Here is a 144,179-nt window from a genome sequence, read left to right as displayed (position 1 = left end):
CTACAGCAAAGCATTTTTTAAATCAATGTAACAGAGAATTTCCTTACAGTCTAAAGATGCAATTGTTGATGAGAATATGAACTCACTGCTCCTGATTTTACTTATGAAGTTAGAAGAAAAAAAAATCTCTGAGAAAGAAATGCACCTAATGCTTTCATGCATTGGAAGAATGAATGTTTCACTTACATCTCTTTGAATTTGTGACATCTGATTTCTCTTCCTGGTGCTAGAGCCTAAGTCAGGCTTTCTGGAGTAGTCTGATGCAATCTCCATAATTGTTTCCTTAGAGAAGAGGTTGGTAAGATTAGATAAGTAAAGAAATATTTAACATTTCTCAGAGATCCAGTGGAAACAGACATCATGCTAATCTGAACTGAATTCAGAACCTAAATGTCAGATAGAGGCCTTACTGGCTTTTAACTTAGCATTCAGAGGTGATACTAACTGACACCAATTTCAGTCAATTTCAGGACCTTGGTTGCTTTGTGTATATACACAAGAATAAAAACAGGACAAATATTCTTAGACTTCCGCAAAAAATTATGTTTTATTATGACGTGGCTATTTGCTTTAGGAATAGAATCCCTCATTACACGTTTCTGGTACTTATTTCACAGCACATCTTACCAACTATCTGTTTCATTAGTTCATATGGTTTGTAGTTTACTGGTTGAGTATTTTGCATAAAGTGCTAAATGTTGGCACACCAGATAACATGTTTGGGAAGATCTTTTCTTTCATAATGAATCTATAATGGTATGTGTTGGGAGTAAGAAGCAATAAGAAAGTTAAAAGAGAAGGAATAAGACAATTCCTGATTCTAAGAAGTGTTGCTTAAAAAAAAACCAAAGACTATAAAATAATAGAACAAGTCACACAATTGATTGTGTTTGCAGATTTAGAACAAGAGGGATTTCTAGCTCGGGGGAGTCTATTAGTCAGGATTCTCAAGGTAAACAAAACCACTGCACAGAACGCATGTGGTGGGTGCAGGAAGAGAGACTGAGAGCTAATGTTGAGGTCCAAGCCCACAGGTTATCAGACGGGATATCCAGAGAAAATCTGACACTGCAGTTCATGTCTGAAGGCCATCTGCTACAGAATTGCTTCCTTCCTGCAGAAAGGTCAGCCTTTGGGCTTTTAAGACCTTCAACTGATCGAACTAAAGCTCACCCACGTTATGAAGTGCAATCTGCTTTAACTCAAAGTCTACTGATTTAAATGCTAATTTCATTTAAAAACTTCCTCAAAGAAACATCCAGAATAACTTCTGGGCACAATGACCCAGCCAAATTGACACAGAAACTTAACCTTCACAAGAGGTAATATTTAAGTTAAAACACGAATGCGAAAGACACAAGGGCAAAGAATTTCAGAAAATTTGAAGACTAGGTACAAAAAAAGAGTTTCATGTTTGAGAAGCAGAAAGAAAGCCAGCAGGACTGTACTGTAGTGAAAAAGCTGGAAAGTGATTGAGAAAGTAGGAGAATTAGGAGCAAGTTATGTACGGTGACATTTTTAAACCTTGACTATTAGAATTACCTGGGGAGCTTTTAAAAAAAAAGTATAACCAAAGTTATACTCTGGGAATATAACCAAAGCATCAAAAATTTCCCTATGTGTTCCCAATGTGCACAAGAACACTGAGAACACATGTAAACCAAATGCCAAGATTTTATTCCATGAAAGATGACGTTACTAGTAAGTTTTAAGAAGGAGTGGTGCATGATATGTTCCATATTTAAAAAAAAAAGTAATTAATGAATTCTGCTTCCAAGAATGGCTAGACTCTGCTTCTGATAACAATCACAAAACTGAACGAAAGTACTCAAAAACAAGTAAATCAGTGGCAATGGAGAGCGATCTACAGCAGTCAGAAAATAGGGGTAATCTGATACTGAAAAAGGAAAGTGGATGGATGAGCATGTATATGATTTTTTCCCAAGGGCACTTCCCAGAGTATGCAGTACAGGTTGGCTAGAACTAAAGAGTAAATCTTTAACTCCAAAGAAGGCAGAAGAAGAGGGTGGGGGATAACAGTGTGGATACATGCAAACCAAATCGCAGCATGGTAAAGCTAAACCCACTATGTTTGTTTAGTCACTAAGTCACGTCTGTCTCTTTGGTGATCCCATGGACTGTAGCCTGCCAGTCTCCTCTGTCCATGGGATTTCTCAGGCAAGAATACTAAACAGTTGCCATTTCCTTCTCCAAAATCCTACTATACAAATAAGTATATTAAAAACAAATAAATTACTTAATTAAAAAGTTACCATCAGACTAGGGAAGAAAAGAAAAAAAGCAAAATATGTGTTGTCAGTCATACGCAATTAAAAAGTCTAGTGACAAATTAAAATTTTTAAAAAAATGCAAAACGATATTATTCAAAACATAAACATAAGGAAACTATGTGGCTTAATTGATATGTTAGTAGATTACAAGGTAAGTGTATTACCAGACATGAAAAGAGATTTCATAATGAGAAAGGATTTATCAGGAAGGTATAATGATGATAATTATGTGAGCTTTAAAGTACTTTTTTAATGGCTAGAACTATAGAGAGTGATAAATTCACATACATAGCTGGAGATTTTAATACCCTTCTCTTAATACTTATAAAGCAGCACACAACAAATTAATCTGAATATGTAAACCATCTGCTCACACTTTTACATGGTCTATGAAAATGACATGTCTGCTAATTTTACTATAGTAGATAAAAGGCTATGGGACTTAAGATCATGCTTTGACTTCTAGCTGTGCCATCAAAAAGTGCAACTTTGGGCAAATTTGTTAATGGCATAATTTTCTTCTATTTAAAATCATGATAATAATTATATTCACAATGTGGGATAGCTGTGACGACCAAAGGAAATGTATAGGATGAAGTGCAGGATAGGTAGTTGCGAGAAATGTAAATGCTATGTGATATAGCATGTGTGCGTGCATGCGTGCTAAGTCACTTCTGTAACATCCTACTCTTCGAGACCCTCTGGACTGTAGCCGGCCAGGCTCCTCTGTCCATAGGGTTCTCCAGGCAAGAGTGCTGGAATGGGGTGCCATATTCCAGGGGTGCCAACCAGGTGGATCAGGTTGCCATGCCCTCCTCCAGGGAATCTTCCAGACCCAGGGATCGAACCAGCGTCTCTTATGTATCCTGCATTGGCAGGTAGGTACTTTACCACTAATGCCACCTGGGAAGCCCATGATATAGAGTATGTAAGTGATACATATATGTATAATATATATAGTTATTTATTATCTCAATGGAATATTCAATGTCATATTTCTACCAGACTCTACTTTCACAGCAATCTTGTTAAATCATTAGCCTGAAGATGACTGCAATGTCTCCTTGAATTTTAATTCGTAATAGCAGATGGGAAAGTCCAGAAAGCTTGCATCTTAAGCGGAAAAATTTAGCAAAACCTGTGAAAACCTGAGGAGGAGCGGTTTCCAAAAGGCTGTCCTGTAAAACTTCGCATACCATGTTGTGGAGGATCATCCGCTTGGTAAACTGGCCTTGGTTTGTAGACTGGCCCAAACACAAACAGACTGCATCTGCCTTGGAGCAGTCATCAGAGGATTTCATGGGACTTTATTCTTCTCTGAAGGCACCAAGGTAGCAGGCCCTATGTTAGGAGAATCCCATCAACTCCCGCAACCTGTTTCTGCCAAAGTGAAAGAGGGATGAGGCCAGACAGCTGCCCTCAGGACTGCGCTGAGAAACAGTCAGAGTGAGGTCTCAGCCAGCACTCGGCAGGCGTGCATCCGTGATCCGGAGTCGAGTCACTTCCCCCAGCCCAGGTGGTGGATGACTCTGGGTTTGTACAGCTGAGTTGGATCACACAGGCCTGGGGAGCATCTCAAAGACTGAGAGAGTATCATGGGATGTATCATGAACACAGATGCCAAGACAGCTGCTGCTGGCTGGGGCTCCAAGCCACATCGTGTAGCACTGGGACTCCAGGAGACACAGTTACTGGCGACAGTCTCCTCTAGAGCCTGTATGATCCTTAGGACTCTCCAAGCTCTTTCAGCAACACATAGCTGGGCCAAGTACAAATGCATTGGATCCATGTTAGTAGTCCTGAATTTGAGTTTTTGTTGCTTGTAGTTACCTTGTGAACTTGTGCGGTGTTCTTTCTCTCCCTGTTCTATAAAACTGGGGAATATTATGACTTATGCGTTAGAAATAATTTGAAGATTGTATGATCTAAATTGTAGAATATCTATCATGCAGTCTGGCATACCTTAGGTATTCAGAAACAGTTAACCCATTCTGTTTATCCTCTCTATGGTCTAAACTAATATAAACTAAACATATATTTTAAATTTGCTTATAGTCATGTTAAAAAAGTAAAAAGAAGCAAAATTAATCTTAATAATACATTTTATTTAGCATAACAAATCTATAATACTACCATTTCAGTAAGTGATATAAAAGTATAAATGAAATGATTTTGTATTTAAGTTGACTAAAATTAAATGGAATTTAAAAATTCAGTTCCTTGACCTGACTCTGCATATTTTAAGTGCTCAGTATTTACATGTGGGCATGGTGTTGGACAGCAAAGGTCTAGCAGAATATTCATTGTGAGGAAATAATGGCCAGAAGTAGGGAGAATCAAGTTAGATTGACTAAGACTTGACAGTCACTAAGATAGGGAATATAAGATGAGTTTATCAAAAAATGGTGTTGAATATGTACATGGAATTGTTGTTCAGTTGCTCAGTCATGTCCAACACTTTGTGACCCCATGGACTGCAGCATGCCAGGCCTCCTTGTCCATCACCATCTCCTGGAGCTTGCTCAAACTCATGTCCACTGAGTTGGTGATGCCATCCAACCATCTCATCCTCTGTCATCCCCTTCTCCTCCTTTCAATCTTTCTAGCATCAGGGTCTTTTCTAATGAGTCAACTTTTCTCACTGGATGGCCAAAGTATTGGAACTTCAGTCACCCCATGACTCTTTGCAACCCTACGACTGTAGCCTCTATCCATGGAATTGTCCAGGCAAGAACACTGGAGTGAATAGCCATTCTTCTCCAGGGGATCTTTCCAACCCAGGGATCAAACCTGGGTCTCCAGCATTGCAGGCAGATTCTTTATCATCTAAGCCACCAGGGAAGCCCCTGAACATGGAATATAGGCTTATTATTTTGTAGAATAGGGAAGTAAGAATGATTTTGAGGGGTTTGGATTAGAGATTAAATGTTCAATTGTGTACATACTGAGTTAGAGTTGATATTGAGACCTTGGTAGAGACACGTAGAAAATAGATGGACATGTCTACTTAGACATGTCTACTTATGTGTCTACTCATGCTTTGCTTAGAAAACCTAAGCAGAAAGGACTCTTTATCAGTAAAGGTGTAGATGTCAAGTTATGGATGAGTCCTTCAAAAGAGAAGGAGATTAGAGGAAAGGAGGACTGAGGAACTTTGGTTTGCCAGCATTTAGATAGTGAAAGGAAAGGGAACCAACCCAAAAGTGACACAAGGAGGCAGAAAAGCAGAAGAATCAAGCTGATGTAATGTCACTGAGGCCTCGAGTTAAGTGACTTACTGAGAAGCAGTAAGGCGGTACGTCAGGGGTCCCAGAGAGAGATGGAGGGAGACGCAGCTCACCTCCAGGAGAAGGCAGTGTCTGTCCTGCCTGCTCTGGATCACACGTCAGCCTCAGCATCAACTCAGCCAGGCTCTGGTCTGCTCCACCAGCCACATGTATCTAGAAGGACAGCCTGTCACTCTTCCTCCTGCGTGTCTTGCACATCCCTTGGGGAACTTGGCTTTTTCATTTGACTTCTTCATCCATTAAATTTTCATTTATTCAGCTCCTCATCCCTGGTGCTCAGCTCTGGGAGCACAGTGATGAACAAGGTCCTTCATTCTCTAAGAGATCTGCCATTGCACAAGACTGTCTCAACTACAACTGCCTACTTTGATCATTTCCAAACCAGTGTTTGTAAAGGGAACAACTTTACTTTTCCTATCTCTGGTGGGGTTCTTTTTCTGCTTGGGTATAAAAGGCATTCCTTGTTTCTCAGAAGTCTCTTAGCTTCAGAGTGCCTGATTTTATCCTCTGGCATTTTGAGGCTTACTGTCTTTTTATGTTCATTGATATTGGTTTTTAAACCAGTAATGATATTTCTTTTCAGAAACACATTATTTTAAAATAAGTATATTTAAAGTTAAAATGCAAATTGGCTAAAAATCAAGTAAATAATAGTTTAGGAAAAAATTATTTCTGAGTTTGGAAAACCCTGAATCAGAGAATGATAAATGCATATCATTAGTATCAACAAGGCTGCACAGAGTAGACTCTACATTCTCCAAATATAAACAGATTTATGTATGCTTATACACAAATATAAACTTTGATTTTACCTGTTTAATATATTCTACTACATTATGAAAAGGGGCTTCCCTGGTGGCTCAGACCATAAAGAATCTGCCTGCAATGCAGGAGTCCCAGGTTCGATCCCTGGGCTGGAAAGATCCCCTGGAGGAGGAAATGGCTACCCACTCCAGTACTCTTGCCTGAAGAACCCCATGGACAGAGGAGTCTGGCAGGCTACAATCCATGGGGTTGCAAAGACTTGGACATTACAGAGTGACTAACAGTTTCACTTTTTCACTTTTCATGCTCCGAAAAAGCAACATTTATGTCAAGAACTGGGAAGTATCTGAGATTTTACCCTATTTGCAAGTGAATAGGCTATTTTCATGGTTGTATAGAAGACAGCTTATTACTCAATAGCAATAGCAGTAGTCAGAACATGAGTATTTTTGTACCAGTTTCCCAAACCTCATTTCCCATTGGGTAATACAAAGAGGAAGCACATGATACCTGTACGTAGAGAGGGTTGCATTTCACATAAGGAGCCTTAACCTGAGAGAACCCCAGACTTTTATAATGGGCAAAAGCACACTTCCCCATGTTGTTGAGGGCACATTGTCTTTATCATACTGAACTTAACCATGCCTGCTCTTTGCTCCACTAAACAAACATTCATGACTGGATAGTGCACAGCACAGAGTAGTGGGTGCCTCCCTTCAAAAGACACAGAGAAGCGTGACAAACCCATGAAGAAGGGCCCCCCAACAATCAGTGTTTTAACATATCCCTTAAAAAGCCATGTTGATCATTGTGATATATGATGTTTTCCAAATTGTTAACTCAGTCCACAAGCTGAAAACACTCAACACTCTTTCATTTAGGGACACACGTATTTATAGAAACTGTCATTAAGGAGACTTGAAATGAGTTCTTTCCCTAAAATGAGTATAACTTGAACAACCAGACATATTAGAAGCACAGGCACCTGCAGACATCCACTAATGCATGCAACTTATTGGAGATAAAACTTGTCTATTTTCTAACAATCATTTGGAAAAATGCAATCACAAATCTGATGGGGTTTTTATACATTTTTTGCATATCTGATTACCATGTCTTAGGATTCTATTATATACTGTAATAACACTTATTATGTGCTGGCAGAGGTAGGAGTTTTGCAATTATGCTAAAATCTTACAATGTAAAGAAACTTCAGTCAAGCACAGTATAAAATGATTTTGCTAATTACTCCTGGTAGTTTCTGTTTTGTTTTCTTTAAATGCATATTGCATATGCCACATGTTTATGGAAAAGGCCATTTCTCTTTGATTACTGGCAAAATTTCAGAAATGTTTCATTGGCAAATTGCAAAATGCTAAACACTTTTATTATAAGCCGAAGTCCTATTTCACAATATAAAATTTACCTCTTTAAGTCTGCATTTTCAGGCAAAAGTTGAATCTATTTTTGAAAACAGAAATCATTTGGTAGACAAAATATAGGGTGACTAATTTGGAGGAAATGCAATTATGTGATTGCATTGATTGCAATGATTGTATGAAAGGGTCATTAGGGTCATGATTATATGACCTTTCTATGTGAGTTTACTTTCTTCAACGTTCAACATAGTCTTTAGAGGCAAGTTTTGAGAAAACAATTTGTTTATCAAAATCAAATATAAAGGATTTATTTAAACAAAACTGTGGCTGATCTTTTTCAAAACAGTTCTCTTCTAGTCTTACTTGAGAATGGACAATAATTCAACACTGGAGGAAGAGAATTATCCTTTGCGAGCAGGATCTTAGTGTGATTCAGCTCATCAGAAATGATGCAGTTTTTGTACTTAAATTGTATACTTTTAAATAAAGATTTTTATCATGAATTTTGCATAAGAATTTAATTGGGACTATACCTTATATCTTGTTAATTTTTTAAAAATTCTTTCTTTGTTGGTTTTCCCTTTTCTATTTCTCTTCTAGTTTTTTATATTCTTATCATGTAACTATCCTGAATGTATCCTTGTATATCTTTCTCCGTGCTCAGATAATAACACTTAACCTATATATGAAAAGCCTTATCATATTTTACAAAATGGATCACAAAACAACAAATGTATTATCATATTTTACATTTAAAACAATATTCTTAGAAATCCTTTCCATTTAATATGCAATTTCTAATTCTTTTCTTTTTAACGAATGAATAATATGGCATGGTTGTCCCATAATTTATTTTTGCATTTCCTTGGTAATGAGCAAGTGTTCTGTTTCTAGACATTTTTGTCCCTGTCAACAATGCTGTAATAAACTTCTTTGAATATGAGCAGTTACATACTAGTGCTTTGAGTTAATCTTTGAGAATAAATTAAAGATTAGTGCTTTGAGAATAGTCCTATGAGTTGGTTTCTAGGATTTGGACTTCTAGGATGAAGGATATTTACATTCTAAGGCTTTTAATAAAGGTCGTTAGGTTGCTTTCGGAAAAAGGTGATGCATATTCTCATTTCATTCAGCAATTTAAGTTTAAAATTTAAATTTAAACTGCAATTTAAAATTTAACATTTTAACTTTACTCCTATCAACTGCAGTTGGTTTTTGTTGTTGTTGTTTTGACTCATTGTAAAGTTGAATATTCTAGCATGGGGAACCACATAGTCAGGAAAGAACTTATCACTTCTCACAACCCTGGGAAGTTCCTTAATACACTGAACCTATTCAACAAGAAGCCCTGGTGAGTACACCAGGTTGGTATCATATTCTATCCATGTCTCACTCTCCCCAGCTATGTGGCTCAGCAGTAAAGAATATGCCTGCCAAGCGAGAGATGCCAGAGGTTCAGGCTCAATCTCTGTGGCGGGAAGATCCCCTGGAGAAGGAAATGGTAACCCACTCCAGTATTCCTGCCTGGGGAGTCGCATGGACAGAGGAGCCCGGCAGGCTACAGTCCATGGGGTCACACAGAGAGTCAGACACGAGTGAGCGTGCTGCGCCACCCGGACCCCAGGCTTGGCATCCTCTTTTCCCCACAGTCATTTCGTTTTCAAGGTCAGTCTTGCTCTGGCCTCTGCTTCGCTTCAGCCCTCCCTCTCCTCTTCTACCACTTTCCCCACTACTATGGAACTATCTATAGGGTGCTTTTCTCAGAGATACACTTGTAACTTCACTCCCCCTCCCCCACTTTTCAGAAGTCCAGAAGTCATGACAAGTTGATGATTTATGTGTATCCCTGGGGAGAAGACTTTAGTCACTAATTCTGATACCACTGAATTTCAAGTTTGAAAGTCAATTGCCCAGGACATTATCTCCTGTTGAAACTTCTGCAAGACCTATTAGAGGGTGAATGACTATCAGGAGGTACTTTCCGTTGAGACTCATCTCAAAGGTGGTGCATGATATCAGCTAAGCACAAGTGTATAATCAAAGCAGATTTTAGAAATTCATATTTAAACACAAATTAAGGAAAGCAAATAAATGTCAAACGAATGGCATGTGAATAAAGAAACCTGTCATGGGTTAGAAGAAATAACTGAAAGCAGTGATAACATTATAATTAGCATGTCAACAAAGATAAATGCCATTTATCCAGGTGAGAGGAAGCAAGATGACAGGTGGCAAAAATATTCGAGTACCTAAATGTCATTTGGTAATGAGTGCTTTCTGACATCTTTACCTAGGATCAGGGATGAAATTCTGGTCAAGGTGTTTCATAACATTTTAAATAACGTGGGCATACTTTCTCTTGCTCTCCAACTCTTTTCTGTATATTTATCATTTCTGCTCATGTGGTTTGCATTTCTTAACGGACCAGGAAATCTGTTGTCTGTTCTGTGTTTACCCCTCACAGTGAAAGGTGCACAGCAGTGACTTAAAAATGTTGATTACTTGAGATGTTGACACAGTGGACCTTGGAGGAAGAAGAAAGTGGGAATTATAATGGAAAGTGTGCATGTTAATAACCTGGCATTGCTACGGGTTACCACTGAGCTGAGAGCTCTACGTGGTGTCAGTTAGAAATTCACCCTCTTGGCCCAGCCTGCCTGGGTTAACATCCCCTTCCGTCTGCATGCTCTGGAGCAGTAAATCAACCTAATCCTGCCTCATTCCCTTCCTGTAGCAAAGAGAGTTAATTGCTTCATCTACCTCATAGCTTTATGCTGAGATTTAAAGGAATTTATAGTTATAGAAGACATATCAAACTTACTGTTTGATATTCAGTAAGCATCCAAGAATTGGTCATGGTTGTAACTAACATGTTTGTGGATGTGATCATGATTCACATGACACAGAAATAGAAACTCAGAATTTCTCAGTACATCAATATCTTTGGCCTGGATATGGTTTAGTGTAGGGATAAAGTGAGCAAATCTTTGATCAGATAGATTTGGGCTCAGATTCTGGTACCTTCACTTTAATGACTCCCAGCAGGAAAGAGATGATCTGCATACACTAGGAACTGAGGAGAGTATAAGAAAGGGAACCCTCTTACACTGTTGGTGGGAATGCAAACTAGTACAGCCACTGTGGAGAACAGTGTGGAGATTCCTTAAAAAACTGGAAATAGAACTGCCTTATGATCCAGCAATCCCACTGCTGGGCATACACACTGAGGAAACCAGAAGGGAAAGAGACACATGTACCCCAATATTCATCGCAGCACTGTTTATAATAGCCAGGACATGGAAGCAACCTAGATGTCCATCAGCAGATGAATGGCTAAGAAAGCTGTGGTACATATACACAATGGAGTATTACTCAGCCATTAAAAAGAAAACATTTGAATCAGTTCTAATGAGGTGGATGAAACTGGAACCTATTATACAGAGTGAAGTAAGCCAGAAGGAAAAACACCAATACAGTATACTAACGCATATATATGGAATTTAGAAAAATGGTAACAATAACCCTGTGTACAAGACAGCAAAAGAGACACTGATGTATAGAACAGTCTTATGGATTCTGTGGGAGAGGGAGAGGGTGGGAAGATTTGGGAGAATGGCATTTAAACATGTAAAATATCATGTATCAAACGAGGTGCCAGTCCAGGTTCGATGCATGATACTGGATGCTTGGGGCTAGTGCACTGGGACGACCCAGAGGGATGGTATTGGGAGGGAGGAGGGAGGAGGGTTCAGGATGGGGAACACATGTATACCTGTGGCGAACTCATTTTGATATTTGGCAAAACTAATACAATTATGTAAAGTTTAAAAATAAAATAAAAATTAAAAAAAATAAAAAAGAGAAAGAGACATTTGAAAAGTGTTATCAGGGTTAACATGAGCTGAGAGAGTTAGGATTGGATCTGATAGATGGATGTTCATAACATTGTACTGGAGGTGGTGATCAAAACCATCCCCAAGAAGAAGAAATGCAAAAAAGCAAAATGGCTGTCTGAGGAGGCCTTACAAATAGCTGAGAAAAGAAGAGAAGCAAAAGGCAAAAGAGAAAAGGAAAGATATACCCATTTGAATGCAGAGTTCCAAAGAAAAGCAAGGAGAGATAAGAAAGCCTTCCTAAGTGATCAATGCAAAGAAATACAGGGAAACAATAGAATGGGAAAGACTAGAGATCTCTTCAAGAAAATTAGAGATACCAAGGGAACATTTCATGCAAAGATGGGCACAATAAAGGACAGAAATGGTATGGACTTAACAGAAGAAGAAGATATTAAGAAGAGGTGACAAGAATACACAGAACTATACAAAAAAAAATAATAATCCACTACCCAGATATGTGTGATCACCCATGGTGTATAATGGCATGCATTCATCTAGAGCCAGACATTCTGGAATGTGAAGTCAAGTGGGCCTTAGGAAGCATCACCATGAACAAAGCTAGTGGGGATAATGGGATTCCAGTTGAGCTATTTCAAATCCTACATGATGATGCTGTGAAAGTGTTGCACTCAATATGCCAGCAAACTTGGAAAACTCAGCAGTGGCCACAGGACTGGAAAAGGTCAGCATTCATTCTAATCCCAAAGAAAGTTAATGTCAAACAATGTTCAAACTATCACACAATTGCACTCATTTCACATATTAGCAAAGTAGTGCTCAAAATTTCCCAAGACAGGCTTTAACAGTACGTAAACCAAGAACTTCCAGATATTCAAGTTGGATTTAGAAAAGGCAGAGGAACCAGAGCTCAAATTGCCAACATTCAGTGGATCATAGAAAAAGCAAGAGAATTCCAGAAAAATATCTATTTCTATTTATTGACCATCCTAAAGCCTTTGTCTATGTGGATCACAATAAACTGTGGAAAATTCTTAAAGAGATGGAAATACCAGACCACCTGACCTGCCTCCTGAGATATCTGTATGCAGGTGAGGAAGCAACAGTTAGAACTGGACATGAAATAATGGACTGGTTCAAAATTGTGATAAGAGTACATCAAGGCTGCATCTTGTCCCCTGCTTATTTAACTAATATGCAGAGTATATCATGAGAAACGCTGGGCTGGATGAAGCACAAGCTGGAATCAAGATTGCCAGGAGAAATATCAATAACCTCAGACATGCAGATGACACCATTCTAATGGCAAAAAGTGAAGAGGAACTAAAAAGCCTCTTGATAAAAGTGAAAGAGGAGAGTGAAAAAGTTGGCTTAAAACTCAACATTTAGAAAACTGAGATCATGGCATCTGGTCCCATCACTTCATGGCAAATAGATGGGGAAATAATGGAAACAGTGACAGACTTTATTTGCTTGGGCTCCAAAATCACTGCAGATGGTGACTGCAGCCATGAAATTAAAAGACACTTGCTCCTTGGAAGAAAACCTTTGACCAACCTAGACAGAATGTTAAAAAACAGAGACATTAATTTGCTGGCAAAAGTCCATGTAGTCAAAACTTGTTTTTCCATTAGTCACGTGTGGATGTGAGAGCTGGATGTAAAGAAAGTTGAACACAGAAGAACTGACGCTTTTTAAAAAATTTCTTTTAATTAGAGGCTAATTACAATATTTGAACTGTGATGTTGGAGAAGACACTTGAGAGTCCCTTGAACTGCAAGGACATCAAACCAGTCAATCCTAAAGGAAATGAGTCCTGAATATTCATTGGAAGAACTGATGCTGAAGCTGAAGCTCCAATACTTTGGCCGCCTGATGTGAAGAACTGACTTCACTGAAAAAGACTGATTCTGGGAAAGATTGAAAGCAGGAAGAGAAGGGTATTACAGAGGGTGAGATGGTTGGATGGCTTCATCTACTTGATGGGTATGAGTTTGAGCAAGCTTCGGGAGTTGGTGATGGACAGGGAAGCCTGGTGTTCTGCAGTCAATGGGGTCACAAACAGTCGGACATGACTCAGCAACTAAATTGAACTGAACTGAAAGGCGAGTTAGTAAGCAGCAAGTGTTAGAAAGCCTGAGACCACTTCAGTTCTTGGCTGAATGGGAAAAATGAAGAATTGGTCACTGAATCAGAGAAAAAGAGTTCTGCAAGGAGTTCCCACAAAAGTCGCAGTAGTGCCCCACTACGACTCTAGTAAGACGTCACTCTTCTCGCTATTGCAAACTCATTTCTTGTTGGAGAAACCCGTGGGAAGCCAGAGAGGGCAAAGAAGCCTTTAGATGAGATCCTTACCGGCCTCCCCCAGGGGCTGCGATGGGGGAGAGCTGATCTACAAGGACAGACACTCCAGCTCCTTGCTGAACCCTTCTGAGCCCCACCTGCATGTGCTCTCTGTGCTCCTTGTCAGCGCCTCAACCTGGAACACAGTCTCTTTGAATACTTCAAGGGTGGCTCCAGAACTAAATATTGCGGGACTTCTTGATAGGCTTGGTTCTAAAGGAGGGACCATTTGCATCTCAAACAGGCAGGATTTTATTAAGCAGGCCCTATTTGTTAGGACAGAGAAGGCAATGGCACCCCACTCTAGTTCTCTTGCCTGGAAAATCCCATGGATGACAAAGCCTGGTAGGCTGCAGTCCATGGGGTCGCTAAGAGTCAGACGCGACTGAGCGACTTCACTTTCCCTTTTCACTTTCATGCATTGGAGAAGGAAATGGCAGCCCACTCCGCAGTGTTCTTGCCTGGAGAATCCCAGGGACGGTGGGCCCTGGTGGGCTTCCGTTGATGGGGTCGCACAGAGTCGGACACAACTGAAGCGACTTAGCAGCAGCAGCATTTGTTAGGACAAACTAGTTGGAGGTCAGTTACAGCTTAGTTCAAAAGCATGCAGCAGGCAGCGGGAAGCAGGTAGCGGGCGGCGAGCTCCCAAGACACAAAGGCAGCCCTACCCTCTAAGGGCCCCAAGTCCTCTTGGCACTTCCTTTTAGGCTCCTTCCCCTGGAGCCTGATTGGCTACACTCTATGCAAAATAGATGATGGCACCAGCATGCACCTGACTGGCTACACCCAGACCAATCACAGAAGAGGGTGTGTTTTCCCAGGTTAGACCCTAAGCTAATAAGGGTTGGTTGGCACCAGCCTTTCACCCGATTTGTTATACCCAGGACCTGAGGTTCTCCCTGAGGTCTTAACCTCCCCTTTTCTGGGCTTTTTCTCCCTCAGTGTGGTTCTGCTATCTTGGACTCCTTTTTAGTTTTTTTTTTTCTTTCTAACTACCAGACACAATGACTAATATCCTTTGAATCTCCTAAAAAAATACGTAATCAGGGCTTGACACTGTTGAGAAAATCATGTTAAATTTAAGCATAGCATTTGAGATACAAGTAATTAATGACATCTATGTTTAGAACAGTATTCCCTCAAACATATTTCACTGAATATTTAAAGTGCTGTGTAGAATGCAAGCAAACAAGAAAGGCACAAATAAAGCAGGGAAGCAAATGAATCAATCAACACATTTGTGGTGAAATGAATTTGGAAATTTCTGGGTTCAACAAAGTGGTTCATTTACTGCAGGAATTCTCAGATCTCTTTTACTAGGTTATTACTGTAAATCTTCAAGTTGGTTACATAGACTTAAGTCTCCCAGTATAATTTGTCTTGAAATTGTTTTTTTCCACCAAAAATGGAACTTTGTGAAAATACACTTTGTACATTTAGAGAAATATAGAGCATTATCTTGCATTTTGTAATTTTGGATGAAATAAAACGTGCTATATCAAACATAGTCACTATATCAGCTTCTTTGGCAAGAAGTTATTTTTGCCAAGTGTCTATTATCTATATGTCAATACAGCCAAGTTTTGTTAGAGCTACATTACCAACCTGATCATGCACCAAAAGCTACATAGAGCTAAGTAATGGTTCTTCAGTCCTAACTTCCAGTATGAGGAGAGACCTATCCTCCTCATATCAGGATATGACATCAGGGTACATGTGAGTGGAGGGAAAGACACAATTAAAAAACAAAGTTGCAGACTCAAGAGTAACTGAGGAAAAGTAGAGATAAAATGTCTGCATTTTTCATAGGAAAAAAAAAGGAAGCAAGCTTTTTAAAAAATATATTGCTTTTCTCATTTTTTTAAGCTGATATTTTTTTTTTCTTTTTTAAAAATTTTATTATTTAACTTTACAATATTGTATTGGTTTTGCCATATATCATCATGAATCTGCCACAGGTATACATGTGTTCCCCATCCTGAACCATCCTCCCTCCTCCCTCCACGTACCATCCCTCTGGGCCGTCCTAGTGCACCAGCCCCAAGCATCCAGTATCGTGCATCGAACCTGGACTGGCGACTCGTTTCATATATGATATTATACATGTTTCAATGCCATTCTCCCAAATCATCCCACCCTCTCCCTCTCCCACAGAGTCCAAAAGACTGTTCTATATATCAGTGTCTCTTTGCTGTCTTGTATACAGGGTTATTGTTACCATCTTTCTAAATTACATACATATGCGTTAGTATACTGTATTGGTGTTTTTCTTTCTGGCTTACTTCACTCTGTATAATAGGCTCCAGTTTCATCCACCTCATTAGAACTGATTCAAATGTATTCTTTTTAATGGCTGAGTAATACTCCATTGTGTATATGTACCACTGCTTTCTTATCCATTCATCTGCTGATGGACATCTAGGTTGCTTCCATGTCCTGGCTATTATAAACAGTGCTGCGATGAACATTGGGGTACATGTGTCTCTTTCCCTTCTTGTCTCCTCAGTGTGTATGCCCAGCAGTGGGATTGCTGGATCATAAGGCAGTTCTATTTCCACTTTTTTAAAGAATCTCCACACTGTTCTCCATAGTGGCTGTACTAGTTTGCATTCCCACCAACAGTGTAAGAGAGTTCCCTTTTCTCCACACCCTCTCCAGCATTTATTGCTTGTAGACTTTTGGATCGCAGCCATTCTGACTGGCGTGAAATGGTACCTCATAGTGGTTTTGATTTTCATTTCTCTGATAATGAGTGATGTTGAGCATCTTTTCATGTGTTTGTTAGCCATCTGTATGTCTTCTTTGGAAAATTTCTATTTAGTTCTTTGGCCCATTTTTTGATTGGGTCATTTATTTTTCTGGAGTTGAGCTGCAAGAGTTGCTTGTATATTTTTGAGATTAGTTGTTTGTCAGTTGCTTCATTTGCTATTATTTTCTCCCATTCTGAAGGCTGTATTTTCACCTTGCTTTTAGTTTCCTTTGTTGTGCAGAAGCTTTTAAGTTTAATTAGGTCCCATTTATTTATTTTTGCTTTTATTTCCAATATTCTGGGAGGTGGGTCATAGAGGATCCTGCTGTGATGTATGTTGGAGAGTGTTTTGCCTATGTTCTCCTCTAGGAGTTTTATAGTTTCTGGTCTTACATTTAGATCTTTAATCCATTTTGAGTTTATTTTTGTGTATGGTGTTAGAAAGTGGTCTAGTTTCATTCTTTTACAAGTGGTTGACCAGTTTTCCCAGCACCACTTGTTAAAGAGATTGTCTTTAATCCATTGTATATTCTTGCCTCCATTGTCAAAGATAAGGTATCCATAGGTACGTGGGTTTATCTCTGGGCTTTCTATTTTGTTCCACTGATCTATATTTCTGTCTTTGTGCCAGTACCATACTGTCTTGATGACTGTGGCTTTGTAGTAGAGCCTGAAGTCAGGTAGGTTGATTCCTCCAGTTCCATTCTTATTTCTCAAGATAGCTTTGGCTATTCGAGGTTTTTTATATTTCCATACAAATTGTGAAATTATTTGTTCTAGCTCTGTGAAGAATACCGTTGGTAGCTTGATAGGGATTGCATTGAATCTATAAATTGCTTTGGGTAGTATACTCATTTTCACTACATTGATTCTTCCAATCCATGAACATGGTATATTTCTCCATCTATAAGTGTCCTCTTTGATTTCTTTCACCAGTGTTTTATAGTTTTCTATATATAGGTCTTTAGTTTCTTTAGGTAGATATATTCCTAATTATTTTATTCTTTTCGTTGCAATGGTGAATAGAATTGTTTCCTTAATTTCTCTTTCTGTTTTCTCATTATTAGTGTATAGGAATGCAAGGGATTTCTGTGTATTTATTTTATATCCTGAAACTTTACTATATTCATTGATTAGTTCTAGTAATTTTCTGGTGGAGTCTTTAGGGTTTTCTATGTAGAGGATCATGTCATCTGCAAATAGTGAGAGTTTTACTTCTTCTTTTCCAATTTGGGTTCCTTTTATTTCTTTTTCTGCTCTGACTGTTGTGGCCAAAACTTCCAAAACTATGTTGAATAGTAATGGTAAAAGTGAGCACCCTTGTCTTGTTCCTGACTTTAGAGGAAATGCTTTCAATTTTTCACCATTGAGGATAATGTTTGCTGTGGGTTTGTCATATATAGCTTTTATTATGTTGAGGTATGTTCCTTCTATTCCTGCTTTCTGGAGAGTTTTCATAATAAATGGATGTTGAATTTTGTCAAAGGCTTTCTCTGCATCTACTGAGATAATCATATGGTTTTTATTTTTCAATTTGTTAATGTGGTATATTACATTGATTGATTTGCAGATATTAAAGAATCCTTGCATCCCTGGGATAAAGCCCACTTGGTCATGGTGTATGATCTGTTTAATGTGTTGTTGGATTCTGATTGCTAGAATTTTGTTAAGGATTTTTGCATCTATGTTCATCAGTTATATTGGCCTGTAGTTTTCTTTTTCTGTGGGATCTTTGTCAGGTTTTGGTATTAGGGTGATGGTGGCCTCATAGAATGAGTTTGGAAGTTTACCTTCCTCTGCAATTTTCTGGAAGAGTTTGAGTAGGATAGGTGTTAGCTTTTCTCTAAATTTTTGGTAGAATTCAGCTGTGAAGCTGTCTGGATCTGGGCTTTTGTTTGCTGGAAGATTTCTGATTACAGTTTCAATTTCCGTGCTTGTGATGGGTCTGTTAAGATTTTCTATTTCTTCCTGGTCCAGTTTTGGAAAGTTGTACTTTTTTAAGAATTTGTCCATTTCTTCCACGTTGTCCATTTTATTGGCATATAATTGCTGATAGTAGTCTCTTATGATCCTTTGTATTTCTATGTTGTTGTTGTGATCTCTCCATTTTCATTTCTAATTTTATTGATTTGATTTTTCTCCCTTTGTTTCTTGATGAGTGTGGCTAATGGTTTGTCAATTTTATTTATCCTTTCAAAGAACCAGCTTTTGGCTTTGTTGATTTTTGCTAAGGTCTCTTTTATTTCTTTTGCATTTATTTCTGCCCTAATTTTTAAGATTTCTTTCCTTCTACTAACCCTGGGGTTCTTCATTTCTTCCTTTTCTATTTGCTTTAGGTGTAGAGTTAGGTTATTGATTTGACTTTTTTCTTGTTTCTTGAGGTGTGCCTGTATTGCTATGAACTTTCCCCTTAGGACTGCTTTTACAGTGTCCCACAGGTTTTGGGTTGTTGTGTTTTCAGTTTCATTTGTTTCTCTGCAAATATTGATTTCTTTTTTGATTTCTTCTGTGATTTGTTGGTTATTCAGCAGCGTGTTGTTCAGCCTCCATATGTTGGAATTTTTAATAGTTTTTCTTCTGTAATTGAGATCTAATCTTACTACATTGTGGTCAGAAAAGATGCTTGGAATGATTTCAAATTTTTTTGAATTTACCAAGGCTAGATTTATGGCCCAGGATGTGATCTATCCTGGAGAAGGTTCCTTGTACGCTCGAGAAAAAGGTGAAATTCATTGTTTTGGGGGGAAATGTCCTATAGATATCAATTAGGTCTAACTGGTCTATTGTATCATTTAAAGTTTGTGTTTCCTTGTTAATTTTCTGTTTAGTTGATCTATCCAAAGGTGTGAGTGGGGTATTAAAGTCTCCCACTATTATTGTGTTATTGTTAATTTCCCCTTTCATACTTGTTAGCATTTGTCTTACATATTGCGGTGCTCCTATATTGGGTGCATATAATTGTTGCATATAATTGGGTGCATTATAATTGTTGTATCTTCTTCTTGGATTGATCCTTTGATCATTATTTAGTGACCTTCTTTGTCTCTTTTCCCGGCCTTTGTTTTAAAGTCTATTTTATCTGATATGAGTATTGCTACTCCTGCTTTCTTTTGGTCTCTATTTGCATGGAAAATCTTTTTCCACCCCTTCACTTTTAGTCTGTATATGTCCCCTGTTTTGAAGTGGGTCTCTTGTAGACAACATATATAGGGGTCTTGTTTTTGTATCCATTCTGCCAGTCTTTGTCTTTTGGTTGGGGCATTCAACCCATTTATGTTTAAGGTAATTATTGATAAGTATGATCCTGTTGCCATTAACTTTATTGTTTTGGGTTTGAGTTTATACACTCTTTTTGTGTTTCCTGTCTAGAGAATATCCTTTAGTATTTGTTGGAGAGCTGGTTTGGTGGTGCTGAATTCTCTCAGCTTTTGCTTGTCTGTAAAGCTTTTGGTTTCTCCTTCATATTTGAATGATATCCTTGCTGGGTACAGTAATCTGGGCTTTAGGCTATTTTTCTTCATCACTTTAAGTATGTCTTGCCATTCCTTCCTGGCTTGAAGAGTTTCTATTGAAAGATCAACTGTTATCCTTATGGGAATTCCCTTGTGTGATATTTGTTGTTTTTCCCTTGCTGCTTTTAATATTTGTTCTTTGTGTTTGATCTTTCTTAATTTGATTAATATGTGTCTGGGGTGCTTCGCCTTGGGTTTATCCTGTTTGGGACTCTCTGGGTTTCTTGGACTTGGGTGATTATTTCCTTCCCCATTTTAGGGAAGTTTTCAACTATTATCTCCTCAAGTATTTTCTCATGGTCTTTCTTTTTGTCTTCTTCTTCTGGGACTCCTATGATTCGAATGTTGTAGCATTTAATATTGTCCTGGAGGTCTCTGAGATTGTCCTCATTTCGTTTAATTCATTTTTCTTTTTTCCTCTCTGATTCATTTATTTCTACCATTCTGTCTTCTAATTCACTAATCCTATCTTCTGCCTCTGTTATTCTACTATTTGTTGTCTCCAGAGTGTTTTTGATCTCATTTATTGCATTATATATTGACTCTTTTTTATTTCTTCTAGGTCCTTGTTAAATCTTTCTTGCATCTTCTCAATCCTTGTCTCCAGGCTATTTATCTGTGATTCCATTTTGATTTCAAGATTTTGGATCATTTTCACTATCATTATTCAGAATTCTTTATCAGGTAGATTCCCTATCTCTTCCTCTTTGGTTTGGTTTGGTGGGCATTTATCCTGTTCCTTTACCTGCTGGGTATTCCTCTGTCTCTTCGTCTTATTTAAATTGCTGAGTTTGGGGTGTCCTTTCTGTATTCTGGCAGTTTGTGGGGTTCTCTTTATCGTGGCATTTCCTTGCTGTGTGTGGGTTTCTACAGGTGGCTTGTCAAGGTTTCTTGGTTAGGGAAGCTTGTATTGGTGTTCTGGTGGGTGGAGCTGGATTTCTTCTCTCTGGAGTGCAATGAAGTATCCAGTAATGAGTTATGAGATGTCTATGGTTTTGTAGTAGCTTTGGGCAGCCTGTATATTGGAGCTCAGGGCTGTGTTCCTTTGTTGCTGGAGAAATTGCATGGTATGTCTTGCTCTGGAACTTGTTGGCCCTTGTGTGGTGCTTGGTTTCAGTGTAGGTGTGGAGGCATTTGATGAGCTCCTGTCAATTAATGTTCCCTGGAGTCAGGAGTTCCCTGGAGTCAGGGTTTGGACTTAAGCCTCCTGCTTCCAGTTTTCAGTCTTATTTTTATGGTAGTCTCAAAATTTCTCCTTCTATACAGCAACCACTGATAAAACATCTAGGTTAAAGATGAAAAGTTTCTCCACAGTGAGGGACACCCAGAGAGATTCACAGAGTTACATGGAGAAGAGAAGAGGGAGGAGGGAGTTAGACATGACCCGAATGAGATGAGGTGGAATCAATAGAGGAGACAGCAGGCTAGCCAGTAATCACTTCCTTATGTGCACTCCACAAGTGGACCGCTCAGAGATGTTCATGGAGTTATACAGAGAAGAGAAGAGGGAGGAAGGAGACAGAGGTGGCCAGGAGGATTAAAGCAGGGAATGAAAAGGAGAGAGACAGATCCAGCCAGTAATCGGTTCCCTAAGTGTTCTCCACTGTCTGGAACACACAGGAATTCACAGAGTTGGGTAGAGCAGAGAGGGGTTAGTGGGGAGACACAGGCGACCTGATGGAGAAAAAGGAGAGTCCAAACGGGGAGAGAACAGTCAAGCCAGTAATCTCGCTCCCAAGTAAAAATGGGTACTGAAGATTGGGTTCTTAAAGGTACAAAATTGGTAACAAATACCAAAAAGCAAAAATTAAAAATCTAGAGTGGAATTGGAATTTCGAAAATACAATGTTAAAGAAAAGAAGAAGAAAAAGAAAGAGAGAGAGAGAAAAAAACAAAGTCACAAAAATTATAAAGAAAATATGGGTACAAAATTGATAACAAATACCAAAAAGCAAAAATTAAAAATCTAGAGTTTGGAATTTCAGAAATACAATGTTAAAGAAAAAAAAAACAAAGTCACAAAAATTATAAAAATATATATATGATTCCTGGGTGGGGAAGATGCCCTGGAGAAGGCAATGACAGCCCACTCCAGTATTCCTGCCTGGAGAATTCCATGGACAGAGGAAGCTGGTGGGCCACAGTCCATGGGGTCCTAAAGAATCAGACACAATGTAGCAACTACACACACACACACACACACACACACACACACACACACACACACATGCACACACACACAATTGGATAATATCCTTGATCTGAGGGAGTTCGTATTATGTGGGGTGAGTTGGAATATCGCAATGAACAGCAGTGTGTCTCATCTGTTGGAAAAGGTGTGGAGGAATGCTGAGAGGTTGAACTGATAGGGGAGGAAAAGCCTGTATTGGGTAGGGTCCTCAGAGAAAACCTCTCTGGGGACATTGTAGACAGCAGAGGCCTCAGTTAAATGAGAGAATGTGTGACCATGAGAGGCAGAGTGTCTTAAAAACTGAGGGAAAGGAAAGTAATCAAGACCTGAGTGGGAACCTGTCTAGAAACACAGGGAGTCCGGAAGGTACTTTTTCTCATTTGCTTTTAGTGAAATTCTGCAAGTGTTAAACCAACTGAAATAAGAATATTTTTGGCAGAGATCAATGTTATGTGATATTCCCAATCATGGATAGCATTCTTTCTCTGTCCATTTTGCCTTAGACATCTTCTCCTATGATATGTCTGGTCATGGCTTAATGCTTAGCAAGGATTCGGACCACAAGCCACTAGTAATGTGTACATTCTTCTTGTCTTTCTGCTCATCTAGCCTATATGTGTGTGAGTGCTAAGTTGCTTCAGCTTTGTCCAGCTCTTTGCAATCCTATGGACCATACCCTGCCAGATGACTCTGTCCCTGGGCTTCTTCAGACAAGAATGCTGGAGTGGGTTGCCATGCCCTCCTCCAGGGGATCTTCCCACCCAAGGATTGAACCTTCATCTCTTGTCTGACCTCAGTTGGCAGGTGGGTTCTTTACCACTAGCACCACCTCACCTATACATCTAGTACCCAAACATAGTCTTTGACCTTTCCCAGAGAAGGCAATGGCACCCCACTCCAGTACTCTTGCCTGGAAAATCCCATGGATGGAGGAGCCTGGTAGGCTGCAGTCCATGGGGTTGCGAAGAGTCGGACACCACTGAGTGACTTCACTTTCACTTTTCACTTTCATGCATTGGAGAAGGAAATGGCAACCCACTCCAGTGTTCTTGCCTAGAGAATCCCAGGGACGGGGGAGCTTGGTGGGCTGCCATCTCTGTGGTAGCACAGAGTCAGAAATGACTGAAGCAACTTAGCAGCAGCAGCAGCAGAGGTTCTCTAGTTTCATTAGTGGTAGGAACTAAAATATTACTTTTTTTTCTTTGCAAATGATGGGTATAGTCAATTTTAAGGGTGACTCTTACTTAGCATCCCTCCTTAGACACATAACCAGGTCGTGTGACTTTGCAGCAGTTCCTCACTTTGTGTGGAGCAATGTGCCTGTCCCTTTGACTCTACTCATCCGTGTGACCTTTTTTGACTAAAGAGATATTAGCCAATACACCACAAATACTTAAATAACTCATGTGTGGTTGAACTTGCCTGCCCTCTCTCGTGCCTCCATTATGAACATATGCTGGGTCTAAACTTCTGGAGGAAAAGAAACACTCGAGATGGGGCCGAGTTGTTCATGCCATCCCTGCTAACACCAGCTTTGATGAGTCAGCTACCAGCTCACCCATTTCATTCAAGTGAGCCCAGCCCAAGAGCAGAGCTGCCTAGATGGCCCCTCAGACATGTGAACCATGAAGGTGAGTTGTTCTAGACCACAGAGATTTTTGTGGTTAACTGTTACACAATGGTCTCTTGGTAACAGGCAGGTGGCACTGTGAACTACACAAAGCAGATGTGTGTTTACACCGTACAGTACTAAAACATGTTGTAGTAGAGTGTCTCGAACAACCTAACACATACATGTGGAATCAAGAAAAATGGTACACATGAACCTATTTACAAAGGAGAAATAGAAATACAGACAATAAACATATGGACTCCAAGGGGAGAAGAGGGGAGTGGGATGAATTGGGAAATTGGGATTCACATCTATATGCACTATGTGTAAAATGGATAACTAACAAGTAGAGTCAAGGGACTCTACTCAGTGCTCTATGGTGACCTAAACGGGAAGGAAATCCACAAAGGCAGGGATATCCCTTGTGGCTTAGCTGGTAAAGAATCCGCCCTTAATGTGGGAGACCTGGGTTGGATCCCTGGATTGGGAACATCCCCTGGAGAAGGGAAAGGCTACCCACTCCAGTATTCTGGTCTGGAGAATTCCATGGACGGTATAGTCCTTGGGGTCGCAAAGAGTTGGCCACGACTGAGTGACTTTCACTTTCACATATGTATACATAGAGCTGATTCACTTTGCTGTATAGTAGAAACTAACACAATATTGTAAAGTAACTATCAGTTCAGTTCAGTCTCTCAGTCGTGTCCGACTCTTTGCGACCCCATGAACCGCAGCACGCCAGGCCTCCCTGTCCATCACCAACTCCCCGAGTTTACTCAAACTTATGCCCATTGAGTCGGTGATGCCATCTCACCCTCTGTCGTCCCCTTCTTCTCCTGCCTTCAATCTTTCCCAGCATCAGGGTCTTTTCCAGTGAGTCAGTTCTTCGAAACAGGTCGTCAAAGGATTGGAGCTTCAGCTTCAGCAACAGTCCTCCCAATGAATATTCAAGATCTCCTGGCAGTCTAAGAGACTCTCAAGAGTCTTCTCCAACATCACAGTTCAAAAGCATCAATAAAATTAATTATATCAATTAAAGTAATTATACTCCAATAAAAATTTTTAAAAATAAAGTAACATTCTTAAAATGAATTTTGTAAACTTTTAAAAGGAAGTGCTTTTATAGTTGCTACAGCTGCCAGTGTTACCTCTTTGCTGTGTGATAATCCCTGGCATAATCGGATACAATGTAATAATTTATTTATCTGGTGCACACATTTGTGACAGTCTGTTTTCTTGGGCACAGCCTCAAGCTCAGAGAAGAGGATAAAAGACCTCTAATGTCTTGAATCTGTATAAAAAGCTATTGTATCTACAGAAGCTCTTAATAATTATTAAGTATATTTTGAGTATTTTGGCTGTCTGGCACAATGTGTAGAAGATATTATCCACATATTGTTTATAACCAAATGGAGAGGTGAGCTTTAGGTATAAAATATGAGGAGGAAAAAATAGAATTATATTCAAACTATACATATCAAAGAAACTAAAGAATTGGGACTGTCTCAGTAGTTAAGAAATGTTTTTAATTGGTGTCGGATTTATTTTTGTTCAAATGCCATTTTTGAAAACTTGGTACGATTCCTCTTAAATTCAGAACTTCAATTTTATATAGAAAACCTTGCATGAGGCTTATTCCTGACCTGTGAAAAAGAACAACTACTCTATAGAAGGAAGTGAGCATGAAATATTTAGAAAACAGAAGCAAAATTTACCCTTTTATTTGAATAAATGATCATCCTTTGCATTTGTTGGCCGTTCCTTTCCTTGTGGCAATAACCACCTCTCTATTTTCTATGAGAAAATAAACTTAAGTGAAGATGTTTTCCATGCCCAGAAGAAAGCCTGTGCATTTTTAACATGCAATCTACCAGGGCTTTGCCTGGAAAATGTCTGATCCTCTGCTAACTCTAGGCCTTTGAAGTTGAGAGTTTTGTGTTTTAAAGGGAGTCTAGTTTCGCTCTTCAAGGAGATCTTAGTTCAGAGAGGCTGTCATCAGCTCTGTTCTATGCTTCTTTGCAGTCAGGTGAAACCATACCTGAAAAAGGATGACTCCCTTTCCTCCCACAGGTGCACAGGCGTGCCTGTGAGAATCAAATTACTGATTTAAGGCACGGGAAATGACTCAAAGCCAGAAACCAGAATGAAAGTTGCTGTTCTGTCCCGTGATCCTCAATGAAAGCAACTACAAGCCCAGCCCTCTGGAGTCGGAAGGAGTTTGTCCAGAACTCTGCTTACTTGATGGAGGGGAGAAATTTATCCCCAACATCCAACTCAGATGCTCAGCCTACGTTTGTCTACACTGATAGTGTCTGTGGCTAGGTTTCCGAAATAAAGGCCAAGCATTTCCCAGACAAGCGATGCCTCTCCCTAAAAATGCTATGTGCTGCAATTTTCTATTTAGTCGGTATTTGCTTTTGCTCAGTCGTTATATCATGTCCAAACCTTTTCAACCTCATGGACTGCCGTATGCCAGGCTTCCCTGTCCTCCATTATCTCCCATAGGTTGCTCAAATCCATGTCCATTGTGTAAGTGATGCCATCCAACCACCACATCTTCTGTTGCCCCCTTTTCTTCCTGCCCTCAATCTTCCCCAGCATCAGGGTCTGTTCCAATGAGTCAGCTCTTCCCATCAGGTGCCAAAGTATTGGAGCTTCAGAATCAGTCCTTCAAATGGATATTCAGGGCTGATTTCCTTTGGGATTGTGTGGTTTAATCTCCTTGTTGTCCATGGGGTCTTGTCCAAGGGACCCTCCAGGGTCTTCTCCAGCACTTCAACTTGAAAGCATCAATTTTTTGATGCTCAACCTTCATTACGGTCAAACTCTCAAATCCATGTATGACTACTGGAAAACCATAGCTTTGACTATGTTGACCTTTGATAGCAAAGTGATGTTTCTGCTTTTTAACACACTGTTTAGGATTTAGTCAGTATGGTTAATGGCTAAGATTGAAGTTTTTGGAACCACACTTCCAGGGTTTAAATTTTAACTTTGTATCACCTGGGCCTTCTTGAGGGAGCTTCACACTTCTCTATAATTCACTTTCCACATCTGTCAAATTAGTGTATTAAAGGCATGCACCTCAAAGGTTTCTCGTGAGGATTGAATTTCTTAGCATTTTTAAAGCAACTAGAACAGTACCTGGTACTTGGCCAGTGTTAACTTTTACTATAATGTTGACAAGTCATTTTATGTTACTATTTTGCACTGACTTACTGCCATTAAATGAGAAAGTAATGCCAGTTTTTGGAGTCTGTTGCCTCATCTTGAAAAGAGGGTTGTTACAGCATACAAAGCTAAGACCCTTGCTCTGTAATTTTAGGATGCACAAATATGAATATATGTGCTTTCAGTTCAGTTCAGTTCATTTGCTCAGTTGTGTTTGACTCTTTGCGACCCCATGAATTGCAGCACGCCAGGCTTCCCTGTCCATCACCACCTCCCTGAGTCCACTCAGACTCACGTCCATCGAGTCAGTGATGCCATCCAGCCATCTCATCCTCTGTCGTCCCCTTCTCTTCCTGCCCCCAATCCCTCCCAGCATCAAAGTCTTTTCCAATGAGTCAACTCTTCACACGAGGTGACCAAAGTACTGGAGTTTCTTTATATTAATAGTTCCAAAGTGTTTATATAGCATTGTAACTGTATGTGATCACCATTTTCCATTTAATGAGGTATATTAAAGATTTCAGCCATTCATAAATATTTATTAAGCACTAGTACATGTCTGGAGGTGAAGGCAGTGGCACCCCACTTTAGTACTCTTGACCGGAAAATCCCATGGATGGAGGAGCCTGGTGGGCTGCAGTCCATGGGGTCGCTAAGAGTCAGACACGATTGAGCGACTTCACTTTCACTTTTCACTTTCATGCATTGGAGAAGGAAATGGCAACCCACCCCAGTGTTCTTGCCTGGAGAATCCCAGGGACGGGGGAGCCTGGTAGGCTGTAGTCCATGGGGTCGCACAGAGTCGGACATGTCTGAAGCGACGCAGCAGCAGCAGCAGCAGTATATGTCTGGAGAAAGCAATGGCAACCCACTCCAGTACTCTTGCCTGGAAAATCCCAGGGACAGAGGAGCCTGGTAGGCTGTAGTCCATGGGGTCTCGAAGAGTCAGACATGACTGAAGCAACTTAGCCACCACCGATGCAGTGTATGTCAGATGTTGTACTAGAAGCTGGGGCTTTAGCAGTATTCAAATATCCTTCTACTCGTGGCATTTCCATCTAGTAGTTTTTTCTTGGTCTGCAGCAGTGTCAATTACTTGATGGAATGTTCAATAGGTAACTATGTAACTAGGATCCCAATTCTGGCAGTGTATTTAAATTATTTGAGGGTAATTTAATATAACACTTAATGAAGTTTTATAGAGATCCCCAAATGCAGAACTTAAGAGTCTTACATGTTACATTAAATTGCTAAATGTTGTCCTTTTCCCCGAAATTGACCAACAAATCCATAACTTTAAAATCAAAGAGCTAAGTTTATGCTTGAACTCTTGAAGAATATTAAATACTTCTATTAATTAAAAAAAATGAGACAACAGGAACTCCACATGCAAACATCCAAAATGCAGACCAGCTTGTTGAAAACAAAATACATGTTTCAACTTCAGTACAAATTTATTGTTATATAAACAGATAATGTGTGTATTTTAAAAGATAGATTTAAAATTCTGATTTACAAATTGCTCTCAGTATTTCTATATATGAAACAGAGGAAGACCACAAGCAATGCTCAAACTACCACACAATTGCACACATTTCTCATGCTAGCAAGGTAATGCTCAAAATCCTTCAAGCTATTCTTCAACACTATGTGAACTGAGAACTTCTAGATGTACAGGCTGGATTTAGAAAAGGCAGAGGAACCAGAGATCAAATGTCCAACATCCATTGGATCATAGAAAAAGCAAGGGAATTCTAGGAAAAAAAATCTACTTCTGCTTCATTGCCTATGCTAAAGCTTTTGAGTGTGTGGATCACAACAAACTGGAAAATTCTTAAAGAGATGGGAATATCAGAACACCTTACCTGCCTCCTGAGAAACCTGTATGCAGGTCAAGAAACAACAGTTCAAATTGGACATGGAACAATGGACTGGTTCAAAATCGGTAAAGGAATATGTCAAGGCTATATCTTGTCACCCTGCTTATTCAAATTATATGCAGAGTACATCACACAAAATGCTGGGCTGGATGAATCACAAGCTGAAATCAAGATTGGTGGGAGAAATATCAATAGCCTCAGATATGTATATGATGCCAGTCTAATGGCAGAAAGTGAAGAGGAACTAAAGAACCTCTTGATGGATGTGAAACAGGAGAATGAAAAAGCTGGCTTAAAACTCAACATTCATCCTTAGATCCTGGCAACTGGTCCCATCACTTCATAGCAAAGAGATGGGGAAAAAGTAGAAATGGTGACAGATTTCTTTTCTTGGGCTCCAAAATCACTGTGGACAGTGACTGCAGATATGAAATTAAAATATGCCTGTTCCTTGGAAGAAAAACTATGACCAACCTAGACACCATATTGAAAAGCAGAGACATCCCTTTGCCTACAAAGGTCCATGTAGCCAACGCTATCGTTTTCACAGTAGTCATGTGTTGATGTGAGAGTTGGATGGTAATGAAGGCTGAGCATCAAAGAACTGGTGCTTTCAAGTTGTGGTGGAGAAGACTCTTGAGAGTCCCTTGGACTACAAAGAGATGAAACCAGTCAACCCTAAAATAAGTCAATTCTGCATATTCATTGGAAGGACTGATGCTGAAGCTGCAATACTTTGGCTACCAAATGGGAAAATCTGACTTATAGGAAAAGACCTAGATCCTGAGAAAAATTGAGAGTAGGAGGTGAAGGGGTCAATAGAAGATGTGATGCTGGATGGCATCACTGACTCAGTGGACATGAATTTGAGCAAACTCCAGCAGATAGTGAAGGTTAGGGAAGCCCGGTGAGCTGCAGTCCATGGAGTCACATAGAATCTGACACGACGGAGGGACTTAATAACAACAACAATAACAAGCTAAATTAGGGTTTAATTCTTAGCTGGCTTTATTTTAGAGGCACCCTTGAAAATGTTGAATTTGAAATAACTTTTGGTATCTAAAAATGTGTGGTTAAGCTGTATACTATTGCTGATGTTTTTTTTTTTTTTTTTGATTTATAGAAAGAACAATTTTTTGTAGTTCAGCCTAATATTATATGCTAATGTCTTAAGATAGTCTAATTGAGCTTCATAGTGTTGGAAAGTTCTCTATCTGCACTGCTCAATGTGGTAGCCACTAGTCACCAGTGAAATGTGGTTAGAGTTGCAGAAGGGCTGATTTTCTAAATTATATTTTATTTCAGTCAATTGAACTTTAGTTAACATATAACTTTGGCTGCCTTAGGATCCAGAAATTTTAAAGACAGAACTCAGAGAATGACCCACATCAGTATGGACTAGAAATTTTTGTAGACACAATGAATGAACTTGTATATTCCTTTTAGCAATCTTGTCAAAAACTAGCATCCTTGTTTTACTTTATTATTTTTCTTTTTTACAATTAATTTTTATTGGAGTATAATTGCTTTACAGTGTTGTGTTAATTTCTACTGTACATCAAAGTGAGTCAGCTGTGCATATACATATATCTCCTCTTCTTTGGATATCACTCCCATTTCATAGATGAGGAACCTGGAGGCAGAGAATACGTCATTTGCTCTGGCTCATCTGCATCTGATGAGGGGTAGAGAGACATTGGTGTTTTAGGTAAGTGAAGGTCAGATCATTGGAAACACAGTAAGAAACAATCGTGGGCAGAAGGCAGTGACAGGACTTTATCTGAAGTTTTGAGAGAGCACTGTAGTCATAATTTGTTAAATGAGTTGGAAGAATTAACAGGCAGAGTAATGACCCTCCACCCCCCAAAGATATCCACGCCCTGATGTCCAAAACCTGTGAATAAGTTACCTTCCATAGTAAAGGATATTCTGCAGGGATGACTAAGGATTTTGAGATTAGGAGATTATCCAGGTAAGCCCAATATAATCACAAGAGTGCTTCTAGGCAGCAGAAGAAGGTGGAAGGGAGAGAACCAGAGAGATGGAAGAAGAAAAAGGCTCATCCCTATGTTTCTGGCTTTGAAGGCAAAGAATGCAGGTGGTGTCCAGAAGCTAAAGAAGGCAAGGAAATGGATTATCTGCCAGATCCTCAAAGCAAATGTAGTTCCAGTAATATCTTGATTTTCATCCCCTGAGGCTCTTTTCTGACCTCTGACCTCCAGACCTATAAGGCAATACTTTTTTGTTATTTTTAAGCCATGGATTTGAGGTGATTTGGTGTAGCACCAATAGGAAAAAAAATATAGAAAGTAACTAGACTAGAAGTGGGAAAATGAGTTACAGGTTGTTTTAATAAAAGAAGAAAAGAGGTACAAGTAGCCTGAATTCACCAGGGGTATTGGAGAGAAAAGACTCGATATGAGAAAATCAGAGTTCGTGGAAACAAAATCAAAAGGCCGGGTTTAGACAAAAAGTTAGGGTTTAGACAAAAAGCTGGAGTCAAGATTGCTGGGAGAAATATCAGTAACCTCAGATATGCAGCTGACACCACCCTCATGACAGAAAGTGAAGAAGAACTAAAGAGCCTGTTGATGAAAGTGAAAGAGGAGAGTGAAAAAGTTGGCTAAAGCTCAACATTCAGAAAACAAAGATCATGGCATCGGGTCCCATCACTTCACGGCAAATAGATGGAGAAACAGTGGAAACAGTGGCAGACTTCATTTTTTTGGGTTCCAAAATCACTGCAGATGGTGACCGCAGCCATGAAATAAAAAGACGTTTATTCCTTGGAAGAAAAGTTATGACCAACTTAGACAGCATATTAAAAAGCAGAAGCAATACTTTGCCAACAAAAGTCCATCTAGTCAAGGCTATGGTTTTTCCAGTAGTCACGTATGGATGTGAGAATTGGACTATAAAGAAAGCTGAGCACTGAAGAATGGATACTTTTGAACTGTGGTGTTGGAGAAGACTCTTGAGAGACCCTTGGACTGCAAGATCCAACCAGTCCATCCTAAAGGAGATCAGTCCTGTGTGTTCATTGGGAGGACTAATGTTGAAGCTGAAACTCCAATACTTTGGCCACCTTATGGGAAGAGCTGACTCATTTGAAAAGATCCTGATGCTGGGAAAGATTGAGGGCAGGAGGAGAAGGGGACGACAGAGGATGAGATGGTTGGATGGCATTGCTGACTCAATGGACATGAGTTTGAGTAAACTCTGGGAGTTGGTGATGAACAGGGAGGCTGCAGTGCATGGGGTTGCAAAGAGTTGGACACAACTGAGCGACTGAACTGAACTGAGACAAAAAGATGGACCACAAGTCCTCAAGACGGGGGCTTTTCTCAAAGTTTTTCTCAAAGGCTTCAGTTCAGTTCAGTTCAGTCGCTCAGTCATGCCCGATTCTTTGCAACCCCATGGACTGCAGGACACCAGGCCTCCCTGTTCATCACCAACTCCCCCAGAGTTTACCCAAACTCATGTCCATATCTCAAAGGCTTACTCCTTTTCAAAAATCTGTATGGTAACCTCATATGTATGTCGAGAGAAGGGCTGGCAGTTAGACTCTCCAAATCCAGCTCACAAGGGATCTCAGACAGCCGCCCACGCTTGGCTCAACTTACCCACTCTTGGCTTTATTCTGCATGCCCCATATAAAGCAACAGCTGCTGGCTGCATCAACATTGCTGTCTTATGAAAATTATGGGGGGTGTAATTTTTTACATGGCTTGGCAACACATTTCTGTCCAGGTGTTTGAGAAACTCAGACCATAACTATGCCAAAGCAAGAGCAGATGAGAAGTTCAGTCAAGGAAAACCAGATTGCTTTTTGTCAAGAGAGTCTGTCGAGAGAGAGAGAGCTGGGGATGGTGGAAAGATCATAAGCATTGTAGAAAACGCTGAATTTGCATTATGATTCCACCACTTACTTGTTCTGAGATATTGCACGAGGAAATTTTAAGCTTGCTGAGCCTCATTTTAGCATTTGTTCAGCACAGGTACAATCCGATCTAGCTTGTAGGATTGCTGCATGGAGGAAAGGAGCTTGTAAATATAATACGTGGGAGTGCAGTGGAGATTTAGTAAATGCTATACACTATGTGCTCAAAAAGGACCCTAGAAAGGTAGAAATTAAGCAGATGATCATATTTTTCAAGTATATGTCTTCTCTGTTATAAAAAATGAAAATGGTTTTTATCCGTCCGAAATAGACCGTGTGTTTGCAATGGAATAAAACTGGTCACAAGACAGATAGGCATGATCTCTAGAATCTAGAATTAATAAGTTGGGCTCATATACAGGTGGCAAAAATAACTTTCACATCTAGTGTTTCTTCTGTTTTCCATACTGGGATAGTGTATCTGATATTTCATTATTTTACTGCTTTTTTATAGACTAATTAATTTACAGTGGAATGTTATGGGGATTATTGGAGGAGGGGAATTTTTGTACAGGATATAAGGTGAGGGAGAATGACAAGGAGGGAAGAAAGGAAAGAGAAAGGAAGGAAAATGTTGGCAACAAGGAAAGAAAAAAGGTAGAAAGGGAGAAAGAAATGACAGGGATAGAAAAATAACTAGGGAGGAAAATATTTGCTAGAAAGTAATGAAAAAGTTTGGATAGGAAAGGAAGTTATGAAAAACAAAGATGCATAATTATTTATTCTGCCTTTTTACCATGCTTGGAGTTAAATAACACATATAATGTGTTAATTCATTCATCTGCTCATTTATTCATGCAGTGGCTATTTATTGAGTTCATTAGAAACAAGGAACACAGACCTGTAGAAGATGGACTTAACCCTTATCATCATGGAATGTACAGCAAAGAGAAATATATCGGAACAAAGCTTAACTGATTGAATTCTTTCAGCCACCTAATAATAACATTGATATTATTATTTTTACTGTTTTACAGCAGTGGAAACTTCGCTGGTCAGTGACTGAGCAAGATTCCAAACCTGGTTTATTGGGTTTCAAGTTAAGTTATTCTATGGCTGCAGGAATCCATGCTCACTTGAAGTAAAAGAAGTAATTCATTTTGTCTGTGCTGTGTGTGTGTAAGATTTTGAAAGTTCACCCATTTTATAAAAAAAATATATATATATATATATATATTTTTTTCTAACCCTGAAAGCATTTTGTATTGAGGTACAGTTTGTTCACAGCATGGTGATAGTTTCAGGTGAGGGACTCAGCCAGACATATACGTGTATCCGTTCTCCCCCACATGCTCCTCCCATCCAGGCTGGCACATATTTTAAAATTTTATTTTGTTTTTAATTAGAAGATAATTGCTTTACAGTATTGTGATGATTTCTGCCATACGTCAACATGAACCGGTCACAGGTACATGGATGCTGCTCCTCCCTGAACTTCCGTCCCGCCTCCCTCCCCGTCCCACCCCTCGAGGCTGTCACAGAGCACCTGCTTCTGGTTCCCTGCTTCTTACAGCAAATCCCCACTGTCTATCTGCTTTACATACCATGCATTTACGCTTCAAAGCTACTCTCTGAAATCATCCCACTCCCTTCCCCCACTGTGTCCAAAAGTCTGTCCTTTATATCTGCGTCTCTTTAGCTCTCCTGATTCATCAGTACCATCTTACTCGTTTCCATATATGTGCAAAGAAAAGATGTTTGTCTTTCTCTTTCTTACTTCACAACGGAATACATTTGAGTCAGTTCTGATGAGGTGGATGAACCCAGAACCTATTAGAGTTAGCCCATTTTTGAACAATGTAAAGAAGGTATTCAGTCATTTTTCAGGGTCAGTCACGTTCCATGTGTCTTTTCTTAACAAGCAACAAGAGGAATTTGTCCACCAAAATAATAAAATAACTTTAGAAAGATAAGGGTGTGAAACACGGGAAAAAGGAGAAATAATGCAAGAGAGATGTGAATGCAAAGGGAATTTTAGACAGGGCAGAATGGAGATTCAGCATGAGAGTTATTTCAGTTCAGTTCAATTGCTCTGTCATGTCCGACTCTTTGCGACCCCTGGACTGCAGTGCAAGAGAGCTATTTAGCTAGCTCTTATTGGAGGAAGTGAGAAAACTTCTTCTCAGCCTGCTTCTGGAAGATGTAGTGGAATCCTTGATGCGGTTGAATGTATTGAAAGAAGTATCCTGTGCATAGGGGAGAGCTTAATTTTAAGTGTATCAAACATTAAGCATATTATGAACCAAAAACATTCGTAGCTCCAGGAGAAAAAGGAACACTGTGCAGAGAAGGAAAGACAACTTATCAACAGCCTTGCTTCATTTAGGGTAACATTTATATGATAATAGCAACAGCAATGATAACAATAATTCAAACAAGTTATGTGATGGGATTTTTGAGAATCTGGTGGAATAAGAATATATGTGTAGTGTGGGTGGAAAGAGCCAAGAGGTACAGGGGAGATAATTAAATTTTATATTCCTTAGTGAAAATCTCAGGTGCTAGAAGTAAAGAATCAGCCTGCCAGTGGAGGAAACACAAGAGATATGGGTTCAATCCCTGGGTTGGAAAGATCCCTGTAGCAGGAAATGGCAACCCGCTTCAGTGTTCTTGCCTGGAAATTTCCATGGACAGAGAAGCCTTGCACGCTTCAGTCCATGGGGCTGCAAAGAGTCAGGCATGACTGAGCAACTGAGCACGTAGTGAAAGTCAAGAGATGTTGACTGAAACTAAAAAATTCAACAAATAATAAAAAATCAAGCATGTTATTAAAACACTTAATAGGGGGTAAATCCCAAAGAATCAGAAAGAATAGAAAAGGGTTATTCTTAGGAGCAAGAAATGGATTTGAGGAGATAAGATAGAGGATCAGCGTTTGTTAATTGTCATCACTATTTATAAAACTTTGTGTGGATGTATGTTTAATATTTTTTATATAAATTAATTAAAAATTAAAATCTGGCAGAACTCTTGGGAAAGTAGGAAAGGTACTTGTGAGAGTAGGAGAAAGATGAAGGCATGGCGTGGTAAGATTTATATTTATCACAGCACAAGCTGCTCTCCATTTCTGCATATTCTGCATTTGTGGATTCAACAAAAATTTTGGAAAAAAAAATTCCAGAAATTTCAAAACATTAAACTTGAATTTACCATTTGCAGGCTACTATTTACATAGTGGATGAAGAATCTGCCTAAAATGCAGGAGACCCATGTTTGATTCCTGGGTTGGGAAGAGTCCCTGGAGAAGAACATGGCAGCCCACTCTTGTATTCTTGCCTGGAGAATCTCATGGACAGAGGAGCCTGGAAGACTACAGTCCATGAGGTCACAAAGAGTCTGACACAGCTGAGAACAAGCACACACATCTGCATAGCATTTGCATTATTAAGTATTAAAGTATCTAGAGATGATCTAAAGTGTATGGGAGAATGTGCATAGGTTATATGAAAAGGCACACTGTTTTATATACAGGTCTTGGGTATCCTCAGATCTTGGCATCCAAAGAGAATCTGGAACCAATTCCCCACTGATACTGAGTATTACTTAAGAAATGTCAAATAAGGTTCAAATATAAATAAATGTTTATTTTTAAAGGTGAACAAACAGGGACTTGCTGGAACCACAGGAAATTACAGATACCTTGACATTTTATGTCATTTTTCATAGTTTTCTTGCTCTTCACAATAAGGGTTTTCTTTTAATTCTTGCAGCAGCCCTGTGAGGCTGGCAGGGCACGGACGACTGCAGAGATGTTACCTGCGAGCAGAGAGTGTGTGAGAGCTGAAGTCATCACTGAGAAGAGTTAGAAAGCACAGAGGGATCAGTGTCATTACCCTCATTATTGAAGACTCTCTGTTTGCACCATTTGCTTGAAATCTAATGTTATTTTTCTAAGCAGTTTCTTGCTTTTGCATTGTGATCCTGAGACATAGTAAGAAAGAAATATTTGGTCTTTGTCCCCAGCTCCTGACTCAGAGCTCCTAAGTCCCTTGGACTTCCCTAGGTGATAGGAGAATCTTTTGTTCTAATGAGGTAACTCTTAGGCTCCTGAACAGCTCTGGGTGGGGGTTAGACATCTGAATGCAACGAGTCCTGAGAGCAGTACTTGGTGGTGGTGGTGGTGTAGTGGCTCAGTCATGTCCGACTCTTGCAGCCTCGTGGACTGTAGCCTTCCAGGCTCTTCTGTCTGTGGGATTTTTCAAGCAAGAATACTGGAGTGGGTTGCCATTTCCTTCTCCAGAGAACAACACTTAACCTCCCTGAATCTGAATGTCCTCACCTCTAAATAGAACCATGGTCACCTCTCTTTGTTTGCTAAGGATTTAAACAAGTCGGTGTACGGAAAAAAGTTAGCAATGTCTGATTCACTATAAATGACTAATTAATGCTAATTATTGACTTGAAATACATAAAATACTGTGAACAAATAATAAATTAATTGCCTAATGAAAGGCAGTAGGAATAGCATTACTAAAATTGCAATCAGTGCAATGGCAGAATAGAAATAATGTTCTTTAAAGAGAGTGTGATCATGCATTTTCCACCTGGCATACGTCACATAAAAGCAGTCCATAGTCCCTCAAGCAGTTAAATAATGACTCTTCTGCACCATTTTCATAGTTCTTTATTTTGACATTGTAGGATTATCACATTAACATGAACATGTTTATGTATGTAATTATGCATGTGCTATAATTATGTTTATACCATAATTAGGGCTTCCTGGTGGCTCAGATGGTAAAGAATCTGTCTGCTATGCAGGAGACCCGGGTTGAATATCCCCTGGAGAAGGGATGACAACCCACTCCAGTATTCTTGCCTGGAGAATTCCATGGAAGAGAAGCCTGGCAGGCTACAGTCCATGGGGTCACAAAGAATCAGACACAAGTTGAGTGACTAATACACACGCCATACCATAATTATGTGTCCCTTGGAACTCTGGAAGGCAGAGCTTGCGTTGTGTCCATTTTAGGATTCCCAAAATTTGAAAAGTTTCTAATATCTAGTAGGTACTAATAGTTCTTAATAAATTGGACTTCCTTGGCGGTCCAGTGGCTAAGACTCCAAGCTCCTAGTGCAGGAACCAAGGTTTGGTACCTGGTCGGGGAATTATATCACACAAGCTGTGACTAAAAGATCATGTATGACACAACTAAGAACTCGTGCAGCCAAATAAATAAAAATTAAAATTAAAAAATATTAATAAATGGTTTAATTAATGTATGGTAGGCTTTCTTATAATCTCATTTGTGTTAGATACAGGCAAAACTCTGAGAGGATGAGCCAGTATTCAACTTCTGTTGAATGCAAAATGAATCTAGCATCGGTGCCAGGTGAGCCATTTCCTGACTTCCAAGGTGGCATAAGTGTTAAAGAATCTGCTTGCCAATGCAGGAGACGCAGGAGACACAAGTTTGATCCCTGGGTCAGGAAGATCCGCTAGCAGAGGAAATGGCAACTTACTTCAATATCCTTGCCTGGAAAATTCCCAGGGACAGAGGAGCCTGGTGGGCTGCAGTCCGTAGTATCTCAAAGAGTCAGACACAACTGAGCATGCGTGCACTCAGCACCCTGAGCCATTTCCATTCTTACAGAACTATTTTGTAAGTGACCACTAATAGAAAAACCAGGGAAATACCACACTTATTTTAAATATTTTGTAGCAATGAGGTGGAGTGTGGCTCTATCAATGAGTGCAACCTGACTAGGGGGTACTTCACACCAATTATCTTCATTGCTTCTTTGTTTCTGGGATGCAGACTCACATCATTCCATATGGCACAAGTTCAAATGTGAAGCTAATATAACTTGACATTCCATCTTACCGCTTAGCCTGGAATTGGTAAAATGTCCAACTTTTCTGACAAAATTATCACTTACTGAAAGCAAGATTCTGGGTCTTTATTCTTATTGAAAATTGATTAATTCATTTATTGCACTTGTGCCCAGAATACAGCTTATTTTTAGAATAGCTCATGAATGAATAATTTGAACATATGCTTACATTTTAATCCTTGAATATTGATTTACTTTTCATGGAAGCAGGTGCAATTTATGCTGCACGTTCGAGCGATATAATAAAGCCAAGAAGATGCTTTAGAAAACAATTAGTCTTTTTACTGATCAAAATACACTCAATATCAATGACTCTATTATCAAGAAGCCAACCTGAATTTTCACTTAGAGTTATAGACAGAGCACTGCTAGAATTTAAATGTGCCATAGCCTAGTTTTCCCCCCATTAGGTAGAGATGTAGATTGAATTCAGAAAGTTTATATAAAATTTAGAAATTAGAAATATGTTATTAGTTGTACTTAGGTTCTTTAATACCAAGATAAAAACATATATGTATATATAATAAGATATATTAAATATATACATGACAAGGAGTTTTTATATTAATAGATATGTTAACATTAATATCTGAAATAATTACAATGGGCATACATTTTTTTTGTATGATGTCAGAAGTTTTACATACATTCCTTAATCTCCATAAAAAACACGCAAGGAAGGTGTGCATTTTTAAATTTTGTAAATGAGATAACAGATTCAGAGAGATTACAAGATTTAATTCAGCCAGAAACAGAGATAGGATTCAAATACCGATTTGAATTCTTAGGCCAGTTGATTTGAATTCTTAAAGCGGTCTGCTTCATAACGCTGCTTTTGGTTTATTGCTTTTTGTTTTATATTGGAGCATAGCCGATTGACAACATTGTGATTGTTTCAGGCTCACAGCAGAGGACTCAGCCACACATACACATGTATCCATTCTGCCCCAAACTCCCGTCCCACCCAGGCTGCCACATGACAGCCAGCGGGGCTCCCTGTGCTCTGCAGTAGGTCCTTGCTGGTTATCCATTTAAAATATAAAACCCTGTTTTTTCTTCTTTCTTTGTTCCTTTTTATGTACAATATGATTGGTAAATAATAAAAACATTGAAATCCATATACACCACTTTATATATCTCCCCCACTTCTGAGTGTCTCCTCTTCCACTTTTAAACAAAATGAAGGAAAAGGAGGAATCAAAGAGCACGGAGGAAGGGGAGAAGACAGACTCCGTCTTTGCAGATGTAACTGAAGTGTAATTGGTTTCTTTGTTTGCTGATGGCCCTCTCCCAGTGGTGTTCCCACACGGGGGAGACTGACAATGGATGCGGCAAGAGGAGAAGGAAGGTGGGAGAAGCAGGGCAGGGGGAAGGAGAAGAATGAAGACAGAAGTAAGTACAGTGTGGAGCAATGAAGAACTCAAAATTGCAGCCCATTTTCTTCCTGATTAATCTTTTGAGGTGTCTTTCAGAACTTTAATAAATTCTGTATTATGTGTACACGAAGTGAAGATTTCCTAGGGATGTACCCTTCACAGAAAAAAAAGAAAGAAAGACAAGTTTTTGGTTCAAGTAAAAGTGGAATTCCTGACATTAAAAAAAAAAAAAATCATGGGATGTTTAGTTGATCTGAAGTCAGCAGTTGCTTCCAATTGTACACTGAGCCTAGCATTTTTTTAAATGTATATATCATAAGCTTTTTAGCTACAGAAAATATTACCCAGCAGCATCGAGGAGGGCTTGGTATGTCCACAGAACCAGGGTGGGTGCAGAGTGGTGTGGTCTCCTTTTTGCAAACATGCCAACTAGGATATCCAGAAGCAAGCTGTTCTAGGGATGCAACTTGCTAAACACAAGACTCAAGTTTTAATTCCTACTCTTAGTCTGCGGCCAGAACTTGGGTCTATCCCTAGTGCATTTTATTTATTTTTTAAATATTTATTTATTAGGCAGGGTCTGGTCTTAGTTGGGGTACATGGGCTCAGTTGCCCAGCAAAACGTGGGATCTTAGTGTGCCAGGGATGGAACCCACGTCCCCGGCTTTGCAAGGTGGTTTCCTAACCACTGGACCACAAAGGAATTCCCGCCCCTAGTATATTTTAAAATAATTGTTCTATAGCCCATGGATCATCTGTCATGATGCTATCTGGAAGAATTTCAAGATGCTGATGTCTTCATATTCGAAGAGCAAGACATCTAGAAAGACTGAAAAGCGTGAGTAAAATGTGGGAGGGGGGAGGTCAGGTATCAGGGTAGCCCCAGGAGTCTGAGGCCACTGTTTCCCTTACAATCAGATGAATCTGGATGCAGCTCAGAGCGGGTCCATCCAAAAGCTGATTTGGCAAGAAGAACACAGCATGATTCTGTCTCAAGTATTTTAAAGTGTGAGGAATGAGAAATGAATTGGACATGGCATAATAATTTTATTTAGGAAAGGTTGCTGAATGTCGAGGAAAGTCCGATCTTGTTACGTGTTCCCTCTATCATTCTCCAGCTGATGATAGTCCTCATTAAGGTCATAGGTGTGATTATGTGCCTGTTCCTCTCTGAGATTCTAAATTTTGGTCTCTTGACCCCTGTAGAGAAGGATAGTTAGAAACTGCAGCTGTTAAAAAAAAAAAGAAGAAGAAAAAAAAGGCAAACAATTTTTATTTAGTCGGTGACTTACAAGTTTCTCCTTATTTTAGTTCTGAATGCTTATGAATATGTTTACTAACATCATTAAAACTCATTTAAAGATACTATTATTGAAATTTTAAGTGGTGATTAAAAAACAAAGCCAGCTAGAAATTTCTGGAATCTACCCATTGCCAATTCTCCTTGGCCTGTCACTCTGTGTTCGCCTCTCTGCAGCAAGCCTGGCAAACATCCCTGGCCAGGGGTAGGCAACAAGCTGGCCAGGGCCATGTGAAGCCAAAGCAATTTATTTAGTGATATCCCAGAAGGTTTTTCTCTAGGAACAGCTCTGCTCTGAGTATGTGTCAGGAGAAGAAAAGAAACCCAATTTAGTGCATACCACCCACTCTTTGAGGACTTCCCCGGTGGCTCAGGTGGTAAAGGATCCGCCCGCAATGTGGGAGATCTGGGTTCGATCCCTGGGTTGGGAGGATTTGCCAGAGAAAGGAATGGCGACCCACTCCAGTATTCTTGCCTGGAGAATTCCATGGACAGAGAGGCCTGGTGGGCTACCGTCCATGGGGTTACAAAGAGTCGGAAATGACTGAGTGACTTTGACTTCTCTTCACCCACTCCTTGAAGCTTTCCGAAGACATTCACAGCGGACATTTCACCCCAGTTTTTTCTTTCAATGTCACTCTCACTCAGTCTTATTCTAATGTATTGAGAGTATATTAGTAAGGGTTCTCCGGAGAAAAAGAACTAACAGGATGTGTGTGTGTGTAAGTCTCTCAGTCGTGTCCAACTCTTTGCAACCCCGTAGACTATAGCCCACCAGGCTCCTCTGTCCATGGCATTCTCCAGGCAAGAATACTGGAGTGGGCTGCCATTGCCATTTCCTTCTCCAGAGGATCTTCCTGACCCAGGGGTCGAACTCGGGTCTCCTGCATGTCAGGCAGATTCTTTACCACCTGAGCGATAGGGGAAGCCTGGGGAGAGACAGAGAGAATGAGGTTTATTGTAAGAAATTGGCTCAAGCAGCTATGAAGGCTCAGAATTCCCTTGATCTGCGTTCTATAAGTTGGAGATCCAAGAAAGCCAGTGGAATAAATTCCAGTCAAGCTGACACATACAATTATCTATCACAGAAGCTTTAGAAGGAATTCTATCACACCTTGTTTTTAAGTTAATCTTAGGTTTCTTCCAAGAAGCGTTAGTGACCAACAGACATCTGAAGGAGGGATCAGTAAGAACAGAGAAAGCCCTTCTTTCAGTTTACATCACAGATGGCCGTTTTCAATTTTATTTTCTTCCAAAGCAAGATGAGAGCTGGTGTTGTCCGTGGAGGGGTGGGCAGAGTTATCCCCCTTACCCAGGAAGACTGAGGGTCCAGAAGTACACAGGCTGTCGTGGTTCCTTCTTATCCCATGTGAGAATGCATATGGGGACTCTTTGAATGAGATTCTGTTAAAGTTCATTATTATGGTTTTAGAATAAGTGGGGAACATGTGTACACCCATGGTGGATGCATGTTGATGTATGGCAAAACCAATACAATATTGTAAAGTAAAATAATAATAATAATAATAAAAAATAATAAATAATTTAAAAAATAAAAAATGAAAAAAAATAGAGTGTCAACAAACAGAATTCTTAATACTGTTCAGATCAGATCAGATCAGATCAGTCGCCCAGTCGTGTCTGACTCTTTGTGACCCCATGAATCACAGCACGCCAGGCCTCCCTGTCCATCACCAACTCCCTTAATACTGTTAGGGATTATCAATTTAGTCACATATCATGACCTAACCTAACACAAGTATGCCTTGAAACTGGAGTTGGGAATCACTAAATAGCTTCAATTTTTATAAACTCATGATCCAATTGCACCTTCATCATAGATACTGCCAAAGTGAATAGAAGTTAAGCACAGTGGAATCAGGGTCATGTTTCAAAACAGTGAAGAGTAGAATTAAATCCTTCCCAAATGCACGGCCCCTATTGATAATACATGGATGTAGCTGGAAGGTCTGTAGAGCTGCTCTGTATTTGATTATAAGGTCTTCAAAGACATACTACTGGCCAGCTTTATGAATCTGGAAAGTTATTTAAACATTCTCAGCATCAGTGTTCTTTTCCTAAGGTGGGGCTGCTCCTATTTTTGGTGGGATTTGTTAGTAATAAAAGAGACGATCTAGACAAAATCTTTAGTATAGTCCGTAGCACAGCTAGCTCTATTTCTGGCCTCACTCATTTTCCATTAAGTATTTGTTCATAGGCATGATGTCTATGCTATAATCAATGAGGCACCATTTGAAGAAATGACATGGGAATTCTGGAAGGGAGCGCTTACTGCGTGGCAACACTCGTGCAAGCTTGCTTTACACATCATCAGACCTAACCCTTGTCATGACTCTCCCCGATAGATTTACTTTTTCTTGTTTTACTATGAAGACGCGGAGCCTTCTGAACTTGAAATAACTGATTAAGAATGTGACATAGATGGGATCTGAACCCAGATTCACGCAAGCTCAAAGTATATGCTCTTATTGCAGTACTAAGAAAATGAAGCAATTTCAGCCTGACCGTTGTCAGGGAGCTTCTGGCAATGCGCAAATGAGTCTCCCTAAGAAAAGGACTATTATCATGTTTTATTCTGAACCACCTTGCTGAAAAATAACAAAACACTCTCTAATGGGTAAAGTCGCAGAAGAAGAAATGGATTGTATTCTTAGTGAAAACATAGATTTTTAAAAATGCCTGTCTTTGAAAAGAAAGGGCTAATAGAAATAAGCTCCTGACATACCCAGAAATGGCAATAAACCTGCGAGTCACAGTCTTGGGTGGTGGGAGAGCCCGGAGGCCCCCCAACACACCAATGTTGACTTAACACAGTTCACTAAATCAACAGGGCCTATGAACTCAGGGTTCAGAGCACAGCGCACACAGCAGAAGGGCGGCTTTCAAGTCCTTCTCCATCCCTCCTTCTAGAAAAGACCTTGATTAAGTGTGAGCAAAAGGGAGTACAATGCTAATGAAATGCAAACAAAGCAACTATTTTTATTCTGTTTGGAAGGAGGCGAGGTGGGGCAGACAAGCCCAAATCTTAAACCCAATCCTGCTCCCTCCCTACGGAAAGCTCAAGAAATGAAAAGATGGCTTTGTTGACAGGCCTGCCTCCACCCCCGCCTTGGCAGTGGCTTGTTCCAGAAGGAAATGAGGGATGGTGTGCACACCCAGTGTAAACACTCTCATTCATGTGAGCTCCTAGGGCTAGGAGTTAATGTATTTCTAACTTCAAAATAGACGTAGTCACCATATTTCAAAGGATCCCCATTGCTGTGCCTATAAAAACTTCATCTCGTTAGCTCTTCCCCTCTCTCATTACCTTCCTGTAGTATATTTTAGCCCCATCCATGATTTAGGGAATGTTTCTCATCAACACCACTTTCGGTCCAGCGGATTTTGTCAGGTGGATGGAGAGTCACATTTATTCCATGAAAGTGATGGAAGGGGAGTGGATAGAGCCATAGATTTTTCTCTTCCTGACTCCATGTTCTGGGTATTACATCGTAATGAGATACGGCTCAGTTTTGGTCAGATCACATAAAATCTTCCACATTAAAGTTTCAAAATTAGGAATGCTTTTCATTTTTAACACGCTAAGCACAGTTTTTGTGGCTTGGCTAGCTTTTAGCTTTGATTTCACATTTCGAATTTTTACTGCTGTGTGAGTATCCATTCTCCTTAAAAATAAAAATTTGAAAAAGGCCAAACAAAATGTCAAATGTGCTGACTTAGGGGCTAGAAGGCAATACTCCATCCCTTTGTATGCTGTGGAAAATTGCTGCTTTCCATAAGAAATTTAATTATTTTCTCTATAGTCATCCAGACTGAGGAAACTAGATGGAATAAAGCTCATTCAGACAACTTTGCTATTGTGTTAGTAATTTGATTAAAATTAACACAAGCAAGGACCTAGCTTTTAATTTACTGATAGTGAGATTTAATTTTTCTGTTTGAGAGTTATCATTTTCAAGATCCAGGTCCAACATACCTTTGTGACGTGAAGATTAAAGACATGGAAAACTGCCATCATTTTCTCCTTCATTCTTAAAGGACCGCTATAACTCAGAAGACATTCAGTCTCTATTCAAGTACAATGCTAATGGCTTATAGCTTCAGAGATTAAGAATGGCTAGGAGAAATATTACTCCCAGTGCTCCATTTGTGTGTCAAGGAAGGCAGGAAAATAAATTTATTCTAAAATAAGCAAACTTACTTTCATCTTTTCTCCTTATGCCTTAGTCTTGTAACATTTGCTTTAGACTAAGGAACACTTTGTCACCAAATTGCTTACATCTTAAAATATTATCTTCAGACTCACAGAAGACTGCAAGCTATAAAATGCTTATTTATTGCTATTACACTGTAGCATAAGAATTAATATGAAACCTCATGATGAGGGCAGAGAGACAGAGCTCAGGCTTGAACCTCTACTCTTTGCATCTTTACTTGCAGCCTGATAATGTCATCCAGTTTCATGGTTTTCAATGGCATCTATGTGATGACAACCCTCAAATTAATATCTACAGCCAAGACCTTTCACTTGAACTTCAGACTCATACATCCCACTGCTCCTTGACATCACCACTGGAATAACAAACAGGCATATCAAATTTACATGTTGAAACTGGTTTCACCCCTTAAACTTGTTTTTTTTTTCTGCAGTCTTTTCCATCTTAGTAAATGGGAACTCTAGCTCTTCAATAACTCAGATTAAAAAATCTTGGCTTCCTTTCATCTTTCACTTCCCTCAGTTTCCACTTTTAATTTAGCAGCAAATGCTACGGGCTACACTTTAAAGGTAAATTCGAAAACACATCAACATCTCGTTACCTCCGCTGTGACCACCTTGGCCCAAACCTCCGTCATCCTTTGCATGCATTGCTACAGACCATCTTACCTGGGTGCTCTGCTTTCACCGGTGGTCTCTTCTCAACAAAAGAGCCAATATGCTTCTCCTAAAGCATGGTTAATGAGGTTATGGCTTTGCGCAAAGCGTTCCCATGGCTTCCCAATTGTCTAGAGAAAACACGAAAGTTCTTTTAATTTCTACAAGGCCCTGCATCATCTAATTTCTTCCATCTCTCTCCTTTTCAACTGCACCAGCCACTTTGTAATATCTTGCTCAGGCTGAATACAACTTAATAAAATAGCTTTTAGCACCTCATCTGGTTTACTAGTACATGGCTAGTAAGCGTTATTTTGGTGAATGAATGAAGGAAAAACCAAAGAGAAATCAGGAAAGCTTTTAGAATATTTCACTTGTTCTTAGTCCTCAATATCTTTTCAGTTGTTATTCTTTAATCTGGGTATTTCTGGTATCATGTGGACAGATTGAATTTTATGATAGTTTCAATCAATATTTACTTAGTGACTGCTGTGTACAAGGGATGATATGTATTGGCCCTCAGATATACAAAGTTTCAACCCGTGTGCTCACTTGACCTAGGAACTAGAATCTTGTATCTGCCTTCTATTTGTACCCTGTTCACATATGATACGTGAGAGAAGTACCTGCTGTGTATCTGATTATGCACCTAGGACAACTTATTTTAAACAGAAATGGATACTAGAATCCAATGGCTGTTGGCAGTACCAAAATTTGTTGTGTTTATTCCATGGATTGACTTAGTTACCAACATTGAAAACTGGGGGATTGAAGTGGAAGAGAGTTGTACAAAAATGCATATTTCCATTTTCTCTCAAAAATGAGCAGACCTGGCAGTCTTGAGCCTCTGGGCAGCATTCAGCTGTAAATGAATAGCAGTTGCCCACCTTCAAAGAGGGTTCTTGGCTCCAAATTGTCAAGGGGGTTCACAGCCCCAGGGGGAAGAAAAACATGATGCAATAGCAATGTTTGTTTTGCATAGCCATTTGTATTTTATAAAAGTTTCACATATTGTGTTTCATGGTGTCCTAAAGACTGAATATCCTAAATAGTGAATATTGTTATCTCCAGTTTTACAGCTAAAGGAGCTGAGTCTGAAAGAGTTTAATGACTTGCCTTAATGACTCAGCTTATAGGGAACTGTCCCCATCATCCCCTTCTTCATCACCATGATGATTTACATAATTGATTGCTTACTATGAGCCAAACACTGTCTTAAGCATCTTTTACATGTAGATGCATTAATCTTCCCAGCAATTCTGAGAAAGTCATTGACTTTCTTCTCATCTTCCAGTGAGGGGATGAATGACTGGTAACAGCAGTAACATTCCCAGGCTTTCAAAACTGGTAGTGACTGGGCCAGAATGTGAATTCGGATGGTGACGTTCACGTCCCAGTTTTAACCACTGGACCATAGTATCATGTTTAACAGAGCCAGTGGCTGCCTAGCTTCAAAGATACCACACTCTTCACACACATTGTGGAGAGCATAGTGACAGACTGAGCCAAATGTGCGTGTTGCTCACTCAGTATTGTTTGACTCTGTGACCCTATGGACGGTAGCGCACCAGGCTCCTCTGTCTGTGGGATTCTCGAGGCAAGAGTACTGGAGTGGGTTGCCATGCCCTTTTCCAGGGATTGCACCCACATCTTTAATGTCTCCTGCATTGGCAAGCGGGTTCTTTACCATCTGAGCCACCAGGGAAGCCCTTGAAACAGATATGGATTCCCAGAAACTCCATCAGTCAGTCGTGTACTCATTCTCGTCTGACTCTTTGTGACTTTATGGATTATAGCCTGCCAGTCTCCTCCGTCCAGGGATTTCCCATGCAAGAATACTGGTGTGGGTTGCCATTTCCTTCTCCAGGGGATCTTCCTGACCCAGAGATTGAACCTGTGTTTCTTGCATCTCCTGCACTGGCAGGCGAGTTCTTTACCAGCTGAGCCACCACAAACATTAGTGGAGAAAAGAGGCTCTTGGAGATAGTGGGAAGTATCTTAGTGTCTTTCTTCTTAGGCACTATGAATCTACAAGGATTCATTCTGCCTGTGTCCCCTGCCTGCCGTCCATCCCACCACACCCCCACCATGACTTGATCATGCAGTCTGCCTTAGGGATATTCTCCTGTAAATAAAAGGAAGCATCTCTTCATGGACGTTCATTCAATTAGAATGCATTTTTTTTTTTTTTTTCACCTCTGAATCCCTAGCGCATATTGCTGTGCCAGGTACCCTTGTAGAGTTCTGCTTACACAATGATTTCCGCACTGGCTTGGAAATTGACTAACTTTCCCAAAACCTTCTCAAATTATTTAAAAAAAATTTTTTTTGATTTGACCAAATTGAATGCTGTTAAAATAGACACAAAAGAAAAAGTGGATGTCATGGTCAAGGTAAAAATGAAATTGGTGTTAGTTGACTTCAGATTTTGGCACATGTAGGAAGAAAAAATATGCTCCCGGGTAAGACCTTCTTTCTTAGGATGGATGTGTCTGCTAACAGATACATTCTTAATGACATCTCTCAGACCACAGGTTAGCTGCAGTGAGACCTTGTTTCCAGTAGCTTGCCTTGCTGTCATGAAGGAAGTTATCAGAAACTAAATGAAAGTCAGTGTATCTTTTTTTTTTTTACTTTTATTTATTTTTTTATCATTTATTTATTTATTATTATTATTTTTTACTTTACACTGTTGTGTTGGTTTTGCCATACATCAACATGAATCCGCCACGGGTGTACACGTGTTCCCCATCCTGATGGTACAGGGAGGGAGGTGGGAGGAGGGTTTAGTGTATCATTTTTACAAGCAAGATGAGAAATATAGTATTACAACCACTTGATAGGAAATAATGTTTCTGACTTCCACCTCCCACATCCATTCAGTAAGGTTTCTTTTCTAAGGCTATCAAAAGGGCAGAGCTAAATTTTAATTGGCATAATTCCCCCTAAAACTCAATTGGAGGAATAAGTCTATTTTGGGCTCAATTCCTTTACATTGCTTAGGGAGTCAGGATCATTAACAATATTATAATTAAACCGATATTCAAACTGGGTCACCTTAGTTTGTGTTAATCTATTTGTTTTGGTTTATTTTTTCATGCTTTTACTCAAATCATGGTCAAGAAGTGAGCCAAAACCTAGTCCCTATAACTTTTGCGTCTCCTTTATCTTCTCGTCTCTGTTCTTTTCAACTGGGAAATGAATAATCTCATGAGTATTCTGTGAGAACTTCTCCAAATTTTATATTTTCTCACTAATTCCATGTTATTTTGGATCTGCCTGCAATGCAGGGTACCCTGGTTCGATTCCAGGGTTGGGAAGATCCCCTGGAGAAGGGAAAAGCTACCCACTCCAAAATTCTGGCCTGGAGAATTCCATGGACTGTATAGTCCATGGGGTCGCAAAGAGTTGGACACAACTGAGAGATTTTCACTTTCAGTGATAAATAAAACAGTAAGAAATCTTCCCCACAAAAAACACCAAAAATATATTGAATACATAATGCATATGAATGAGGATTTCCGAGTTCTTCCAGGCGTCTCCTGAATCCTCATTTCCACTCCTGGAAACTTATACTGAGTGTGAGCCATTGCATTACTATGATTATGCTGACATTTTTGGTTGTTACTTTATTAGTTTCCTGGGGATATAGTCACAAAGTACCACAATCTGGATGACTTCAAACAATAGAAATTAATTCTCTTACAGTTCTGAAGTCTGGAAATCCAAAATCAGTTTCTCACTCTCTCTCTCAAGAATCTAGGGATGAATCCTGCCTGGCTTCTTCCTAACTTCTGGCGGAGCTTGAAAACCCTGATGTTTCTTGACTTACAGACTCTGAGTTCTGCCTTCACCGTCTCGTGGCCTTCTACCTTCTCTGTCTCTGTGCATGTCTCAGTGTCTCTTTCCCCTTTCTGAGAGGACACCAGTCATTGATTTTAGGGTCCACTCTAAAAAGTGACTTCATTTTAACTAATGATATCAACAAAGACTATTCCAGGTACGGACACATTTTGAGGTTCTGAGCACCATTACGGTAGGTAGAAGGAAAAGGGAACACTAAATTCAAGCCTGAAATGGAGAGTAGGGCCGTGTACCTGTAGTGTGAGGTTTTATGTTTGTCAGACATGGAGGTTCCTGTGCTTATTGTTTGCTGTGGCTGTTGTGCCAAAAGCTAAATTTCCTCCACTGTCCTTGTTTTTGTCTCTTTTCATTTTGAGGTTTTTTTTTTTTTTTAAGATATTTCTTAAATAGGATCTGATATATGCAGCTCTTTGAGCTATAGTCATTTGTTATTATACACGACTCCTATTGATATAGTATAAGAATGCTTTTAGGGAAGAAGAAGCATTCTACAATTTTTTTTTCTTTTTTAAAAATTTATTTATTTTAATTAGAGGCTAATTACTTTACAATATTGTATTGGTTTTGCCATACATCAACATGAATCCGCCACAGGTGTACATGTGTTCCCAGTTCTGAACCGCCCCCACCCCCCATCTCCCTCCCCATACCTTCCTTCTGGGTCATCCCAGTGCACCAGCCCCAAGCATCCTGTATCCTGCATCAAACTTGGACTGGCGATTTGTTTCTTTCTACAGTCTTATGATTAGTTTTCAGGCTTTCAGTGAACCTGAGTTGGATAATTCCTTTCCTCCATACTGAAGTCTGGAGGAGACTTCATCCAACTCCAGCAGCTGGATCTTTCCTACTCTCACTGTGGAAGGTTAGAGGGGCCTGGAGTTAATACCTCCCTTGCCCCCCACCCCACCCCACCGCACCCCTGCACCTGTTTGTTAGGCTTTGGTAAAATCCCAGGTCATTCTGTTAAACTCTGGTAAAATAGGTTCCCTTCAGGACAGTTCTAGGTGAGTAAAATAGAAAGCTCTAGGTATATTTCAAAATGGGTTTTGAAATATTTCAAGAAAGAAATCCTCTTTCTTGCTAGAAGAATGAGGGTTTTCTACACCATGAGGATCTGGTAGGATTTGCTAGAGATGAAACTCACAAGTGTGCCCTTTCCTGGTGCTGTATCCCATTAGAGTTCTAAATTCTCTTCAATAAACTATACTGAGCATCTAACAGTTTTTCAATTATAATTTAAACTTTTCCCAAGAATATTGGCAATGGCCGGTGGGATTCTTCTGGTAAGCTGTGATTTTCTGTATCTTCCTCTCTGTCTCTCATTTTCAAAATATGTTTGCCCTGTGACCTCAATAGGTTTCAGAAGAGTTGTTGAATTTCAGTTTGTTTGCCTTTTATCTTTCTGCCAGGACAGGAGAATGATGTCTAAGGTCTACATGTTGGACTGGAAACCCCAGAGGTCTGAGACAGAGATTTTGATGGTAGCAGTCTATACTGACTCCATGCCAGACTTCCTAGTCACCATATCAAGCCAGCAGCATGTTATTATCGAGCATCCCAGTTGTAGAACTTGAAGCTGGAGTTGGTTGTACAACTTGTTCAAGAGGTGAAACAGGGACTGGAAATCAAATCACCATGTGCAAATTGTAACTACCACATTACACCATGATCATCAAAAACGTGTGTCTCTGTCTCTACTTGAGAGAATCAGAGTAAGTCTTCTGGCTTCACAGGGATAGGAGCTGAGTAGGCAATAAGGGGTACACACAGTGTGACCCGAGGAGATCAAATGTGCCGTCAGGAACTTTAGTTACTGTTTTCCACACAGTTGTCCTCCACGAGCCATCACGGGAATGCGTTCCATGAACATCCTGACCCTCTGGATACAACACGCTTCCCAAGCCACAGCTGGGCTGGAGAAAGAAAGCAGTCATAGCTAACAGCTGGAAACCTCCTTGAAGTCTACTTAGAACCAGAGCAATTAAATTGGTACAATTGAATCTGCAGGTGTCTGTGTATAGAAGCATCCTATGAGCTTATTCTGAAGATCCAGATTCTCCCCTACTCTTTTTCTAACCATCTGGGCCCAGAACACAGGTCACAACAACTCATCTGGGTCTTAGATTTCACAAAGGAAATATCAGGCAATTTCTCAAGTCATTTTTTCAGTCTAAATGTCCAAGTATTAACCTAAAGCAAACAAAAGGGTAAGGAGGGGAAGAGGTGGCATTCAGTGATCTGTGTAGTACAATGTACACTTTGAAATCTTTTCTATTCACTGGGAAAACTAAATCATGCCAAGGCATTAGTTACTAAAGTTTGCTGTTCAATGTGTCTAAACCCAGGCTATCCACCTGATTCTTTCTTCACCTGACAGTGGATTTTACATCATTTTTACCCCATTAGCCATAGCTGATATTTATCATTTTCTTAAAACAGAACTCAAAACCCTCTCTATATTGAAAAAATAATCAATGTCCCCTAAGGTAGTTTTTCCAGTAGTCGTGTGTGAATGTGAGAGTTGGACTATAAAGAAAGCTGAGCGCCGGAAGAATTGATGCTTTTGAACTGTGTTGTTGGAGAAGACTCTTGAGAGTCCCTTGGACTGCAAGGAGATCCAACCAGTCTGTCTTAAAGGAGATCAGTCCTGGGTGTTCATTGGAAGGACTGATGCTGAAGCTGAAACTCCAATACTTTAGCCACCTGATATGAAGAACTGACTCATTTGAAAAGACCCTGATGCTGGGAAAGATTGAAGGCAGGAGGAGAAGGGGATGGAAGAGGATGAGATGGTTGGATGGCATCACCGACTCTATGGACATGAGTTTGGGTGAACTCCGGGAGTTGGTGATGGACAGGGAGGCCTGGCGTGCTGCGGATCATGGGGTGGCAAAGAGTCGGACACGACTGAGCAACTGAACTGAACTGAAGGTAGTTTTCTGGTGTCATAGAGAGGATTGGGGTCAAAAGAGAGTATTCTACTTTGACAAGCTTTCCCTTCTAATGCCTTGTTATGCAGAAATCCAAGCATATGGGACTCAGGAGTCTCTCAAGACAAAAAGGCTGCAGACCACCATTCCTCTCCTTCTTGAGCTCTGTGATTAATAGAACCTATCTCAAGACTGACACAGTCTTAAGTGAATTTAATGAGCAATAAAAGATACTGATCTCCATGGCACTCTTTCTCATGAGAGAACTTAATAGCAAATGACTGAGTCACCTGAATTGTTGACCCAAGCTGTACATCCAAGCCTGATAATGACGAGGAATTGCTGATTCTCTTAACCCAGCCGTTTGGTATTATGGATGCACTTTGTCATTACTGTCAGCAGATATAAATTTTAAATAACGTACCGTAGTAAAGGGAGCAGAAGCATGGGAAGTAGTCCATGTGGTATAAGCAAGGGACAGTCTTCTTGTTACCACTCCATTCCCCAAGAGACTCCAGCAGAGGCGTGAGTACAGCATGACTGTACCTGAGGCCAGCCTGCTTCATCAGTGATGCTCATGGCAAAGACAGAGCACCTTCCAATTCTACGCCTGGTTGGTCCAGTTGATTCTCTCTAGGTATCTCCACAGCGAAGTCCTTGTCATTGGCCAAAGTTATAACACGTTATAACACGTAGATTCTTCCACAGTGGTGACAGGGAAATCTAGGAGTCTTGGTCTGAAGAAATCTGCTTCTGATGGGCATTTTGCTGGTGTTGAGGCTCCAGGTAGATACCCTGATTTCTACTCAAAGGCGAATCCAAATCATGACTGAATTGTATAATCATGCACCTTAAAGAATGCAACCGACCTAGAGAAAAATAAATTGTGTCCTAGTAGGAACATTAATTATATATAATATATAAATATATTATATAATGTATATATAATTACAATTATATATATTAAAAGACTTGTGATTTAATTCACACCCCAGACCAATAAAGTGGGGCACGCTATTAATAATTATGTTGTTCACCATTATGTCTTTAAGTCCTGTTGCCATGAAGTATAAGAGTCTATCTTTAGTTTTGTGGTTAATAATATTAAGTATAGAGAATGAAAGGATGCATTCTGGGACCAGAACACCTGGAGTAAAGTGTTGGCTCCACCACTTTCTAGCTGTATGACCTCAGCTGTATGTTAGTCTCTTTGCTCCTTCATCTCCAAAATGTGAAGAAATAATAGTCTATATTTCAGAGTCATTTCAAGAACTAAACAAGCTCAGGAAAAGTACTTAGAACTGTCCCAAGGAAGAGATCAAGTCTTTAATAACTCTTCATATTCTTATGTATGTGCATCTTTCATAAACAAAAACAAACTTCTTAAGGAGTAATTGCACCTCAGAATTGCCATTGTGGGTAAATGTGCCTCTAAATCTGTCATCAACAGAGAAGCGCTGGCCAGTTGAGAACACATTCCTGCTTAATGAGAGGGCCTTACATTGCTGGATGAATTTGTTCTTTTACTAGGAAAGCAACTGATGGCCTTGGCTTGGGTCAGCCAGGATCTGAAGTTCACACCATCTTGGATTTTCTAGAGACAGAAGCAAGTGTTCTTCCCTGTTGCCCTGTGCCTGCCCGGCATCTGTTAATTGAGAGAGGGGTGGATGCATCAGATACCTAGTCAGCCCTGAGCACAGATGAGAGAGTCCCCCAGAAAAGTTTTAAAAGCTTATTTTCTTTGGAGCCAGGCCTTCTGAACCTGACTTCGTTTCTCCAGCTGCGTCTGAATGACAGTGTGTATGTGTGTGTGCATTTCTTCAGACTGTCTCCCCCTTTCCTCAGGGAAGCAGAGGGGCCAAAGCTCACATTTTTCACTCTGTCTTCCAGAGAGGTGTTTGGGAAAGGATTGTTTTTCTTTTGCTCTTTACTAGACCCACTTTTTAAAAAAAAAATTTTTTATGATGATGGCTTTTCCCAGGGCCTCTTCTAAGATGGCAAATTGAGTTAAATTTTAGGAGCTGTACAGATGCGGTTGCAAAGGAGTAGCAAGATGTCAAGGGCTGAACTGCAGGCAGACCTCACCTAGGGAACAGCAGCATTAAGCTAATCAACTTCACCAAGACCCCTGACATCAGCACGTTCTTCTAACAGCAAGCTAGGAAAACCATCAGAACTGTAGAGGAAATATATAGTCATTTGAATATAAAAATCAACAGTTGTTTCCATGCAACTGAATTTTTGAGTTCGTTCTTCAACGATAAGGAAATAGAAAACATAGGAAAAGAGAGTAAATATTGTGATAAGATAAATGGTAATTCCTTAATGAAAAGCAATTCATAATCACCCATTTTTCTTCAAAAAGCAAAATGAGAAAGATAATGTTTTAGGACTTAAAAAAAAAATCTCTTTGTTAAATGGCCAATTTTGTGTAAACGTCTGTTAATATGAGCTTTTATCATGCAAAATCCCAAGGTTTCTTTAGTCCATTATCTACAAGTTAGAAATAAAAATCACATGTCATTGAAACCAAACATCTGTTTTTAGAGAACTGCTCTGTAAAACTCCAGAATTTCTATTGCCTTGTATTTTAAACAATCTTAAAATCTCTTGTATGGTATAACACTTATCTATTCATTCTTCAAATATTCTTTGCTGCCTATTAAGTGATCCTCGTCAATGACCTAGCTAGAGCTGGAAAAACACACGCTCCTGACCCTTAAAGAGTTTCAGGACTGGAGGGAAAAGAACGATTGCTTATGACAGTTGTTGCTAACTACTTAGCTTACTCTGCTTTATCATTAATTAGCTCATTGATGGCAAGATTAATGTACTATTCTTTATATTTTCCCTGGCACCTACTGCCATGGTAGCGAAGTATAGATGTTCAACTCACATTGATTGGCACAGTGTTAAAGAAATGAGTCTACTTGACAATTATCTTTTTCTTTAAAGATACGTGTAACTATAAGAAATAAAGCAGAGCTCATGATCTGAAGCCAGGTTTTTATCTCTTCCACTTCTTTACAACTTTATCCAGGCACTTGTTGGAGGCAGTCTTCCCTTGTTCCAATAGATTCCATGACTTTGTCTCATTATTCTTAGATCCTGTCAACACTCTAGATCATAGATAGAGTCTCGAAGCACTAATTAGCTTCTTCAGTCAAGGATAAGAATTTAAGCTTGAACTTGGCATAGAAAGAAAGAAAGTGAAGTTGCTCAGTCGTGTTGGACTCTTTGCGACCCCATGGAATGCAGCCTACCAGGCTCCTCTGTCCATGGGATTTTCCAGGCAAGAACACTGGAGTGGGTTGCCATTTCCTTCTCCAGGAGACCTTCCTGACTCAGTGATGGAGCCCGGGTCTCCCGCATTGTAGACAGACGCCTTACCATCTGAGCCAGTGTGGGGTTAAATATTTCCATCTCTCAGAACTGGTTCACAGAAGGAGTCTCCCCCTTCCTGTTCTCGCTCACCTCCTGCCTTTCTTTCTTTCTTTTACTGCTGCCAAGGTCTCTCTGAGTATGACTGCGTTGCTCAGGGGTCAGTAGAGGGTGGTATGTGTGCCCAGGCTGCCTGGCTGTGCTCCATCCTCTCTGGGTCTCACAGATTAGTAATGGGGTCTGTTGCTTTCTCTCGTGGTGACTTCATGGAATCTTTGGTTGTTCCCTTTCTTATTCTTGAATTTTGGTGGTATACCTCCTGATGCCTCTCCATCACTGCTCAACGAGTGTGTGGGCAAAATTTGCAGAGGATTACATACCAGTTCCTTCAGGAGTGGTATGTAAGCCTTCATCTTACTTCAAGTGGACTTTGGCTTGTAGGCCTTGACAGTGTAAGAAAGACTCTTCCTCTACCCTTCTAGGTTCTGTGACTGAGGTCTTTGAATGAAATGGAATAAAGACAGATTAGCTAAGAGTCGTGCACGACTGAGCAACTTCACTTTCACTTTTCACTTTAATGCATTGGAGAAGGAAATAGCAACCCACATCAGTATTCTTGCCTGGAGAATCCCAGGGACAGAGGAGCCTAGTGGGCTGCCGTCTATGGGGTCACACAGAGTCAGACACAACTGAAGCGACTTAGCAGCAGCAGGAGAAAAATCGCATACACAGTTTATTGATTCAATATTTTTATGTGGCATAAGGGGCTTCATGGGAAGAAGTAAAAACCTCAAGTAAGTGGATAGATTCAAGATTTTATATATCATTTTGACAAAGAGTGATGAATTGTGGTAACATGACAAGACAAAGGCCAAAGGGATTTGGATCTAAGGGTGGTAAATTATAGGAGAATTTCTAGAAAATATGTGAGGGAAGGCGATGGAAAATACAAGTTATTTTGGCAAGGTTTGTTTGTAAAGACTCATCTCAGCAACCACTCCCCATCTCTGGTTTAAGGTTTTTCTCTTCCAGGTACAGGGAAGGGATATGTCTCATGGGAATGCATGTCCTGGTTTTAGATAGAGAGGGGGAGAACAGAGAAACAACCTACATCTGCAGTTTTTCAATTTCTTTCTGTTCAAAATAATGTTCAAAGTGGTATATTCGGGGTGGCATATTTTGTTCAGGGGATAGGAGTTTCAGGACCATGGCTCTTGCCTGGGTTGGTCTCCAACTCACCTTACAAGGCACCACTAAATTTCAAAGCAGAATCTGGCCCACAGAATGGTGTAGCTTTCTCATACAATCTGCACCATGACTTGTGCATTTCCTTTGTGGAGGAAGTATTTTGTGGAGCTTCCTGAGCTCCTTTTGAAATTTTCTTTTCCCATACTAAACCACTGTTTCCATTGTTTCTCCATCTATTTGCCACGAGGTGATGGGACTGGATGCCATGATCTTCATTTTCTGAATGTTGAGTTTTAAGCCATCTTTTTCACTCTTCTCTTTCACCTTCATAAGAGGCTCTTTAAATGGAAACAGTGACAAACTTTATTTTCTTGGGTTCTGAAATCACTGCAGATGGTGAGTGCAGCTCATTGGAAGAAAAGCTCTGACAAACATAGACAGCATATTAGAAAGTAGAGACAAAGGTCCATGTAATCAAAGCTATGGTTTTTGCAGTATTCATGTATGGTTGTGAGACTTGGACCACGAAGGAGGTTGAGCACCGAAGAACTGATGCTTTTGAACTGTGGTGTTGGAGAAGACTCTTGAGAGTCCCTTGGACTGCAACAAGATCCAACCAGTCCATCCTAAAGAAAATCAATCCTGAATATTCATTGGAAAAACTGATGCCAAAGCTAAAACTCCAATACTTTGGCCAGCTGATGCAAAGAACTGACATATTTGAAAAGACCCTGATGCTGGGAAAGATTGAAGGCAGAAGAAGAAGAGGCAACAGAGGATGAGATGGTTCGATGGCATCACTGACTCAATGGAGATGAGTTTAAGCAAACTCCGGGAGTTGATGATGGACAGGGAAGCCTGGTGTGCCGCAGTCGATGGGGTTGCAAAGAGTCGACTGAGACTGAACAACGACTAAACACACACACACACACACACACACACACACACACACACTGGGCTTAGGACTAGAAAGTAGCAAGCCTCCCCTTTGTTATGAAGGAGAAATGCTCACAGCACAATGATAGTTCTCTGCAAATAAATCTCTCAAGATCCCTTCTGTATCCTTTATCACATGGAGGGATCCCAGTGTGGTGGGACTGTTTCTACTGCCCGTTTATTTTTATATACAGAGAACTTCTTCCTGTGTTTCAGAGTGGTCCGGGTCTTAGAGCCCAACTGTGGTATCCCTGCCTTGCTTCCTCTAAGAGTCATTGTGTGTGCAAAAAAGGCTTGGTCTTGTATGTCTGTAAGAAAGAATTATCTGAATGACATTTACTGCTTGCAACCTGCTCTAGTATGACAATAAAGAGTAATATCAATTAGTTTCTCAAGGCCCTTGAAAATAGTGATTATAGAAAATGTTTGGGGCTTGATGCTAATGGCCTATGGAGAAACAATACAAGCAGTTCTTCCCATTCATGGGCTGAGAATCTTTCATTCAGAGCAGGTGTAGGCAAATTATGGTCTATGAGCCAAATATAACCAGTACTTTTGAATAAAGGTTTTTCGAATACACACATATTCATGTTCTTATGTATTGTCTATGGATTATTTTGTGCTATAATGCCACGGTTGAGTAGTTGCAACAAAGAATATGTGCATGAATGTGTGTTAAGTCACTTCAGTCGTGTCCGACTCTGTGAGACCCTATGCACTGCAGCCTGCCAGGCTCCTCCGTCCTTGGGATTCTCCAGGCAAGAATACTGGAGTGGGTTGCCATGCCCCTCTCCAGGGAACCTTCCCAACCCAGGGATGGAACTGGAGTCTCCTGCATTGCATGTGGATTTTTTTTAGTGTCTGAGCCACTAAGCAAGACCAAAAGACCGTGTAACCTAAAACATTTACCATATCAGCCAGTAGAGAAAATATTGTGACCTCCAGAGTAAAAGGACTCCCAAGTTGATTACTGTATTAAATATATGGAAATCACATCTCTGTGAGTGGCCCTTCTTCCAGAAGCTAAATTAAGGATAACACCCTATTTGGTTTCAATTGTATTGCTGAGCAAAAAGAAGTCTTGTTGCTGCTTCTGTCCTGCATTCTGTTTCACTTGATTTTTTATTTTTTTTGAGTTGCAGTGTTTCTAGATTGCTTTGAGTTGCAACTCTTCTTCTTGAAACTGTGGATATATTTTCTACTTATTTGTTCATTTGATAGATATTGTTTGAAGACCTGCCGTAAGATAGGTACTGGGCAAAATGTTAGGGATATATCATGAAGTAGATCTTGTGACTAATTCACTCAGTCTCTTGGAATCTAGAGAGGAGGTAGGTCAGTAGTTTTAGAACCCTGGAGAGACAACCAGGACAGAGCCAAGCATAGGGCTGTTAGGATGTTAGTCAAGGATGTTAGTAGGCTGATGGAAGAAGCACCTGATGCAGCTCTGCAGGGCTGCACAGGCGCCATGGAAGAAAGCCTGCCAGAAGGAACAGCGCCAGAGATGAGAACGTTTGGCTGAGTAGAGGTGAGATGACCATAAGGGAACTAGCAGAAAGGAAAGTTATTTCCAGGCAGGGGGAACAAAAACCCAAAGGCCTGGAAGAAGGCATGCCACAGTGCATTTGATAAGTAGAAACTGCAGTGTTTCCCAAACTTCTTCACTTAACAAAAGTCACATAAAATGCTAACGTTTTCATTCCACTGTATCACTCAGAGTTCCTCAGGAAAAATAGAACCAATAGGACATAGTTACAGATATTTATATAGATAGATATAGATGGGCTTCCACGGTAGCGCAGCTAGTAAAAATCCACCTGCAATGCAGGAGACCCCAGTTCCTGGGTAGGGAAGAACCCCTGGAGAAGGAATAGGCTACCCCCTCCAGTATTTTGGGGCTTCTCTGGTGGCTCAGATGGTAAAACACCTGTCTGCTTTTCCTGGGTGGAAAACCTGGGTTCTGTGGGAAACCTGGGTTTGATCACTGGTTGTGAAGATCCCTGGAGGAGGGGATGGGAACCCATTCCAGTATTCTTGCCTGGAGAAGCCCTGTGGACAGAGTAGCCTGGCAGGCTACAGTCCTTAGGATCGCAAAGAGTCAGACACGACTAAGCACAGCATAGATATAGAAAGACATTATTATATAGAACTGGGTCATGAGATTGTGAAGGCTGACAAGTCATTTGCAGAGTGGGCTGGAAGGCCAGACACCTAGGAGAGCCAATAGGCTGAAGTTCCAGCCTGAAAGCTGGTAGGTGGGAGGCCCAGGAGAATCAATGTTTTAGCTTGAATCTGAAAGCAGTCTTCTATATAATCAGGAAGAACTGATATTGCAATGAAGTCCAAAGCCAGTCTGCTAGAGAATTCTCTGCCAGTCTTTCTGATCTATTCAAGGCTTCAACTGATGGAATAAGGCTTACCTACATTGCGAAGAGCAATACACTTTACTCAAAGTCCACTGATTTAAATGTTCATCTCCCACAAAAATACCCTTACAGAAACACCTGTATTTTACTGAATATCTCAGCAGCATGTAGTCCAGTCAGGTTGATACACACAAATAATCCTTAGCCATCCTGGAACAATTAAAAGAGGCTGTCTCTAGCTCAAACCGTTAGCCTGAGTCTTAGGTCTCAGGTTAGGAGAGTGTCTGTATTTCAGCACGTGTCTAACCCCTTTGTCACATTACAAAGGGGCTTATAAGCCTTGCTGAATGATTTGAATTATATTAGGAGAAAAATGCAGACTCACTGAAGGGTTTTGTGTTTTGAATTTTTATGGTTTGTTTTGCAAGAGGGTATGACAGAAGACTCTACACATGGACATCACCAGATGGTCAACATCGAAATCAGATTGATTATATTCTTTGCAGCCAAAGATGGAGAAGCTCTATACAGTCAACAAAAACAAGACCAGGAGCTGACTGTGGCTCAGATCATGAACTCCTTATTGCCAAATTCAGACTTAAATTGAAGAAAGTAGGGAAAACCACTAGACCATTCAGGTATGATGTAAATCAAATCCCTTATGATTATACAGTGGAAGTGAGAAATAGATTTAAGGGCCTAGATCTGATAGATAGAGTGCCTGATGAACTATGGACTGAGGTTCGTGACATTGTACAGGAGCCAGGGATCAAGACCATCCCCATGGAAAAGAAATGCAAAAAAGCAAAATGGCTGTCTGGGGAGGCTTTACAAATAGCTGTGAAAAGAAGAGAAGCAAAACACAAAGGAGAAAAGGAAAGATATAAGAATCTGAATGCAGAGTTCCAAAGAACAGCAAGAAGAGATAAGCCTTCCTCAGTGATCAATGCAAAGAAATAGAGGAAAACAACAGAATGGGAAAGACTAGAGATCTCTTCAAGAAAATCAGAGATACCAAGGGAATGTTTCATGCAAAGATGGGCTTGATAAAGGACAGAAATGGTATGTACCTAACAGAAGCAGAAGATATTAAGAAGATGTGGCAAGAATACACAGAAGAACTGTACAAAAAAGATCTTCACGACCCAGATAATCACGATGGTGTGATCACTGACCTAGAACCAGACATCCTAGAATGTGAAGTCAAGTGGGCCTTAGAAAGCATCACTACGAACAAAGCTAGTGGAGGTGATGGAATTCCAGTTGAGCTATTCCGAATCCTGAAAGATGATGCTGTGAAAGTGCTGCACTCAATATGCCAGCAAATTTGGAAAACTCAGCAGTGGCCACAGGACTGGAAAAGGTCAGTTTTCATTCCAATCCCAAAGAAAGGCAATGCCAAAGAATGCTCAAACTACAGCACAATTGCACTCATCTCACATGCTAGTAAAGTAATGCTCAAAATTCTCCAAGCCAGGCTTCAGCAATATGTGAACTGTGAACTTCCTGATGTTCAAGCTGGTTTTCGAAAAGGTAGAGGAACCAGAGATCAAATTGCCAACATCCGCTGGATCATGGAAAAAACAAAGAATTCCAGAAAAACATCTATTTCTGCTTTATTGACTATGCCAAAGTCTTTGACTGTGTGGATCACAATAAACTGTGGAAAATTCTGAAAGAGATGGGAATACCCGACCACCTGACCTGCCTCTTGAGAAATCTGTATGCAAGTCAGGAAGCAACAGTTAGAACTGGACATGGAACAACAGACTGGTTCCAAATAGGAAAAGGAGTACATCAAGGCTGTATATTGTCACCCTGCTTATTTAACTTCTATGCAGAGTACATCATGAGAAATGCTGGACTGGAAGAAACACAAGCTGGAATCAAGATTGCCGGGAGAAATATCAATAAGCTCAGATATGCAGATGACACCACCCTTATGGCAGTAAGTGAAGAGGAACTAAAAAGTCTCTTGATGAAAGTGAAAGTGGAGAGTGAAAAAGTTGGCTTAAAGCTCAACATTCAGAAAACGAAGATCATGGCGTCTGGTCCCATCACTTCATGGGAAATAGATGGGGAATCAGTGGAAACAGTGTCAGACTTTATTTTTATGGGCTCCAAAATCACTGCAGATGGTGATTGCAGCCATGAAATTAAAAGACACTTACTCCTTGGAAGGAAAGTTATGACCAACCTAGATAGCATATTGAAAAGCAGAGAGATTACTTTGCCCACAAAGGTCCATCTAGTCAAGGCTATGGTTTTTCCAGTCATCACATATGGATGTGAGAGTTGGACTGTGAAGAAAGCTGAGTACCAAAGAATTGATGCTTTTGAACTGTCGTGTTGGAGAAGACTCTTGAGGGTCCCTTGGACTACAAGGAGAGCCAACCAGTCCATTCTGAAGCAGATCAGCCCTGGGATTTCTTTGGAAGGAATGATGTTAAAGTTGAAACCCCAGTACTTTGGCCACCTCATGTGGAGAGTTGACTCATTGGAAAAGACTCTGATGCTGGGAAGGATTGGGGGCAGGAGGAGAAGGGGATGACAGAAGATGAGATGGCTGGATGGCATCACCGACTTGATGGACGTGAGTTTGGGTGAACTCCGGGAGTTGGTGATGGACAGGGAGGCCTGGCGTGCTGCAGTTCATGGGGTTGCAAAGAGTCGGAGACGACTGAGCGACTAAACTCAACTGATGACTATAGGTACATTTAGTTGCAGAAAGGGAAACCATCACCAAGGAAATGCACTACTTAAGTGTCTCCCCTTCCTCCCAAAAAAGTGTTTCCCGCACTAGGACAGTGTGCTTTGTTACTTTCACGAGTGCTTCACGACCCTACCTTTCTATAATAAGAGACAATGGAGGCATATTTATTGTGGACTATAGGCTTACACTTTTGAAGAATAGTATCTTATTAAACTTAACTGTCACTAAGTCAGGTAGATATTATTATCTCTCTCTCTTTTTTTTTTTTTTTTCCAGCAATGAGGAAGGAAGCTCAGAATGCTTAAATAATTATTTAGGGTTATCAACACAAAGCTGGGAAGGGGTAGAACCAAGGCCTGAAGGCATGATCGCAGACATGAGTTCACTAACCAGGCAGAGATAAAGACAAGTGTGTTCCGTGGAAAGGAAGCAGCGCTGTCCAGAACCAGCGGTGAGAGTGAGGAAGCACTTTGTGTTCAGGGCATGAGGAGGAGTTGAAAGGAAGCAGCGCTGTCCAGAACCAGCGGTGAGAGTGAGGAAGCACTTTGTGTTCAGGGCATGAGGAGGAGTTTGTTTACTAACAAATTTAGACTGGCGCTTTCCACAGTTTATGCTCGATATCGATGGATATTACATACCTGGATTTCATGTTCAAATATATTTTGAAAGTGAGGAGAGGGAAGTCAAATAAATCTACTATTTTAAAAAATTCAGGAGCATGGTGAGAATCTTAAATGCATTTTGAGCCTCTAAAATATGAAGTCTATGGTACTGCAGCAATTTGTTTGACTCCCAAGCTCTAGTGTGGTGTATCCCTGGGGCACATTTCAAAGATAGCTGCTGCTGAGTTCAGGGAGACAGTAGAGTCTGATCTGCCATTTACTGACTCTCTTGGGTCAGGGAAAGTGAAATATTATCTGGTTACCTTACTATGATCAATTACTCACAAATAATGAGAATATATGATTTCTATTTTTGAAAAATTTTCTAGTATTTTATTATAAAATGTTTCAAATATTTGAAATTATTTTTTAAAACTACAAAACTGTTGAAATTCATGTTATTTGTGTTACTACACAGCTTACTCTTTTCTATGCTTGCTTTAGGGCATCCCATTGGTATGGGCATCCCATTCAGGGCTCATTGGTAAAGAATCCACCTGCTAATGCAGGAGATGCAGGAGTGTGGTTTTGATCCATGGATTGGAAAGATATCCTGGAGAAGGGAATGACAACCTGCTCCAGTACTCTTGTCTGGAAAATTCCTTGGCCAGAGGAGCCTGGAAAGCTACGGTCCATGAAGTCACAATTAGCTGGACATGACTTGGTGACTAAATAATAAAAAACAACATGCTTCCTTCATTTTATAGCTATCCATGTATCTTTTATTTACAGCTATCCATTTATCTTTATTTTATAGCGCTCCTTGTATCCATGTGTTAGTCTATCCAGCTAAGTTTTAATTTACTTTTTTATTTTTAGGGGGAAATATGGTGGGCAGAGATGACAATATGTTTAAGTTTGATCGTATTGAATTTGAGGTGGGTATCAAATACCCAGATGTTGAAATTCAGTAGCCAGAGGTAAACACAAATCTGAAGGAAGTGGGTCTTGCCAGAGCTAGAGACTGGGAGACTGGAACCATAAGAAAAGGGAACGTTTTCAAAGGTAATATATAAAGATATTGAAAAAACAGTTGGAAGTATGACCATAAGGAAAACCCATATTAACAGGGTGAGTGCAGAGGAAAGAATAGAGAATTGCATTATCAGGTTAGGCCGAATGCTATTTAAAGATATTGGTAGCTTAACACAATAGATGTTAAATTCTTGCGTATGATACAGCTCAGTGTACATCAATAGACTCTGCTTAACACAATTAGATCGTTCTTTCTTCCTGTGGGTCACTCCTCTTTTCCTCATATTCAATTGCTAGAACTCAGTCACATGATCACTTACAATTGCAGGGAGGCCGATTACTGTGATATAAGTGTGCTCCTAGGAGGAAGAGATGCACACAGACATGATGGAGTTCCAGCAATCTGTGCCACAAGAGGGGATAGTGAGCATGGAAGAAGGAGATCCAGTCTTGTCCCAGAGGCAAGGGAGTCCCAAGATACATGTTTCATGGCTTTATGTTCAAATTGTATCTTCAACAAGACTTTAACATTTCAGTTACTGCTGACCCTAATAAAAGGAGTTCCACTGTAGTGGCTGAGAGTTCAGGTCGAGGATAAAGGAATGAAGGAGAGAAGTGAAGAGAGCAGGTCCAGTTAAAAACAAAACAAAACAATTGCATTTAAGGAAGGGAAATGAATGGAAATACAGCTTTGACAAATCAGCAGGAATTTTTTTTTTCTTTCTTTTTTAAGGGTGGGAAGTGGTAAAGAACCTGCTTGCCAATGCAGGAGACATAAGAAACTCAGGTTTGATCCCTGAGTTGGAAAGATCCCCTGGAAGCGGGCATGGCCACCCACTCCAGGATTCCTGCCTGGAGAATCCCCATGGACAGAGGAACCTGGAGATAGGGTGGCAGAGCTGGACACGACTGAATCGACCTAGCATACACACACACAAGGGTGGGGAGTGCATATTTTTAAGAATGAAGGAAAGGATAGAGTGGAGATAGAAAAGGTAAACTGTAGGAGAAAGAGAGAAAATTTGTATGGCACATTTCCGATGTGAGGCTCTTTAAGCTCTAGGTCAAGGAACTAACTTTTAAAAGTGAAAGACAACTTTTTTTCAGAGATATTTCAAAGCCCATATGTAAAGAGATATCTAAGATAAAGACAGAAAAGTCATTGTTCCCCAAAGGCATTTGGAGTGTCGGAGAGAGAGACTCCAACTTGATGAATTCAGTGTTTCTGGAACCCTGAAAGGGAAAGGGAAAGTCATTCAGTCGTGTCCGACTCTTTGCAACTCCATGGACTGTATCCATGGGTCATGTTCAATTTCTGTGAAAGGGGCCAGTAAAGAATGGAGGAAAGTTAGAAGTATCTGGAAGAGCCTCTCTGGAGATGAATAATAAAGAAATAAAAAAAGTATTGCGATGCCAGAGAACTTAGACATTCTAAGGTAGATGGTCCCAGAACCTTCTTTCCCAAGAAGAAATTTGCCTGTTCTTCCCCTCCTGTTCACACATCTATCTAGTTGTCACAAATAGTTGCATGTGTTTTGACCACACATAAAGCCTTACGTATGCTGAGAATGGGTTCCTACTGAAAAGAGAAGAGGGAATTTCAGAGTTAGTTTTAAGTAACATATTTTACCTTTCTTTCTTAAAATTGTGCAGGAGAAAAGCCCTGCTTTAGATGTGCAAAAAGATATCGTCACTCATGCACACACAAAGAATTGGATGGGAGATGTTAATCATCTATGGCTAATTCTCTATGGATCAACATTCTGAGGACAGCCAGGGTTTAATGGTCATATAGGGATTCGTTTCAGTGGCCTCTCTCTACTTAGGGATGTTAGGCAGTTAGAACAGGAAAACGGAGTCCAGAATGGTGGTGGCTAAAAGACAAGGAAGGGGAAAGCATGCAAAAATAGAACAAAGTAAGGTCCAAGGACCGGAGTGGGGACTTCAGGTAAAACAAACAGCACTCGGGGCTAGCCCAATTTACATAGGCCCAGGGGGAGGAGGAAAAACATATGAAAAGTGGAGCCAAAATTGGGCTGGGGACATCTCTTCTCTGGGTCTTTTGGGTCAGCATGCCCTCATGTCTATAGGATGTATTTTCCTTTACTTTCTAAATAAAACTGAGCTGTAATACTGGTCCGTCTGAGGGCTGTAACGCTGGTCCCTCCATTACTTCAAATTTTTGTTGCGATGAGACAGAACTGAGGAAATTACAAACTCCCCCGACAGGGAGAAAAAAAAAATTTTGATATGTTTTGGAGCTCAAAAGTATCCCTTTTCAAAAGAACAGTTAAACCCAAGGCACAAGTGATTGATTTGAATGTAGGTAGGTTTCTTCTTCAGAATTGGGAAAATTCAAATTGCTCAATTTTGATCATTGATCCAGCTATCCCTTTAAGCGTTTATTTATACAGTTAGTCAGTGTCTTTGGGAAGCTTTCTAGATGCCAGGTAACATGCTGTATGCTTTGGATGGAAATTGGTACAAAGCCCAATGCCTGCCCTGGAGGTAGTCACACTCAGTCTGGGAAGGGGACAGGGAAGTACCTAAAGTCCACGCAGTGTGAGCCAGAAGCCACTGTGGGGCTGGCAAAGTGCTTAGGTCTCCCGGGGCAAGGCAGGCACAGCACCCTGGACAAGTCCTGCGAGGGGCGTGGACTTGAAATACAAGTAGCTGTTCCCTAGACCTTCCTTGTTGCTCAGGAAGTAAAGTGACTATTCATGCAGAAACGGTGTAGGCAATATCTCTGTCATTTGCTTCCCTTGAGGCTCAGCTTGTAAAGAATCCGCCCACAATGTGGGAGACCTGGGTTCAGTCCCTGGGTTGGGGAGATCTCCTGGAGAAGGGAAAGGCTACCCACTCCAGTATTCTGGCCTGGAGAATTCCGTGGACTGTATAGTCCATGGGGCCACAAAGAGTCGGACATGACTGAGCAACTTTCACTTCACTTCACTTCTGTCATTTCTGCAAGGATGACTTTTGAGAGTTTGTCATTTACTTTCTTTTTAGCTTTTTATATTGGAGTTGATTAACAATGTTGTTTTATTTTCCAGTGTACAACAAAGTGATTCGGTATACATATGCATGTATCTTTTCATTTTAAAATTCTTTTCCCATTGAGCTTGTAATATTGAGCAGAGTTCCCTGTGTTACACAGTAGGTCCTTGCTGATTATCCATTTTAAATAAAGTATGCCCACTACCTAGTTCTTCTCTTTAAAACTGGAGTATAATTGCTTTAGTGGTGTGTTAGTTTCTGTTGTACAGCAAAGTGAATCAGCCATACATACCTTTTCTTCGCCAGAACTTACTGCAGAAAAGCCATACTCAGATGAAACCAAACAAACAAAAAGTTGGCCTTCCTTTTCCTAATAACCAGCTGCATTGTAAATATTAGTCTCATGGCCACAGAGCTACAGTAATCTGGAACCTTGGTAATGAATTTATGAAGCACCTATCACCTTAAAAGAGGGCTCTGGAAGTGAGATAAAGATGAAAAGATGAAGTCCAGAATGAAAAGGGCTCCGCCACAGGATATAAGGGAATCAAGAAAGTGTGCAGTGAGTGGCTGAAAAACTCTGTGGTTATAGGTCTCCATCAATCACAGGGTAAGAACTCACACAGAGGACTAATGCGAAAACTGGGACATTTAAAAAAAAAAGTGACGAAAGTTACAGAAACAGTAGAATAACCAAAAGAACATTATAATGTGCTTTGCAGGTGAAATAGGAGAGGTGCTATCAGAGTCCTTTTGCCTTTCCTAAAGCGATGGTCAGGGGAGCTAAGCCCGGTCAGCCAGGATGCTGGGGCCTGGATACCCGGAACGGACTGCACCCTTGACCTCTGCTCTGTGAATCTGCTGTCCCAAGGAGAGAAGCCTTCTCAACGACTGCTCTCAAATTCACGGCGATTGAACAGGAAGAAATTTTTCTTGGCATTCTCCAATATTTTCTCACTTTCTGGCAGATTTTTCCACCAGCTGAACAGAAACTGAAAGGAACAGAGGAAGTCTCACATGCAGTTTGATTTTACAGATGTCTACTTATACATGACCTCGGAGGAAAAAATGTCTCCAACGTGAGAGCCACAGGCAAAGGATATATTTTGGCCAACTTGCGTTCCCTGGGAAAGGGGATGCTTTATCTCTGCCCCCTAAACTATGCATACATGTTTGGGTGAGTGTGTGTGTGTGTGTCTGTGTGTGTCTGTGTGGGGAGTGGGTAGGAGGAGTGTGTTTCATTGCAAATGTTCTCCACAATGACTCATTAAATATTTGCTGACTGTAAAACAAGTATTTGGTGATCATATATATTGCAAAAGGCTATTTCAGAAAAGAAATGGATAGAGCTGCTAAACAAATATATACGCAAATAAAGTGTGACAGTTTTTTTCTTTTTTGCTCCAGCTATAAAAACTGTTAGGCATCCACACACCCAGCAACTATCTTCCCCTCTTCCCATGAGAACCTTGAGGGCTACATAAAACATCTTGCTCCCAGAGTTAAGGTGCTATGAGCCAAATAGCCCTCTGATAGAGTGGCTTGCAGCTATGAAACTCCATCCCCACAGGCATTAGAATAACAATTTACAGAATTGCCAGGGATAAATCTTGGGTGGAACCGAGGTGTTCACGTCTGAGCTGCAGCCGCAGAGCCTCAGCCCTAGCAGCAGCACACACTGATGCTCTGTGACGGATGCAACCAATTACCTCTCAAAGTCCCTGGCATCTCTGGTTGGGATCAGCGGTGCTTTTTATTTCCCAATGTGTTTCAGACCACTTCCTATACAAAGACCGCAAATGGATAATTATGGAAATAGATACGATTTGAGAGCTGGAAGGGATCCTAGAAATAATAGGAAGCTAGGTCCTCACTTTGCAAACGAGTAATTGAAGCCCAGAAAGGAGGATTGCTCCATCCAGCATCACGGAGCCTGATATTGCCCAAGCCAGGGACAGAGCATACGTGTACTGATATCTGTTCCACGCTTGTTTGTGTTGAGTTTCTTTTCTTCAACCAGCAATGGTTCCTACTCACCAAAGAAAACAAAAATTCATTCTGGTATGTGGCTCTTCAAGATCTGCTGAAACCTGCCTATTTCTCTAACTTTCTCCCCCTGTGTTTCACCTTCCCACTTCCATCACCTTCCTTCACCAAGTGCTCTTATTTTGAGCCACTTCCAACTTCCCACGGTTCTCTTAATCCACCGTGAGTGAGTTGTTCTCACCTGCAACAGGTGGAATTCCTCTCCGTTCAGCTTTTAATATCTTGGCTTCTCCACAAAACCGTGCCTACTTCCTGAAAGTGAAGGTAAAAGTCATTCAGTCATGTCCAGCTCTTTGCGATCCCATGGACTATAGAATCCATGGAATTCTCCAGGCCAGAATACTGGAGTGGGTAGCCTTGCCCTTCTCCAGGGGCTCTTCCCAACCCAGATATTGAACCCAGGTCTCCCACATTACATTTCTTTCCTCAGATTCTTTACCAGGGAAGTCCTGCCTACTTCCTACTTCAGAGTAAGTTGCTTCCTTGCAAGATTCTCAATAAATATCTCAAAGCATCTATTCAGTAGTAGCAGTTGAAACAATTTTTAATAAGTGTTAGTTTTTTTTTTTTCTTAATGATAAAGATTTTGTCTTACTTATTTCTGTATTCTCTCTCCAGTCTTTCCCTCACCTAGCATTTGGCACAGACCCTAAAACAGGGCAGAGTTTCAGTAAATGTTAAACCAGGAAAAAATGAGCAACCCAACTGATCCTATTGACAAAATGGAGTGTCAGTGACTAAGACATTCATATAACCTGTAACTGGTAATGGCCATAGGAAAAGCTCTTACGTCCATAGTGGCAGATTATACAAAGTTTGAGCTTAAATGACCAAATGGTAGATTTGCTATCCTTTTTCATGTTAGTAGCACAGACTTTAGAACCAGGTGTTTGGGTTCAGAGCCTAGTTCTGCTACTTACGAGCTAGCCTGTGATAAGTTCCTAGATTACTTGCCCTTTATGAGTCTCAGTTGCTTTTCCTGTAAATTGACAGTAATAATGGTATTTCTTAGGAATTTTATAAAGATTAAATGAATATACATATTGAGTATGTATATAAATGTTCACTCAGAAAGGACATTTGGCAAGTTCTGCATAAAAATGAATTTTTTGTCTCCTTTTCCTCATTCCTCTTTTTTACTCTTAATATAATAACAGTTACACTAAGCTTAATGAATGGGCTTAATCTATTAGGATGAGAGAGAAGCCAAACAAAAGAGATACCAATATGAATTTGTCGATTTCTAATTCTTTAGGTTGTAATCTAATACTATAGTTATTTATCGTGTTGCTCAAGTTATTCCAAGCAGAAGCTTTTCGCAATCACTAATTGAAATCAATTATACATGTAAAGTATTAAGAGTAGAGCCCTACATGTACAGTTGTTCCTGCTCTGGTAGACCGAGACACATTTGGTCAACCTGCTCTTTTGATCAAGTTACACAGAGGTCCTGTTGTTGTTCAGTTGCTCAGTCATGTACAACTCTTTTCAACCCCATGGACTGTAGCACATCAGGCTTCTGTGTCCTTCACTATCTCCCAGAGCTTGCTCAAACTCTTGTCCATTGAGTCAGTGATGCCATCCAGCCATCTCATCCTCTGTCGTCGCCTTCTCCTCCTGCCCTCAATTTTTCCCAACATTAGGGTCTTTTCCAGTGAGTCAGCTCTTCGCATCATGTGGCCAAAGTATTAGAGCTTCAGCTTCTACATCAGTCTTTCCAATGAATATTCTGAATTGATTTCTGAATATTTCTGATTGATTGGTTTGATCTCCTTGCAGTCCAAGGGACTCTCAAGAGTCTTCTCCAGCACCACAGTTCAAAAGCCTCGATTCTTTGGTGCTCATCCTTGTTTATGGTCCAGCTCTCACATCCATATGTGACCACTGGAAAACCCATAGCTAGGCTATGTGGACCTTTGTCATCATTTTGCATTTCTTCTATTTAAATGTATGGACAGTATTATGAAATTTATAAATAATGCAGAGGAAAATGAAGAAAATAAATTGATTCTTGCTCCCTAGACCTAAAACGATACTCAAGTTCCCACCCCTTCTCTAAAAGCTGAAGTTGAGTAAATGTGTGACTGCATTGATTCCATCTAGTATAACATTAAGTGGGAATGCATGCTGTGGCCTACACAATTATGTCATGCCCAAGGAGAAGTCTTTGTGGTTTAGATGAGACTCTGTTTCTCTTTGAATAATAGAAGAAGGCATCTGGAATTGCAAGTAAAGGTGGTTTGTCCTTACAAGCATATCCATTTAATTTGCCAGATTGGGTATATAAGTGCAGATAGGACAGTAGTGGAGTCCAGAAAAGAGAGTCTTTCATGGGTCTACTAGATGACCAGCATTCAGCCATGACCAAGGTCTATGCCAAGGGCTCATTATGCACATAGAACAGCAACTATTGAGAATGACTTTTGCCAGGGGTCAGTTCATCTGGTGCCACAGATCAACAGGGGCAAGAAACAACTCAGAGCACAAGGCCAATATGCACACAAGTGTCTCTGTAGCATGTACACAATTCAAACAAAGCAGACGCAGGGTTTCTGGAACAAATCATTTCTATCCCCAACTCTCACTTCACTGAACTTGATCCATTACACATACAGGATTCCAAAACACTCTATAAAGATGACATAACTCATTTTAATTAGTGCTTGCTAAAAGCTTCTGGTTGGAATAAATTGAGCAACACAATAAATACCTGTAGTATTAGATTATAACCTAAAGAATTAGAGAACTACAAATTCATATTGATATAAATTTCTAGCTGAATAAATAAATGAAGGAAAAGCAGCAACTCTTCCTTACTGGAGAATTTCAATGAATAACTGTGGAAAAATTGAAGACATTAGGAAACCGCCATTGGAATGCCATGGTTATAATTTCCAATGACAGAAGCCACCAATGGATACTGACGTGAGTAAGAAAATTTAAGCAGAAAAAGGAGTATTTGCATAGTCTCAAAGTATCTTTTTTCAAAATATTCATGAATTACAAATAAAAATGAAAAGTTCACAGAGGGAATTACAGCACACACCATCTTAACAAAGTAATCAAAGTCAAAATCATTGCTACTGTTTATTAGCATTGTTAACTCCTTGCTGTCATGCACTGAAAAGTGCATAGCACTTCTATATTATCCTTTTCAGTAATGCATTTGTTGTTGTTCAATGGCTGAGTTGTGTTCGACTCTTTGTGACCCCATGGACTGCAGCACACCAGGCTTCCCTGTCCTTTGCTATCTCCCGGAGTTTGCTCAAACCCATATCCATTGAGTCGGTGATGCCATCCAACCATCTCATCCTCCCACTTCTCCTCCTGCCCTCAATCTTTCCCAGCATCAGGGTATTTTCCAATGAATTAACTGTTCGCATCAGGTGGCCAAAGTATTGGAGCTTCAGCCTCAGCATCAGGCCTTCCAGTGAATATGCAGAGTGGATTTCCTTTAGGATTGACTGCTTTGATCTCCTCGCAGTCCAAAGGACACTCAAGAATCTTCTCCATCACCACAATTTAAATGTACCAATTCTTTGGGGCTCAGCCTTCTTTATGGTCCAACTCTCACATCCGTACATGACTACTGGAAAAACCATAGCTTTGACGAGACGGACCACATTATCTCAATAAAATTGTGAGAAAACATCAGACAAACCCAAACCAAGGAATACTGCACAAAATAACTGATTGGTACTCTTCAAAAGTGTGATGGTCATAAAAGGCCAAGAAAGACTGAGGACTTGTCACAGACTACAGGGGATGTGAGAACTCAATACAGTGTTGCACTTGGATTCGATCCTGGGACAAAAAGAAGACATAAAGAAAAAGTGGTAGAATTCAAGTGAGTTCTGTACTGTAATTAATAGTGTTTTCCCAAGTTAATTTCATAGTTTTGATAAAACTTTCCACGGTTATGTAAGATGCTAACATGACAGGAGCTGAGTGTGCAATCTCTGCAGTTCTCTATACTACTTTGAAAACTCTCTTGCAAGTCTAAAGTGGTCTAAAAATTAATGGTTAAAATAAAAGTTTTCTGAAAGGGGCCATTTTCCATTTGTCATGTAATGTGTTTTAGTCCCTATTTTGGGGCTGAATATCAGAAAGTTATTAGTCTTATTATGGTGCATCTACTTGGAAGGACAATGTCTTGCCTTTCAAATTTATAGTCATTGAAGCAAATATATATATATATATATATATATATATATATATATATATAAATACCAAAAACTTGGTGAATCATATTTTTTGCTCTCCTACCCTAGCTAAGATAGCTTTTCATACAGGAACTAATAATGTTTTAGCTTTTATTTTTCATAGAAGAAGTCATTGAAACAAATATTGGATCCATAGATAAAAGGAGATGGGGTAGAGAACAGCAAGATATTTGAAATAGGGCTCAAATTAGGCAATAATAGAGGAAAAAAAACTTAAGGTGTCCCTGAGAGTCTGTGCGAAAGTTTGAGCTGGTGTTTCCCAGAGAGCATTCAACTGAGTAATAATCTTGCAAGATGTCTGGCAAGAAGTGTTCCATTACAAATAACTTTGGGAAGCCCCTACATATTCCATTTCTTTGATGATCAGAAGGCATATTTGTAATAGCCTATTTTCTCTTTGAGGGGTAGAAGGCATATTGCTAATTGAAAGCTATAGGAAATCTTGCACTAAGAAAATAAAGAGAAATAAAATTTGATTTTGCTTATACTACTGAATCTTAAACATTTGAAATAAGAATTTTTTCATATTCTCCCTATTAACATTATGAAAGGTGAGTGTTTCACAAAATTTAGAGAATGCCATTCTAGCACATAATTTCCTGCAACAGCTCCGCATATAAAGAAGCAAAATTGGAAATGAGGGAGATGATGGAGAGCAGTATGGCCTTTTCTCTTCTTCCTCTTTCTTTGAGTGAAAAAAAAAAAGTACAAATTTTAATATCCTGTGGAGAAGGAAGCTGGAGATTAAATATGGAGGGAAAAGGTAGGCAGTAAAATGAAATTTCATGGTCTGGGAGCATTAAAATGTTATTGAAAAATCTAATATTTTTCTTTTTCTCTCTTCTTTTTGCAGTAAGCAGTAAGGACTGTAATCCCCTTAGCATTCTGGAGTCACACATTAGGACAGAAATAATTCAATTTAGAACATAGAAAGTATGTATATAGACGAATATTTTGTTAAGCTAAAGAACATGAAAGTAATAGTACTTCTTCCAATATTTTGGGTTAAGTTGTACCCACTTTAAGTGTTCTAAACACTATTACTGCTGTTGTGTTTTATTGTGCCTTTCCTTATTCAAAATGACACATAACATATTCACACTTAATATACTTGATATATAGAGAGCAGCCTGAATATGAACTGCTACTTCATGTGCATGTCTGAACACATGGATCAAGGTTAAAAAGAGGATATTTTGTCTAAAATAAAATCAGTATGCATCTAAGCTGACTTCAGGGAAATTTTATTTCCTTTCTTTCTAATCATTTTCAAGTGGTAGAAACATGACTATTTATGATTCTAATGAAAGTCTCTTAGTTTTCTGGCATTTTAGAGATTATTTTAGCTTTTCTTAAATTTCACCTATTTGAAAAAAGAGGAAATAAATACAAGTTATTAATGATGTGAATTACATTGTCATGGCAACAAATTTTTCCAGGTACTCTATGCTCATACAACCATTAACCCCTAGTCTCTATTTAATATTCAAGAGAAATCATTTTTGGAAGAAAAAAAAAATTGCCTGTCTTCAAAAAGGACAAGACCCTCCGTGTAAATTCAGATTATTTGCTCAAAATGAAAATAGCTTTCCAGTCCTAAAATGATTACAATTTGCATTTTTCATATTTTCTTCTTGGTTGTCTTTTATTCTTCTGGGAAATTTATCACTGAAATAAAAATTCACTATCCTGGCTAAAGGATTAACTTGAGATTTGTGACAAAGACAGTTGTACATAAAAATCTGTGTTCCTGTGCGCATACTTTGGCTGGAAGTAGCCACATTATATGGATGTTCCCAGCCTGCCATGCACTGAGGTGGGGCCAAGTGTTTAATTCTTTTCTGTGGAATATTAGAGAAGGTGATATATTTCATTTCCATGCCAAGGTAGAAAATGAGCTAGATATGGTTCCTCCATATTGCTTGCCCTTCCTCTGGAGGATGCAAAGAATATTGAGGTCATAGTCAACTAAGAAGAAGGCACAAAATGGAAATAATTTGCATCCTCAAAGCACTTGGAGGTCAGCCTTCACTGACCAAGAATACCTGCACAGATATATTAGAGAAATAACTTCTATTGTGTCTAGCCATGGACATTTTGATGCAACATTTTTAATACTAGATTGCAACCCAACCTATTATGCTTTGCTAGTTAACTGGTACAGAGAAGGCAATGGCACCCCACTCCAGTACTCTTGCCTGGAAAATCCCATGGATGGAGGAGCTTGGTGGGCTGCGGTCCACCAGGTCGCGAAGAGTCAGACACGACTGAGCAACTTCACTTTCACTTTTCACTTTCATGCATTGGAGAAGGAAATGGCAACCCACTCCAGTGTTCTTGCCTGGAGAATCCCAGGGACCAGGGAGCCTGGTGGGCTGCTGTCTATGGGGTCGCACACGGTCAGACACGACTGAAGTGACTTAGCAGCAGCAGCAGCAGTTAACTGGTACAGTAATCCATTAAATGCACTCGGAAATGTTAGTCATGTTTGAGTGCATTTACCTATTAAAATAAATAGATTTTATTGTACATGATGGATGACTAAAACCAATGGATGACCATTGTTCTCTGCTGTTTTAATTTTCTAATTCTCATGCAGTTTTAGATTCAATGATTTTAGGTTCGGTACCAACTTAATTAAAATCTTGGTCCCAAAGCAAGTCTCACAAATTTTACTTATACTATACTAACCATTGTCAAGGGGACAAAAACATTACTGGCTAAAATTTCTTACAAAGAAAAGCAACTTAGAAAATAAGCAATTTTCTAGCAAAATTTCTCAATCCTTGAGCAAGAATTTATGTTCGTTATATGAAATTCAGTCCCTTTTCCTGTCTTTTGGTATTCTGATTACTTTGTAACTGATATCTATCCTATTGATCAGCTCACCTTATTTAGGTTCTTTCTGAGTCAACTATGAATAAAATGTTGAATAACCTAGATAGCATCACCAATAGGGTAACGTCACTGATTCAATGGAAATGAACTTGGATAAACTCCAGGAGAAGGCCCCTAGAGACAGGGAAGCCTGGTGTGCTGCTGTTCAGGGGACACAGAGTCAGACATGACTTATTGACTGAACAGCAACAACTACAAGGCCAGAAAGGAACTGAGGAAAGAATTATGTGACGTGACATTGGAAAATTTCCACAAATCTAACCCTGATTGGTTCTCAAACCATCACTTTCACACATTGCTCTACTATTGGGCATCCCCTTCTGCCTTCACCTGGAAGCCGACATGAGGCCTATCAACCTCAGGGCCCTCCCATGACTATTCCAGAGGATTCGTGGATCTTTATCCCTTTTCCGCTCCAACCAGTGATATTCACCACCTAATTCATATTTAAATGTTAATATAATTTCTCCAATATTCAGTGTTTTTGTGTGTGTTGCAAAACTGTTCAACAGGTCCCATGCTTCTTTTGAGATCATTCTCAAACTCCAGGGTCAACAGCACTGTGCTGGCCGTGTAATGAGGACAAAGCATAATTTCTGGCTGCTATTCTAACCTCAGGTAAGGACTATTTTGCCGTATTTGTTGTTTTTGGAGCTTGCTTTGCATATATAATATTGTATTAGTTTGCTGGGGCTGCCACAACAAAATACCCCAGACCAGGTGGCTGCTGATTCCCAGGTGGTGCTAGAGGTAAAGAACCTGCTTACCAATGCAGCAGACTGTAAGTAGATGCGGGATCGATCCCTGGGTAGAGAAGACCCCCTGGAGGAGGGCACAGCAACCCACTCCAGTATTCTTGCCTGGAGAATCCCATGGACAGAGGAGCCTGGTGGGCTACGGACCATAGAGTTACAAAGAGTCACGACTGAGTGACTTAGCACTTAGCACACACAGGTGGCCTCACCAATAGACGTTTATTTTCTCACAGTTCTGGAAGCTGGGAGTCGAAGCTGATGGTTTGGTTTCTTCTGGGCCCTCTCTCTGCGGCTTGCTTGCAGACAGCCACCTTCTGGCAGCGTCCTCGCGTGGCCTTTCCTCTGCGCCAGCGCATCTCTGTGTCCCTCTGTGTGTCCTGATCTCATTTTCTTACAAGGACACCATTCAGATCAGGTTAGGGCCTATCCCAAGGGCCTTCTTTTCATCTATTCACACTTCAGAGGCCCTATCTCTAAACTGTCACCTTCTGAGGTCCTGGGGGTTAAGGATTCAGCATATGGATTTGGGAAGGACACGATTCAGCCCAAAACGAACATCTTGAGGATTAGGGTTTTCGGCGAACACCTAAATCAGCATTGCCATGGGTAGTTTTCAAATCATCTGCATCACGCTTTAATATGCAAACCCCTGTCTCTTCATTCTGGATACTGTGAATATAAATCATTCAGGGTATGGCTTGGGAAACTTTATTTTAAATAAATGTCAGTGATGAGTCTTACGTATATTATTTAGAGCTGGAAAACAACTCGTATAAAACATGAGAGTTTTCTTTATAGTCTGAGCAAAGGGTGGGGGCAGGGCAGAGATTCATTTGCTCTTTGGTTACTGAGTTATTTGCACTCACATCTAAATATGGCTAGGATGACCACACTGTCACTCAAGCTTAACCCTCTCTCCATTCTAATTGACAGTTTCTTGGAGAGGCCATCGGCTGTGGGTTGTTGCTATGGTAACCCAGAGAGGCCCACAAGGTGGGCTTAGAGGATAGCTAAGATCCTAGTAGAGTCTGTGCTGGATGGGATCTAAAGAGACCCCCTGACTTGCTAACAAGCCAGGTGATCGAGTCTTTGCAGAACTCCACCGCAGAGGTGATGAGAGAGTTTTCTGGCCAATAGTGTGTCACTAGGCAAGAAGAGTGCCTAGAAGGAAATCAAAAGCCTTCTCCTCCCTTAAGCCCACCGATCACTCAATAACAGGCAGTGCCCACCGAGTCTCCATTTCCAGGACTCAAGGGACTTAAGGTAGGTTGGTAGGAAAATGGTCCCTGATTCTTTGGAAGACTGACTGGCTGGGTTCAAGGTGAAGGCTTGTCTTCAGTTTGGTCTTTTCTCACAAGCCTAGGAATCACAGTAAAAGGGCTATTAAAGAAGGAAGGAATCTTTCTCTCCCCACCTACCGGCTGCCTACAGTAGAGTCAAATTTGGTGCCATTAGCTTAAAAAAAAAAAAAAAAATCCACTCACCACTTCCCATCATGATGACTTTGGGGTTGCTGCTCATGGATTCTGAGGAGCAGGGCCAATTCTTTGACTGGTGATTGTGGTGGTGGAGGGATTTGTAGTAAATAAAGGTTGACTTTAAAATTTTTTTTATTAAGAATATATTTTTCAAAGCAGTCCTAAGTTCAAGGCAAAATTGAAAAAGAAGTACAGAGATCTGCCATGTACTCAGAGCCCCAGCACATGCACAGCCTTCCTCTTTTTCAATAGTCCCCACCCACCAGGGTGGTGCATTTGTTACAGTTGAAGAGCCTACAATGGCCCATTTTTGTCACTCAGACTCCACAGTTTGCATTAAGGTTCCCTCTTTTCAACATTTTTGTTGGAGTACAGTTGACTTACAGTGTATTCGTTTCTGTGTGTGGGTGTATGCTCATTTTCTCAGCCATGTCCAACTCTTTGCAACGCCATGGACTGTAGCCCACCAGGCTCCTCTGCTAACTAAGGAATTCTCCAGATAAGAATACTGGAATGGGTTGCCATTTCCTACTCCCCAGCCCAGAGACTGAGCCTGTGTCTCTTGCATCTCCTGTACTGGCAATGGGTTCTTTACCACTGAGCCCCCTGGGAAGCCCCTGTGTTAGTTTCTGCTAAAGAGTAAAGCAAATCAGTTAGACATATACACATACCCACTCTGTTTAGACTCTTTTTCCATATGGGCCATAACAGAGTACTGGGTAGAGTTCCCTGTGCTATACAGTGGGGCCTTAGTTATCTATTTTACATTCAGTAGTGTGTATATGAGGATTTATTCTTGATGCTGTACGTTCTATGCATTTAGACAAATGCATACTGACACACATCCTTAATTATATTATCACAGATTATTTTCACTGCTCTATAAATCCTGTGTGCTTCGCATATTAATCTCCCATCAACCTCTGGCAACTTCAAATTTTTTTTCCCATAGTTTTGCCTTTTCCATAATGTTGCATAGTTGGAGTCATATATAACTATATATTATATGAAAGTGAAAGTCATTCAATCATGTCCGACTCTTTGTGACCCCCATGAACTATATAGCCCACCAGGCTCCTCTGCCCATGAGATTCTCCAGGCAAGAATAATGGAGTGCGTTGCCTCCAGGAGATCTTCCCAACCCAAAGATTGAATCTGGGTCTTCTGCCCTGCAGGCAGACTTTTTTACCATCTTGAGCCACTGGGCTGACTATCATGTATTAACAGTATGTAATGTCTTGTGAGTCCCTTGGACTGCAAGGAGATCCAACCAGTCCATCCTAAAGGAGATCAGTCCCGGGTGTTCATTGGAAGGACTGATGCTGAGGCTGCAACTCCAATACTTTGGCCACCTCATGCGAAGAGCTGACTCATTGGAAAAGACTGATGCTGGGAGGGATTGGGGGCAGGAGGAGAAGGGGACAACAGAGGATGAGAGGGCTGGATGGCATCACCGACTCGATGGACATGAGTCTGAGTGAACTCCGGGAGTTGGTGATGGACAGGGAGGCCTGGCGTGCTGCAATTCATGGGGTCGCAAAGAGTCGGACACGACTGAGTGACTGAACTGAACTGAATGTTTTCAGAATGAACTTTTAAAAATTATATAAAATATACATTTGTGGCACATGAAAATTTCTCATCTCAATTATTAATATTATTGTCATTGCTATTATTACCAGTTATACTGAGGAAGCCACCAGTTGCTGGGGAACAGCTCTTAGGCTGCAGTAAACACAGGGAACGTTGCTTCAGAAAGCTATATTGACGGGATACCTGAATGAGAGCTCTGATTCATTCTGCCAGAATTCTCAGGGAAGTCATCCCATGATAGGCACAGATCTTCTTTATTTTATTGGGGAGGAAGTGGTAATGGTAGAGATACGTAAATATTTGGATATTTCTAAGTTTCCCTGAACTTTTCAAAAAAATTTTTTAACAGATTACTATTCCAATTCCTGTAAAGGCTACAGCAAAATACAGTGTTCCTACATAGGATGAGGTACCTGCCAACATTTTATTCTGTCTCAGTGAGCTGAGTGCAGAAATTTAGATGATGCTTAGAAGGGCTAGAGTCTGATTTATTTTTCCAGCTCTGTGAATTGTTAGGATCATGCTTGTGTGACTCAGCACAGACTAAGCCTGAAAAGAGTACCTCACTTGTTTGTATGTTTACACCTGGTCTTCATTATCTGATGAGCACATATGTACTCATTAATATGACACAGACTTAGCATTAGAATTTAAAGGCATCTAAAGGAGAAAAAGAAGGTTCACTAAGGTCTAAGTCATTCTGATGCCAAATTCTTGCTGAGGCCTTAGAGATGGCTTCTTAATCGGATTTCCTGAAAACAGAGCCTGAAACAGAAGCTAATATTTGGGTAGTTTATTTGGGAAGATGATCCCAGAGGTAGCAAATACTGGATAAAGAGAATAAAATGAAGAAGGAGCAAAAGTAAGAGGAAGGTGTTATCCATCTCATGGGCTACAGGCACTTGAGTTTGCCTGAGCCTCCTGAGAAGGCTTCGGAAATGCAGTTCAGAACATTCCCTGAGGAATCAAAGACGGAAACACCTATCTGCTTCTTCTTACTGCATTGGTTAAAAAATGGTCCCTGGGCATTGACCTCCATCCCCAAATCTCCCCCCGCCCCACACACACACATTTTAGCTGTCAGGGTATAAGAGAAGCCCCGAACAGCAAGTAAAAGCTACTTCGTTGGCCTCAGGCAGAGGTTGTACCTGCTAGAAGAGAAGCCGTTGGAAGCTTAGGAGAAATTGGCCCCTGCAGCCATAAATGGAGTAAAGTTAGAGAAAGATCTTTTGACATGGCACAGGACAGGGTTCTGATACAAAGAGAAGATTCCTTATATGACTCTATATATACATTTATCCCTATTTTGTACCAAGTTTCCTATTAAGCATAGTGTATGTGGACACGCCATGGTAGAAGTGCTTTCTTAGGAAGAACTCCTTGACCTCAGTGAGCAAGTCAGGGAAAACTGATATATTTGAAGCAAGTTCAGTTCAGTTCAGTTGCTCAGTCGTGTCCTACTCTTTGCAACCCCATGAATCCCAGCACGTCAGGCCTCCCTGTCCATCACCAACTCCCGGAGTTCACTCAGACTCACGTCCATCGAGTCAGTGATGCCATCCAGCCATCTCATCCTCTGTCGTCCCCTTCTCTCCTGCCCCCAATCCCTCCCAGCATCAGGGTCTTTTCCAATGAGTCAACTCTTCACATGAGGTGGCCAAAGTACTGGAGTTTCAGCTTCAGCATCATTCCTTCCAAAGAACACCCAGGACTGATCTCCTTTAGAATGGACTGGTTGGATCTCCTTGCAGTCCAAGGGACTCTCAAGAGTCTTCTCCAACACCACAGTTCAAAAGCATCAGTTCTTCGGCGCTCAGCTTTCTTCACAGTCCAACTCTCACATCCATACATGACCACTGGAAGTTAGAGACTGCTAAAGGCAATTCCAGTGCCAGAAATCCTGACTTAGGTTATGGCAGTCACTGAAGACTCTTGGAGAGGAGGTATTTAGCTCGTTCTGGAAGGTGAGTGATTCTTATCACTCTGCTGATTTCCAATGTTAATCTGGTAGCAATAGTAATGATTGACCTCTATGTGTATGTGTTTATAGGAATTTATAGCTTACACACTGCTTTCACACATGAACACACTTTAAGAACATCTGAAGAAGTGCTAGCGCCTTTACAAATACAAGGTAACTAAAAAGTGAAGTGAAGTGAAGGCATTCAGTCATGTCTGACTCTTTGCAACCCCATGGACTGTAGCCTACCAGGCTCCTCCATCCAGGGGATTTTCCAGGCAACAGTACTGGAGTGGGGTGCCATTTCCTTCTCCAGAGGATCTTCCCGACCCAGGGGTTGAACCCACGTCTCCCTCATTGTAGGGAGATGTTTTACTGTCTGGGCCACCAGGGAAGTCAAGGCAACTAAGGCCTTCCAATTTAGTGGAATTAAGTGACTTAGTAATCCCACATTCAGTAACTAGGAGAGCCAGTACTAGCACTAGGGCCTCTGACTTCCAAGCCAGTGACCTTTGCAGGACAGAATCACATGGGATAGAACTGGGCATGAGTCATAGTCATAACTCTGAGATTCAGCAGTGCTCACGTAGTGAAATGCATGTAGACTGAATCGGATGGAGTAGAACATGCTCCAAGGAAACCACGCTAGTGTTTTCCAAACCAGTCACAATGCTAGGAATATAATAAATTCTCAAATAATATCAATAATCATTGCTATTCTAATTCCATAGGTATAAATAGAGCAAGTTCTAAATGCCTGGGGAATGAACTTAAAGAAGATGCATATGGATAAGAATAAGGAGGATTAAGCAGATATAGGCTCTTAATTGGCAAGGATAGATATGCTTTCTACTTCTGCAGTAGATGGCTGGAGAGAAGCCATTTCTAGGCAATGGCACCCCACTTCAGTACTCTTGCCTGGCAAATGGGTCGCTAGGAGTCGGACACGACTAAGCAACTTTGCTTTCACTTTTCACTTTCCACTTTCATGCACTGGAGAAGGAAATGGCAACCCACACCAGTGTTATTGCCTGGAGAATCCCAGGGACGGGGGAGCCTGGTGCGCTGCCGTCTATGGGGTCGCACAGGGTCGGATATGACTGAAGCGACTTAGCAGCAGTAGCAGCAGCAGCAACATGAGTGATGTAGGTATTCTAGATTTTAATACACAGAGGCAGTTTTCAGCTTCTCAGTCTTTTTCACTATTTATTGTTTCTAATAACCGTTTATTGTTCCTAATAGGCTCAAAGCATTGTACGTCTGACTGCGAGGCCATAAGGCCACTATTCTTAAGTCATGATTGACAGTCTAGCTAAGGAGATAAGCCTTGAACACATGCACTTTTAATCCAAGGCGGTAAGACAGTGCTGGGAGAGATTTTCAGACAACATGTGTTAACAGCGGGGGTGAAACAGGATGATTAGCAACTGCTTTGTGTCTTTCCGCTGGGATGTCCCTGGAAGCCACCTGTGGTGACAACTGCAGCTGGTCTCCTTGGCAGGCCTCTGGCAGAACCTGTAGTACTGCCCTGCCCGCGTCTGTTGAATTTTGCATGTTTTAAGAAATGCTATCTAGGCCAAGATCAACTTTTGGCCTTCTTTCCTCCAGGCATTGCCCCAGGGTGCTTTCCACAGGGTCCCACACTGACTTTTAAACCCAGTGTCAGAAGACTGATGAAGGAAGAATATTTTGCAAAAAACCTGTATAGATCAGAGATCTTGTCAAAATCTGGATTGGGTATTTCTGGCAAAATAAAAATCTGTGAATAAATATGGGTACGTATTTCAAAATAGTGTTCTGAATATTCTTTCCTTACTTAGTAGTTGTAAATACTAAGCATGATTCCAATTTATAGGATAGAAAGATGATATATGAAGATAAAGAAGATAATTTTATTACTGGCTAGAGAATATAGGAACCCAAAGGGTAAATGATTTATGACTTTCAAATTTATTTCAAGTGACCAACATAAATTTACCTTAATATTTAATTTTTATTCTTGCTTAAAAGACTTGCTGATAGCCAGCCAATAAAAAACATTTTTTAAAAGGTGAATATTCTAATATTACTTTAAACTTGGAATTTTGACCTATCTTTCCTTCACTTTTGACTCACATGTCTTCAAGTCAAATAAAAATCTATTAAGTAAGGAGAAATAAAGCAAGGTGATATTGACCAGATATTCTCCTAAAATCCCCAGAGTTAATAACTATCAGGAAACACCTGATTCCTGTATGAACATTGTGGGTGAGCCTGAGCCTCATTCTGATCAGGAATTTACTGCCAGCCTATAGATGGCAGTACACTTACATTCCATTGCCAGAGTCTAATCTTATTTCTCCTTCCAGTTATTCTGTTCTGCTAGTTTTCTCATTTATAGCAAATAACTGGAGAAGGAAATGGCAACCCATTCCAATATTCTTGTCTTGAAAATCCCATGGACAGAGGAGTCAGGCCAGGCTACAGTTCACAGGGTCACCAAAGAGTCGGACTTAGTGACTAAACCTAACAAATGGTACAATGAAGAGAAAAATTCATGACTTTCCTGGGACGTAATTTAAGAGACTACTGGAAAATTAAAGGGAAGCAAAAGAAAAATGAAAAAGAAAAACGCTTGAGGTAAAGATTGGCAACAGACATTTTCACAGTCATAACTTGTTTTTTTGTATTAGTTTTACTGAGTGGTAATGTGGGTTCTGCTTTTTTATTAGACCATCTGACATGATATGTTCTTTAGCACTGTCTAAGTTGAAGGATGGTGCCCTGTTGTATAGTTCAATGATGTGTCATGCTGCCAATAAAGACATTTCTCTTAAGCAAGTAAGCTGGAATTGAGATATTTATGGGGAGACATAACCAGTACATCTAAAAGAATAGCTAGCAATGACCAATTAGCCATAATGTTAAGTTTCAATGGGTGAGAACCATCCACTGAATGTCCTAGTGCTATGGTGTTATTATCTGTTGCCCTGTCTGAGGAATCATTACTGCTAAGGAGAGATTAATTCAATGTATTGATGGCAAGGCCATTAAACCTTTGATATCAGTTGTATTATGTGCACCAGATTTCTTAGCTAAAAATGGATTTTTTTTATGGGGAATAATAGAAGATAATGAGGATAGAAACAATTACTGAGACTAGGGTTCAGCGATTATCAGCATATCAGTATTTGCATTTTAGGCCCCAAGGAACTACGCAGAGGACATCTGCCTGATTAGCAAGTCTTCATGAGCCATAAGAGATTTTGCTTTGCATTATTTATTTTTTAACAAAATGTCATGGGAGCTAGGCTCATTTGCTTTTTTAAGCCACCTGTCTCCTGGAATAAACAGGTGTGCTGTGCAGGTAATGTTCTTAGTGTAAATAAGCACGGACCAAAGAGAGGGCATGAGAGAAATACATTTACAACAGAGAAGTTAAATTCCTGACAGCTTGGCCATTAGCGAGTAAGTGTTGGGTCTGCAACACCTTTTTGTGTTAGCATCTGTCGAGGTTAAACATTTGAGCTCTAAATGTGATGGTAGACTACTCAGATATCAACCTCCTAAACTGGCATTTTTGAATGATTATCTTTTAGATGATAATCATCACACTTTTATTATATCCGAATGCAGATCTGCCACGTTTTTATTTATGATACTTTTTCAAGTGAACTTTAAATTGACTAAACTCCCCCTACCCAGCCATGTTTTATTCAATGCAAGGATGTCAGGAAAATCACAAATGCACCATATTTTTTTTAATAATATAAGAAGTATATCATTTAACATTTACAAAATGTTTCTGTGTTTAAAAAAAACTTCTGATATGCTACATGTGGGACTTCCCAGGTGGCTCAGTGGTGAAGAATTCGCCTGCCAATGCAGGAGACACAAGAGACATGAGTTGGATCCCTGGGTTAGGAAAATGCCCTGAAGAAGGAAATGACACCCTACTCAAGTATTCTTGCCTGGGAAACTCCATGGACAGAAGAGCCTGGTGGGCTACAGTCCATGGGGTTGCTAAGAGTTGGGCAGGACTCAGCAACTGAGCACGCCCACGCTGCAAATACTGGATATATGTTGGCTATTATTATTATTTCTAAACTTACTAAATCTGATTAATGCTATCAACTAGAACAGAATCATTACTAAAGCACTGCTAAGTACTTTGAAAGTTGCAATAACTTAATAAATTATCTTGAAATATTTGCTGATTGAAATAGGGGAATTTTGGAAAGGGAATGGAGTTTACTTACGGGGCATGTCCTGTGAATCAAGTTTCTCTGTTTGTTATTGGGAAATCAGAGAAGCATTATAAAACAGAATTAATAATGTATTTTACAGATGATGCCACTGGGAGATAAATTTACTTTCATGAAGATGCAGAGAGGGAAGACATCCGGTTTTAAGTCCTCTGATCTGTCCTGATAGTGCACTGCAGTGTCTCAGACAGAAAACTCACACACTCTCCACTAAGAAAGTGACACACTCATGGATTAGACCAGATGGAGGAAAGTGCTTGGTGATCCTGGGCTCCAAAGGCAGGTAAATAATTAGGGAACAGTTGGTCCTCAGGTGAACTGGAGAGGAGATGTCCTATCTGAACATTATCCCTGCCAGTCAGCTCCAGAAATGCTGACAGAGTTCTTAGACCATCCCATTTCTCAAAAGAAGCCAGAAATCCAGGATTGTTTGTTCCTTTGTTTTTCTCTGAAATCTCCCAGTTTTTCAATTTTTGCAACTAATTTGAATGCAGACAAAAATGAAATGAAAACCATCATCTAATGGTCATAGAGCCACTGCTTTTCAACTTCTGCTTTAGAGGCCGCTCCTGACCTACTGCCATTTCCAAACTGAAAGGCATGCTTGCATGAAAAAAGAACATGGACATATCTGGCCCACTTGACTAAGGAGTGATTTCTTTTTAAAAGGAAGAAAAAGTAAAATAAGTTTGCATCCTGATAAAAAGTAATTCTCCTTGAGCCCACTTCCTTTGACTTCTTATTTCATTCCTTGAGCTATTTTTCTTATCTCTTTATAGTTCTGAGAGGGTGATAGGGATCATGACTTCTCTAGATCTGGATTTAGGCATCACATCGGCCAATGAATGATGAACAGATTTTTGAGACTTATACATGTTTCAAGCAGTATGGAAAGAGCTTGGGCTAGAAGACAAGACAGCATTTTTGTTTGTTTCTTTCTTTCTTTTAACCAGGAAGTCCCTTTTCTTATATGAACTTCTATTTTCTCTTATGTAAAACTGAAGACTTGAATTTCAGCATGACTGAATAAAATGACCGATGAAATTGGTAAAGAATTTCAGTACCTAAGTTTCACCACCAGTTGAATTCATGTACTTGTCTGATTTCGAAGAAAGGGTCAGTGTTTAGGTCATAGTGATTAAGGACATGTTTGCTCCTGTTGATTCTCTGAATGATTTGGTCAATACTGAAAATCCACTTAACAATTTCAATCAACCTTTGAGGATCACCATTAGAATAAATGGTGAAGGGTCACCCACAAAATACATCTTACTTAATTCAAATTTGATTTCCTATTATGTCTAATGGTTAGATCTAGGATGATCATTCACTACCATTTTACAAGTTGTTTTAGTATTTCCTTCAAGGGATTCTGTATTTGGGAGATTCTGTCAACCAAACAAATATGTACAGGAAAAGCATAAGTAAACCTCTAATTTTGCATTAATCAAGACAAATAAACCTGAGCATGCAATAAAAGCAGTAATTTTCAAAAGATATTAGATTGCCTTGTTTAATTAGATGCTTGATATTTAGCTAACCTGAGCTTTTTGTTTGTTTTTTTCATTTTAATTAGCAAGCACATTCTTTCCTTAGATAATAACTGGAAGCCTCCTGTTGCTATCATAATTAACATCTAGGCATCCAGGGATCATAAAATGAGAATAACTTCTGTGATCCACAATTTAGACATTAAACTCTGTATATAACTCTTGTGTCCTCAGAACTACTTCTGGATACCATTAGTAAGCCTCATGCTTTCAGGAGATTTTTGTAGATGAGTTAATGCTATGTATTCATGATTATTTTTTCCCATTATTTGATGGGGGCAGTGAAAGCCTACATTTTTAAGAACACATATTTTGGGGAGGGTGGTCTTCAGCATGAGCTCTAGACAGGAGAAAGTGGGAAGAGTGATTATATACCACTTCCTGACCTGGCCCCAAATTCCCTATGAGATTCTTTGGCTTAATATCTCTTTTCACTCTCTGGCAAGCTAGATGCATAAAATCCATCTGTGGTTCTGAGGGCCACAAATGTCATTTAGGAAAAAGACCTCCCTTCCTCCGAATCTATAGGCTGCTTTGGGTTGAGGCAGGTGTGTGCTATACAACTATACTGTATTAAGATCCTGAGCTTTTAGGATTTCCTGTGTCAATTCCTGGATGTTATTCATCCTTCATCCTGATAAATTTCTGTCATCTTTCCATTCATTCTGCCCTTCCTCATGGTCTTGAAAGGGAACTTTTTTTTTTTTTTTTCAAATCAACCCTTGACCAGTTAAAAGTCACATGATAACATTGCTGATGCTCAGAGTCTGAGTCTGGGAAGAAGGGCTGTGTGTATATCCCCGTGTTCTGGATTAATGGTTCTGAGACATAAAGATGAAACCACTTTGGCCACAGCCATGAAGCTAATGAGTGAAGTTGGGACCTACATTAAAGTCTGCTGCCTCCAAATCTTGGCCTTTTTCTCCTAAGATTATTTTATTAATTGTGGAAGCTAAAGTCTTAGATCCTTAAGGCTGCATGTAATCAACTAATCAATGCCAATTAAAGATTAACATCTTCCTACCAACCACTGGAAAATAAACAAAAACTTTGTATTTAACCTCCTAGACATATTGCTCAATTTTTATCCCCTTTATTTTTTAATCTAATTAGAATGATTTTATTTATTTACTTTTTAGGATTCAAATATGGTTTTTAAATTAATTTTTTTATTGATTTACAATGTTGAGTTAGTTTCTGGCTGTACAGGAAAGTGAATCAGCCATGCATATATGTTGACCCAGGTCTCTTGCTTTGGAGGCAACTTCTTTACCATCTGAGTCAACAGGGAAGCCCATTTATACATATATCCACTCTCTCCTAGACTCCATTCCTACACAGGTCACTACACAGCACCAAATACAGTTCCCTGTGCTGTACAGTCGGTCCTTATTAGCTAGCTTTTACACATAGCAGTGTGTACATGGGCTTCCCTGGTGGCTCAGAGGTAAAAGACTCTGCCTGCCAATGCAGGACATGTGGGCTTGATTCCTGGGTCAAGAATATCCCTTGGAGAAGGAAATGGCAACACACTCCAGATTGCTTGTCTGGGAAGTCACATGGGCAGAGGAGCCTGGTAGGCTACCGTCCATGGGGTGGCAAAGAGTCAGACACAATTCAGTGACTGAACAACAACAGCAACAGCAATGACAGCAAAGTGTATATATAGGACAGTATATCCACTATAAGACAGTATATCCACTATAAGACATAAGGTCCTATCGCTTATGGTGAGAGTGGTGAAGTGACAGTGGAAACACAAGCACATCAGGAGAGGCGTCTCATGTCATATTGTTACATGACTGTTTTTGTTTTATGGAAGACCATCCTGAGCCATATCAACCTTCTTTATCCATTTTCAAATAGTCTCAAATGTTTGGAAAATAAATGTTTTTTTCAAGACATAGAGTAAAGATATAAGGGGATGAAGAGGATGAGATGGCTGGATGGCATCACCGACTCGATGGACAAGAGTTTGAGTGAACTTCGGCAGTTGGTGATGGACAGGGAGGCCTGGCGTGCTGCAGTCCATGGGGTCACAAAGAGTCAGACACGACTGAGCAGCTGAACTGAACTGAACTGAAGGATATAAGAAATATCAGTGTCAAAAATTGGCTATACAAAGAATACCTTATTTTTATGACAAGTGAACTCATTTCTTTGAATATTTATATTAAGATTCATTCTTCAGTGTTTCCATCTGAATCTATGCTAGCAAATACATCAGACAAAGGATATATTGTGTCTCTATCTGGCACCTAGTACGTGATACAAGATGAAAAATTGTTTTCTGAACAAATAAACAGATGAAAATATGAATGAAATAATGGTCCTCAGCCTGGAAACCCTCATTATAAACTAGCAGAGACAGTCAAGTGAGTGTTTTGCTTCCAATGTTTTTAGAAATCTGGCAGCAACTGAACATTATTCTATGATGCTGCTGCTCTAGGTTAAGTGGGTCACCATGTCTCTTTCCTTTTGCCTAGGTTTGGATCAGATCATGGCAGCAGCTGAACATTATTCCATACTGCTGCTGCTCTAGGTTAAGCAGGTCGCCATGTCTCTTTCCTTTTGCCTAGGTTTGGATCAGATCAGTGTGCCATGCTGGATGTCTCGTGGTGTGCAGAAACTCTGATTGATACTTATACGTCTAATTACAAATGAGGAAATGGATTAGCTGTTACACAATCAATGTTGTTGAATAGGCAAGAGTTTTTCAGAAGTGACTGATGGAAAAACAGTAAACTATATTATTATTGGCAGTTGTACATGCTGTATTCAACATTAAAACAATAGACAATCAAGCAAAATAAGAAATAGTGTCTCCATTCCTTCCCTGTAAATAGGTTCATCAATTCCATGTATCTAGATTCCATATAAATGAGTTAATAGACTATGTTTGTTTTTCTCTTTGACATGTGGACACAGTAGGGGCGGGAGAGAGTTGGACGGATGGAAAAAGAAGCATCAGCGTAGACACCCTATCAGGTGTAAGACGGAGAGCGGGTAAGAAGTTGCTGTGGAGCAGAGAGAGCCCAGGCTGGGGCTCTGTGATGGCCTGGAGGGATGGGATGTGGGGAGGGAGGGGTTTTGCAGGGAAGAGATGTATGTATAATTATGGCTGATTTCCATTGTTGTATGGCAGAAACCAACACAATATTGTAAAAATTAAAAATAAATAAAATAGTAATAAAAAAGTAAGAAATAGTACCTCATTTAACAGATATCAAATAAATGCTAAAAAAAAAAAAACTACTGTCTATACGTCTTGATTAGTACCCCATTAAAAAGGCATGAAAACAAGGAAATTTATGGTTAATCCAGGAGAACACATACCTGCTTTGATTTAGTCTGGGACTTGATTCAAAATCTTTATTAGTGTTGCCAGATATTATTCTGTTCCAGTTTCTAGGGACTTTCTACTACTGTTACATTTAAAAGGCAATCCTATGAAACAATCAGAGATTTTCTCCACTAGGGGTGAAACAAGAAGTCACACTTCCAATTGGTCCCTAATTCAAGCTGAATTAAGCATATCAACCACTGTATCTTAGAGTTGGTAGGCTTTCTCTGCTTTCTTCTTTTTCCTGAATTATGCATCCCATTGGGATCTGTAAAGCTTGGTATAAATCTGGAAATCTCACAAAAACAGAACCTCATGAAATTTTCAAGGCTCTATGCCTTGATCAGCTTGAAAGTATGCTGGCACAGCCAGCATCAGCTCCAGCCAAGTCATGGATGTGCAGGGGGGCCAGCAGTACAGAATGCAAGGCAACTTTAGAAAGTTAAGTTCAAAGTGTTTTTGAAACTTCCCAGAAGTGGTGCCATAATTTCTGGGCAGTGGCTCAGGTATGAAAGTTCTTATTTCAAATGAATTTCTCCAGTAATTTCTGTACAGCAATTCTAAATGGAAAGGAAGCGAAGCTCTTTTTTTTCTTCTCAGGGTCATTCAAGAGTATTATTCTCTCCTATATAAATATTACCCTGCAGTTCTCATTCACTGAAAAAATAAGATATCAGAAATTAAATTTTATCTATCTCTTTAATGAAGGAAATCAAGAATTATTAGGGCCCTCATTTCATTATATTCTGTTTGACACACTTTATAAATGTTATTCTCTTTAATCCTCATGAAAACTTTTTAATGTAAATATTCTTACTCTGATGTCACTGAATGTGAAAGTGTTAGTGGCTCAGTAGTGTCCGACTCTCTGCAACTCCATGGACTGTACCCTCCCAGGCTCCTCTGTCCATGGGATTCTCCAGACAAGGATACTGGAGTGGGTTGCCATGCCCTTCTCCAGATGTCACTGAAGAGGCTGTTTACCGAAGGTCCACAGACCACCGAGTGCTAGAGATGGGATTCAAACCCACGCAAATATGAAACCCCAAACTCTACAGTATACCAAGGATTCTCTTTGGAGATAGCTTTAGAATTTTGGAATGCAATATACTTTGAAATATCTTCCTAACTTTTAGTTTATTTCTGAAATATGCATGCAATTCCATTCATTATGATTGATTACAATGCCTCAAAATCCACTTACTCCATGTTCACCAGACTCAGGGTACGGCATGTTAATAATCAAAAGTTGAATGACTGTCTAAGCCTTGTAATTTCTAAATGACTTTATGAGTCTTATCAGAAATAGAAAGGAAATAACTCATACTCTGATCATTGATAGCAAATGAATTTTTTGCATCTTCTTTTTTATTTTATTTTTTTATTTTTTTGGCTTCTTGGCCCCCTTTCAGAGCTTCCTTCAGGTCATTTAATAGAAAATGAAGCTTAAAGCCAATAAAAAAAAAAGTGGGAGGAGTGTTGAGCTCACAGAAATAAAAGAATGGATGCTCACAGCAGGTGGAATGAAAGATAATGACCAAATATATGTGAGAATTAATACCATTCCACCTCTGTGTCCCCTGCCCAGGAAAAATTAACACCCCCACACCACTATATACTCCTGGAGAGTTAGATTAATTCCCATTTTCCTTAGGCTCATGATGAGTGACTCTAAGAGAAGGGATTCCATTCATGGAGCAAGAAACTTGCTGGAAGTGAAATTGATTTCTAATCACCTCCTGATGCTGTAAGTTACAATCAAATTGCTGGAGGTCCCATGGGAGCCCAGTAACACAAGGGCCCATCTAAATTGAAAACAATACCAAAAAACAGAGACTCTCAGAGTTGGATGTATCCTTCTGGACTGCTGCTGCTGCTAAGTCACTTCAGTCATGTCGGACTCTGTGCGACCCCAGAGATGGCAGTCCACCAGGCTCCCCCATCCCTGGGATTCTTCAGGCAGGAACACTGGAGTGGGTTGCCATTTCCTTCTCCAATGCATGAAAGTGAAAAGTCAAAGTGATGTCACTCAGTCGTGTCCGACTCTTAGCAACCCCATGGACTGCAGCCTACCAGACTCCTCCATCCATGGGATTTTCCAGGCAAGAGTACTGGAGTGGGGTGCCATTGCCTTCTCCGATCCTTAGGGACTATCTGATCCAAATTTTATCATTTAAAACTGAGACCAGGAAGATTAAATAACTTTTCCAAATCACAAAGCTCACAGGTGACTGAGCTGGTTTAAAAAAAAAAAAATCCATGGCTATGATTTCAAAGAACTGGTTTTTTAATGACTAGATATATCATATGGCTTTGAGCAATGAATTTCCCTAGGATTCCATTTGGTTATCTAGAAAATGGAGATGACGACACCCAACTCACAGTACATTAGAGAGGAGTATACAGCCATGTATGAGCGTGGAGGGGAGCGCCTCTCCGTGCGGCCAGATCTGTAACTCTCTACTGACATTTGCAACAGCAACAGTAGTCACAGCCACAGCTCAGTTGTAGTGGAATTTGAGAGAGAAACCACGCTTGGAATTCAGGCATTATTGCTCAGCTGAATGCCCTTTCCAATAAACCGTGTTTTAATTTCCTCAAACAAAACTCATTATTTGTGGAAGATTGTTTGGATGGTTTGGTAATATGCAATTAGGACTTACTGGTTTTATTAGAAGCTTACAGATAATATTTTCCTATGCATGATTTGTGACTGCCTTTTGGGGGAAAAAATAGAAAACGAAGGCAACATACACACTTGGATTTAATTTTTATATCTTTAGGTGACTAAGCATATTATCTTCTGCAAGCCATTTTGATCTTAGGAACCTTAAATTTCTCATATTTAAGACAGGGATAAAATGCTTCCCCACCCAAAGTAAAGGATCGTTGTAAGGACTAACATTTTAACACGAGTGTGGACATACTGTTTAATCTTAATATGCTTCACTTTCTACTTCAAATGCAAGGATGTCATCTGCTAGCTGTCTGGCAGAGCGGCTACCTCTATTAACACATGACTCATGGGACGCTGGGAAATTCCGTTATAGGGTCTAAGACTCAGTGTCTACATACACTTCGTGGAGTTATTTTTGAAATAAAAATAAAGTATATAAAATGACTGGCACATAGTCCACTTAAGAAATTATGTACATTATAATTATTTTTGGTAGACTTCAGACGAATAAGGCTTCCCTGGTGGCTCAGACTATTAAGAGTCTGCCTGCAATGCAAGAGACCTGGATTTGATCCCTGGGTTGGGAAGATCCCCTGGAGAAGGAAATGGCAACCCACTCCAGGGATCTTTCCTGGAGAATCCCCACGGACAGAGGAGCCTGGTGGGTGACAGTCCACTGGTCACAAAGAGTCGGACACGACTGAGCGACTACCACACACAGTCCCAGAAGAAAGAGTCACAAAATCTTCAGTTATATGAGATTGAACCTTCTGAATCGCATGCAGTGAACAGTAAAATAACCCTTTTTCTCATCCCTCATTTCTCTCTAGTGCCTAAAATTGTTTTCCAGGCTCCAAAGCATCAATAAATGTGATTCTGAATTTTGAAAGAAACACATTTGGAATTTTTGCAAATGTATGACAATTGATATGCTGGTTAGCCTATTCTGTTAGAAGCAATCTGCTTTTTATAATAAGAACCTGGGGGCATCTCATGCCTCCTGGTGAAGGGCATGAGAATGTCTCTGGCCAGGCTAGCCCCGATGATAAAAGAGCAGCTGAACAGACGCCCTGGAGGCAGGTGGCTATCACTGTCACATCAGCTAATACTGGCAGGATGACGTCCATCCACACGGACAACTTTATCCATGTCTCCAGCCAAAAACCTAATTAACTTTGCTGATTCTTCCTCAGTATAGCAGGTAGAGTAATAGGTAGAATGACAGTCATCCAAAACCTCAAACTTTGAAAGTCAATGTGCTGGAGCTCAAAGAGAGACTGCGAGGCAATTTAAATACTCAAGGCTCCTTGTGAACGAAGTTGTCAGTTCTTGAGGTTTATCTTCTGTGTGTGTGTGTGTGTGTATGTGTGTGTATGCTCTAGATGAGTGCTTGCTGCGGCAGGCACAGAGATGTCCTTCTCCTGCCCCCATCGGGGAAGGACTTGCTACCCTGCTGGAAGGGCGTGTTGTCAAGAAATATCTCCATATTCTCAGCAATTTCAGGGTCTGTCTCAGCTCCTGTGAAAGTGAAAGTTACTCAGTCGTGTCTGACTCTTTGCAAACACATGGAATTCTCGAAGCTAGAATATTGGAATTGGTAGCCTTTTCTTTCTCCAGGGGATCTTCCCAACCCAGGTCTCCCACATTGCAGGCGATTCTCTACCAGCTGAGCCACAAGAGAAGCCCAAGAATACTGGAGTGGGTGGCCTATCCCTTCTCCAGAGGATCTTCCAGACCCTGGGATTGAACCTGGGTCTCCTGCATTGCAGGCAGATTCTTTACCAGCTGAGCTACCAGGGAAGCCCCTGAGAGCTGCCTTTTCCAAGCTCACATCCTTCCAGGACAGTGACAGTCCACAGCTGAGCCAGGCAGAGCTATGGCATCTTCTTCTGGAGCTGCCCACTAGATTCACCCCAGGCTGTGTCAGCCTGCCTTGGAGTTTAACTTTTTTCCTATTTCCCATATTTCTTTTGTCCTGTTCTTTCCATAGATACTGATCCATCATTAATGCTGACACATTAGACTCCATTTCATCAGCTACTGGAGAACTTAACATGCAGGGTAGGGTATTGAGGGTGATCCAAGTCAGCAGGAGACAAAAGGGGCATTTGAGCTAAGTTACTTACAGCTTAGCTGGTGATGAAGGACCTATCACGGTGGGAGGCCGAGCACAGGTTGCCTCTGCCATGAAGTGGCCTTCTGATGGTAAATACTGACCAGTGGTGAATTGAGAGGATATATAGATAGAAGGGAATGTGCTTCTGGATGTGAAATATCAGATAGTTGAGATGGAATGAGAAAAGAGCAGCTATAAGAATAAGAAATTAGAGGTTCATTACTAAACACCACTGGATGTTCTATGTAAAGATAAAGGAAGAACTGAGGAAATAACATGGAACTTGAAAGTCAGGTACACTACAGACTTGGAATGCTTGCAGAAAAAGTCTCCTTTCTTCTAGCAGAAAAAAAAAAAAAATCAAGGATCAAGCCTAATCTTTACTAGTCAAAGTATTTTAACTTCAGAAAGAATTAAATGCCCAAAAAGGACAAATAAGTTATGTCAAGTTTAGGGCCTTATTTGAAAATAGAAACCAAAAATCTGAAACCTTGACACTTGAAGACATCTGAATGGACATACGTACAAAGATCTTGTTTCTCTAGTCTCCTTGGGAAAAAAGAAAACAAAACAAAACATGCAAGGGCCTGCCATGTTCATAAAAATTATAAGGGCTGAGTGGTCACATACGGACGTGAGAGTTGGATGTAAACAAGGCTGAGCACCAAAAAATTGATGCTTTTGAATTGTGGTGCTGGAGAAAATTCTTGAGAGTCTCTTGGACTGTAAGGAGATCAAGCCAGTCCATTCTAAAGGAAATCAACCTGAATATTCATTGGAAGGACTGATGCTGAAGCTGAAGCTCCAATACTTTGGCCACCTGATGCAAAGAGCAGACTAACTGGAAAAGACCCTGATGCTGGGAAAGATTGAAGGCAGGAGGAGCAGGGGGTGACAGAAGATGGAATGGTTGGATGGCATCACTGACTCAGTGGACATGAATCTGAGCAAACTCCAGGAGATAGTGAAGGACAGAGAAGCCTGGCATGGGGCACTTCATGGGTTGCAGGGTAGACTATGTAATTTTTAGTTTTATTATAGCCACAATAAAACCCAAAAGGAAACAAATGAAATGAATTTTAATGTATTTATGTAATCCAATATATTAAAATAGTATAATTTCCATATGTAATTAATACAAATATTAATATGATACTTTTCATCCTTTATTTTTACTGAGTCTTTGAAATCCAAAGTATACATGTTATAATTTCAGCATATCTCCATTTGGACTAGCCATATTTCAGACGCTGAAACTACACAACTGCATATGTGTAATAGTGACTATCGTATTGGACATGATGTCTGTCTTCTCCACTGACTGAGGGGTTTGCTTCTTTTCCAAATAAGGAATAGTCTTACCATATTTCTGCTAAGATAGCAACCCCAAAAATGAGTTTATGAGATACAATGGATAATTATAACTTCAGTACACCTCATCCTTACCAAGATACAGTTTATAAGTTTAAAAAAATCGTAAATGTTGCCAATAACAATTTAAAATGCTTAGTTTATAACCAGATGATGCATTCACATGAATTAAAATTTGTAGTTATAACAGAGTATACCCAAAATTTTTCTTTCCCACCCGTCTTCAGTTTGCCTCACCAACGTAATTTTCCAGTTTATTCTTCCAGAAATATTTTTTGTTACCTATTTTAATAGCTTCAAAGTTCAGGTAAGGAACATCTTGCTATGTGTGCAGTTCTGCTTGGAAATAATATGGACCAGTTTATGTAAAGAACTGTTTAGGACATTTCCGTATAGGTCTTAATGAGAATGTCCTAAATGTTTTTTTTTTTTTTTTCTTTTCTCTCTCTCTCTTTTTTTTAACCTAAATAAGCCTTACCAGTTCTCTCTGGGCTTCCACAGTTAAGCTCTTCCTCCCATATAATGCAGTAGTGAGACTTCATGATAAATTTGGAACTGCAAACTAATAGTAATATGTACCATAAGTGTGTGTACTTATTTTTTTAATACCTTAAAGTAATCTAGGAGAAGATAAAATGCATATTATTTATATCATACACTGGTTGCTTACAGTCCTGTGTGCATGCCAGCTTAGGACAGTAGCTTGAAAGTTGCAATACAGTCAGAGAAGGTAAGGAATCCACCTGCAGTGCAGGAGACCCCAGTTCAAATCCTGGGTCAGGAAGATCCGCTGGAGAAGGGATGGGCTACCCACTCCAGTATTCTTGGGTTTCCCTTGTGGCTCAACTGGTAAAGAATCTGCCTGCAATGCAGGAGATCTGGGTTCAATCCATGGGTTGGGACAATCCCCTGGAGAAGAGGAAGACCTCCCACTCAAGTATTCTGGCCTGGAGAATGCCATGAACTGTATGTGTGTATATATATATATATAAATTTACTGTATGTATATATATATATTTACATAATCCATATATATATAAATGAATTTGTATATGTACATAGAAATACATATGTACATAGAAATACATAGAAATTTCTATGTATGAATTTCTATATATAACTATGTGTATATATATATAAATTTACATAATCCATATATATATATATATATAAATGAATTTCTACAAATCTTAATCTATCTTTGCTACACTGGCTGTAAATATGAACTAGCTACTAAATTAGCCGAGAGAGAGAGAGAGCTTCATTTAAACATTCTGCAAATATCTTTCCTTCAGAACCTGACACCTGATTATGCTGCATTCTTTCTAAAATTCACATCCATCGGCAGCAGGCTAGAGAACGGTTGCAGTATTTATTTACTGGCAAAGTAAATCTTTGTATTGCAGATCCTCTTTTTATCATCAAGATTGTATTCAAGACTATCCTAACAAAACGCTCTAGTTGAGAGCATGTCAGAGAGATCAGATTTATGCCTCTCGTGACAGCCATAACTTGGCCACAATGCATGTAATTAAGGTATCAATTTAACAGCCTGTATAATAACCCAGTTCTATAAACACGCAGGAAGCAGTGAGTTACGACAGTTATGGGTCCTCCCTCCAGTGCTGAATTTCCTCTCTGCCGAAGATTCATCGTCAGGGCCAGACCGTGGTCCTTGCGGGGTGTGGAGTGACGGCTGTCCGCTGGTCTTCCTCTCCTCTCCCTGGTCCCTCCGTCAGCCTTCTTCCCTGACCTTCCGCGTCTAGCTCCCCTGTTGCACAGCACGGTGACATTCGATGGCTCTCTTTGAAAATGATCTCTGCAGCGCCTTGGGCTCTTTAGAGAGAAGGTAACATATACCTACTAAGCCACACCAAGGCTTTTATTGAAGAGATAAGTCATCTGCGGCCTGCACACCATTAAGCCTCGTCAGCCTTTCTCTAGAGGGCACCTAATTCTGAGCTGGAGCTTTCCCTTAGGAGAATTTCAGACAGCATACCATGAAGAGAGACTAAAAGGTGATATTGGGTAAACTGTCCATGAGCTGACAAGAGCTCAGACTATGAAAAGAATTTATCAACTTTTTGTACAATACCAAGGTCCTCAGGGCTGCACAGTTATTTCTTTGAAACTATATGAGGGGATATATGTATGAAGATGCACTCCGTTACACAGCCGAAACTAACACAACACTGTAAAGAATTATACTAAAAAAGAAAACGTATTACAGAATGGGCAAACAGCAGGGTCATGTATACAGCGCAAGGGGCTATACTCAGTATCCTGTGATAAACCACAATGGAAAAGAATGTGAAAAAGAATGTGTGAATATATGTGTGTGCACTTTGCTGTGTATATACCGAAATTAATACAGCATTGTAAGTCAACTATACTTCAATAAAGTCAATTTCTTACAGACTATATATGGATGGAAAAAGCTATTAGGAAATGCGACCTCTTTCACAGATATGACTAGAACATTCTAGTTTTATCCTAGGGAAGCTAGTCTATCACTGGGTTCTTTCCATTTCTCCTTGTTTGTCCATATGTGCTTCTTGGCAAACATAGTGTTTATGTCCTTGTTAAGCCTTAATTTAATCTCTGTCTCTATGGAGCTTGCCTCCACAGCACGTGGTTAATCTGTATCATCTTTCTCTCTGGCCTGAAGAATCTCTCCTAGGAAAGAACATCCAGATTGATCCCATTTGTTTTCTGCTGCTTAGAGATCAGCATGAATGAGTGAAGTAGGGTGAAGGCAGGCAGGAAGGGCAGGGTAGGAAAAAATGCTACTCTATTTTTAGCTTTTTCTCTGAAAGGTTTCATCTTGATGGCAAGCTGAGGGAAGAGAATCAGCAGTTTGCTTCTTGCAAAATTCTTTGAGCTGCTTTGGGAATTCTTAGCTAAAGAGACTTTTGAGGCTTTCAGAAATGTATTTTTAGTGAGAACCCCCAAATGTTTTCCTATAAAAGCAATATAACTTCAATAAAATGTGGGATTCCTGTCCCAGGGAGCCACTTGGGCAAGGGACTAACCTAGGATTTCAGTTTCAGCATTTGTAAAAATAATGATAATAATAAAAACGGTCTCATGTTGTTCTTTTGAGAATTCAAGTAAATATGTGTGCAGAACATCAAAAATTTCCCCCTTGATTATTAGTGTACCATTAGTTAAAAAGGATGGTATTCATTATTGTTTTATGATCAGAAGACGTTCATTGAGAACTGGAGTAAAAATCACGTATTTATATATTGACTCTTTGTGAGTTGGAATGGGTTAGGCAACCAAGTGTCATCGAAGACAATATTCACTTGTACTCTTGGAAGGAAAATAATCCAACTGTTTGGTACTTCAAAGTTTCTGATATTTAAGACAATAAGACAATAAGCTATGAGCTCCATTCACCTAGTTGGTTGGGTTATCTTTGTTTCATCTGGAATCACTCCTACACATGTGCCAGCTTGTCTTCACAACAATGCAGTGACCCCTCCAAGCAGAGTGGGTTGCATTTTAAATAAACAAGTAGCCTCTGCTTATGCTGTAAATGCGACTCCAGAATGGAAATTAGAATTTATATCTTCTGGTCCCGTGACCAACATCAATCCACCAAACTCTTTATTTTGCAACCTTGAAAAGCAAAACAAAACCATCTTCATTTGAAGTGTATATAACTGATCTCTAAGAAGATCTCCAAAGTAGAAGTGAACTGAGCGCCAGCTTTAGAAAGCCAAAATGAAAAGTAGTTGATGTGTAAAAATGATGCTAGCCCTGGAGCAAAGAGAGCTCCCCTTTGAGACAGGATGGATCACGTGCCGGGGCTGAGAAGCTTCCTGTTGCTACAAGGTGTTCTGCAGTCGCTAAGACAGAATGCCAAGAGCCCCTTCCATTGGGATCATGAATAAAGCTGTGTGGCACCTTTGATAAGACTGTTACCCTTGGAGCTGGACCAAATTCCATTTGGGAAGCTGTATTTCCCATCTATTTTTCAATGACTCCATATAATTCCATCTTGCCTTAAGTTACTCTGCCATTAATCATTTATCTCATTTCCTCTCATACTCTAGAAACTATAATAATAAAAACTCATCACATAATGGCTAATATACTGTGCCAAGCTACAACAAAACAACGGAGCCATTAACAGTGAAAAGATCTTAAAAAACATTCTCACTAGCACCCTTGAATCATGGGGAGAAAGAAAAAAGACAATGTTGTCCTATCTTACAAGAAAAAAATTGAGGTCAAGGACTGAAATTGACCTGGCTGATAATCAATCAATAGCCTAATTAATTATTGATTATATATTTACATAATTATTAAAGTGTCCTTTATAATTGATGTTTTAAACATTTTCCCACTTACAGTTGAGGACTTTTAACTCCTGCAAATCTATTTGTAGAATTTTTCTTTTCACCTTGGTTGTTTGGGCACAGTTATTGATACATAAGAAGTGACTTTCAGTGTCATTTATAACTCAAAAATACCTGCTGACATTAAATCCATAGCAAGAGCTGAGTCATCAGCCACATGGAAATGTTCTTTGGTTAGACTTCAGCATGGGGTACTGAGCTCAGAGATGGATTTCAGAGGACATCAAGGGTTGCCCATTTTCTTATACTTTATTTAGTTGTCTTATGTTTGAACCTGCCAATTTTAAAACCCTTGCACTTACTTGGTCTTAATAATTACAAAATGACATTTAAATAGGTCAGTATATCATCATGTTTTATCAGTGAATGAAGATCATTTCTTAGAAGCAAGTCACCATTACGTTTTTCAAGTAGAAGAAATCAAGCTGGAACTTGATCCCCTTCCTCCAATACACACACACATGCGTGCGTGCGCGCTCACACACACACGAGTTTGGGGCAGGGTCACATTGCCCTCTATGGCATTACAGCATTGTGGCCAAATTCCCCTCCAAGCTGTGCAGGATCACACCCACTGAGTGTTCATAGATCGTGTCTTTTCTGCACAGCCTGAGAGAAGCAGCGGAAGGCAGGAAAGGGCCATGGGCTTTGACGTCACACTTTCTTATTTTGGGGCTTCCCTTGTGGCTCAGCTGGTAAAGAATCCGAGGTGCTGGAGACCTGGGTTCGATCCCTGGGTTGGGAAGATCCCCTGGAGGAGGGAAAGGCTATCCACTTCCGTATTCTGGCCTGGAGAATTCCATGGACTGTATAGTCCGTGGGTCCCAGAGAGTCAGACACGACTGAGCTACGTTCACTTTCACGTTTCTTATTTTGCCTCCAGAGATGCTGTGTGAATTTGGGGGACAGATTTCTTACCCTCATCTTCTTAATACACATTTTGTGAGACAAAATATCCCTTCAAGTATTTCAGAACACTTCTGTTTTTTTCAAATTATCTCTTTCTCTCCCATTTTCTTATTTTTTTTTTTTTTCAAATGTGCTTACCAAGCTCTTCTGAGGTTGGCTTTCTGCAGTCTGAGAAGCAAGTGGTCCAAAAAGAATACTTATTTCTGTCCTAGACTCTTCTGTGCTCCTGAACCAACAGCAATAACAATCAAAGAAAAATAAAACAAGTTAAAAAAAAATCTTGAGATTCCTTTACAATCAATGTATGTCCATTGGAATAACTGTGGCCCGAGTAAACCATACTGAAACTTACCCAGGAAGCAGTGATAGCACTTACAGATGAAAGAAGAGTTGTGGACAAGTGTACAAGTGTCATGAACTCTCTGGGAAAGGATGAACATTTTTCATTGTCCCAGTTTGACATGATTCCTTTTCACTGGTAAGCACTAGAAATACAAGTTCATCCAGTGTTTTGGGCTAAAAATATGTCCTGAACATTGCATTGCAAAATAGATAACACATATCCTGCTTATCTTCACTCATGGAGCATTAGATTTCATGCATTTCTGGTGAAAGATAAACCCAGCATGCTTATGGATTTTATTTTCTCTAAGCAGACCTAAATGGTTTTATGAGGTCTGTCATTGGAAACCAATAAGAAAGAGCGAGAGAAAGAAATCGACCTGCTGCCACAGGAGAGACCTGAAATATTAGATCATTCCCGGAATGCAGAGACCATTGAGCAGGCAAACCCACTCTCCGCTAAGCTCTGATGGAGGCAAGAGTGACAGCTATTTATTAGGTCAGAAAACAGGGTATGTACTTTCAAGATCAGCAACATGATGTAAATATTGACTCGCCTCAATTTTTAAGCTGATGAAAGGGTGTTTGTAATGTTAAACTCTCCTTTAGCAAATCAGTCCTGTCAACACAGGATGATGGGAGGGGTGGATATTGACATGAAATGAGAAAGGATTTGCAGACAGAGTATTTGTATTTTTTCCCCCCTCATTTTAAATACACAGAGATACTTTATAAGTCCCCGTGGAGGAGTAGAGAGCCAGGATCTCAATTTCTGGAGCAGTATGACAGAAAAGTCCCTTACTATCTCTCAGTTAATCTAGGACCTTACTAAATCATGTTCATCCCAGAGAAGGATCACTGTGCTAATATTTTAGCATTACGATACCCATTTAACTTCCCCCAAATGAACAGGTTTATCTTTTTTCCTCCTTTGAACTCCTCCTGGAAATGTTCAAATTTGATGTTTGAGAAAATTACAGGAAACTTAGAAGACAGCTGTGTCCTGCTTTTGCAAATCTGTCCCTCTGAATGACTACAATAAAATCATTCCTTGTGGTAGAAAGGGTTTCCGCTGGGGTTAGCAAAGGAAATTTATTTGTTTTCCTGGATAATTTTACTGACTCATGAGGGCCTCAGATGTCCACTTACCTCAGAGTCTCCATCTTCTTATCTTTAAAAGTGCAAAGCATTTCCCTAACACCTTTCTTAAGTCATTGTTTTAAGGCTTGATTTAGAAGCTCACAGAGAGGTTAGCAGGCTTTAAAAGGGAAGCTGCTAGAAGCTTTAGGGTTTCCTGTACTCAGGTTCTCCTGCCACTCTGCTCTGATGAATGCCACAGGGACTTTAGGGCAAATCCAAAGTGGTACCCTTTCAGGTCAATTTCCAAGATAAATGAATTGTGTAATACAGTCAATCAAATCCATGCACTTTCTTTTGTCAAAAGGTACATACAAACGAGACTCAGTTTATAGTCTCAACATTTTGTGTTTCTGCACACCTGTATGTCCCAAGTGTGATTCATAGTCAAGCAAATCCTGGATTTAGAGGTAAGAACCGCGCCCCCCCCCCTTTTTTTTGGCACTGACCAGCCCCTTGGAGGCTGTCCAGCTTCAGGGGGAGGACACATGGCTACAGTGTTGCTTTGGGGTAGCACATCTGATCATTACCAAGTGATGACTCACCATCTGGCCAGAGGTTATGGGCAAAAGATCACCCAAGCAATCTTTCTTGGCAATTCCTTCTACCTTCTGATCCGTTTAGTAAAACATGTGTGGCCTTCATCCCTGACTCTGCATATACCTCTGGCAAACCAGAATTGTTCAAGTTTGGGCAGTTGGTCAACTCAAAGTTGAGGGGCTGGGAAAGGGGAAATTCACAGGGCATCTAGTTGAGAGATGATGGAAGGTCTGTGCGATGTTAAGGTAATTGACACACCTGGGATTAAATTCTGGCTCCGTCATTTCACAGCCTTGAGCAAATTTTCTAATGTTTCCAAACCTTAGTTTAAAACTCCCTCTCATTCTGTTTTTCTCTCTTGTTCTTTCTCTCTCTCCATCTATCTCTCTCTCTCCCTGTATCTCTGTCTAGCTCCTAGCTCTGTTTCTATCTCTGTCATCTCAGCTTCTGTGGCATTAATAGGATTTGCAGATTTTCCATGATGTAATAATTCCACCACAACAGACTTCAAGCTACTACCATGGAGTCAGTGAATGTGGATTTGGGACAAGATGTGCCCAAATGGCTCCAGGGAGCTGGTGTCAGCGGGCTCTAGAATGCCGTTGGGTGTAAACTATTCGATATAGTGCCAGACCAGTGGAAGCCTGGTTCGATCACGCAGAGGAGGAGGCGAATGGAAGAAGAACACGCATGTGCCTTTGCAACAATTATGACAAACAGGAGGGACATAGCCCTGGAACCTGAGAGGAGGGAGCATCTGTTTTCAGAACAATGAGAAAGCAGTGTATCTTTCCTGTGATCAGGACCAAGCTCTTACCAATGCAAAGTGTGAGTTGTGTCTGACTGCAACCCCATCAACTGTAGCCCGCCAGGCCCCTCTGTCCATGGAATTCTCCAAGCAAGAACACTGGAGTAGGTTGCCATTCCCTCCTCTGGGAGACTGAACCTAGCTCTCCTGCATTGCAGGCAGAGTCTTTCCCATCTGAGCCACCAGGGATGAAGAGTTTGGACAATGTGTAAGTAAGTTGGACAATGTGGAGTCTAGGTAATAAGCAGGTGGTAAACAGTGTCTCTGACTTTCTTAAGCACTGATTCAATTTTCAGAGAAGTGCGAGGTTCTAGTTTAAATCTCTGGTTCATGAGCTATTGGAGAACACTAATATTTAAGTCATGTGATGGAGCAACAGGTGAGAGACGGAGTCCAAGTCTCAGTGGGGTAGCAAAGAGCTCAGTTTACCTTTCCAAGGCACCATTTAAAGGACAGTGAATATTTCATTCAGTCTTGAAAATGGATAGAAAGTTGATGAGGCATCCGGGGCAAAGATAATCTTAGCTTGCAAAGGTATGGGAAAGGCAAAGACTGTTGCTTGTTTGGGAATCTTTCTTGCCATCACCTTTGTGTAGATGGATGCAGAGTATGAGTGAAGAGCATCCACATATGACACAGAGGGATGGGAGAGGGCAGGTCCTCAGGGGTGCTATATGTCTAGCGCAGAATTCTGTCTGTTATCTTTTAAAAATGGTAGCACAGTGGCAAGTAACACCATCACATCACTCATGTGAGACCTCAGGACACCTTATGGGTGGAGAAGTGATGTTTAGCCCCGTATATCTAACATTGCCCGAACAGTCTTCCCCATATAACTCTTCTTGCACCTAATTCTCGGGTTGATCATCACTTCCACAGAGAAACTCCCTTCATTGATATATTTGCCTATTTTTCTTTTCCACACAGCTCCCAATAAAAGCAATTTCCTGTTTTATAGATATGCATCCCAGTTTCAGGAATAAAGACTATACCATATTTGTTCTTCTTTATATCAATTTAATTCTGACCTTAAATATCCATCCTGCTAGGATGATGAGAAATTTAAGCACTGCTATTTTAGAAGCTTTTTGCCCCAAGAGCTCTGGAAAATTTCTGTGATGGAACAGCACAGGGGATTAAGAAGAGCCTTCACGTCATGTGACACCCCTTTTCCCATCCTATTCTGCACCGTGCTAAGGGCATGGAGACTTTTGGGAAAATTAAGGCCCAATCTTTCCACTCCTGCTGCACAGGCATTCCTCATCTAGGTCCTACCACGACCTGGGACACTTTTTGAGAATATGGCTGTTAGGGGAAGACTTGGTTCCCTTCCAAGGATCTAGGGGTCACCTGCCTCTTCTGCTTGAAATAAGATAGAAAGAAAAACCCAGGGGGAAAACTCATACTTATTTCTTTTAATTTAGTCATATTATTCATTTGTATTGTTTTCGATGTTTTCCCCCACGCTAGTGGGCCTTGGAGGAGCAAACTCTCATTCTTTCTTGGTCTCCAAACTACTGGCGTTCAGTTGGATTTTCATTAATAGGTGTTAAAGACTTTAATTTATTCTAACCCACTAAATAATTTTTTTTACTAACATTTTGCCAAATGAAGAAACATTTGATGCTTAACAAGTACCTTACTACTGAAGGAGATGAATGCTATTAAAGAGTCTGGCTGGCCCCACATATAATAACATATGGGAGTGTGGTTATAAGCATAGCAAGGCAAAACCTGAAGTGCAGAGAGCTCTAACTTACTTTTCTTTTTCTTCTAAATAAGATGATAGGGTCCCTAAATCATACTATAATGAAGTCTTTAGGTTATCTAGCTCCCAGGAAGGTTGATTTTTTTTTTTTCTCTCTCTTTACCTCCTTTAAGCAAAATACTGCATTGATTAAAAAAAAAAAAGGACACTAAAATAAAGTTTTTAAACTCTCCCTTTGTATTGAATTTTCCATATAAGTGTGAACGATTAAAGATACTGATTTTTTTTTTCTTCCCACAAATTGATGGCCTTAAAATGATCATTAACTGGAAGTTATATGGGTGAATAGCTAGTCAATAAAGGGTAGCTTCACTTGTGACAAGCAGGAAAGTTCACAGCATAAAACCCATGAAATTGACCAATGCACTTGGAGATTAGAGTCTTAAGTTAGAACACTTTTATATTTATTCATACTCTAACATATTTTAGCGCAGAAGAAATCACCTTTCCCTCCTCCTTGGAATAATCCAGAGAAGGCTACTCATCTTATAAGTCTGCTTATAGGATCTTGATTGTCAGTATTTCCCTACAAAACCATTCGTAGGTGCTTCTGTAATCATTACACCAAATTCATTATATTTGACTGTTCAACAATCATTCATACCAACCTCTTTTCTATAGTGATGTCTTTTTAATTAGCATGTAGCTACTATTTTCTTCTGTAGATAAATGTAGTGTAATAAAAAAGAACAAACATTTGGGATTTGCAAAACTCACTATTACCAGCAGAAGAACTTTAGCAAATCTCCACATCCCTCAGGCTTTGCTTTCTCTAAAATAATAACACTTGCTCTTGGGGTAGTTTTTAAGATCAAAAAATTCATATGCAGTCATCTTAAAATTACTCTTGACAGAATCCTAATGATTTTTAAAAAGAAGGGATCCCGGAGGCCTCTTTAAGTCTCTGGAGGGTATGTGTTTTGTCTTTGTTTTAACTGACTCATCTCCACCATAATATCTCTAGCTTGTACTTAGTGTAAATTAGAATGATCTTCTGTAGTACATTTTGTTTAGAGCAAGATTCTGCTCTAAAATGCTTTTTGAATATTACTAAATAAATGCATGCAAAATATGTGTAAAGATTAAAAATGTTATATCATTTAATATGTGCTGTAAAGTAGGTTCCACTAATAGCAGTAAATAATACATTTAAGAAAAAAATTTTAAGTTATAGGTGTAAGAGTATTCAGTTTCTTTTGATCTGGCTGCCCAAATTTTATAGTTCTTACTTTTTCTTTAAACTCTTCAGCCACATGGCTCAATACTAACTTTTATGCTTGATCAAATGTGATTTATGCATGAACATGTTTCAGCACTGATTTTTAGAGACTGAGTAACACCATCCAGGGCCTGGCTGATCAGCTAATAAGAGTTTTGCATTTGCTTATATAATGATGATCTGAAATACTCCCTTAAAGAAAAATAAATCTGGCAATCAATAGTCCATTATAAGACTAATTCTCAATATTCTGTATAACACTTAGCTCATGTATTCAGTTATCAAGCATGTTGAGTTTACAGATTCTGATGTTGTTTATAGGTTGTATATGCATATTTTTCAGTTTTAATACAATCCTATGATACTTCCAAATTCTCAAATCTTATTCGCTTTGGAAAAGTCACAGTCACCATTGGGATGTATGGATATGGACTTTGTAGTCCCTGGAGTATTTTTGCCAAGATTCTGAGTATTCAAATACCGCAGAAGAGGCAATAAGGTATTTACTGAAAAGAGTGTAGAGTTCTGATAAGTGAGGGGCATCAAATAAACAATGTTTGGACTGGGAGTTGGCTATTTCAGACAAACCCGAGTTGTTCTATAGAAGATCTTGACTTTTGAACAGGTCTGCATTTCTGTATGAGGCAGGTATCATTGCTGCTACAAACTTTTTTGATCCCAGAGATTGATATTACACATAAGCATTTAATATTTAGAAGTTGAGTACTTAGTACAAAATTTAGTACTCTTACAGTTTTTAGCTTGCTTTAGTCTCATGTTTCCTTTCCTTAAATGTAATCAGGGGAGATAGCTACTTCAACTAAAACAGATTGGAAGAAACACCAAACAGATGTCACTTAACTCCTACGGTAGAACACAGGATTGGAAAAACATTTCACAGTTGTTGTAAGTCAACAACTGAACACCAGTCAAAATTTCAGTCCCCAGAATTACTGGGACATTGTTTTGCAAAGAAAGGGGACCCAGGAACCAAAGAGGGGTATGATGATTCCAAATTTTGAACTAGGATAAAAATTCTGTGTGAGGTCAGGTACTATCTTCATCCTTTTTGAATGATTATATCACCATTTTGCAGGAAAGTTCTGTTTTGTCTTCATCCTTTTTTAGGTGTTTAAATTATGTTGCTATTTTATATGGAAATTTTGTTAAGTAGGACTCAATCAAACAGAAACAGAGACGATGCAGAGGAGTGAGGGGAGTGAAGTAGAAGAAGCAGAAAGGAAGAAAAGCAGCTCTGTGAATAGAGACCATGGCAAGAATAATTAGGATTTGGGGGAAAGATGGGAAATTGTCATGGAGGCAAATTCAATTTCTTGGTGGTCGTTTAGGGAACAACTAGAGCCATGGAAAAACATTTCCATTTTGGGATAGTCTGACAACTTGAAATAAAGAATTAGACATAGATACGAGGTATAGCCATGTATTTACAGGCAAACTCACGTATTTAAAGCGGCGATTCTCATGTTCCTGACTATAAAGATGAGAAAGCTGAGGTCTAAGAGGTTAACTGTCTCTGGAGGTTACATAACCAATACCAGCCAGAACCAGCCCTCCAAATCCTGTCTTCTTCCTGCTTCTTACGCTGCCTTGCCTGCTGGTGTCCTGAGTCTCCAGACTCTGCCCTTTCTCCTCTTAGATGAATCACATGAACCAGTGTGTTTAGTATAGAACAATATTTGAGCACTCCTCTAGAAATCCTCTAGAAATCTGGACTTCCCTGGTGGCTCAGATGGTAAAGTGTCTGCCTACAATGCGGTAGATCTGGGTTCAGTCTCTGGGTTGGGAAGATCTCCTGGAGGAGGAAATGGCAACCCGCTCCAGCACTCTTGCCTGGAAAATCCCATGGACAGAGGAGCCTGGCAGGCTCCAGTCCATGGAGGTTGCAAAGAGTTGGACATGACTGAACAACTTCATTAGAAATCATAATAATAAAAAAAAAATAATCCACAGCAGGGACAGAGTATATGCTCCACCTGTAACTTGAGGAAAACACTGTCTCCATCCTATAAACATCCCGTGCTTTGTGAAGCAGGACAGCAGCTCCACATACCACAGGGATGGCCTGTCATAAGTTGAGGGGCCACTAGCTGGAGGGGACTTCACAGGAGAGTTTTGTTAAGAACTAGACCAGAGACTGATGGATGGTTGTTTCTCAAAACCATATTGTTTCACTTTGCATAAATATTGATTATTCTGTATATATGTGCTTCTACTGATTATATGGGCTACATTATAGGCACTTTCTGTAGACTAGAAAAAATGCCCTTTAAAATGAGTTTATTTGCTTCTTCCTCACTAATGAGAAATCTTTTTTCTTCAATGAATTCAATAAAGTTATTTCCAGAAAACAGAATTTGAAAGGGCTTTCCTTAATTCCACCTTCCTTTATAGCATGATCAGAATCTAAAATCCTGAGTATCAAGGACAATTTTCTTTTCCGTTTTGACCTAGAATCCTAAAAACTAATGAATTATTATTCATTTGGCTGGATATATATCCTTAATACTTTCATAGCAAGAATATGTTAAAAAGTCAGAGTAAGCTTACAATTAATTGATTTAATGGAGGACTTTTTGGCACAATAATTGCTTTATCTATGCTTGTTAAGACTCTCCAAAGCAAGAGTTTCTATTATTAAATACTTTCCCACTTCTGCAAAGAAAAAAATTCCTTAATTGATTTTTTAAGGTTTGGCAATGATATCTCTATTTGTAAGATCCTCTCTCATTTCACACAGGGTTTCTCTCAGTTTTAATGAAACTAACTATAATTTATATATCACTCTGGATCACTGCAATTCACATTATCCATGATTCTAGTATCACATTAAAAATCAAAATATTGTGTAATACATTTAGAAAGGCGATGAGAGAACTTCAGTCTTTGAACTCAAGTGCAACTCTTCATTTTGATCTGAAAGACTGGCTTTTATTTACTCAGGTTTTAGAGAGGAATCATCTTGAAAAAAAAAAATGTGCCTCACACTGTCTTTCCTGCTGCCCATAACTCACTCTTCATCCTTAGCTCATAAATCAGGGCTTTCACCTTTCTCAGCTGCTGAAAACAAATGCACACCTTCATAAATGCATTTTCTATTGATCCAGTGCTTATGAAAACCTCTACTTTTTAAACTCAGGTATACCATTCATACCCAACTCCCAGATAAATCTCAATTTCAAACTGAGATAAGCGAACCTGGTTCAAATATATTTTGAAAACAAAATCTCTCTTCATAGAAAATGGTTTGGATTTGAAGGGAAGACCAGCCGTGGAAAAAAAGCCCTATGTTTCACCAAGACTACGGAGTGAGATTTTACACTGTATATTTTCTGGGGAGCATTTGGTCAGGAAAAAGGAAAGAAAAGAAAGAAAGTTGCTCTGTTGGAATTTAAGTGAGCTCACCGAGAGTCAGGAGTTCATGGGATGATGCAAGAGCCTGAAGAGAGTTTTGTCTGGATAGATGGGGCAAATCAATGACCTTGCTGAGTGACAGGTCGCCAGATGAGAAGAGACTGGGGAAGGACCGGGGAAAGGGCCTTGAATTTAAGCTGAGCAGCAACGGGACAGGTGACAGCTGTAGGTTCTTTATGCGAGGGATGATGTCACGAAGTGGCATGTCATGAAGTTCTGTACCAGGAGCCAGTGAGAGATGGATTGGGATAAGGTCAGAACTAACTGATTCCTGCAAGAGCTGCTGAGTTCTGGAGTGAGGATAGGAGCCAAGCAGTGCAGGCACAACCATGGAAAGCAACCTTTGGTGTGTCCTGCTATCTCTCCAGTTTTTCCATAGATGATCCCATTCTGATAGAGGAAATAAAATAGAAACACTAGCCCTCAAACAGAAGGCATTTCTTTTAAGTCTTGTGTGATATAATATATCATGCAGTGGAATTCAGGATTGAATTAACTTTCCCCTTCTACCTCAAAGGAAATAGAATTACTCAAAGATCTCCATGAGAACAGGAAGGGACTGTCTTGCACAGGAGGTATCTTTAGTACCCAGCACAGTCCCTGGCAGGCATTAGATGTTCGCAGGGTTACAGGGAAGAACTGACTCCATGGTAGACCTGTTTCTTTCACTGTAACCTTTCCTTCCTCTTGCTTTTGTTCACTAAAAGGAAGCTGTCCATACAGAATGGGCTGCTTCAGAGAACCTTGCCTGTCTGCTTGAATGTTAAATCAAAACGTCTTTATTCAGGATCATGTCCATCTGTGGATGGCTACAGGAAGGAAGAAATTAATACATATCCTCCCCAAGGCTTGCTGTTCTAGGAGATATTTGTAAAATTAATGGCCTTTATTACTTTACCTCCACATCTCCCTCACTCTCTGTTCTATGAAAGAACCTGGCATCCAGACCCAGATAAGATGGTTATTTTTGAGGTGTCTGCCATCTTTTCAATCATCAGACTTTCCAAATAAAGTCATGTTCCTTTCCTCAACACTCAGTTCAGTTCAGTTGCTCAGTTGTGTCTGACTCTGTGACCCCATGGACTGCAGCACGCCAGGCTTCCCTGTCCATCATCAACTCCCAGAGCTTACTCAAACTCATGTCCATTGAGTCAGTGATGCCATCCAACCACCTCATCTGTTGGTAAATTGGCAACTAAGCAAATGGTAGCAACATTGCAATTTATTGAATGAATGAATGAATGAATGAAAATATTCTTTGTTAGGGAGAATAACTGGGAGGTTAAAATAGTTTTATGGTCAATAGACAATTTGTGGAGAGCCGATATCTAGGAATAGTCAGAATGAATTAAAGAATGGAGCAGTAGACTTGTTGGGGTCATTTGTCTTATTGCATACTTCAGGATGGGACTGAGGGCAAAGGATTCTGATCGATACAGGGACACTCCTGTGTTGATGCCTGGGGAGACAGCATATGGTCTGAATTTTTCTGTAAATTGAAACCGATTGCTTTTCCACCTTGTTTAAGGTGGTATGCCACAGTTTTATAAAGACTAAGGGATGATTTCTTTCCTAGTCTAAGTTGAACTGTATCAATAGGAAAGGCAAAAGTTTCATTGGGAAGAGGCAAAGTTTCATCGTTGCCTATGACTTGCCGTCTTTCAAATGCTGAAACTGAAAATTTTAACAAAATCTGTCAAAATTAAAAGCTTTTGGAGAATCTGGTTGAAAAATTCTGAATATTTATAAGAAGGTATAATTTGTTCACAAGATAGTTTATCTAAATCAGCAAAACTATTAACACAGAGACATATGCACTCACACAAAGAATTCCTAATCTTTTAAAAAAAATTCTTTTCAGGTAACATTGCCTTACTCTGTAAATTTCAGCTGTATTAGCAGTAGATTTATTCCTCCAACTGGAAACTATCTATTAAAGCAAATTGTGTAGGAAATACCAATCCATCCAAATGGCTATCTTTTTGGTTAGTTTATTGGTCATCTTTTACTTGACATTCAAGCCTGTCACACCTGTAATCTGAGTTTCACTATTTTGAGTCTTATCATAGGCAGAAGCTAAGTCTCTCCTAACTTCCTTATATTCACCTTTGGCTTGCATGCATACCTGAATTTTGGCCTTTGAAAGAGAATCTGCATCTTTGTATGTAATTGAGCCACAAGTGACAAACTAATGTAAATTAAAATGTATTTTAACAATTTAAGACTAATTAATCCCTTCTAAATGTAAACACTTGAATCTTTTTTGAACCTAACTAATAATTTCTTTTCTAGTTCAAAGCCCTTCACAAAAAAATATTTTAGAGAGTTAAACGATATAGAAGGAAGTGCAAAAATTAAATATTCTCTTTATTCTTCCATTATTTTGTCTTAAGGAACAAAAAAATCTACTTGCAAAGTTTACATACAAAAAAATGCTCAAATAAACAATTGAACAGGCAAGATTTTCTTTCTTTGCCAGAAGTAAAATGTGTTTCTCAATGTCTCATTGTGATACTGGATTTATTTAATTCTTCAATAGATCTAGTGATTTTTGTTTCATATATATGAGGCTATTTTATAAAGTATATGCATTTAATTTTCCTGGCAAGCTTCTCTTGGTTATTTCTATACCAAGCAACAGATCAGTAAGAGCACAGAGATTTAACAATACAATAAAACATTTTGGTATAATGGTCACATACCAATTTTGCAAAGAAAAATGGATACATACATATGTATGGCTGAGTTCCTTTGCTGTCCACCTGAAACTATCACAGCATTGTTAATCAACGATACTCCAACATAAAACAAAATGTTTAAAGAAAACAAAAATTAGAACAGACGTTGTTTTCAATGATTATAGAAGATTTTACCCTATTTTCAATTATATGATCCCTTACCTGTTAGAGCTTCATTAGTTCTAGCTGTGCCACGTCTTCAGGTAGATTATGCTCGGTTCAGTTCGGTCACTCAATCGTGTCTGACACTTTGCGACCCCATGGACCGCAGCACGCCAGGCCTCCCTATCAATCACCAGCTCCCGGAGTTACTCAAACATGTCCATTGAGTAGGTGATGCTATCCAACCATGTCATCCTCTGTAATCCCCTTCTCTTCCTGCCTTCAATCTTTCTCAGCATCAGAATCTTTTCAAATGAGTCAGTTCTTTGTATCAGGTGGTCAAAGTATTGGAGTTTCAGCTTCAGCATCAGTCCTTCCAATGAACATTCAGGACTGATTTCCTTTAGGATGGACTGGTTGGATCTCCTTGTAGTCCAAGGGACTCTCAAGAGTCTTCTCCAACACCACAGTTCAAAAGCATTAGTTCTTCGGTTCTCAGCTTTCTTTATAGTCTAACACTCACATCCACATGTGACTACTGGAAAAACCATAGCTTTGAATAGACGAACCTTTGTTGGCAAAGTAATGTCTCTGCTTTTTAATATGCTGTCTAGGTTGGTCATAGCTTTTCTTCCAAGGTGCAAGTGTCTTTTAATTTCATGGCTGCAGTCAACATCTGAAGTGATTTTGGAGCCCTCCCCTAAAAAAAAAAAAAGTCTGCCACTGTTTCCATTGTTTCCCCATCTATTTGCCATAAATTGATGGGACCAGATGCCGTGATCTTAATTTTTTAAATGTTGAGCTTTAAGCCAACTTTTTCATGGTCTTCTTTCATTTTCATCAAGAAGCTCTTTAGTTCCTCTTCACTTTCTACCATAAAGGTGGTGTCATCTGCATATCTGAGGTTATTGATATTTCTCCCAGCAATCTTGATTCCAGCTTGTGCTTCCTCCAGCCCAGAGTTTCTCATGATGTACTCTGCATATAAGTTAAATAAGCAGGGTGACAATTGAGTATGTACTCCTGCTCCAATATTGGGACTGGTCAATGACTTGTCCAAAAGAATGTGACAAAATCAGGTACAATACAACAGAGAAGGAGCAATCATTTGCTTGTGTGGTGTGGATTAGCCTCAAATATTTCTATTCTTTCCCGTGAGGACAGCATGTCCCAGGCAGGTGTGGCGGGTGTTACTTCTCCCAGACAGGTCCTGGAAAGAAGAGACATGTGGAGTTCAGAGGAGCCCAGTAGAATTGAACACAGTTGGAGACGATGGTCAGCTCTCATGTAATGTGAGTTAAGAGAAAAAGGTTTTGTTGTTGCATGGCAAGCAACAGGAAAGGAAGAATATTTGCTAATATAACAAAAGTTGGCAGACACAAAAACACTGAACATTTGCTTACATTGACTCTGAACTAGGATATAAAGTAATTCTTAACAAATTTAAAGAATTTCCTCTGACCTCAATGCAGAGGAAAAGAATTCCTGTCTATGTGTCTATCTATGGATCTATCTTCTTTGTAACTTGGAAATAACATTAATATATAATGCGTGGGTCCAGGAAGAAAACAATGGAACTTTAATTTTAATATGTGGAAATTAAGTACATACTAAAACTGAAGGGACATAGCTAAAGTTTCAGTTCAGTAGCTCAGTCCTGTCCGACTCTTTATGACCCATGGACTGTAGCATGCCAGACCTGCCTGTCCATCACCAACTCCTGGAGCTTACTTAAACTCATGTCCATTGAGTCAGTGATGCATCCAATCATCTCATCCTCTGTTGTCCCCTTCTCCTCCTGCTTTCAATCTTTCCCAGCATCAGAGTCTTTTCAAATGAGTCAGCTCTTTGCATCAGGTGGCCAAAGTATTGGAGTTTCAGCTTCACCGTCAGTCCTTCCAGAGAGTATTCTAAAGGTGTACCTGAGAGCAATTTTCAGTCTTAAATGTTTACATGAGAAAATAAGAGAGGAAAACTATAAATTGTTTCTCAGTTTAAAATACAGAAAAGTAACAACAGAATAACTGGTACAAAGAAAATAAAAGCTAAATCAACGAAGAAACAAAGAATCCATAATCAAAAATTTGGATTTTGGAAATACTTAGTAAAATAGACAAAGCTCTAGCACAAAGCTTTAGAGCAAACAAAAATTAAAAATAAAATAAAATAAAAACCAAAGTGGGGGAAAGGAAAAAAAAAATGCCTGTGTGTGTGTTAGTCGTGTCCGACTTTGCCACTCCATGGACTGTAGCCTGTCAGGCTCCTCTGTCCATGGAATTCTCCAAGCAAGAATACTGTAGTAGGTTGCCATGCCCTTCTCCAGGGGATTTTCCTGACCCAGGGATCGAACTTAGATCTCCCGCACTGCAGGCAGATTCTTTACCATTTGAGCTACCCAGGAAGCCCAGATGCTTAGTAAAATAGACAAAGCTCTAAAGCAGTTGAGGAAAAAATAAGACCAAAAAACCCCCAATAGTATTATGAATAAAAAGAGGTTATCATAGAGATAAAACAAATTTTTTAGAAACAAGAGAGAATTCTCCCAAGTTTTCTGAAATACAATTTGGAATACTTATATCCTAGTAAGACAAATTGAAGAAGAAATGGAAATCACAAGTAAGCACAGAAATTTGCGTAGTTATTTCAAAAATTATCCCATGCAGCATAGATGAATTAATAAATAAATTTGAAAGAAATAAACACAAAATTTCTTTGAGAAGAGAAAATTCTCCTGTTCAGTACATGTGAGTAGCATATCTTAATGCCCAATTCAATGAGGAATAATATAAGAAGGGTAATTTTAAGATTTTATTTGTTCACATTTAAGATTGAGGCACAAAGTCTAAAAATACAGGCAGTCCAAACTCAATAGAAGAAAAAAAAAAAACCACATTTGATCTATCTTAGAAATGCAAGGATATTTTGTATACATATCTATATCTATCTCTTCATCTATACTATAAATCTATAAATGTGTATGGGTATGAGTTTAACATATGGAAGTCAATTATATATCGACACTCTGTCCAAAAAAATGGAGAATTCAATTTGTAAAGAGAGATCAATTTCAGCATTTACAAATATATTTACATATATATGTACACAGGGATATATATATACACACACACAAAAGTATAAAATTTTTAGACAAAAGCTGTATGAACTATGTCAGTTGCATGTAAAAATTATAAAATTATATCCAAACTCATTTGAATGAACTAATGAAGAAAGAGCATAACTCATGTTCATAGAAAGTCTAGACATCAAAGATACCTATTCACACCCCTTTGCTATAATGATTTAATATAATATTAATCAAAATCAACAAAGAATTTACTGAATGCTGTTGTTGTAGTTCAGCTGCTAGGTCATGTCCGACTCTTTGCAGCCCCATGGACTGCAGCGTGCCAGCCTTCCTTGTTCCCCACTACCTCCCAAGTTCATGTCCAACTATGAATGGTCCATGCAACAAGGCCATTCAAACTACGAATACAAATTTGTTATTCTAAAAAGTATATTTATCAATTCTTTACAGTAACCAAACATAAAATTTGAAGAAGTATCATTTACAATGACTTTCCAAATAGAAAAAAAGTCTAGAGATAAATCTTTGAGCTATTTCTATGTAAAATTAAATCATTATAAAATGATTCTAAGATCACTACCTAGGAGACTCTTAAAAATCCTGGGAATAATAAAGCATAAGCACCATATTCATGAGCAAGAAGAATAAACAAAGTAGAGTGTCATATTCCCCCAGATTGTTCTTAGTTCTATTACTGTTGTAATCAAAACAAACTTGGGCTTCCCAGGTGGCACTAATGGTAAAAGAACCTGTTTGGCAATGCAGGAGATGTAAGAGATGTGGGTTCGATCCTTAGGTTGGGAAGATCCTCTGGAGGAGGAAATGGTAACCCAATCCAGTATTCTTGCCTGGAGAATCCCAAGGCAGAGGAGCGTGGCAAGCTACAGTCCATAAGGTCTCAAAGTGTTGGGCACAGCTGAAGTGACTTCACACTCACACACACGCAGAAGTATGTGTGCATGTGTAAAACTGATAAGTGATTTTAAATATTATAGGAGATGCAGACAACCAATAGATGAAATTCTCTAGAAGATGAAGAATATGGTAAGAGGATTTATGAAATCTGTATTGTTATTATAATTCAACTAGTAGATTATTGGAGCAAGGGTAAACACATACACATAAACAAAAGACATGAAATACAAACAGAACCACATCAACTTGACACTTAATTTGAGGAAAAGATGGTATTTCTGAGTAAGTGAGAAAGCATTTTTTTTAGTCAACATTTGGGGGAAAAACTGACATCCAGGGTCAGGGAGGGTAAAAAATATTGACAACCACCTTGTCACCCAAGACAGTTTCATCTGGATTACGAATGCAATTACAAAAAAGAGCATCAAATGTATAGTATAAAAACTATATATAACTTTAGATTGTAATACAAAATGATCTCATGTTTTGAGATATAGAAAGATTATGAAACAGTACAGAAATCTTCCAATCACAAGAGAAAAAATTTAATGAATTTGACTATGTATTTAGAGTTCCCGTTTGTGTGAAAAACAAAAAGGAAGGTCAGTGGACAAAGATGAGAGAATGTGACCACCATTAGAAGAGTTAAAAAAAAAGAGAAAATTTACAATGGAAGAAGAGATTTCCTATAAATTTAACCAAGAGACAGAAATTTAAAACAAAATAATTCTCACTAATAACATAAAGAGCAAGTAGGGGAAAATGGGCATTAACTATGGAAACGATATATGACCAATAATCATATAATCATATGGAAATTAATTCAGCATTACTAGTAATCATCATGATCTACCACTACTCATCTACTAGAATAGCAAAATATTAACAAAACAAAACAAAAAGTTGACTATCAGATATTGGTAAAAATATGCAGTAGCAAGAACTTTGATATACTTCTTATGGATATTCAAATTGACCTATTCAGTTCAGCAATTATCTATTAAATTTTAAGTTATGTATTCCTTATGATAATCACTGCAGATGGTGACTGCAGCCATGAAATTAAAAGATGCTTACTCCTTGGAAGGAAAGTTATGACCAACCTAGACAGCATATTCAAAAGCAGAGACATTACTTCGCCAACAAAGTTTCGTCTAGTCAAGGCTATGGTTTTTCCAGTGGTCATGTATGGATGTGAGAGTTGGACTGTGAAGAAGGCTGAGTGCCAAAAAATTGATGCTTTTGAACTGTGGTGTTGGAGAAGACTCTTGAGAGTCCCTTGGACTGCAAGGAGATCCAACCAGTCCATTCTGAAGGAGATCGGCCCTGGGATTTCTTTGGAAGGAATGATGCTAAAGCTGAAACTCCAGTACTTTGGCCACCTCATGCGAAGAGTTGGCTCATTGGAAAAGATTCTGATGCTGGGAAGGATTGGGGGCAGGAGGAGAAGAGGACGACAGAGAATGAGATGGCTGGATGGCATCACTGACTCGATGGACGTGAGTCTGGGTGAACTCTGGGAGTTGGTGTTGGACAGGGAGGCCTGGCGTGCTTCGATTAACAGGGTCGCAAAGAGTCGGACACGACTGAGCAACTGAACTGAACTGAACTGGATTCTTTATGATCCATAAATTTCAGTCCTATACTCTAGAGAAATGTGTGTGTGTATTTCCAGGAAGATATTTGCAATAATCCACTGAGATGTTATTCTTAATTGTTTCAAACTGGAAACTACTCACATTTCTGTAAGACAAATTAGTTGTGTGGCATATATTCATGCAATGGAATATTACATAGAAATAAAAATGAACAATACCCGCATGTAACAACATGGATTAATTTTTCAAAACATAATGTTACTCAAAAGAAGCAAGACAGAAAATGATATCTATCTCCACTAATACAATATTTAAAAGCAATCAAAAATTAAACTGTATTGCTAAGATGTGCATCCTGAAATGATAAAATATGAAAGCATAACAGGTGAGTGATTATCAATGAAAGTAGAATTGTTTACATTCAGGGAATAGGAGATAGTGATTGAGAAGAGGCAGTTGGGAGACCCGTGGGGAGAAGGCCATGTTCCTTTTCTTAGCTTTACAATGATTATATTTTATTCAACTGCTCATTTATATTTTATGCACTCTTCTGTAAGTGTGCTATATTTCACAGTGAAATGCTGTTTTAGAAAATGTGTACAGACTTGCAAATTGGGAAGAAGATCCAAAATATTTTTGAAAAAGCTGATTTAGGAGGGGCAGCTGCAAAAACTTATGACAAAGTACCAGTAATTGAAATGAAGTGGTATTTATGAAGAGAAAAAAAAATTGATGAACTGAATAAAATAGAGAACTCAGAAGAAGACTCATAATAAGAATTATATATGTAAAGAAATAGCATAGCAAATTACTGAGGAAAAATGTTTTGTTCAACAAATCTAGATAAAACATTTATTATGCTTATATTGAAAATCAAATCTCTAGCTAACATTAGGCACAAAACCAATTACAGATGTATTAAGCATTCAAATACCTAAAGAAAATTATGAAACTTATAAAAATAATAGATGAATATCTTTCTCATCTCCAGATAAGTAAAAATCTCTTAAACATGAAGTCTGGGCCATACCTACAAAGACTATATTAAAATTAAGTAGAACAGTTCATCAAAAGATACCATTACAATTGTGAAAAGATAACCTAAAAACCAGAAGAAAATAATTGCAGCAAATTTAATCAACAAAGGATTACCACATATCAATACAGAAGAGGTTAACAGTAGTAGACTTGAATGTGAATTTAATAACCGTAAGAATAAATATCAGTCTCACTACTATCCAGGAAAACGAACATTAAGGTCATAATGATAAACCATTCGACAATTATTTGATTGGAAAAAGTTAAGAAGCAGTGTCAAAAAGCTATGCCACACCATTGTTGGTCAAAGTGTTAATCAGTATAACAGCTTCAGAAATTTAGCATTTTCTTATAGATTTGAATATTCACATAACCTCTGACTTGCCAAGTTCAGGTCTAAGTATACACTCAAGATGAATTTTAGCTTATACACATAAATGTATTTTAAGAAAACTTTGTAGTGTTTCTATTCATCATAGATAATGAATAACTAAATGACTTTTAATGGGAAACAGATTTTAAAAATTTTGAAACATCCCTGTGATGGAATATTATAGAGCAGTGAAAATAAATAAACTGTGACTAACAAAAAGGGAAAGATTGTAGTAACAAAATTTGGAACAATTTAAAATTTTAAAAACTTGAAGAAAAAGAAATGAATCTTATTTTATTTTTATAAATTGTACTCTGTTTGACCTATGTGTGTGTATGCATGTGTATATGGTAAATAGATATGTGTATACGGAAAATGCTTAAAGAGATGGGAGCACCAGACCATCTTACCCACCTCCTGAGAAACCTGCATGCAGGTCAAGAAGCAACAGTTAGAACTGGACATGGAACAACAGACTGGTTCCAAATAGGGAAAGGAGTACATCAAGGCTGTATATTGTCACCCTGCTTATTTAACTTCTATGCAGAGTACATCATGAGAAATTCTGGGCTGGAACAAGCACAAGCTGGAATCAAGATTGCCGGGAGAAATATCAATAACCTCAGACATGCAGATGACACCACCCTTATGGCAGAAAGTGAAGAGGAACTAGAGAGCCTCTTGATGAAAGTGAAAGAGAAAAGTGAAAAAGCTGGTTTAAACATGTGATATATATTTCTGTATCACAAAATTCAACATCATAGTGACTTCTAGGGGAGATGAGAGCACGAGGATGTGAGATGGGGGACGAGCACATTAGGTGATTGAGAACATTCTAGTTTTAGACTTGTACGATAGTTCCCTTGTGATTTGCTGTATTATTGAAAATAAATGACGGGCCAACTGAATGAACAAAGATAAACCTCTAAAGTTATCTATTTTATCTGTGTACAAAAATTGGCCTTCTCTGGACTTTCTTCATCAGTTTTGGGAGGACAAATTGTGCAGTGGATTTCCAGGACTAAACCCCCTACTTATGAGACTGATAACCGAAGTGCACAGGTCTACTTCCTCTTCCATTAAAACGCTACTCATTAGCCCTTTACCAGCTATGCATTTTGGGGTACTTATTTATACCTAGAATCTCGTTTCTTTCCCCTCTGTATAGCACAATGGGAGAGATCTACCTTGCCTTTACAAGGCAGCAGGGCGTTCAAGTGAAGCAACATAGGAGAAAGTCTATGACACCTGCACACTGTTAATCAAATATTTTACAAGAATATTCTTCATGAAGCATCTTAATGTAGGCATTATTAGAAATTCCACACAATCTTGAATGCTAAATATTGTCTTCTGATACTTTTAAAGCTAAATCCATCCATCAATAAGTATGCACTAGTGAGCATCTTTTGGATGCAAAAGATGACATGGGAGGCTTGGAGGTCCACAGTCATATAAAAGAGACTTTCCTCAATAAAGGTAACTGACCAGTTAGACAGGTGTTGTGGACTGATGCACCCAGGTTCTAATCTCTAATGATTAACTAAAAAGCTATCCCCAATACTGTTGCTATAACTTTCTAAAGTTGTTTTTTCCCTTAATCTCCCTCTTTGCACTGTAAATCCTCATTTAACAGCTCTCATCTCGATATCTCCCCTGCTCATTCAGAAGAGTTTGGAGTGTAGAATTTACTATTTATTTTTTTTAAGTTGACTAAAGTCCTCATTTCAAGGTTATGGTTTCTTGTGTGGATCTGTTTTATGTGCGAGATGTTGCTTAAGTGAATGTTCATCAACTCAAGTGCAGTGTTTTGAACTGAGGTTAGATCGTTATGGACACATCATTTACCCAGTGAGAATAAGGTAACTTTTCTCAGTCTTTTTTCCATAATATGACTTGGAAGCCTTACTTTGTTTTTGGATGAGGTAGCCTAAATTTCTTTGACAGCAGTTATATACTTCCTGAAGTATGGTGACTGGAAGCATCTCCATGGAAGATATTAGTGGTAGATTTTATACTGCTAACAAAGTCTCAGAAAAAATTATTCACATTTCTCTTGTTGCCTTCCCATTTCAATATCTCTACTATTATTCAGAAAGAGAATCAACAATGTTTCAAACTAGCAACGGAAACCAGAGTAAACTTAAATGTTCCTAACAGTTAGACAGATGGATAGATAGATAGATATTGTCATCAATATCAAAAATAAAGTCAAAATGAATTAAAGATCTAAACATAAGACCAGAAACTATAAAACTCCTAGAGGAAAACATAGGCAAAACACTATCTAACATAAATTACAGCAGGATCTTCTATGACCCACCTCCCAGAGAAATGGAAATAAAAGCAAAAATAAACAAATGGGACCTACTTAAAAGCTTTTGCACAATGAAGGAAACTATAAGCAAGGTGAAAAGACAGCCTTCAGAATGGAAGAAAATAATAGCAAACGAACCAATGGACAAAGAATTAATCTCAAAAATATATAAGCAGCTCCTGCAGCTCAATTCCAGAAAAATAAATAACCCTATGAAAAAATGGGCCAAAGAAACTAAACAGACATTTCTCCAAAGAAGACATACAAATGGCTAACAAACACATGAAAAGATGATCAACATCACTCATTACCAGGGAAATGCAAATGAAAACCACAATGAGGTACCATCTCATGTCAATCAGAATGGCTGCTATCAAAAAGTCTACAAACAATAAATGCTGGAGAGGGTGTGAAGAAAAGGGAACCCTCTTACACTGTTGGTGGGAATGCAAACTAGTATAGCCACTATGGAGAACAGTGTGGAGATTCCTTAAAAAATCAGAAATAGAACTGGCATACGACCCAGCAATCCCACTGTTGGGCATACACACTGAGGAAACCAGAACTGAAAGAGACACGTGTACCCCAATGTTCATCATAGCATTGTTTACAATAGCTAGGACATGGAAGCACCCTAGATATCCATTGGCAGATGAATGGATAAGAAAGCCGTGGCATATATACATAATGGAATATTACTCAGCTATTAAAGAGAATACATTTGAATCAGTTGTAATGAAGTGGATGAAACTGGAGCCTATTATACAGGGCGAAGTAAGTCAGAAAGGAAAACACCAATACAGTATACTAATGCATATATATGGAATTTAGAAAGATGGTAAGGATGACCTTATATGTGAGACAGCAAAAGAGACATAGATGTAAAGAACAGACTTTTGGACTCTGTGGGAGAGGGCGAGGGTGCGATGATTTGAGAGAATAGCATTAAAACATGTATATTATCATATGTGAAATAGATCGCCAGTCCAGGTTCGATGCATGAGACAAGGCACTCAGGGATGGTGCACTGGGATGACCCAGAGGGATGGGATGGGAGGGAGGTGGGAGGGGGGTTCAGGATGGGGTACACATGTACACCCGTGGTGGGATCATGTCAATGTATGGCAAAACCCACTACAATATTGTAAAGTAATTAGCCTCCAATTAAAATAAATTAATTAATAAAAAAAACATTCTGGACTTTTAAAGATAGTTTGCAAGTTAATTCAGCAGAAAATTATACAGATATTAAAAATTTCCTAAATAGTATCCTCATTCTTTCCTTAACTGAAGACCAACTCATGCTCACCTGCTTCAATATCTTACTCAAACTTCAATCTAGCAAACTTCAAACAAAAATATGTAATAATAAAATTAAAATGCACTTAAAAATAAATAGTATCTTACAAGCAAAATAAGAAGAAACTACTTTTCAAGGAGATTTTATGTTCTCTAAGTAATCTAAGTTGGTTCCAACAAGAAAGTGATGCTGTGACCTCTGAAGCAAACTTTTGATTCCTTATTTTTTTATGTGGATTTTTGGATGTTTAATTTTTCTGTTGGCATAAAGTTACTGAGTGTAAATAATTTTTGACTAAGCTATTGTGCTTGTCAAAATCAACAATTTATTTGAGTGCAAAAAACCCTGTAAGGATGAGTAGTAAAAGTCTTACTAAGATTTTGGTGAGAAAAGGAGCTGAAACTATTAATACTTATCTAATCCTTGTGTAATCCTCATATAGATAATTTAATCTTTGTTTTATACAGTGCCCTTCATGCTGAGATCAAGATGGCATCATCCTAGTATAATTAATACCTAATGCCTGGGGACTAATAAAAAGGATTTCCTGGCATCTTCATTGCCCACCCAATGGTCCTTGGTCTCATCTCGAGAAGTACAGCATTTACCGACTATAACACTTTAAGGGTTCATAGCTCTCAGAAGTGCTGGAAACTAACTCCAGTATCAGACAAGGACGGATTCAGTCATTTAATGCCATGATTAGGATTTAGCTTGATATGCGGATATTATCACCTCCCACATCGTTCTGTTAATACACTGAAACTTGTAGATATTCACCCTATCCTATGAGGTCTCTTCTAGAATCTCTGTACTGAGTTTCTGTGAAAAATGATGTCATGTGCTCATGTGCTCAGTTGCTCAGTCATATCCGACTCTTTGAGACCCTTTGGACTGTAGCCCAGCAGACTCCTCTGTCCATGGATTTTTCAGGCAAGAACACTGGAGTGGGTTGCCATTTCCTCGTCTTGGAGAATCTTCTGGCCCAGGGATCGAAGTCTCCTGGATCTCCTCATTGTAGGCAGATTCTTTTACCTACTGAGCCACTGGGCAAGCCCCCTTTTAAAATGATATGTTTGCAAAATTAAGATGTCAAGGTGCTCCTAAATATCTCAGTGTCATCACCTGTTGCCTCTACCCATGATACAACCTCACAGTGGTATTATTTTTTTTTCACTACACTGTTCTTTTGGTTATGTGAGCTTATAAGATGACTCATGTATAAGCTTCTCTTGGGTATTGTTTTTTAAACTACAATAATACATGCCCTACAATATCTTGTGTAAATAAATATATCCACCCTTTACATATAAGCCAAAGAGGGTGAATATTAGAGTCTAGAGGAAAATTTTTAAAGAAAACTTAGAACAGAACAAAAGTATTTAAAAGGAAGTCATTGAAAACATAACAAAGCATTAGTAAGTGAAGTAGATATAAGATAAACTAAGAGAAATGCCACCAAATACTGCCCTAGGTCAAACAGCCTGGGGTAGACAAATGCGGTCTTCTGAAGGGGCAAAAAAAAAAAAAAACCAGAAATGGTATGGATCTAACAGAAGCAGAAGATATTAAGAAGATGTGGCAAGAATACACAGAAGAACTGTACAAAAAAGATCTTCATGACCCAGATAATCATGATGGTGTGGTCACTGACCTAGAGCCAGACATCCTGGAATGTGAAGTCAAGTGGGCCTTAGAAAGCATCACTATGAACAAAGCTAGTGGAGGTGATAGAATTCCAGTTGAGCTATTTCAAATCCTGAAAGATGATGCTGTGAAAGTGCTACACTCAATATGCCAGCAAATTTGGAAAATTCAGCAGTGGCCACAGGACTGGAAAAGGTCAGTTTTCATTCCAATCCCAAAGAAAGGCAATGCCAAAGAATGCTCAAACTACCACACAATTGCACTCATCTCACATGCTAGTAAAGTAATGCTCAAAAGTCTCCAAGCCAGGCTTCAGCAATATGGGAACCGTGAACTTCCTGGTGTTCAAGCTGGTTTTCGAAAAGGCAGAGGAACCAGAGATCAAATTGCCAACATCCCCTGGATCATGGAAAAAGCAAGAGAGTTCCAGAAAAGCATCTATTTCTGCTTTATTGACTATGCCAAAGCCTTTGACTGTGCAGATCACAATAAACTGGAAAATTCTGAAAGAGATGGGAATACCAACCACCTGACCTGCCTCTTGAGAAATATGTATGCAGGTCAGGAAGCAACAGTTAGAACTGGACATGGATTCATTTTGATATTTGGCAAAACTAATACAATTATGTAAAGTTTAAAAATAAAATAAAATTAGAGAAAAAAAAAAAAAAAAAGAACTGGACATGGAACAACAGACTGGTTCCAAATAGGAAAAGAGTACGTCAAGGCTGTATATTGTCACCCTGCTTATTTAACTTCTATGCAGAGTACATCATGAGAAACGCTGGACTGGAAGAAGCACAAGCTGGAATCAAGATTGCCGGGAGAAATATCAATAACTTCAGAAATGCAAATGACACCACCCTTATGGCAGATAGTGAAGAGGAACTAAAAAGCCTCTTGTTGAAAGTGAAAGAGGAGAGTAAAAAAGTTGGCTTAAAGCTCAACATTCAGAAAACGAAGATCATGGCATCTGGTCTCATCACAGTGGAAACAGTGTCAGACTTTATTTTTCTGGGCTCCAAAATCACTGCAGATGCTGACTGCAGCCATGAAATTAAAAGACGCTTACTCCTTGGAAGGAAAGTTATGACCAACCTAGATAGCATATTCAAAAGCAGAGACATTACTTTGCCAACAAAGGTCAGTCTAGTCAAGGCTATGGTTTTTCCAGTGGTCATGTATGGATGTGAGAGTTGGATTGTCAAGAAGGCTGAGCGCCGAAGAATTGATGCTTTTGAACTGTGGTGCTGGAGAAGACTCTTGAGAGTCCCTTGGACTGCAAGGAGATCCAACCAGTCCATTCTGAAGGAGATCAGCCCTGGGATTTCTTTGGAAGGAATGATGCTAATGCTGAAACTCCAGTACTTTGGCCACCTCATGCGAAGAGTTGATTCGTTGGAAAAGACTCTGATGCTGGGAGGGATTGGGGGCAAGAGGAGAAGGGGACGACAGAGGATGAGATGGCTAGATGGCATCACTGGCTTGATGGACATGAGTCTGAGTGAACTCCGGGAGTTGGTGATGGACAGGGAGGCATGGCGTGTTGCGATTCATTGGGTGGCAAAGAGTCAGACATGACTGAACGACTGAACTGAACTGAACTGAAGGGGTGAAACTTTGTCCCTTTTATTCTCTGCTTTCCTAAGATAAACAGTGGGATAAACAGATAAACAGAACCATTTATAGCCAGGGTGTGGTGGGGGGATAAAGATAAACAGAACCATTCATAGCCAGAGAGTGGGTGGTGGGACTCATTCCATCACATTCACTACTTCTGCTTCAGAGGATTCCATATTCCTGTAAACCTGTAGTAGAGAGAAGTTTCTATTGCTGGGTCAAAGATGGGTAGAAAAGGTATAAAGAAAAGCCTACAGTGCATCCTTTAGCTTAACCTCTGCCCTCTATAGTAGAGCTCCTTTTTAAAAAAGTTTGCAAGCCAATATGTCTAGCTTAATCAGCCTCAATTATGTTGGTGATAGAAATAGAAACAGGGATGATGAACAGTATAAGCTTCCCCTATGTGATAATGAAGCAGCACAGAGATTCCCATCAGTTTGGGAAGCCCTAGGTAGATCCAGTTTCCATCTCCTTACGGGTAAGTCTGGCTCTTCAGAAAGTTTTGGAAAACCTGGGTCATATTTCAAAGAAAAGGGGGATTTTTCCAAATTTCTAGGTATTCAGAATGGCTTATTATATTTTCACATCTTTGGCATAGAGGAATAAAAATACTTGCATCTTTGATAGGTAAGCAACATCAGTCTTTCCTAGAGGCTTAATATATTGTGGCTCAGAGCATGTACACGTGTTGGAGATGACACGTGTAAAAATGGGCCAAGTGTTTATAATCCCTGAACCTCAATTTTTATAAAATAAGGATAAAATCACTACTTCACTAGAAGTTTGTGGGGCAAAATAAGATATTATACATGCTGCTGCTGCTGTTAAGTTGCTTCAGTCGTGTCCAACTCTGTGCAACCCCATTGACGGCAGCCCACCAGGCTCCCCCATCCCTGGGATTCTCCGGGCAAGAGTACTGGAGTGGGTTGCCATTTCCTTCTTCAGATATTATATATGGCACATAGGTAAACAACAGTTTCTCTACTGAATATTTGCCACCCAGATCTGACTCATTTGAAAAGACCCTGATGCTGGGAAAGATTGAGGGCAGGAGGAGAAGGGGACAACAGAGGGTTAGATGGTTGGATGGCATCACAGACTAAATGGACATGGGTTTGGGTAAACTCTGGGAGTTGGTGATGGACAGGGAGGCCTGGCGTGCGGCAGTTCATGGGGTCGCAAAGAGTTGGACACGACTGAGCAACAGAACTGAACTGAACTTTTCTGTATCCTTTCCCCCCATTTAAGATTAGGAGGTTAGAATGGGGAACAGATGTTTGTGGGTATGTACATCCCCAGACTGCATCTGATGGTGGAATTGATTGGTCCATAGTTTGGACGTGTGCTCCAAGCAAGTCACTTATACTCCTTACCTGAAATTGACCCACAACCACAGGCAAGAAAAATGAACTTTGTTCTGCTGCACCTGTTAGAGCTCAGATCCTGAGGGTGCTAGTTGTCTCCTCAAAAGAAAGAGACCTACACAAAGTAAGCCAAACTGAAAATGGGTGGATGTGTGCTCGGGAAGATGGTGAAAGACTTTGTGGTCATTTCAATTTTGGATTCTAGCTGTGCCTGCAACTATATCTAGTCTTGGAATTATCAGTTATGTCATCAAATAAGTGTCCAAACTTTCACATTGCTTTATCTTATTATATTCCAATTGTCAGTGACAATTGGAAATTCTGACTGATACAATCAGTACCCATGAACGATCCTGGGGCTTTCTTGGAACCCTGTTGCAATCTTCAGCCACACCTTCATGTAATTAGGTTTTGGGGGGCGGGGATCTTTTACCTGATTCTGATGGTCATTTCTTCCCTTGATCATAGTAAGGATTGATAGGATAAAGAAGAAAAGAAGAAAATAAAAGTAAAACTTTAGTCTGTGAACTACTTTAAATTGACAAATAAGGTCGTACATTATGTTGCTCATCTCCAGCATGATCAGGATGCTCCTTTTAGGTAAACATGGCCTCATAAATGGGGGATGTGGTGCTTCCTTTTATATGTTGTACTCTGTAGAAACTTGCCAACTTGGTATAAATACCTATTTCGTCACAAATTTGTCATCCTGGTAAAACTAGTTAACATCTTAATGGTTCCATTTCTGTTTTGGTAAAATGTGGAATTTAATAATAAAACACAACTCCTAAGTTGTTATATGAAATAATTGGGAAAATGCATGTGCATAGCTTAGCTAGTTTCTGGTGCAGACAATACCCTCAAATGGAAATTATTACCATTGTTTTTCCAAAGGACATTAACCCACCTGGTTTTACCAACTCTCTCTCTCTCTCTTTAACAAGGAATTGCTTCCCTGCTTTGGGAAATTACCTGTGTTCATGTATACAAATTACAAAAAAAAAAAAAAAAAAAAAACCACATTCTGACTCTTTCTACTTGTTCTCTTCATAACTATATACCCCATCTCTCCTATAGCTTGTCTATTGCCTTTAAGCTGGGTTTACTTGATCAAATGCATATAACTTAATGTGGGTTTAAATATGGAATCCAAGCCAGCTGTACTGATTTGGACTCTATAAGCATAATTATTTTTAGGAGACCCTGTAGAGGTTAACATCATTATTTTGATTATGAATCACATATAGAACACTTTATTTTTGCGAAGAGTTTTGGCATGGTTTCATAATTTAAAGTCAAAAGTGACTCAGTGGGGGAGGTGTCATCCATTACAGATGGGGAAAGAAAAGCCAAAGGGAGTTAAAGAATTGCAGAGCAAGTTCATCATTAACCAAGTATCTGGACATGGGTTTCGTAAATACTTACGTCTGCATGAGACCGACTCAACCAGAGAAGTGAAAATTCACACAACTGGATATCATTAGTTTGTCTGTTTCTCTGTCTCTCATTTTTTACTCTCTAAATAAACATTTTGAGGATGGATTTAATTAGCAGAAACAATCCATGTTACTGGTAGTACAGCAGCGACTCACTCGACAGCAGTTCACAGGTTTAAGAAATTAATTACAGAAATCAGGTCATATTGATTCGATAATGATATTTTAGATTATCTGAACTAATTTTTTCAGTGTTCTGTTCTTCATCCACTAGTCAACCATGGCTATCCTGAAATTATTTTATAATGGTGGTTTTCATTATTTACTCTTCATCTGTCTGTAACTGCCATCCGTTGACCACAGGAAGAGCAGTCCTATCTAACAGATCATGAAATCACAGATTACAACCTGTTTTATGACACCCTATTTGCTTAAATCACACATTCAGAGGAGGGAAAGTCTGATAAAATTTAAAGGCTGGATTTTTGAAAAAAAAATATCCAGTGTTTCTTCATATGTAAATTTGAGGTAAATTAGAAAACTCTCCAAATAGATCAAATATCTTTAGGAGCCAGAAAAATATTGCTCACAAAGAAAGCTTTCTAAAAAAAAAAAAGAGAATTAACTGCTTTCTATTAATATAACCTGAGTGAAGGGTTACATTTCTTTCATGAAATGGTATCACTTACCTGAAAGTCATGTGAGAGAAAATGAGGTTCCTCACAAATATTTACTTTACTGCTTACAAACAGGAGGAAACCAGTCCCAACTGCACCATGTAGAAGAGCGGCAATGCTAAAAAGCTTAACTGTAGGAGACGTCCCTCCAGTGGTTAAGACTCCACCTTCCAGTGCCGGGGCTGAGGGTTTGACCCCTGATCTGGGAGTTAAGATCCGACATGCCTCTCAGCCAAGAAACCGAAACATGAAACAGAAGTGATATTGTAACAAGTTCAATAAAGACTTTAAAAAATGGTCCACATTAAAAAACAATTAAAAAAAAACTTAGGTATAGGCTCCATAATGAATTTGATCCAGGAGTCCGAATGATATCAAGTTTTGGCTTCTCTCCATTTTTTTTCCCCCCTCTCTTCACATGATGAATTCAGGCTCACATTCTTTTGGTTCCATTTCATTAAAAGAGAGAGAGAGAGAGCTTATATTTCTCTAATCATTTAAACATAAAGCTTTAGGTCTGATTTTTGTTTATCGTTAAGTTTTGGACTGAGTTGAGTCACATAGCCACCCCTAATCTATTTTGCTCACTGACTTATTTCATTAAATAAAGAAATAAGACCTTTTTTTTCAGAAATAAACTTTTTCCGAATTCTAGAAAAAGTGTGAAGTATAGACCCTTTTTTTTTCTATCTATAAAAAAAAAAATAAGATTTCTGAATTCTAGAAAAAGTGTGAAGCATAGACCTTAGACTTCCCTGGTGGCTCAGATGATAAAGCGTCTGCTTGCAATGTAGGAGACCTGGGTTCGACCCCTGGATTGAGAAGATCCCCTAGAGAAGGAAATGGCAACCCACTACAGTACTCTCACCTGGAAAATCCCATGGACAGAGGAGCCTGGTGGACTACAGTCCATGGGGTCTAAAAGAGCCAAACATGACTGAGTGACCTCACTCACTTCATAGACCCTTCTTATAATAAAATTTCTATTAACACTTGAATTTCTAAACATTTTGTGGAACAAACAGCTCATAAAATATGCCAACTGAAAGAATCTATTCCAGAAGACAGCTGGCTCCTCTGCTCAGCTGACTTTTTAAATGTTTTGTTTTCTTTTAGGGTTTATACCATTCCTGCAATGTGTCTACATGATATCTGAAAGACCCTTTCTATCTAGTACACCACAAGTTAATTCAAGGCAGCCAAATTAAATCATCCCAATGATTCAGTAATTTCCCAAGAAGACCTTCAGACCCCAAATTAAAAGGAGTCAACCTCAGCGCTTAATTGTTTTTACAGATTTTTTTTTCTTTATTGATTTTAATTAAGGTCTTTCTTGTCTGTGAGCTAGGAGGACTTTCACTGTCTATTGAAATAACTTTATTTGAAGTCAGGTTGACCAGAAAGTCACACAGACCTAATCATTTTGCAGGAGAAAGTTACTCTGAAATATTGGGAAACTAGAATCTGCCTTCCCTTTTCAGTGACAGTTACAAGTGCATATTGATTTCTGTTAAATGTCTCTTCAGTACCTAAGAGGCAGCAGCCATTCTAGGGAACATGGAATGTAAGAGCTCAAAACTGTGGTCATAACTTTGAAGAAGGAAAATCTTTTTGGGAAACTGACCTTTAAGTTTCTCTGTAAGAACTAATTTCACAGTTCTTCAAATCAGTTCAGAGAAGGCAATGGCACCCCACTCCAGTACTCTTGCCTGGAAAATCCCATGGATGGAGGGGACTGGTGGGCTACAGTCCATGGGGTCGCTAGGAGTCGGACACGACTGAGCAACTTCACTTTCACTTTTCATTTTCATGCATTGGAGAAGGAAATGGCAACCCACTCCAGTGTTCTTGCCTGGAGAATCCCAGGGACCAGGGAGCCTGGTGGGCTGCCGTCTATGGGGTCGCACAGAGTCGGACACCACTGAAGAGACTTAGTAGCAGCAGCACCACCAGCAGCAAATCAGTTCAACTTTCTTATTTGGGAAAAGAGTCCACAACCTTTTTCAACTGCAGAAACAGTCAACCATGATCATGTCCTTTCTTCAGGGATTTCCAGAGGCTAAAAATATGTTCACTGTAGTAGTCTGTGGAGCAGGTTGCCATTTCCTTCTCCAGGGGATCTCCTGACACCGGGATTGAACCCTCGTCTTTTGGGTCTCTTGTGTTGGCAGGCGATTCTTCATTACCAACGCCACCTGGGAAGCCCATTCTGTTTAAAGTGGAGGATTTGTGGTTAGAGAGATTAGGTTTCACATCCCTGGTCCAAGACTCACGAGTGCACAGTGTTGGATAATTACGTATCACCCTCAAACATCAGTGTTCACATCTGTGCAATGGGGAAAACAATATTCTCTGTCTTAGGCTTGCGTATATGATGTCGTTTTCATTTTCTGGAGATTAAATTAGTAGAAACAATGCTTAATGATATGTAAACATCATCGTGCACTATGTGTAATGTTATAATTTTGTACAAAAGAAAAGGGAGAGGGTGACTACTTTTTAACTTGCATGACTGGGGTGAGGAGGGTAAGGCACTTTTCTAAAGCATACCACTTAAAAGAATATTAGAAAACTCAGCAACCAAGATAATATTTCAATGCAATATTTTATAAAACTAAAAATTAATATAATATCTACAATAAACAAAATATAAAAATGTTTAATAAGGATATATTATAGAGTGATATCCACATGATGTTGTCATAAGATATACATCAAATTTTCCTTCCTTTAACATCTGAAATTCAGCATCTTTCTACAAACAAAAGCTGCAATGAACATTGGGGTGCATGTGTCTTTTTTAATTATGCTTTTCTCTAGGTATATTCCTAGTAGCAGGATTACTGGGTAATAGGGTAGTTCTATTTTTAGTTTTCTAAAGAACCTCTGTACTTCTCTCCATAGTGGCTGTACCAATTTACATTCCTACCAGCAATGTAGGAGGGTTCCCTTTTCTCCATATCATCTTCAGCATTAAATATTTGTAGAATTTTTAATGATGGCTATTCTGACCAGCATGAGCTAATACCTCATTGTAGTTTTGATGTACATTTCTCTAATAATTAATGACGCTGAGCATCTTTTCATGTGTCTTTTGGCCATCTGTATGTCTTTTTTGGAAAGATGTTTAGATCTTAATTGACCTTACCACCAAAAAATGATAATTACATGACATGATGGAGGTGTTAGCTAATGCTACCATGGTGATCATATGGCAACATATAAATGCATCAAATCAATACATTGGGTACCTCAATTTTACACACATTATATGAATAATATCATTATTATTCATATAATGAATGAATTCAGATACCCCGTGTGCAAGGTAAGGAGCAACGGCTGCACATTGCTGGAGCAGCCGTGAAGAGATCCCCCATGCCCAAGGTAAGACAAATGCAGGTAAGATGATAAGTGTTGCAAGACGGCATCAGAGGGCAGACACACTTAAACCATACTCACAGAAAACTAGTCAATCTAATCACACTAAGACCACAGCCTTGTCTAACTCAATGAAACTAAGCCATGCCTGTGGGGCAACCCAAGATGGGCTGGTCATGGTGGAGATATCTGACAGAATGTGGTCCACTGGAGAAGGGAATGGCAAACCACTTCAGTATTCTTGCCTTGAGAACCCCATGAAGAGTTCAGTTCAGTTTAGTTCAGTTCCTCAGTCGTGTCCGACTCTTTGTGACCCCATGAATCGCAGCACACAAGGCCTCCCTGTCCATCACCAACTCCCAGAGGTCACTCAGACTCAGATCCATCAAGTCAGTGATGCCATCCAGACATCTCATCCTCTGTCGTCCCCTTCTCCTCCTGCCCCCAATCCCTTCCAGCATCAGAGTCTTTTCCAATGAGTCATCTCTTCCCATGAGGTGGCCAAAGTACTAGAGTTTCAGCTTTAGCATCATTCCTTCCAAAGAAATCCCAGGGCTCATCTCCTTCAGAATGGACTGGTTGGATCTCCTTGCAGTCCAAGGGACTCTCAAGAGTCTTCTCCAACATCACAGTTCAAAAGCATCAATTCTTCGGCGCTCAGCCTTCTTCACAGTCCAACTCTCACATCCATACATGACCACAGGAAAAACCACAGCCTTGACTAGACAAACCTTTGTTGGTAAAGTAATGTCTCTGCTTTTGAATATGCTTTCTAGGTTGGTCATAACTTTCCTTCCAAGGAGTAAGTGTCTTTTAATTTCATGGCTGCAGTCACCAATGCAGTGATGTTGGAGCCCCCCAAAATAAAGTCTGACACTGTTTCCACTGTTTCCCCATCTATTTCCCATGAAGTGATGGGACTGGATGCCATGATCTTCGTTTTCTGAATATTGAGCTTTAAGCGAACTTTTTCACTCTCCACTTTCACTTTCATCAAGAGGCTTTTGAGTTCCTCTTCACTTTCTGCCATAAGGGTGGTGTCATCTGCATACCTGAGGTTATTGATATTTCTCCCGGCAATCTTGATTCCAGCTTGTGATTCTTCCAGTCCAGCGTTTCTCATTATGTACTCTGCATATACGTTAAATAACTCCTTTTCCTATTTGGAACCAGTCTGTTTTTCCATGTCCAGTTCTAATTGTTGCTTCCTGACCTGCATACAAATTTCTCAAGAGGCAGATCAGGTGGTCTGGTATTCCCATCTCTTTCAGAATTTTCCACAGTTTATTGTGATCCACACAGTCAAAGGCTTTGGCATAGTCAATAAAGCAGAAATAGATGCTTTTCTGGAACTCTCTTGCTTTTTCCATGATCCAGCGGATGCTGGCAATTTGATCTCTGGTTCCTCTGCCTTTTCTAAAACCAGCTTGAACATCAGGAATTTCACGGTTCACATATTGCTGAAGCCTGGCTTGGAGAATTTTGAGCATTCTTTACTAGCATGTGAGATGAGTGCAATTGTAGTTTGAGCATTCTTTGGCATTGGCTTTCTTTGGATTGGAATGAACAGTATGAAAAGGCAAAATGATAGGATAGTGAAAGAGGAACTCCCCAGGTCAGTAGGTGCCCAATATGCTACTGGAGATCAGTGCAGAAATAACTCCAGAAATAATGAAGGGATGGAGCCAAAGCAAAAACAATACCCAGCTGTGGATGTGATTGGTGATAGAAGCAAGGTCCAATGCTGTAAAGAGCAATATTGCATAGGAACCTGGAATGTCAGGTCCATGAATCAAGGCAAATTGCAAGTGGTCAAACAAGAGATGGCAAGAACGAATGTCAACATTCTAGGAATCAGCAAACTAAAATGGACTGGAATGGGTGAATTTAACTCAGATGACCATTATATCTACTACTGCAGGCAGGAATCCCTTAGAAGAAATGGAGTAGCCATCACGGTCAACAAAAGAGTCTGAAATGCAGTACTTGGATGCAATCTCAAAAACAACAGAATGATCTCTGTTCGTTTCCAAGGCAAACCATTTAATATCACAGTAATCCAAGTCTATGCCCCAACCAGTAACGCTGAAGAAGCTGAAGTTGAATGGTCTATGAAGACCTACAAGACCTTTTAGAACTAACACCCAAAAAAGATGTCCTTTTCATTATAGGGGACTGGAATGCAAAAGTAGCAAGTCAAGAAACACCTGGAGTAACAGGAAAATTTGGCCTTGGAATATGGAATGAAGCAGGGCAAAGACTAATAGAGTTTTGCCAAGAAAATGCACTGGTCATAACAAAGAGTCTCTTCCAACAACACAAGAGAAGGCTCTACACATGGACATCACCAGATGGTCAACACCAAAATCAGACTGATTATATTCTTTGCAGCCAAAGATGGAGAAGTTCTATACAGTCAACAAAAACAAGACCGGGAGCTGACTGTGGCTCAGATCATGAACTCCTTATTGCCAAATTCAGACTGAAATTGAAGAAAGTAGGGAAAACCACTAGACCATTCAGGTATGACCTAAATCAAATCCCTTATGATTATACAGTGGAAGTGAGAAATAGATTTAAGGGCCTAGATCTGATAGATAGAGTGCCTGATGAACTATGGACTGAGGTTCATGACATTGTACAGGAGACAGGGATCAAGACCATCCCCATGGAAAAGAAATGCAAAAAAGCAAAATGGCTGTCTGGGGAGGCCTTACAAATAGCTGTGAAAAGAAGAGAAGCAAAAAGCAAAGGAGAAAAAGAAAGATATAAGTATCTGAATGCAGAGTTCCAAAGAATAGCAAGAAGAGATAAGAAAGCCTTCTTCAGCAATCAATGCAAAGAAATAGAGGAAAACAACAGAATGGGAAAGACTACAGATCTCTTCAAGAAAATTAGACATACCAAGGAAACATTTCATGCAAAGATGGGCTCGATAAAGGACAGAAAAGGTATGGACCTAACAGAAGCCGAAGATATTAAGAAGATGTGGCAAGAATACACAGAAGAACTGTACAAAAAAGATCTTCATGACCCCGATAATCATGATGGCGTGATCACTGACCTAGAGCCAGACATCCTGGAATGTGAAGTCAAGTGGGCCTTAGAAAGCAGCAGTACAAACAAAGCTAGTGGAAGTGATGGAATTCCAGTTGAGCTATTTCAAATCTTGAAAGATGATGCTGTGAAAGTGCTACTCAATATGCTAGCAAATTTGGAAAACTCAGCAGTGGCCACAGGACTGGAAAAGGTCTGTTTTCATTCTAATCCCAAAGCAAGGCAATGCCAAAGAATGCTCAAACTACCGCACAATTGCACTCATCTCACAGGCTAGTAAAGTAATGCTCAAAATTCTCCAAGCCAGGCTTCAGCAATACATGAACCATGAACTTCTTGATGTTCAAGTTCATTTCAGAAAATGTAGAGGAACCAGAGATCAAATTGCCAACATCCACTGGACCATGGAAAAAGCAAGAGAGTTCCAGAAAAGCATCTATTTCTGCTTTATTGACTATGCCAAAGCCTTTGACTGTGTGGAGCCCAATAAACTGTGAAAAATTCTGAAAGAGATGGGAATACCAGACCACCTGATCTGCCTCTTGAGAAATTTGTATGCAGATCAGGAAGCAACAGTTAGAACTGGACATAGAACAACAGACTGGTTCCAAATAGGAAAAGGAGTACATCAAGGCTGTATATTGTCACCCTGCTTATCAACTTATATGCAGAGTACGTATGAGAAACACTGGACTGGAAGAATCACAAGCTGGAATCAAGATTACCGGGAGAAATATCAATAACCTCAGATATGCAGCTGACACCACCCTTATGGCAGAAAGTGAAGAGGAGCTCAAAAGCCTCTTGATGAAAGTGAAAGTGGAGAGTGAAAAAGTTCGCTTAAAGCTCAATATTCAGAAAACGAAGATCATGGCATCCAGTCCCATCACTTCACGGGAAATAGATGGGGAAACAGTGGAAATAGTGTCAGACTTTATTTTTCTGGACTCCAAAATCACTGCAGATGGTGACTGCAGCCATGAAATTAAAAGTCGCTTACTCCTTGGAAGGAAGGTTATGACCAAGCTAGATAGCATATTGAAAAGCATATTGAAAACCTTTGCCAACAAAGGTTCGTCTAGTCAAGGCAATGGTTTTTCCTGTGGTCATGTATGGATGTGAGAGTTGGACTGTGAAGAAGGCTGAGCGCCGAAGAATTGATGCTTTTGAACTGTGATGTTGGAGAAGACTCTTGAGAGTCCCTTGGACTGCAAGGCGATTCAACCAGTCCATTCTAAAGGAGATCAGCCCTGGGATTTCTTGGAAGGAATGATGCTAAGGCTGAAACTCCAGTACTTTGGCCACCTCATGGGAAGAGATGACTCATTGGAAAAGACTGTGATGCTGGGAGGGATTGGGAGCAGGAGAAGGGGACGACAGAGGATGAGATGTCTGGATGGCATCACTGACTCATTGGATCTGAGTCTGAGTGAACTCTGGGAGTTGGTGATGGACAGGGAGGCCTGGCGTGCTGCGATACATGGGGTCACAAAGAGTTGGACACGACTGAGCAACTGAACTGACTGATATGAATAATAAAACCAATACAGTATTGTAACATAATTAGCCTCCAATTAAAATAAATAAATTTATATTTATATTTATTTTTAAAATATTTTTTATATTTAAATAAATTTATTTATTTTAATTGGAGGCTAATTATGTTACAATACTGTATTGGTTTTATTATTCATAGCAAAACTAATACAATTATGTAAAGTTTAAAAATGAAATAAAATTAAAAAAAAATAAATAAAATAAATAAATTTATATTTAAAATAATAATAATAAAAAAAGATATCAGGATGTGAACAAAAAAGATATGGTTTAATCCTAAGTTTTTCTAGTGTTAGGACTTGCTGCCCTTGCTGTCCTGACTGTTCTGCAGAAAAGGTTTCACAGAAGAAACAATAACCCATCACAGTATTTAAAGTAAGGACAAAGTAGTTCTTGGCAGGTTAATAAAAGGGGAATGGAAAGTCCACTGGACACTGGGAACAGGCTGCACACTGTGAGTCTAAGAACTACTATCAAAATCTGTAATAGTAAAACTGTGTTATAGAGATTAGAGAAATTAAGAAGGTACATAAAGGAGACAACCAGGTAATGCCAAGGGTCTTATATGCCGTACTGAGTGTCAAGACTTTATTTGGTGAGATAAATAGACAGAAGTTATTGCTTCTCTTCATTTTAGATACTTTGATCTAAAGTGATTAAAGTCCCTTTGCCTTATTTCTGAGATTCTTAGTGTGATTTTTTATTGTTTTAAACATTAAGTTTGTTTGTTTGTTTAAACATCGTAAAGACAATTGAGTAATACAACAGTGCTTGCATATAATTATCAATCAATAAATGCTATTGGTATTATCATCAATATCATGCTATTACTATTTTCTCAGAGGATCTTTCCTTTATACCTTTCATATTAAACTTAAGATCACCATAAAGATCACCTAAGTGATCCAGAGGGAAGTAACAGACTCTGCGAATCACCCTGTGTTCTTCACTCCAATCTCCTTGACCTGTATTTTATATTTTCCACAGAAACTCCTTCAGTCACATCCAAAAGCCATCAATTATTAAAACAACAACTTCCAGAATCTGAGCTTCTACTTTACTTATATCCTGCCAATTGCCCTGCCAGACCACTGAACATCACTTATATAAATTGTCACATCCCCAAAAGTGTTTACCCTTTAATCCTGAGAGATTTACTTTATGTTTAAAAATATTTTTATACTGAAAGAGGAATGTACAGTTAACATTTCATGACAATGGCAAATGGATAAATATGTTTAAACCTTGGGTTAAATGGGAATGAGACTCTCTTCACTTCATGCCACCTTGGGAGGAAGGGCGTTTTTAGGATACCTTGTATATGAAAATGTAACACTCTGTCTATTGTGCAGGTGGCCCAACAGCTTCAGTCACTAGAGGAACTGAGATACATACACTTATTATGTAATCTAGATGTAAGTGGTGCTTTATTTTTATTCCTTTGTTCTAGGAGGTGTTATAAACTGAACCCTTAACTTCAGAGACTCATCAAATGACTCAGCTGAGCCATACTTACCACTCATGTGTAATATTGACCAAATCCAATAGCGTTTAATGACACATACTGAGATTATTTTTAGAGGCATACATGTGGTGAGAAAAATCCCCACAGCATGGTGCCGTGGCTATGGAACAGACAGAAACCAGGTACTGTCTGAGATGTTCAGAATACAGTTCTTACTGTTAAGAGATCAATTCATGCAATCAACAGTGAAGAAGTGAGAGTTAAAACTAGCCAAATGGCAGAGGTAAAAGTCTGAGTCATTACACATATACTTAATCCTTTTTCCTTGAGGGTTCTGCTTTGATCAATTTATCTCAAAGCGGCATCTCATTCAATATTTGTAATTACCTGATTCTGCACAGATATCTTTCCTTATAGGAATACCAAGTTTTGAACAAATTATGTTTTCTGCTTTAATAAGGGCTGTTATTTAGTTGCTAAGTCATATCCAACTCTTTTGCAATCCTAAGGACTGTAGTCTACCAGGCTCCTCTGTCCATGGGATTTTCCAGGCAAGAATACGGGAGTGGCTTTCCTTCTTCATGGTATCTTCCCCACCCCGGGATCGAACCTATGTGTCTGTCCTATATTGCAGGTGGATTCTTTACCACTGAGCCACGTAGGAATCCTGGAATAAGGATAATGGACATTAAACAACTTTCCCATGATCTCAAGACAAGTCTCTGTAATGGCAATCAAAATGTTCAGGCTTCTCATAGTAATTTTGTATCTGTGAATTATATATGTAAGAGACATTTTCCAGGGCAGTTGAGAAACAAATAGAAGAGAGACACAATTAGTAAGTGCATCTACTTGTGGGGGAGTTAACAGTACTGAGGAATAGCTTGCCAAGGATACCAGGAAAGGATGGACAAAGAGAAGGAAACCAACTTGACTTTTCCAACTGTTAAAGGTAACTATAATTAAATTTGCAAAAGGATGACAAGCATAATCATAGTAAAAAATAGTGTTAATTAGCTGGTAGTTAACTAAGATCATTAGTTAGCTAATTAGTTAAAGGTATCCAGTACCATTACTTCATGACAAACAGAAGGGGAAACAATTGAAATAGTGACAGACTTTACTTTCTTGGGCTAAAAATCACTGCAGCAATTAAATTAAGACACTTTCTCCTTGGAAGAAAAGCTATGACCAACCTAGACAGCATATGAAAAACAGAGACAATACTTTACCAACAAAGGTCCATCTAGTCAAAGTTATGGTTTTTCCAGTAGTCATGTATGGATGTGAGAGTTGGTCTACAAAGAAAGCTGAGTGCAGAAGAATTGATGCTTTTGAACCG

At 39.5% G+C, this 144,179-nt stretch overlaps 1 long non-coding RNA gene across 3 annotated transcripts; it reads right to left on the bottom strand.

The window, feature by feature from the left end:
* Window positions 1-50,762: 50,762 nt before the first annotated feature.
* LOC139185410 (uncharacterized) lies at window positions 50,763-133,518 on the bottom strand. Of its 3 annotated transcripts, XR_011569041.1 has the most exons (4): window positions 133,390-133,518; window positions 131,274-131,363; window positions 116,068-117,217; window positions 50,763-104,147 (listed from the first exon to the last, which is right to left on the bottom strand). It is a non-coding gene; the product is annotated as an uncharacterized lncRNA (long non-coding RNA). The 3 variants fall into 3 exon arrangements; XR_011569039.1 differs by having other exon boundaries at window positions 50,763-117,217; XR_011569040.1 differs by lacking the exon at window positions 131,274-131,363 and having other exon boundaries at window positions 50,763-117,217.
* Between the last annotated feature and the right edge of the window lie 10,661 nt (window positions 133,519-144,179).

Source organism: Bos indicus, chromosome 10 (genome assembly GCF_029378745.1).
Source record: "Bos indicus isolate NIAB-ARS_2022 breed Sahiwal x Tharparkar chromosome 10, NIAB-ARS_B.indTharparkar_mat_pri_1.0, whole genome shotgun sequence".
Classification (NCBI taxonomy): domain Eukaryota; kingdom Metazoa; phylum Chordata; class Mammalia; order Artiodactyla; family Bovidae; genus Bos; species Bos indicus.
Note: the sequence above shows the minus strand (reverse complement) of the source record. Positions and strands in the feature narration are given on the sequence as shown.